This window comes from Suncus etruscus, chromosome 6 (assembly GCF_024139225.1).
Source record: "Suncus etruscus isolate mSunEtr1 chromosome 6, mSunEtr1.pri.cur, whole genome shotgun sequence".
Taxonomy (NCBI): Eukaryota; Metazoa; Chordata; class Mammalia; order Eulipotyphla; family Soricidae; genus Suncus; species Suncus etruscus.
In genome coordinates, this window is record NC_064853.1 from 58,123,287 (window position 1) to 58,246,021 (window position 122,735).

The following is a 122,735-nucleotide window of genomic DNA, read 5'->3' on the forward strand; positions in this document are numbered from 1 at the left end:
GAAAGTGACACACCAAACAAGTAGAGCAAGTCTTTATTTGACTTGCCTTGTTAAAGCTGTGACCTGAAAAGTTAGTTTAACTTGCTAAGCAATCGTCTATTCAAGTTAAACACAGCTGCCAAGATGATAATTCATTAGGGGCCAGAATGATAACACAGTGGGTAGGGCATTTGCTTTACATGTTGCCGACCTGGGTTTGATCCCTGGCATCCCATAGGGTCCCCTGAGCTTGCCAGGAGCACAGAGCCAGGAGTAACCCCTGAGCACTGCCAGGTGTGCCCCCCCAATAAAAAAACCTCTTTTTACTTAATTTGATTTGAACAGTTAGATCATGGAATGATATTGAATATTTCATATGCTCTTAGTATAGATGGGGATTTTGTTATAATGAGGATTCTGAATTCTGTCATCTAGGCAGTGCAACAGATTCTGCATTTCAGACATGTTCTCTCCTAAAGCTGATGTGGTTGGTCACTGATTATAGTTTGAAGGCAGAAAGTCTAGACCAATGTTCTCACTTTATAAATGAAATTGAGGAAAGAGATGATATATATATCAACAACAATGTTTAACAACCTTCACCAATATCCATTTTTGCAACCAATCTCAATAGTTTTCCTCTCATTCTTCCTCAAGCCCTCTTCCCACCCACCTTCTTCTGCCTGCCTCTGGGCAGGCATTTTACTTTACTCTTCTCTTTCTCAAGAGAGATGACATTAATTTTTGTCATTGTTTCAGTATCTTTCCTTCCTTCCTTCCTTCCTTCCTTCCTTCCTTCCTTCCTTCCTTCCTTCCTTCCTTCCTTCCTTCCTTCTCTCTCTCTCTCTCTCTCTCTCTCTCTCTCTCTCTCTCTCTCTCTATTTTTTGGGGGAGGTTTGGGCCACACCCGGTGACACTTCAGGGGTTACTTTGGCTGTGTGCTCAGAAATCACTCCTGGTTCCAGGGACCATATGGGACGCTAGGGGATAGAACCAAAATCTGTCCTCTCCTTCCTTCCTTCCTTCCTTCCTTCCTTCCTTCCTTCCTTCCTTCCTTCCTTCCTTCCTTCCTTCCTTCCTTCCTTCTTTCCTTCCTTCCTTCCTTCCTTCCCCCTTCCTCCCTTCCTTCCTTCCTCCTTTCCTCCCTTCCTTCCTCCCTTCCTTCCTTCCCCCTTCATCCCTTCCTTCCTTCCTCCCATCCTCCCTTCCTTCCTCCCTTCCTCCCTTCCTTCCTTCCCCCTTCCTTCCTTCCTTCCTTCCTTCCTCCCTTCCTCCCTCCTTCCTTTCTTCTTCCCTCCCTCCTTCCTTCCTCCCCTTCCTTCCTTCCCTCCCTCCTTCCTTCCTTCCTTCCCTCCTTCCCTCCCTCCTTCCTTCCTTCCCTCCCCCTTTTTCCCTTCCTCCCTCCCTTCCTTTCTCCCTCCCTTCCTCCCTCCTTTCTTTTCTTCCTCCCTCCCTCCTTCCCTTCCCTCTTTCCCTTCCTTTCTTTCCTCCCTCCCTCCTTCCTTCCTTCCTTCCTTCCTTCCTTCCTTCCTTCCTTCCTTCCTTCCTTCTTCCTTCCTTCCTTCTTCCTTCCTTTCTTCTTCCTTCCTTCTTTCCTTCCTTGTTACTCCTGATGGTACTCAGGGGACCATCTGCAATGCTGGGAATTTATCAGGGTGGGCTCTGTGCAAGCCAAATGCCTTAACCACTGTGCTGTCACTTAGGCCCACACCACAACTTTCTTTTTTTTTTTTTTTTTGGTTTTTGGGCCACACCCGGTAATGCTCAGGGGTTACTCCTGGCTATGTGCTCAGAAGTTGCTCCTGGCTTGGGGGACCATATGGGACACCGGGGGATCGAACCGTGGTCCATCCAAGGCTAGCGCAGGCAAGGCAGGCACCTTATCTTTAGCGCCACCGCCCGGCCCCACAACTTTCTTTAAAACAATATATCAACTTTTTTTTGTTGTTTTGTTTTGGGGTCACACCCGGCGGTGCTCAGGGGTTACTCTTGGCTCTCTGCTCAGAAATCGCTCCTGGCAGGCATGGGGGACCATATGGGATGCCAAGATTAAAACCACCATTGGTCCTGCAAATTTCATACTGCTGTGCTCTCTCCGGCCTCTAATATATCAACTTCTAAATCATTTGGATCTTGCAACACATTTTTTGGCAATTGCATAATTGTATAATCTTCAGGATTTTAATAAGATGGAACTAATGAGTTTGCATACTAGTGCTTTTGTTTGATTTTATTTTGGAGAAAAAAAGAATGGTCAAGAGAGTATGAAAGAACTCTTCCAGCTGCAATCAGTTTAAGAAACTTTTTTTTAATATTCTGATTTATGGGCCATTCTTGGCAGTGCTCAGGGGTTACTCCTAGTTCTGCACTTGGAAATTAGACCTTGTGGGCTTGTTAAAAGCTAGAAGGGAATGTAAGTTCAGAATTAACTGCTTATTCTGCTTCTGTAATGCTGGCTTTACTTTAAACATAAAGACTGCCTCAGATATGTGACAGAAGGGACTAGGCCAGAACAGCCACTTCCAGGAACTTTAAGGGCACATACCAAAACAGTTAGATAAACTAGTAAACATGGGGGCCTATCAATAAACCTGGCAATAAACCTTAACTTCGGGCCCAGAGAGATAGCACAGCGGCGTTTGCCTTGCAAGCAGCCAATCCAGGACCAAAGGTGGTTGGTTCGAATCCCGGTGTCCCATATGGTCCCCCGTGCCTGCCAGGAGCTATTTCTGAGCAGACAGCCAGGAGTAACCCCTGAGCAACCACACCAAACCGGGTGTGGCCCCCCCAAAAAAATAACCTTAACTGCATGCCAAGGTCATGGACAACGAGCCCCTCCTCTACTACTTTAGCTGACAAAGTCAGCTACAATATACAATATACAATAAGCTACAATATACCATTCTAAATATATAGGCATAAAAGGAAATACCTTAGACAACGGCCAATCAATTTAAAGATTAACTGTGATGGTTTGAAGCCTCTGTAACCCTATAAAAGGAGTTTGAGAGTTCAGTAAAGGGTTGTTGCCTAACAAGGGGCTACCCCAGCATGCTGGCAATAAACTTCCTTGCGCTTGCACTACTGCTCATCTCCTCTATTCTTTGTGAGATGGATACTGAATCTGGATGCAACAGGCTCTGGGGACAATTTGGGTTGCTGGCTCTCGAAGAGAGCACAGCGATGTTTGCCTTGCAAGCAGCCAATCCAGGACCAAAGGTGGTTGGTTCGAATCCTGGTGTCCCATATGGTCCCCAGTGCCTGCCAGGAGCTATTTCTGAGCAGACAGCCAGGAGTAACCCCTGAGCACCGCCGGGTGTGACCCAAAAACCAAACAAAAAAACAATTTGGGTTGCTGGAAATTGAATCTAGAGTGGCTGATTGCAAGGCAAAACACCCTACTCTTGTTCTGACCCTTAATCACTTAGAAAGTTTAAATATTCCGCCAATGCTTGAGGTCCACTCACAACAAACTAAGGAAATTAAAATCTTTGAGTGTTGGACTTAGAAAATGGCAAGCAGGGACCGGCAAGGTGGCGCTAGAGGTAAGGTGTCTGCCTTGCAAGCACTAGCCAAGGAAGGACCACGGTTCGATCTCCCGGCGTCCCATATGGTCCCCCCAAGCCAGGGGCAATATCTGAGCACTTAGCCTGGAGTAACCCCTGAGCATCAAACAGGTGTGGCCCAAAAAACAAAAACAAAAACAAAAAAAGAAGAAGAAAATGGTAAGCAGGGGGCCAGAGAGATAGCATGGAGGTAAAGTGTTTGCCTTGTGTGCAGAAGGTCATTGGTTCAAATCCCAGCATCCCTGAGTGCTGCCGGGTATGACCCAAAAACCCAAACCTAAATAAAAAAGAAAAAAAAGAAAATGGCAAACAAAGGGGGGTTGATGTACTGTTTATAACTGAAACCCAACTACAATTATGCTTGTAATCATGGTGCTAAAATAAAGATTTTATTAAAACTAAATAAATGGGGCCGGAGTGGTGTGCAAGCAGTAGGGCTTTTGCCTTGCAAAAGGGCTAACCTAGGACGGACCCTGGTTGGATCCCTTGGTGTCCCATATGGTCCCCCAAGCCAGGAGCGATTTCTGAGCACATAGCCAGGAGTAACCCCTAGTGCTGCTTTGTGTGGCCCAAAACAGAAGAGGTGGAAGGGGCGGTGGAGGAGGGGGAGGAGATGAAGAACATGTTTGTTTGTTTGTTTGTTTGTTTGTTTGTTTTTGTGTGTGTGGTTTTTGGGTCACACCCGGCAGTGCTCAGGGGTTATTCCTGGCTCCAGCTCAGAAATTGCTCCTGGCAGGCACGGGGGACCATATGGGGCACTGGGATTCGAACCAATGACCTCCTGCATGAAAGGCAAACGCCTTATCTCCATGCTATCTCTCCGGCTCCACATGCTTATTTTTAACTTTATTTTTTTATAGTAATTTTTTTTTTTTTTTTTTTTTGGTTTTTGGGCCACACCCGGTGACGCTCAGGGGTTACTCCTGGCTATGCACTCAGAAGTCGCTCCTGGCTTGGGGGACCATATGGGACGCTGGGGATCAAACCGCGGTCCGTCCTAGGCTAGCACAAGCAAGGCAGGCACCTTACCTCTAGCGCCACCGCCCGGCCCCTTTATAGTAATTTTTATTTTGACCAAAATGGATTACAAATCTTTCACAGTAATATTTTAGGTACATAGTGACATTGAATCAGGGGCATTCCCACCACCAATGTTGCCCTCCCTCCACCCCTGTTTCCAGCATGCATCCTATATACCTCCTCCATTACCTCCCGGGCTAGTATTAGTGGTTCCTCTGTGTCTAGCTTGTAGTTGGGTATCGATTCTGTTGTCATTGGCTTTGTATATAGTGTTTAAGTCTGATCATTTTTTGTTCCTACATAATGTTCATACGACTGTTTGGTCTTGGTACTCTCCATTATTTCCCCCTCAATATGTGAGGCAGAACAAGACGGTTCAAGTTATGTGGTTCTGTTTGAAGGAAAGAAAAGAGTAGGGGCCGGGAAGGTGGTGCTAGAGGTAAGGTGTCTGCCTTGCAAGCGCTAGCGTAGGACGGACTGTGGTTCGATCCCCCAGTGTCCCATATGGTCCCCCCCAAGCCAGTGGCGATTTCTGAGTAAACCCTGAGCGTCAAATGGGTGTGGCCAAAAAAAAAAAAAGAAAAGAAAAGAATAAAATGGGGGGGGATCAAACAAGCAAAAAATGGGAGGAGTTCTTCTAGAGGCTATAAATATCAAAAAAATTTTTTTTGGTTTTTGGGTCAAACCCAGTAGTGCTCAGGGGTTACTCCTGGCTCTATGCTCAGAAATTGCTCCTGGTAGGCCGGGGGACCATATGGGATGCCAGATTTAAACCACCATCTTTCTGCATGCAAGGTAAATGCCCTACCTCCATGCTATCTCTCTAGCCCCTAAATATTAATTTAAGAGAAGAAAGGGAAAAAAAAAACAAAAACATAATAACAATGCAAAAATAATACCAAGCAAAAAACCCGAAAAGCACCACAGCAATAAAGACAACAACCACATAATAACCACAGTCCTGAAATAAAAACAAAACAAAACACAAAAAAGAAAAAGAAAATAATGGGAAAAAAAACAAAATCTATAATAAAACCAAAAAAATTAATTGTGCATCTTTTTTTTTTCATAGGCACAGTAAATATTGGGGAGATTAGAAAGGGAATTCCCTTGGCCTAAGAGATATAGGGTTTCTTCGCCCTTGAAGTATACTGTCATGGCAATAACTATAGCTCCGTACATGCTCTTTTACTCTCCCATAAGTTTTTTTGTGGTGTCTGTAAACTTTCTGCTCTGTAGTGGATGATAAAATCAGGCCTCTGTAGCTAGAGATCTTGGTATTTTTACAGGTCATAGGATGGAGCCTAGGATGGAGTCTTTCTTTACAGTTCTAGAAGTTCTAATCCATCTAATCCATCACTATTTTTTAAACTTTCATGGTTTTTTTTTTTGTTTTTGTTTTTGTTTTTTTAGTTTTTGGGCCACACCTGGCAATGCTCAGAGGTTACTCCTGGCTGTCTGCTCAGAAATAGCTCCGGGCAGGCACGGAGGACCACATGAGACACCAGGATTCAAACCAACCACCTTTGGTCCTGGATTGGCTGCTTGCAAGGCAAACTCCGCTGTGCTATCTCTCCGGGCCCAACTTTCATGATTTAATCACATACTATAATGTGTGGAATCATTACTATTGAAGAATCTCAATTTCATTCTTCGTTTTTGGTTTGGGTGCCACACCCATCAGTACTTAGGGTTTACTCCTGGCTCTGTGTGCAGAGATGACTCCTGGCAGTGCTAAATGAATCCATATAGAGTGTTGGGGATTGAATCTGGGTCAGTGCATCTAAAGCAAGAGCCCTACTCACTTTAACCTTCACCTAATTGTTTTCATCACAAATAATAGGCTGGTTGTATTTCATAGATGAATAATACTGCCATGTAACTATGTTCCCTCATTTGGTAATTTATTTAGCCTTGTTTGTTTGTTTGTTTTTGTTTTGGGGCCATACCTGGTGTCCACTCAAAGGTTACTCCTAGTTCTGTGCTCAGAAATTGCTCCTGGTAGGCTCAGGGGACCATTTGGGATGCTGGAGATAGAACATGGGTCCGTTCTGTGTCATCACGTGCAAAGTAAATGCTCTACTCCTGTGTTAATGCTCCGGCCACTTTTTTCTTTTCTTTCTTTTTTTTTTTTTTTTTTTTTTTTTGAAGGAAGTCATACCTGGTGGTTCTCAAGGACTACTACCATCTCTGTTCTTTAGGGGTCATTCCTGGCAATGCTTAGTAAAAATGTCAGTGCCAAACTGGAATAGACTGGGTCTCCTGCATGCAAAATATAAGCTCAGCCCTTTGATTTGACTCTCCAGTTCCATACTCAGTATTACTTTTATGTTTTATTCAGTAAAACAGTTTAAAAGATTCTTGCTATATTTTGTAAAACTGTTATGTATGAATCTAAATTGTTCTAATTTTTCTTCCATCATATAATTACAAAGCAAGTTTGAGATAAAAAGAAAAATATGGGGGCCGGAGAGATAGCATGGAGGTAAGGCGTTTGCCTTTCATGCAGAAGGATGGTGGTTCGAATTCCGGCGTCCCATATGGTCCCCTGTGCCTGCTAGGGGTGATTTCTGAGCCTAGAGCCAGGAGTAACCCCTGAGCACTGCTGGGTGACCCCCCCCCCCCAAAAAAAAGAGAAATCTGACGTCTGACGTCTTTCTCTACTTTCTTTTTGTGTTTGTTGTTTTTTGGTCGGGCCATACCTGGCGGTGCTCAGGGGTTACTCCTGGCTCTGCGCTTAGGAATCACTCCTAGCAGGCTCTGGGGAATGCTGGGAATCGAACCCAGGTCCATCCCGGTTGTCCCCATAGAAGGCAAATGCCCTACCATTGTGTTATCTTTCCAGCCCACTCTCCTCATGTCTTTCTTTTTTTTTTCGGGCCACACTGGTTTGATGCTCAGGGTTTACTCCTGGCTAAGTGCTCAGAAATTGTCCCTGGCTTGGGGGGACCATATGGGACGCCAGGGGATCGAACCGCGGTCCTGATCCTTGGCTAGCACTTGCAAGGCAGACACCTTACCTCTAGCGCCACCTCGCCGGCCCCTCCTCATGTCTTTCTAAATAAGTTTTGGGAGGGATTTGGGCCACACTCAATGTCACTCACAGGTTACTCCTGGTTCTTTGCTCAGAAATTACTTCTGGCAGGCTCTGGGGACCATATGGGACCCAGGAATCAAACCTGGGTTCATTCAGGGTCAGCTGTGTGCAAGGCAAACGCCCTACTGCTTCGCCACCACTCTGGCCCCTATAAGAAGTATTTCTAGGGCCCGGAGAGATAGCACAGCGGCGTTCGCCTTGCAAGCAGCCGATTCAGGACCAAAGGTGGTTGGTTCGAATCCCGGTGTCCCATATGGTCCCCCGTGCCTGCCAGGAGCTATTTCTGAGCAGATAGCCAGGAGTAACCCCTGAGCACCGCCGGGTGTGGCCCAAAAACCAAAAAAAAAAAAAAATTTCTAATGTGATAATTATTGTACTCATATCTCCAATTTCTCTCATTTCTTGTGAGGGGCCAGGGCAGCAGGCCAATGGTAGGGCATTTGCCTTGCACGTGGCTGGCCTAAGATGGACCACAATTCGATCCCCTGGCATCCCATATGGTCCCCCAAGCCAGGAGTGATTTCTGAGCGCATAGCCAGGAGTAACCCCTGAGCGTCACTGGGTGTGGCCCAAAAAAGAAAAAAAAGAAAAGAAGCTGCTATTACCTACATAATGGAATACTATGCAACTGTTAGGAAAAATGAACTCATGAAATTTACTTATACATCCATAGATGGATATGGAAATGGTTATGTCGAGCGAATTGAGTCAGAGGGGGATCAAGATAGACCTTTAATGATCACACTCATTTGCATTTACAAAAAGGTGATATAGGTAATAGTACTCAGATATTTGTCTTTGGGGCCACACTCAGTGACACTCAGGTTATTCCTGGCTATGTGCTCAGAAATCACTCCTGGCAGGCACAGAGGTCATATGGGATGCCGGAATTGGAACCACCATTGGTCCTGGGTCGGCCACTTGCAAGGCAAACATTGTATTGCTGTGCTATCTCTCTGGCCCCTGGAAATTAATTTTTAAATACATAACTAGCTGAAGGAACACTTACTGTACGCCCTTGGTATAAGACTTCTTCAGAAAATAAGGTCAAAATCTGACTTTTGCCCTTGAGTCTAAAGGGGACAGTCTGTATAGGAAGGCCACACATAACCTATGCTAATAAAAATTTGAGATTATAAAGTTATCTGAAAGTAAGAGGACAGTGCAAAACAAATTGCTAATATTGTGGAAGAGCCAAGATTTATAGAAATCTAGAGAAAGAAATAATTTTGTTGTGCTATAGTAGAGGATTAAAAAATATCTCTGATAGCAGTTATCTCAGAAGATAAGTGTGGTATGAAACAGAAACATTTGTCTTTCAACTGGAATGGACTTTATCAAGGACTAACTGAAAAAAAAAATAAAACATTATCAAGGACTAACTGAAAAAAACTTTACCAAGGACTAACTGAAAAACTCTTTTGTTCATTTGTAATAGGAAGTAATTTCAAAATTAGGCTGCTGGCAAACTTACCTGAGCTAGGTCACAGACTGCTATTTAGCTTTTCAAGGTCTGCTTTTCTAATGGAAACCACAGAATTCAAGATTGGCAAGAAAAATCAAGAATTGTAAGATATGGGGCCGGAGAGATAGCATGGAGGTAAGGTGTTTGCCTTTCATGCAGAAGGATGGTGGTTCGAATCCTGGCATCCCGTATGGTCCCAGGGGCGATTTCTGAGCATACAGCTAGGAGTAACCCCTGAGCGCTGCCAGGTGTGACCCAAAAACCAAAAAAAAAAAAAAAAAAAAGAATTGTAAGACTATGATCACCACCACAAGCCCCCCTTCCTCCCCCCCCCAAAAAAAACACCTCAAGATAACAAGCAAACTGGGACTGAAGAGATATTGTAGTAGGTAAGGTGCTTATTTTCCATGCTTCTAACCTGGGTTTGATCTTTAGTACCAACTATGGTTCCCTGAACCCACCAGGACTGATCCCTGAGTAGAGCCAGAAAGTAAGCAAATCCTGAGCACAGGCTGGTGTGAGAAAAAAAAAGAAACCAAAACAAACAAGCAAACAAATATATATATATATATATATATATATATATATATATATATATATATATATATATATATATATATATATAACAAAACTTTTGGCTTTTCTAGATTGTGTGTGTGTGTGTGTGTGTTTTGGGTCACATTTGGCAGTGCTCAGCGGTTACTCCTGCTCCATGCTCAGAAATTGCTCCTGGCAGGCACGGGGGACCATATGGCCTTCTGCATGAAAGGCAAACGCCTTACCTCCATGCTATCTCTCCTGCCCCGGCTTTTCTAGACTTCTAAATTCTTTTTGTTTTTGTTTTTTTTGGGGGGGGCACACCCATTTGACGCTCAGGGGTTACACCTGGCTATGCGCTCAGAAATTGCCCCTGGCTTGGGGGGACCATATGGGACGCCGGGGGATCGAACGGTGGTCTGTCCTACGCTAGTGCTTGCAAGGCAGACATCTTACCTCTAGCGCCACCTTCCCGGCCCAAGACTTCTAAATTTTATAACATCTCTATAGTATTTTTTTTTTTTATCTCTATGGTATTTAACAAAATCTATGACACTGGTATTTTGATTCGCATTTGGAATTTTCAATTCACACTTTTTTTTTTTTTTTTTTTTGGTTTTTGGGCCACACCCAGTGTTGCTCAGGGGTTACTCCTGGCTGTCTGCTCAGAAATAGCTCCTGGCAGGCATGGGGGACCATATGGGACACCGGGATTCGAACCAACCACCTTTGGTCCTGAATCGGCTGCTTGCAAGGCAAACGCCTCTGTGCTATCTCTCCGGGCCCTCAATTAACACTTTCATGCTAGCCTGCAACTATGAACATGGCATAGTTCCCAGGGTGGTTGGAAAACAAAAGAACTTTCCTTAAATGAATTTCTTTATTTAATTTTTTTTTTTTTTTTGGGTTTTTGGGTCACCCGCCAGCGTTCAGGGTTACTCCTGGCTCTACACTCAGAAATCAATCCTGGCAGGCTCGGGGACCATATGGAATGCCGGGATTCGAAACACCGTCCTTCTGCACACAAGGCAAACGCCCTACCTCCATGCTTTCTCTCCAGCCCCTCCTTAAATGAATTCTTATTAAAAGCCATGTATAGGGGCTGGAGTGGTAGCACAGTGTTAGAGCGTTTACCTTGCATGAAACTGACCCAGGACGGATGCAGGTTCAATCCCTGGCATCCTATATGGTCCCCTGAGCCAAGAGCGATTTCTCAGTGCAGAACCAGGAATAACCCCCTCCCCCCCAAAAAACAGCCATGTATAACATTTATCCAAACCAACTGTGAAGGGTAAGGCAGTTGAGTGGAAGAAATAGGGTTGTTGTTGTTGTTTTTGTTGTTCCTACTTTTATTATTTTTGAATTTTTATTTGTTTGGGGCCACACCTGCAGTGCTTAGGGGTTACTTCCAGCTCTGTATCTGAGGCCCAGTTCCAGAGGATCAGTACAAGAGATGGAACTGAGGCCTCCTGCATTCAAAGCATGCACTCGATGCTTTCTTTCAAGAAATCATACTACAAGATTAATTAGTTGGGCCCGGAGAGATAGCACAGCGGCGTTTGCCTTGCAAGTAGCCGATCCAGGACCAAAGGTGGTTGGTTCGAATCCCGGTGTCCCATATGGTCCCCCGTGCCTGCCAGGAGCTATTTCTGAGCAGACAGCCAGGAGTAACCCCTGAGCACCGCCGGGTGTGACCCAAAAAACTAAAAAAAAAAAAAAAGATTAATTAGTTATCAATAGACAAAGAAATATCATTGAACTATGTTGCCAATGGTTTGTGTACCCATGAGAAAAAGAGAGCTTCCATCTCTTCTGCTCAACCCACCTCAGCCACTAGCCCTCGGGGGAATTATCTAGTTTGGATCAGGTCTTGCCAAGTCAGATACAAGCACCTACAAGGTACAGATGTGCAGGTTTTGCCAACCCACTTATTTTGAACAGTGTGGAAGATGACCCCTGCCAACCAATTACTTGGGGAGCCAACGATTAAGGCTGGGGTAAGGGAGCCAGAGAGATAGCACATGCATAGGGTGTTTGCTTTGCACACAGCTGACCCAGGACTGGCCTGGGTTCTATTCCTGGCATCCCATATGGTCCCCCGAGCCTACCAGGAGTGACTTCTGAGTGCAGAGCCAGGAGTAACCCCTAAGCGCTGCTAGGTGTGGCCCAGAAACAAACAAAAAAGGGTAGGGTGAGGAATTGCTTTTTTGCAGGAGGGGAAAGTCAGTCCTAAACTTGACACAGGCATTGAGTCCATTGACTCCCCCCCACCCCGGAAATAATTACACATTTCAGAAAAAGGCAAAAAGGTGAATTGGTTGGTTTTTTTTTGTTGTTGTTGTTGGTTTTTGGGTCACACCTGGCAGCGCTCCGGTGTTACTCCTGCCTCTACACTCAGAAATCGCTCCTGGCAGGCACAGGGGACCATCTGGGATGCCAGAATTCGAATCACCATCCTTCTGCATGAAAGGCAAATGCCTTACCTCCATGCTATCTCTCTGGCCCCTGGTTTTTGTTTTTTATATTGTTTTTTTTTTTAGGCCATACACCGCAATGTTCAGGGGACCATAGAGGGTGTGGGAGGATCAGTCCAGATGGGCAGGATGCAAGGCAAATGTTATCTGCTGTATTATCACTGCAGCTTGAAGAACTTTGATACAACTCATCCAACTGGGTGGTTTTTTCTACAGTTTTGAATAATAATTTGGTAATCTGAGTGTTGTCACAGAAGAACCTTGCACTGTTGATGGTCTTCTCATAATCTTTTTGTTTGTTTATTTGTTTGTTTTTAGGCCACACTTAGCGTGCTCAGGGATTACTCCTGGTTCTGCACTCAGAAATTGCTTCTGGGGTTGCGAAGAGATAGCACATCTGTAGGGTGTTTGCCTTGCACACAGCCAACCCAAGACAGACCTTGGTTCGATTCCCAACATCCCATATAGTTCACTGAGCCTGCCAGGAGTGATTTCTGAGTGCAGAGCATGGAGTAAGCCCTGAGCACCATAGGGTGTGGACCCAAAATAAACAAACAAACAAAAAATATTCTTCTGTAGCTTCTCCTTTTCTGAGGGATCCGACCTTCTCTGGTTGAGGCCTTGTGTTACCACATTGGGTCATGTCTTAGTTTTTCTTCCATATCAACTCAGGATTTGTATTTGAAAGAGATGTTGTCTTGGGGTACTTTGGGGCCAGGAAATCACTTTTTAAATTTACTATTTTATTTTTTGTTCATTACCTGGGCCCCCTACCTATTTACCTGTAATCATAAAAATCCTATTAAAAATTAACTCAGGGACCAGAGGAATAGACTAGAACTTAGAACACCTGTATGTTAAGCATATATTTTTTTTTTTTTTGGTTTTTTGGGCCACATCCGGCGGTGCTCAGGGGTTACTCCTGGCTGTCTGCTCAGAAATAGCTCCTGGCAGGCACGGGGGACCATATGGGACACCGGGATTTGAACCAACCACCTTTGGTCCTGGATCGGCTGCTTGCAAGGCAAACGCCGCTGTGCTATCTCTCCGGGCCCTGTTAAGCATATTTACAAGTTCAAATCCTCTGTGCTGGGGGCAGAACACTTGCCTTATCTGAAACTGACTGGAGTTCATTCCCAAGCATCCTATATGGTCCTCTGTGCACCACCAGGAGTAATTCCTGAATGAAGAGCCAGAAGTAACCCCTGAGCATCACTGGCTGTGGCAAAAACAAAACAAACAAAAACAAAACAAAACACCAAAATATCAAATTCTTTATGTTCCTTTAGCACATAGAATATAGTCTCAGCACTATTAAGAATGCTTTCACTCCCCTACCAATTTTAGCACAAAGTGATCAATGCTGTTGGGACCTAGGTTCTAAACAAGGAGGAATGCCATTTTGTAAGAACCATGTGTAAGGGTCAGAGAGATAGCATGGAGGTAGGGTGTTTGCCTTGCATGCAGAAGAATGGAGGTTTGAATCCCAGGCATCCTATATGGTCCCCTGAGCCTGCCAGGAGCGATTCCTGACCGTAGAGCCAGGAGTAACCCCTGAGTGCTGCTAGGTGTGACCCAAAAACAAAAAAACAAACAAACAAACAAACAAAAAAAAAGAACCATGTGTAAGCTACCTGCTAGGTCTCTACAGGCCTATTTCCATTAGCACTGTCCCAAGCTACCTGGCCATACCAGGGAAGGACAAGGGAGCAGTAGGAAGGTACCCCTAGAAAATAGCCAATCATTTTTTTTTTTTTTTTTTTTTTTTTTTGTGGTTTTTGGGTCACACCCGGCAGTGCTCAGGGGTTACAACTCCTGGCTCCATGCTCAGAAATTGCTCCTGGCAGGCACAGGGGACCATATGGGACGCTGGGATTCGAACCGATGACCTCTTGCATGAAAGGCAAACGCTTTACCTCCATGCTATCTCTCCAGCCCCGCCAATCATTTTTTATAGATATTCATTCAATAATTTTTATTAATACTTTTATTTAAACACCTGATTACAAATAAGATTGTAGTTAGGTTTCAGTCATGTAAAGAACACTCCCCCTTTACCAGTGCAATGTTCCCATCACCAATGTCCCAAATCTCCCTTCTCTTCACCCCCACCCCACTCTCGACAAGCTTTCTACTTCCCTCATTTATTCACATTGTTATGATAGTTCTCAATGTAGTTATTTCTTTGTTTTTTTTGTTTTGTTTTGTTTTGTTTTGTTTTTGTTTTTGGTTTTGGTTTTTGGGCCACACCCGGCGGTGCTCAGGGGTTACTCCTAGCTGTCTGCTCAGAAATAGCTCCTGGCAGGCACGGGGGACCATATGGGACACCGGGATTCGAACCAACCACCTTAGGTCCTGGATCGGCTGCTTGCAAGGCAAACACCGCTGTGCTATCTCTCCGGGCCCTGCACTCATCACTCATGTGAGCTGGACCTTCCAGCCCTCCTCTCTTTTGTCTCTGAGAATTATTACAAAAATGTCTTTTATTTTTCTTAAAACCTATAGATGAGTGAGACTATTCTGCATCTATCTCTCTCCCTCTGACTTATTTCACTCAGCATAATAGATTCCATGTACACTCATGTATAGGAAAATTTCATGACTTCATCTCTCCTGATGGGTGCACAATATTCCATTGTGTATCTGTACGACAGTTTCTTTAGCCATTCATCTGTTGTCTTTCAATACCCAATCTTATTTGTTTTGTTTTGTTTTTGTTTTTGTGGGTTTTTTTTTGGGGGGGTGTCACACCTAGCAGTACTCAGGGGTTTCTCCTGGCTCTATGCTCAGGAATCGCTCCTGGCAGGCTAGGGGGGACCATATGGGATGTCGAGATTTGAACCACCGACCTTCTGTATGCAAGGCAATCGCTCTCCCTCCAAGCTATTTCTCCGGCCTCAATAGCCAATCATTTTTGTTTGGTTGTTTGTTTTTTGGATCACACCTGGCAGTGCACAGGGGTTACTACTGGCTCTACACTCAGAAATCACTCCTGGAAGGCTTGGGGGACCATATGGGATGCCGGGATTTGAACCACCGACCTTCTGCATGCAAGGCAGAAACCTTTACCTCCATGCTATCTCTCCGGCCCCAGCCAATCTTTTTTTTTTTTTTTTTTTTTTTTTTGGTTTTTGGGCTACACCCGGCAGTTCTCAGGGGTTACTCCTGGCTGTCTGCTCAGAAATAGCTCCTGGCAGGCATGGGGGACCATATGGGACACCTGGATTTGAACCAACCACCTTTGGTCCTGGATCGCCAGCCAATCATTTTTAAAGATCATCAGAAAGCTAGAACCTCCTTATACAATCCCTATATAATCCTTTTCATGACCTTGGGTGTGGTTCATTTACTTCTGGAGATGGCCCTGGCCAGTCAGTGTGTGGGCTTTTTTTTTTTTTAAACATAATTTTTATTTTGATTATAGTGGCTTACATATTGTTGACAATAATATTTTAGGTACATATTAACATAATATCAGAGGGGATTCCCATTACCAAATTATCCTCCCTACACCTTCGTTCCCATCCTACCTCCCATATCCTCCTCCCTCACCCCCGGGGCTGCTAGAATACGTGGTCCCCTCTGAGCCTAGCTTACTACTTAGTGGTCCCACACCTGTTTTGGTTTATGGGCCACACCCGTTTGACGCTCAGGGATTACTCCTGGCTATGTGCTCAGAAATCTCCCCTGGCTTGTGGGGACCATATGGGATGCGGGGGGATTGAACCGCGGTCCGTCCTACGCTAGCACTTACAAGGCAGACACCTTACCTCTAGCGCCACCTTCCCGGTCCCGAGGTTCTTGCTTTCTGATGAGCTTTAAAATGATTGGCTGTTGGGGCCAGGGAGATAGCATGGAGGTAAGGCATTTGCCTTTCATGCAGAAGGATGGTGGTTCGAATCCTGGCATCCCATATGGTCCCCTGTGCCTGCCAGGGGCGATTACTGAGCATAGAGCCAGGAGTAACCCCTGAGCACTGCCAGGTGTGACCCAAAAACCAAAAAAAAAAAAAAAAGATTGGCTATTGTCTAGGGGCACTTTCATACTGTTCTCTTGTGTCCTTCCCTGATAGGCTGTTAGGCTACCTGGTATAACTAGGTAGTTTGGTGTGGTGTTAATGGAACTATGCTTGAGGAAACCTAACATGTGGCTTATACTATGTGGTCCTTACAAAATGGTGTCTCCCCCTGCTCATAATCTAAGAGAAGTCTGACATGTGGCCTTTACAAAAAGGCATCCCCCCCTGTTCAGAACCCAGAACCCCACAGTGCTCTAGTTTGTTGAATTATCTTTCTAGCACCTGAATTTTACATTTTTCTTTTTATTTTAATTGGTTTTTGGGTCACACCCAGCAGTGCTCAGGGGTTACTCCTGGCTCCACGCTCAGAAATCTCTCCTGGCAGGCTCGGGGAACCATATTGGATACTGGGATTCGAACCAATGACCTTCTGCATGAAAGGCAAATACCTTAGCTCCATGCTATCTCTCCGGCCCTAATTTTATTTTATTTTTTTTTTTTTTTGGTTTTTGGGCCACACCCTGTGACGCTCAGGGGTTACTCCTGACTATGCGCTCAGAAGTTGCTCCTGGCTTCTGGGGGGACCATATGGGACGCCGGGGGATCGAACCTCGGTCCGTCCTAGGCTAGCGCAGGCAAGGCAGGCACCTTACCTCCAGCGCCACCGCCCGGCCCATAATTTTATATTTTTAAAGGGTAAATTTTATATTAAGTGAATTAGATCTTAAAGCATACACACACACACACACACACACACACACACACACACACAATACAAAACATAAAACTATGGGCCAGAGAGATAGCACAGCAATAGGGCATTTGCCTTGCACGTGGTCAACCTGGGAAGGACCTGGGTTCAATTTCTGGCATCCCATATGGTCCTGTGAGCCTGTCAGGAGCAATTTCTGAATGTAGAATCCCTGAGCACAGCCAGGAGTGGTCCCAAAATAAAACAAAACAAAACAAAACCTAGTTGGGTTTAGGAGATAGCTCAAATGGTAAAGTCCATGCATAGCATGTGTGAAACTCTGCATTTGATTCCTGTCACTGTCTGGCCCTCACTCTGATGAGTTCAGAACCATGATCTGAGCACCTCACTATCAGGTCAAGCATAGGAGGTCCGGTCCACTCTTTTTTGTTTGTTTGGGTCACACCTGGTGACCCTCAGAGGTATTCCTGGCTATGTGCTCAGAAATCTCTCCTGGCAGGCACGGGGGACCATATGGGATGCCGGAATTCGAACCACCATCCGTCCTAAATTGGCTGCATGCAAGGCAAATGCCCTACCACTGTGCTATTTCTCTGGCCTATACAGGTCCATTCTTATTCCCACCAGCACCATAGTGGTTACCCTGTAAATATAAAATTATAGGGACCACGAGGCTGGAGAGATAGCATGGAGGTAGGGTGTTTGCCTTGCATGTACAAGGACAGTGGTATATATAAATATGTATGGACCAGAATAATATTATAGCAGGCAGTGGCCTTGGCTTGCACAGAGTCAACCTGGGTTCAATCTCAGATATCTCATAAAGTCCCCTGAGCACCACTACTAGGAGTGATCCTTGAGTGCAGAGCCAGGAGTAAGCCCTGAGCACCAATGGGTGTGACTCAGCAAATAAACATATATAAATTGGGCGGGAGCAATAGCACAGCAGGTAGAGTGTTTGCCTTGCATAGGGGTCAATCCGGAATTCAATCTACAGCATCCCATATGGTTCCCCGAGCCTGCCAGGAGTGATTTCTGAGCACAGAGCCAGGAGTAATCCCTGAGTGCTGCTGAGTGTGTCCCAAAATCAATCAAACAAAAACCATAACAATTGACAACAGGTAATATTAATACAGAAGGATAAACAGAAAACAGAGAATGTGGGGCACCACTAATTTCATTAGCTGTGCAGGCCAAAGAAACACAAAACTTAGCTTTCTGAAAGAATGCCAGTTGGGAGATGAAGAGTCAATGTATTGGATCAGTCGGGCATAACAAGTATTTGGGAATTTCCTTTGTCTCCAGAGTTAGTTCTGTCACTCACTACCTACAGGCTCTGATTAGACAGAGGTTCTTAGCACTAGTCTGAGCATGTGGGATGACCATTTGCTAATAACACATTATTTGTATTACTTAATGAAGACTTTTATGTTTTTTTTGGGGGGGGAGGAGGAATGAGGCCCCCTACTTGGTGATTCTTAGGGGTTATTCTTTGCTCTATCCATGCTCAAGTTCTACACATTTCCAGACTTGGGGGAACATAGACAGAGCAGGGGCCAAACTGTCAACAGATGCATGGAACAAAATCCCTTTTCTATCTCCGCCAGTCCAAGGTTTTCTCTGTTTTAATTGCTTACTCTAGCAGGATTTTTTGACATGACAACAGTGTTCAAGACTAACCTAGCTCTGTGCTCAGGGATCACTCAAGTCAGGCTTGGGGGACTATAACGGATGCCAGGGATTGAATGTGTGTCTATCATGTGCAAGCAAGTGCCCTACAGCTATATTATCACTCAGACCCCATCCAGTAAGTTTTTTGGTGTTTTTACTTTTTGGTTTGGGGCCACACCTGGGCAATGCTCAGGGACTACTCCTGGCTCTGCACTCAGAAATTACTCTTGGCAGACTCGGGTACCATATGGCATGCCAGGAATCAAACCAGGCTAGACCACCTTGAAGGCAAATGTCCTGCCCGCTTTGCTATCACTCTGTCCCCCGACCTCACCAAGTATTTTGATGGAACTGAGCCTTAAATGATTTTGTTTTGTTTTGTATTTGGGCCACACCCAGCAGTGCTCAGGGGTTACTCCTGGCTATCTACTCAGAAAAAGCTCCTGGCAGGTACTGGGAACCATATGGGATGCCGGGATTCAAACCAACCACCTTAGGTCCTGGATCGGCTGCTTGCAAGGCAAATGCCACTGTGTGATCTCTCTGGCCCACCTTAAATGATTTCCACCAAAGCACATGCTTATTATGAAAGCAGTGCACTCTTCAGCACTGAAAACCTTGGTTTGAATTTTTACTCAAGTAGGTTACATAATTTGCTGTGTATTTATTTCCTTTTCAGAGGTTAAATGATTTTTATCTAATTGACTTAAAAATATTATGAAAATAAATATTCCAGCACTCTTTGAAATCCACAGGGAAAAATATCCTTTAAAGCCAAAGTTTCACTGTGTAAATAAATACTACATTATTTTTTTTTCCTGAGTCAATATTTAATGTTTTCCTCTCCAGTCTTGGCTTTAAACATTTCTGCAATTACAACAACAAAAGACTTCTGAATTATTACTATTTGGGGGGGAGGGAGGAACACATACTCTGGGGTTACTCCTGGCTCTGTGCTCAGAAATAGCTCCTGGGGGGCCAGAAAGATAGTACAGCAGTAGGACATTTGCCTTGCATGCAGCCGACCCAGAACCGATGGTGGTTCGAATCCCAGCATCCCATATGGTCCCCCAAGTCAGGAGCGATTTCTGAGCGCAGAACCAGGAGTAACCCCTGAGTGTTGCTGTGTGTGACCCAAAAAACAAACCAAAACCAAACTAAACCAAAACAAAACAAAACAAATTAGCTCCTGGCAGGCAAGGGGGACCATATGGGATACCAGGGATTGAATCTGGATCTGTCCTAGGTCAGCTGCATGCAAAGTAAACGCTCTATTGTTGTGCTATCACTCCAGCTCCTTTATGTTCTGATTTAAAAAAAAAGTTTTTCGGGCCCGGAGAGATAGCACAGCGGGCGTTTGCCTTGCAAGCAGCCTATCCAGGACCAAAGGTGGTTGGTTCAAATCCTGGTGTCCCATATGGTCCCCCGTGCCTGCCAGGAGCTATTTCTGAGCAGACAGCCAGGAGTAACCCCTGAGCACCGCCGGGTGTGGCCCAAAAAACCAAAAAAAAAAAAAAAAAAAAAAAAAAAAAAAAAAAAAAGTTTTTCTGGGGCCGGTGAGGTGGCACTAGAGGTAAAGTGTCTGCCTTGCGAGTGTTAGCCAAGGAAGGACCGCCGTTCGATCTCCCAGTGTCCTATATGGTTCCCACCAAGCCATGGGCAATTTCTGAGCGCTTAGCCAGGAGTAACCACTGAGCATCAAATGGTGTGGCCCCAAAAACCAAAAAAAAAAAAAAAAAAAAAAAAAGTTTTTCTGTTTAGGTCCAGGGGTGGAACCCAGGATTCATACTTGCATATTACACTCTACTGTCTTTGCTCAGGAATTCTCCTGGGGGCCCGGAGAGATAGCACAGCGGCGTTTGCCTTGCAAGCAGCCAATCCAGGACCAAAGGTGGTTGGTTCGAATCCCGGTGTCCCATATGGTCCCCCGTGCCTGCCAGGAGCTATTTCTGAACAGACAGCCAGGAGTAACCCCTGAGCACCGCCGGGTGTGACCCAAAAACCAAAAAAAAAAAAAAAAAGGAATTCTCCTGGGACTACGCTCAAGGGTTGCTCCAATGCTCAGGGATATTCAGTGCTAGAAATGGACCCTGGAACTCTAGTATGTAAAGCATATACTACTTGGCCGAGAAAAATCAGTTAAATTAGATGTGATTGTCGATGCTAGAGAGATAGCTAAAAAGAACAGGAGCATATACCTTATACACTGGGGTTCCATGTCTTTTTTTTTAATTTTTTATTTTTTGGTTTTTGGGTCACACCCAGCAGCGATCAGGGGTTACTCCTGGCTCTATGCCCAGAAATTGCTCCTGGCAGGCTTGGGGGAACATATGGGATGCCAGGATTCGAACCACCATCCTTCTGCATCTAAGGCAAAATGCCTTACCTCATGCTATTCCTCCAGCCCCCACCCCCATGTCTTTTTTTAAATGATTGGTTTTTGAGCCACTCCCAGCAGTGCTCAGGGATGACTCCTGGCTTCCGTACTCAGAAATCACCCCTAGAAGACTGGGGGACCATATGGAATACCAGGAATGGAACTGGGTCCCTCCCAGGTAAGCTGAATGCAAGGCAAATGCTGTACCATGTTTGATCCGCAATACCACAGTTACTCCAGCAACACTAGGACTAACCCTCAAGCACCAAGACAGGAGCATCCCTTGAGCACTGTGAGTCTCTTCCCTGAAATAAAATTTAATTTCTCTTTATAAACTCATCTAGTAATGAATACCATTGTTACTGCTTCAGTGACGATACATTGATACATCTAGTGATTAGAAAAGTTAAGCAAATTGTCCAAGAGCACTCAACTAGAAATAGACAAGATGTGAACTTAATCTCAGTTTTCCTTTTTTTCTTTCTCTTTTTATTTGGTTTTTGAGCCACACCTGGCAGTACTCAGGGGTTACTCTTGGCTCTGTGATCAGGAATCACCCCCGGTGGGCTTAGAGGATCAATATGGGATGCCAGGGATCGAACCTTGGTTTAGAACTACCAGTCGGCGCTCAGAGGTTACTCCTGGCTCTGCACTCAGAAATCTCCCCTGGCAGGCTCAGGGGACCATGTGGGATGCCGGGAATCTAACTCAGGTCCGGTTCAGGTATGCCACGTGCAAGGCAAATGTCCAGTGCTCTGCTATCACTTCAGCCCATAATTGATATATTTTTTTTGAAAATTATTGTATCTTGCAATGAGGGTTTACTAAGCTATTTGTTGTTAGTTGACTCTTCTGTTATTTGTTTTGTTTCTGAACATTAGGTGGCTTCTAATCATGTTGATGTATAATGGGGCGTGTTCCTCCTGGGATGACAGTATTGAAAAATTTGGAGTTGTGGGGCCTGAGCAATACCGTAGAGGGGAGCACATTTGCCTTGCACACAGCTGAACCAGGTTAGATCCCCAGTATCCCTTATGGTCCCTCAAACCTGTCAGGAGTAATTTCTGAGCTTTGAGCCAGGAGTAACCCCTGAGCACCACCAAGAGTGACCCCAAAACAAAAAGAACAAGAAAATAGGGGCTGGTGAGGTGGCGCTAGAGGTAAGGTGTCTGCCTTGCAAGCGCTAGCCAAGGAAAGGACCATGGTTTGATCCCCGGCATCCCATATGGTTCCCCCAAGCCAGGGGGGCAATTTCTGAGCTCGTAGCCAGGAGTAACTCCTGAGCATCAAACGGGTGTGGCCCGAAAAACAAACAAACAAACAAACAAAAAAAGACAACCAAAAAAAAAGAATAAGAAAAAAATTTGGAGTTGTTTCTCAGTTGTGAATGTGGCTATGTTGTCCAGGAATTCTGAACTCTGTGGCTGATATTGCAGCATTTGTGGGACATCTTTTTTGCTGTCATGCTTTTCAGAAGTACAAGAAGGTGGGGGCCGGAGAGATAACACAGCTGTAAGGCGTTTGCCTTGCACACAGCCAACGCAGGACAGAGCAGAGGGTGGTTTGACTTCCAGCGTCCCATATGGTCCCCCAGCCTCCTTCCTTCCTTCCTTCCTTCCTTCCTTCCTTCCTTCCTTCCTTCCTTCCTTCCTTCCTTCCTTCCTTCCTTCCTTCCTTCCTTCCTTCCTTCCTTCCTTCCTTCTTCCTTCCTTCCTTCCTTCCTTCCTCCCTCCCTCCCTTCTTCCTTCCTTCCTTCCTTCCTTCCTTCCTTCCTTCCTTCCTTCCTTCCTTCCTTCCTTCCTTCCTTCTCCTTCTTCCTTCCCTCCTCCCTCCCTTTTTCCTTCCTGCTCCTTCTTCCCTCCCTCCCTCCTTTCTTCCTTCCTTCCTTCCTTCCTTCCTTCCTTCCTTCCTTCCTTCCTTCCTTCCTTCCTTCCTTCTCCTCCCTCCCTCCCTCCCTTCTCCTCCCTCCCTTCTCCTCCCTCCCTCCCTCCTTCCCTCCCTCCCTCCCTCCTTCCTTCCTTCCTTCCTTCCTTCCTTCCTTCCTTCCTTCCTTCCTTCCTTCCTTCCTTCCTTCCTTCCTTCCTTCCTTCCTTCCTTCCTTCCTTCTTTCCTAGCGCCAGCTATCAGACATGCCTTACCGCTCTGTGCCACTGCTCAGGCCCCAGTTATTTTTTTTTTTTTTTGGTTTTTGGGTCACACCTGGCAGTGCTCAGGGGTTACTCCTGGCTGTCTGCTCAGAAATAGCTCCTGGCAGGCACGGGGGACCATATGGGACACCGGGATTCGAACCAACCACCTTTGGTCCTGGATCAGCTGCTTGCAAGGCAAGCGCCACTGTGCTATCTCTCCGGGCCCAAACTTTATTTATTTATTAATTGATTGATTGATTGATTTTTGGGCCACATCCAGTGGCACTCAGGGGTTACTCCTGGATCTACACTCAGAAATTGCCCTTGGTAGGCTGGGGGACCATATGGGATGCCAGGAATGGAACCTGGCCCCTCCTGGGTCGGCCGCATGCATGGCAAATGCCCTACCACTGTGCTATCACATGACAAATGCCCTACCACTGTGCTATCTCTCCAGCCCCCCTTTTTTAAAACTTTATTTATTTATTAATTGATTTGTGCAGTTCTTATTTTTGATTTAGTTTTTGGTTTTGAATTTTGGACCATGTCTAGCAGTAGTCGGGGCTGCTTCAGGCTCTCTGCTCAGAGATCACACCTAGAGATGCTCAGGGGATATGTGGTGTCAGGGAATGGACCTGGGTTGGATGCAGGCAAACCAAATAAATGCCTTATCACCACACTACCTCAGCAGTGACCTACTGAGCACAGAATTAGGAATAAGCTCTGAGTACCATCAGACATGACCCCCAACCAGTGGAACAATAAGTGTCTTGATTTGTGCCTGGGATTTGTTTTAACTAAGTCTGATAAGATAACAACTGGCTTTGAAAGAGGAGTATATTATTTACTGTTCCCAAGAGAAGGGTGTTTGCTATACCATGCAGAGCCACATGGGGAAAAGCCAGGATCCTGTAGGTACAGAAATTGCAAAAGATAAAGCATGGTCCAGAGCCTTTATTATTGTGGTTTCTGCGAGAAAGAATGAAAAAAAAAAAAAGAAAGAATGGGTAATGAGTGTAAAACTAAACAAAAACAAACTAAAGATTGAGCAAATTGAAAATAGAAGAATTTGAGTAAGATTTGGAAATTCTGGAATATAAAAAATGGTCTTCAGTTGTCTGGAACATTGCCCCAAGGTGATTTAGGACAGGGGAGAAGTAGACTTAGTGTGTAAGGGTTAGATAAAGGAGTTTGGTCTCGAGGATCTTGGAACTGGATTGGTTGGCTTGCATAAGAAAGGTGTATTTACAGGGGACTCTTTTCTTTTCCAGAAATTACCTTATTGAGATGGAGAGATAGTACAGTTGGTAGGGCTACGTGGGTTCCACCATGGGCATTTCTATGGTCCCCTAACAAACACCAGGAGTAACACTGATCATCACCAGAAGTTCCTGTCCCCTCTCCAAAAAGAATTACGTAACTCTATAAGACCAAGATGTTAAAACATCATCATTTAAAAAAAGTATTAATGGACTGGAGTGATAGCATGGTGGTAGGGACGTTTGCCTTGCACGCTGTTGACCAGGGACAGAGCCAGGTTTGATCCTCAGCATCACATAGGTCCCTTGTTCCTGCCAGGAGCTACTTCTGAGCTCAGAGCCAGGAGTAACCCCTGAGCACAGCTGGGTGTGCCTCCCTCCCCCCCCCCCCAAAAAAGAAATTCAATTATGAACAACTTTGTAACCACAATATTTAAATAAAAGAGAAAAATAAATGATAAAATAGAGGTAACTCTGGTATAGTATAACTCTAGCACATGTCACACCTGCTATGGAAACTTATAGTGAATGTAATTAAAACATTTAAAATAAAAAAAATAATTCATATGTTGTTGTTCAAATGATGAATTTTTCCTTTCTGCTCTGACTGCTAAGAAAATGAATAATGCTCTGTTGATTTTTTTACTACCAAATCTGTAGTAATGCTCTTTGAATTTAAGTCTCCCAAAGTGTTTAAATAGATTTGCTTCTTCAAGATGCCCAACGTTGGCATTTTTCTTCTTCACACGCACTTGGTTGGCACCGGGAAGAAGGAATCCAAAGTTTTTCTAGGTAACGGTCTCAAGCAGAACATGTTCTCCACAGTTTTGGCTACACGTTCCTGCCCCAAGAAGTGGAAGGCCTGGCAAGGCCCAGAAGCCAACCTAGGGATTAAAATAAAGCTGGTCCCGGGGGGAACCGAGAGGAGAGGAGGCCCTGGGCAGGGGCTGGAGGGAAGGGGGGGGAAAGGAGGGAGTGGGGGAAAAAAAAAAAAAAAAAAAAACCCGCGAGAAACCCACGTGACCCAGGGTCTCGCGGAGCCGACCCCGCCCCTTCTCCCGCCGCCGGGGGCGCATGCGCATTCCGCGTCAGTGATGGAGGAGAGAAGATGGCGGAAGCGGAGTGAGTGCCTGACTCGCTGGGACTGCTGTCGTAACGGGGTGAGGGTGGGGTGGGGGCGCGCGGAGGGGCCGCGACCCGGCCGCGCGAGGGCCGCTCCCGGGGCTGCTGCTGGGCGGGAGGGCGGGCGGGCGGTGCCACCGGCTCCAGGGCGAGAGGCTCGCCCGCGTCGCCCCTCGCCGAGGAGGCCGCTCGGCCCGGCCCGCGCCCGGGGTGGGGGCGGAGCGCCGCGCGTGGAAGTCGGCGGCTCCCCTCCCCCTCCCCTCCCCCTCCAATTCCCCCTCCCCTCCCCACCCACCCCCGCCCCTCCCCTCCGGCCCCCGCCCACGCTGTCATCCCTGCCCGGGGCCCCGGGCACCGTTTTCCTGGCCGGGGAGGCGGAGCTGGGCGCTGGGCATTGCCATTGCCATTGCCGGGCCTGCCCCGCTCCGATCCCCTACCAGCCCTGCAGCGCCGACAATTGGGGTGCCTGTCCCCCGAGGAGGCGTGAGGAGGGTCCCAGCGCAGGCCTTGCAAGGAAGGGCCATTTGCACCCCACTGGGAGGCAGACACCCTGCCTGGCTTCTGCAGAGGTGGTGCTGGGCTTCATCCGCTGGCTCAGCCGCTGTAGTTCGCTGGTGCCTTGCCTAGGCCTCCCTCGGGGGGCACCAGCTCCACCGGGGTTGTGTATCTTATCTTGCAGGAGCTGTCAGCCTGCAGACAAGACAGCCAGGTTCCTTCTCCAAATTGTGTCTTTGTGCCAGGTGTGCAAGCTCAGGGTACTGGTGTGCAAACCCCCTCTCCCAGAGGTGTCCAGGCACAGGGAATAATTGTGTGTGTGTGTGTGTGTGTGTGTGTGTGTGTGTGTGTGTGTATCCTCTTGCACTCTTCCACCTCAGTGGGTTTGACCCAGGGATGTGTGTGTGTGTCGGTGGGTTTGACTCAAGGTGTGTGTGTGTGTCCCCTTGCACCCTTCCACCTCCTTGGGTTTGTGTGTGTGTGTGTGTATCCCCTTGCACCCTGTGTGTGTGTGTGTGTGTGTGTGTGTCCGTGTCCCCTTGCACCCTTTCACGTCCGTGGGTTTGACCCAGCCATCTGAAGTTTCTCATTCTTTTTTTTTTTGGGTCACTGAAGGAATTGAATTGGGTGATTAGAGATGAACACCCTAATTTAAAAGCCACAGTTTGTACTGGCTTTTGTTTTTTGCAAGTTAGTGGTTCAGAAGTGTCTTGACAGTCAGCCAAGAGGGTCAACGTCTCCTGTATGGACCCTCTCCTCAGTCCGTAGGAGCCAGCCAGACTAGGAAGTGATTTGATAACGGGAAAGCAGCTCGAAGAACTATTGTTTAAGAAATAAAAACAAATCAGACAAGCATAAGGTTGCATAGGTGTGAGTCACTTACTATTGGGCAAAGTTGGCAATTGAAGGGTCAACTTTATTCCCCCAGTTTTCCCTTCACTTTTCTTCATTCTGTTTCTTGTTCTTTTCACATCTGGGACCTGGAAGAGCCTATTTGCATGAAGTGATAGAACAAAGAAAATGTGTACATTAAATGACACCATATGGGAATAGGGTATGCATATATGATCAGGACCAAATTATTTTTTTTGTGTGTGTGTGTTTGAAGTAGAAATAGTGTTCCTGTTATATTGTCAGTGCTGCTAATGTAGGTGTGTCAGATTTTCTTTATCCAAAGAAAAGGGCAAGAAAGATAAAACCAGTATAATTTTCAAGTGTGTTTTTCATCATGGTGCACTTCTGAATCCTCCTCTTCCCCCTCGCTCCTCTTTTCCCTCTCTCCTTCTCCTCCCCTTTTCTCTCCCCCCACCCCCACAATACTGAAAACTTTAGAATTGTATTTAAAAACCAGGGCCTGAGCGATAGCACCATGGGTAGGGCTTTACATTGCTACCAACCTGGATTCGATCCCCGAACCTGGCAGGTTTTCTGAGTGCAGAATCAGGGGTAACCCTCGAGCACCGCTGAGTATGGCCCAAAATCTAAAAAAAAAAAATCACAGTTAAGTGAAAAATGTACACAATGAAAGTGATATATTATTCTTGTTCAGAATATGGAGCTGGCTGAAAGTATTGAGGGTATTGCTCAGTGGTAGAGAACTTGTGTAGGCCCTGGGTTTGTTTCAGTTTAGTTTTATTTTGGTTTTTAGTTTAATTTTATTTTGGTTTTCAGACCATGCTCATTGGTGCTCAAGGTCTCCTGGTTCTATATCCGGGAAGTGATTAGGGGAACATGCAATGCTGGTGGGGTCTGGAGCTTGGTCCTCTGTTTGTGAAACATGCTTTTAGCCAGAGACCTTGAGTTTGATGATGGAACTATACTGTGTGTACGGGGAAGATTTTTGTTTGTTTTTGGATCACTTCTGGCGGTGTTCAGGGATTACTTCTAACTGCTCACTCTGGTCATTCCTGGTTGTGCATTGGAATGCTGGGGACCTAATCTGGGTTGGTCATGTGCCAGGCAAACTTGTTGCCTGCTGTGCTCCCTAGGAAAAAAAAAATTTTTTTTGTCACACCTTGTGACATTTAGGGTTACTCTTGGCTCTGTGCCAGAAATTACTCTTGGTAGACTCGGGGGTGCAGGGGATTGAACCTGGGTCTGCTTTGGGCTGGCCGAGTGCAAGGCAAAAGCCCTACTGCTGTGCTATCTCTCAGGCCCCTGAAAAAAGTTTTTTAAGCAAGTGAAAATTGTTATCTGTTTATTCTTTTTTTCTCTCTCAGATAATTGACTTTTATATGTCAGTTATTAGATGTAATTAAGGATAATGTTGGAGAGTAGGAAAAAAGCCAGTAGTGTTAACTTTTTTGTTGTTTTTTGGTCCACTCCCAGTGATGCTCAGGGATTATGGGTTATGGGCTATGGGCTCAGAAATCGCTCCTGGCTTGGGGGCCCATATGGGACGCCTGGGGATCGAACAATGGTCCGTTCTAAGCTAGCACATGCAAGGCAGATGCCTTACTGCTTGCTCCACCACTCTGGCCCCAGTGTTAATTTTATTTTTATAAATCGTTTTTTTTTTTTTTTTTTAGGCCACACCCTGTGACGCTCAGGGGTTACTCCTGGCTATGCGCTCAGAAGTTGCTCCTGGCTTCTTGGGGGACCATATGGGACGCCGGGGGATCGAACCGCGGTCCGTCCTAGGCTAGCGCAGGCAAGGCAGGCACCTTACCTCCAGCGCCACCGCCCGGCCCCTGTTTTTTTTTTTTTTTTTTAATTTAAGCTAGTTTCCAGGGTAACTTATTTATTTGATGTTAGATCAACATTTGGCAGTACTCTTCTCAGGGTTGCTCAAAGGATGCTGGAAACTTTTGAAATATCTCCAACCCCAATTTATTTTGAAAAGCCAATATATACAGTAACCAAGAAGCAAGTTAATGTAAGTTTCTGGCTATGCGCTCAGAAATCGTTCCTGGCTTGGGGTACCATATGGGATGTGAGGGGATGGAACCACAGTAAGTCCTAGGTTAACATGTGCAAAGTGGTGGCTTGTGCCACCACTCCGGCCCTTTATTTTTGTTATTTATTTATTTAGGTTTTTTTTTTTTTTCATTTTTGGATCGTACGTGGTAGTGCTTGGGGTTATTCCTGGCTCTGTGGCTAAAATTACTCCTGAGGGCTGGAGAGATAGAACAGCATTAGGGCATTTGCCTTGCATGCTGCCAACCAGGATAGACCCGAGTTTGCCCATATGATCCCCCGAGCCTGTTACAAGTGATTTCTGAGTGCAGAGCCAGGAGTAACCCCTGAGCACTGCCGGGTATAACCCCAAAAGCCAGAAACCAAAAAACCAAAAAACAAAAAAACAAACAAACAAAAAAAACAACCTCCTGACAGGCTTGGGGACATTCTAGGATGCCAGGGATTGAACCCAGTCAACTGCACACAAGGCAAACGCCCTACCCACTGTGCTATAGTTCCAGCCCCTGTTTTAATTTTTTTATGTCGTACTAGAAATTCCTGAGATATATCTTTAAATACTGTGATATTGGTTGCATTTTAATTTTTTCCTTGGTAATTTAGAGTTTCATTTCTCTTGTGGTTTTAAAACCCTTAACTTTGGGGGCCAGAGAGATAGCATGGAGGTAGAGTGCATTTTTTTTTTTTTTTTTTTTTGGTTTTTGGGCCACACCCTGTGACGCTCAGGGGTTACTCCTGGCTATGCGCTCAGAAGTTGCTCCTGGCTTCTTGGGGGACCATATGGGGCGCCGGGGGATCGAACCGCGGTCCGTCCTAGGCTAGCGCAGGCAAGGCAGGCATCTTACCTCCAGCGCCACCGCCCGGCCCCTGGTAGAGTGCATTTGCCTTGCATGCAGAAGGACTGTGTTTTGAATCCCAGCATCCCATATGGTCCCTCGAGCCTGCCAGGAGTTACCCCTGAGCTCTGCTGGATGTGACCTAAAACCCAAAACAAACCCTTAACTTTTTCCAATAATGAAAATACACACTTTTAAGTCAGTTTGATCTGAGTTAATTGAATTGAAATTTAGTAGGTTTTGAATATTAACTTTAGTAGCTATGTGTTAGTGTTATCCTTCGTGCTTTCAGTGATTGTAATCTCTCTATAGATCTATATATTGTGAGGAATTTCTTAGAAATTTAGGCTGTTGCTGTTCATATTTTGGGTGGGGGGGGGCACACCTGGTGGCGCTCAGGGGCTACTTCTGGCTCTGTGCTCAGAAATTGCTCCTGGCTGGGATGCTGGGAATCGAACCATTGTCAGTCCTGGGTTGGCCGCTGACGAGACAAACGCCATACCATTGTGCTATCTCCGGTCCCTGATTATTTTTTTTCTTTAATAATTTCTTTATTTAAGCACGTGGTCACAGAAATGTTTGTAGTTATATTTCAGCCATCAAATGTACACCAGTATTCACCAGTGTAACTTTCTCTCCACCAATGTCTCCCATTTCTCTGCTGCCCTGGCCCCCTGCCTGTCCTTGGGTCCTGCATTCTGCTTCTCTTCTCACTGTCATTGTCATTGTCAGTGCGATTAGTGCTCTAACTGCACTCACTGTTCTTTGTGGTAAGCTTCGTATCATGGGCTGGTCCTTCTGGCCCTCATCTCTTGTCTTTGGATATTATTACCATACTGTCTTTTATTTTTATTATATCCCACAAATGAGTGAGAATATTCTATGTCTATCCCTCTCCCTCAGACTTATTTTACTCAGCATAATAGTTTTCATGGATAGGCAAATTTCATGACTTCATTTTTCCTAACCACTGCGTAGTATTCCATTGTGTAGATGCACCACAGTTTCTTTAGCCACTCATTTGTTGTTGGGCACTTGGAATGTTCCTATATTTTGGCTATTGTAAATAGTGATGCAATGAATATAGGAGTGCAGAAGGCATTTTTTTGTATTGTGTTTTTGTGTTCCCAGGGTATATCCCAAGGAGTGGTATTGTTGGATCACCTAGCAGTTCAATTTACAGTTTTTTTTTTTTAGGAATATCCTCATTGTTTTTTCAGAAAGGCTGAACAAGATGGCATTTCTGCCAGCAGTGAATGTTGCTGATTATTTCTTTGGAATAATGTAACTATTCTTTAAAGTCCTTAAGTCCAGATGACAATGCATTTGTTATTACAAACCCTTTGTATTATCTCCCAGGTTTAAGGACCATGGTACAGCTATGGATAGTGACCCAAACCCTGGAACATCTTCCGTGTCAACAACAACCAGTAGTACTACCACCACAACTATTACTACTTCCTCCTCTCGAATGCAGCAACCTCAGATCTCTGTCTATAGTGGCTCAGACCGACATGCTGTACAGGTATTTCAGTTATAATGGTGGGTAGACTAAGATTTAGAATGTTACTATTTTTTGTTCAAGTTAAGTGCATGTCTTATTGCATCAGTAGTTCCATTGAGTTACAATTATGAACACAGAATTGGTGTTGGAAAGAATCAACAAAGTTATTTGCTAATCTTTTTTTTTTTTTTTTTTGGTTTTTGGGTCAGACCTAGCAGCGCTCAGGGGTCACTCCTGGCTCCATGCTCAGAAATCGCTCCTCGCAGGCTCAGGGGACCATATAGGATGCTGGGATTTGAACCACAGTCCTTCTGCATGCAAGGCAAATGCTCTACCTCCATGCAATCTCTCTGGCTCATGCTAATCTTTTTTTTTTTTTTTTTACTTTTTTTTTCTTTTGCTGATCTTTTTTTTTTTTTAAACCAGTTTATTTTATTAATTAATTGATTGGTTTTTGGGCCATACCAGCGGTGCTCATGGGTTACTCCTGGCTCCCCTGGTTGAACCTGAAAGAGAGCATGGAGGTAGGGCGTTGGCCTTGCATGCAGAAGGACAGTGTTTCGAATCCCAGCATCCCATATGGTCCCCTGAGCCTGCCAGGAGCGATTTCTGAGCATAAAGCCAGGAATAACCCCTGAGCGCAGCCAAGTGTGACCCAAAAACCAAAAAGAAATAGCTCCTGGCAAGCTTGGGGGACCAGATGGGATGCCAGGAATTGAACCGGGTTTGCAAGGCAAATGCCTTACCACTGTGCATTTCTCCGGCCCCATTTTATTTGCTAATCTTGAAACTTTGATGGCTTGCTAATCTTGATATATTTATTAGCATGAAGCTTAAAAAATTGTGTGTCAGGAAAATTATTTATGAAAATACTTTAGGTGCTATTGCAGTGTCGGTGACACTCTATTCATCTGAAATGACTGGATTTTTCTGGTTTGTTTTATTTAAATATTTATTTACTTATTTTGACCATACCCTGCAGCACTCAGGGGTTACTCCTGGCTCTGTGCTCAGAAATTACTCCTGGCAGGTTCGAGGGACTCTATGAGATGCTAACCCAGATGCTAACCAGGATCAAACCTGGGTCTGTCCTTGGTTTACTGTGTGCAAGGCTAATGCCCTATCGCTATAATATATATCCACCCTGTTTGTTTTTGGGCCACACTCAGCATGTTTAGGGATCACTTTTGGTTCTGTACTCAGGAATCACAACTGACAGTGCTTGGCAGACTAGATGAGATGCTGGGGATCCAGCAGATGGGATAAACCTAGGTTGGCCATATGCTCCCTATTGCGCAAGCTTCCTACCCTCTGTACTATCGTTCTAGCCTCTAGATTATTTTAAATACTTGGTTCAGAATAGAGACTCAGACTTTATAGAATTTTTAAGATTTTTGTTTCTTGGGACACACCTGCAGATGCCCAGGGTTTATTTCTGGCTCTCACTCAGGAATCACTACCGGTGGTGCTCAAGTGTCATACAGGATGATGGAACTCAAATCCAGGTTGGCTGTATGCAAGCCAAGTGCCCTACTCACAGTACTATCTTCTTAGATCAAAGTGTGTAGAATTTTATTTATTTATTTTTATTTGTTTTTTTTTGGGGGTGTTGAGCCACACCCAGTGACACTCAGGGGTTACTCCTGTTTACGGGCTCAGAAATCACTCTTGATTTGGGGGACCATATGAGATGCTGGGGGATCGAACCATGGTCCATCTTAGGTGAGCGCATGCAAGGTAGATGCCATACTGCTTGTGCCACCACTCTGGCCCCAAAGTTTGTAGAATTTTAAAGTGGTTCATTTTAAAACCAGGTGGGTCTTCAAACCCTAAAACAGGAGTATCCATTGTAAAACTTGCTGGGTGACTATTTAACTAAAGAAGTTTGGGTAATGTCAAAACTGAGAGTGCTTGTGGATGCTTCTAGCTTGCTTGCTAGGGCATCTGTCATCAATGCTCAGGGGACCATACAGTTCTGGGTTTGAGCCGGCTTTCCTGTATCCAAAGCGTTGTGCTAGGCTTTTGAGTGATCTCCCCTGCCTCAAGGTTTAGACTTTTTCCTTAGTTGAGAAAATAAAAAACACAGTTAACCTTTATAATAATAGAGGCTGATGCAATATGGTATTGCATAAAAGGGCATGGATTGGAATCTGATGTGCTATTGTTTGAATTTTATTTTTTTATCATTATTGGCAATGTAGCCTTGATTGAGAAGCATAACTTCCTTGAATCTTAGGGAGTTTAAAGAGAATGAAAGACCTACTTCAGGGGCCAGAGCGATAGCACAGTGGTAGGGTGTTTGCTTTGCATGAGGCTGACCCAGGACGAACCCGGGTTTGGTCCCCAGTACCCCATATAGTCCCCCGAGTTTGCCAGGAGTGATTTCTTTTTTTTTGATTTTGGGTTCACACCCAGTGATGCTCAGGGGTTACTCCTGGCTCTGTGCTCAGAAATTGCTCCTGGCTTGGGGGACCATATGGGACGCTGGGGGATTGAACCACGGTCCGTCCTAGGCTAGTGTTTTTTTGAGGGGGCCACAATCGTGACACTCAGGTGTTACTCCTGGCTATGCCCTCAGAAATCGCTCCTGGCTTGGAGGACCATATGGGATGCTGGGGATTGAATCCAGGTCTGTCCTGGGTCAGCCACGTTGGCACAAAATTTGTGCCAAAAAACCCAAACTTGGCTTATATTGGGTCATACAGGTTATTTGATTCCTTGCAGGGTCACCAAATCAAACACATAGTTTCCAGTCGTCTCTGCTGTCTGCTGGGGGTGGGGGTGATGCTTCAGCTCAGTCTGCAATTTGCTGCTGAGCTGAAGAGGTAGGCATCTGAACTGAACTGTATTCCACTGAATTATTTTTATTTTTATTCAAACCACCGTCCTTCTGCATGCAAGGCAAACACCCTACCTCCGTGCTATCTCTCCGGCCCCCCACTGAACTATTTAACCCACAATATTCTGTACTTTGTATGAGACTAATAACGATATCTGCGAATTCTGATGTTGACAATGTCTATGCTGATACCTCACGTCAGATACACAGCTCTGTTTGGACATACAGATGATGATGGGGAGGAATCTAGTTTTGGAGGGTTTTGTTTTTTCTTTAGTTTTGAAGGATTTTAACCTTTGTGATTTAGCTTGATTACCTGTTAAGCTATAGTTTTCTGCACTTTATTTAAACTTTTAAAGTTATTGTTGCTAGTTTAGTTTTTCTTTAGCAATAAATATTGAAAAACATTTAACCTACTGATTCCTCAATTATTGTAATTGTTTCGGATATATATTTTTCTTTTTGAAATTTTCCAGTGGCTGCTGCATTTTCCACCTTGCCTTATACTCAAGTCACTAAGTTTTCTCAGTTTTTAGGGTAAAATTTGGTGTGGGGGGGTCGGCTTATACTCGAGTATATAGGTAGTTGTTTAATACCCTTCTGTCTTTTTTCAGTTGTGAGATTTTTCTTCATTCTTCTAATTCTTTAGAGCAGTATTTCTCAGCTAGGGTGCGACCCCCATCCTCCCGTCAAAGACAGTTCAAGGGGGCCACATTAAAGAATGTAAAGAAAGCACGAGTGCCATGAGACTAGGGATCCAGCAGGTAAGACTGAACGAAAACAATAGGGGAAGGAAACGAGAAGGAGATCACAATCAGAAAAGCTTTAGAAGCGCTGCTTTAGAGAGACAGAAGAGGGACAGTGTGATGTAGGTTTTTTCTCCTTATAGGGTCTTAGGAGTATACAGTGAGTGAAATGAAAAACAGTGCAAGGGGCCGGAGAGATAGCATGGAGGTAAGGCATTTGCCTTGCAACCAGAAGGTCAGTGGTTTGAATCCCAGCATCCCATATGGTCCCCTGAGCCTGCCAGGAGCGATTGCTGAGCATAGAGCCAGGAGTAACCTCTGAGCACTGCCAGGTGTGACCAAAAAACCAAAAAAAAAAAAAAAAAAAAAAAAAAAAAGGAAGAAAAACAGTGCAAGGACTGGAGTGATAGCTCAGCAGGCTAGATCACATGCTTTGCTTTTAGGAAGCCTGGGATTTATCCTCGGTGCCACAGTGATCACTGCTGAGAGTGACTCATTAGTCGTGAGCAAGGAGCACTGTCATGTGTGCTCAGACACTAACGAGAAGCATACAGGGGAGGGAGGGAGGAATGAAGGAAAGAGAAAAGAGGACCCTTGAGGGCAGGAGGGGGACTATGTTAACAATAGAAAAAATTTTTTTGCTGACAAAAATGTGCCACAGGAATTATCCATTTGTTATTTGTTTTTAGAATTATCTTATGGAATTAGAAAAACATACAGATTTACCTGACCAAAAAAAGACATTGTAATTCTGAATCACTTAGTGCTGATCTGTAATTCTCAGCAATTAGAGGTCGAAATGATGAATTGATTTTGTGACAGAGGTGCAGCAAGATTGCAATCTAGAATTAGAGAGATGAGCTCTGAACTCATGAAAGTAAGAAATAGCAAACATGCTTTCATGAAATTTGCATATGGACATTCATGGATATTTGGGTTTAGGATGTTCTAATTAAGAACATCCCTTAAGAACCCTCAAACTGGGCCCGGAGAGATAGCACAGCGGTGTTTGCCTGGCAAGCAGCCGATCCAGGACCAAAGGTGGTTGGTTCGAATCCCGGTGTCCCATATGGTCCCCCGTGCCTGCCAGGAGCTACTTCTGAGCAGACAGCCAGGAGTAACCCCTGAGCACCGCCGGGTGTGGCCCAAAAACCAAAAAAAAAAAGAACCCTCAAACTGCACTGCATATAGCAAACCCAGATCAACATATATTCTCCAAAGCATCACTCGAGCTCATTCCTAAGCACAAAGCCAGCACCCCATATGGTCCCCCCAATCTCCAACAGGAAAGAAACCTGAACAGAGAGCCAGTAGTAAGCCTTGAGTTTAGCTGGGTGTGACCCAAAAACAAAAGCAATAAATCTAAAAAAATTAGTCATAATCCTACAGTCTGAGGGTTCTTTTTTTTTTTTTTGGTTTTTGGGCCACACCTGTTTGATGCTCAGGGGTTACTCCTGGCTATGTGCTCAGAAATCGCCCCTGGCTTGGGGGGACCATATGGGACGCCGGGGGATCGAACCGCGGTCCGTTCCTTGGCTAGCGCTTGTAAGGCAGACACCTTACCTCTAGCGCCACCTTCCCGGCCCCTGTTTGTTTGTTTGTTTGTTTTGTTTTTTGGGTCACACCCGGCAGCGCTCAGGGGTTACTCCTGGCTTCACGCTCAGAAATTGCTCCTGGCAGGCATGGGGGGCAATATGGGATGTCAAGATTCGAACCCATGCCCCTCTGCATGAAAGGCAAACGCCTTACTTCCATGCTATCTCTCCGGCCGGGGAATTTTTTTTTGTTAGTGTATCTGTGCTAGTTATAGATAGCTATATTTAAATTGAAATTCAGTGTAATTTACTATTATAATTTTTTTTTTTTTTTTTTTTATTTTTGGGTCACACCCGGCAGCGCTCAGGGGTTACTCCTGGCTTTGCACTCAGAAATTGTTCCTGGTAGGCTCGGGGGACCATATGGGATGTTGGGATTCGAAACATTGTCCTTCCTGGATCAACTACATGCAAGGCAAATGCCCTACTGCTGTCTATCTTTCTGCCTCTTATTTATTGATTGATTGATTGATTTTTGGGCCACACTCAGCAGTGCTCATGGTTTACTCCTGGCTCTGAGCTCAGAAATTGCTCTTGGCATACTTGGGGGACCATACGGGATGCCGGGATTCAAACCGGGGACTGTCCTGTATTGGCCGCATGCAAGGCAAAAGCCTTACCGCTGTGCTATTTCTCCTGATCTCTACTAAGGGGTTTTTTTTTTTTATTGTTTGTTTGTTTTGGTCTTGTTTTGTTTTGATTTTGGGCCACAACCAGCGATGCTTGGGTTTACTCCTGGCATGCTAAGGAGACTGAATGGTATGGTATGCCAGGGATTAAACCTGGGCCCACCACATGCAAGCCAGCACACTGGTCACTGTACTGTTGCTCTGGCCTAGAATTTTATTACATTTTTTTGTTTGTTTTGTTTTTGAGTCCCAGTCAACTGTGCTCAGGGTCTGCTCTTGGCTCTCTGCTTAATTCTTTTTTTGTGTGTGTGTTTTGGGCCACACCTGGTGGTGCTCAGGGGTTACTCTTGGTTCTTTGATTAGGTATAACACCTGGCAGGCTCAGGGGACCATATGGGATGCCAGGGATCAAATCCAGGTCGGTCCTGGGTTGGCCCTGTGCAAGACAAATGTCCTATCCACTGTGCTATCACTCTGGCCTCATCTTTGCTTAATTCTTCTACTATCTTTTCACATCTGAGGTTATTTCTTGTGGTGCTCAGGGGACCAAATATGGTTTTGCATATCAAACTGCATGGTAAGTAGCATGTAAAGAAAGCTATCTTTTTTTTTTTTTTTTTTTTTTTTGGTTTTTGGGCCACACCCTGCGGTGCTCGGGTTACTCCTGGCTGCCTGCTCAGAAATAGCTCCTGGAAGGCATGGGGGGACCATATGGGACACCGGGATTCAAACCAACCACCTTAGGTCCTGGATCGGCTGCTTGCAAGGCAAACACCGCTGTGCTATCTCTCTGGGCCCCAAACTTTCAAATCTTTATCTTAATACAGTAGAACAGCATCTTATTTTACTTTTTTCAGTTTGGCATAGTAATCAGATATCGAGGATCTGCTCTTGTTTTGTGTGTATGGGGTCTGGATGTGGGGTTTGGGCCTCACAAAGCAGTGGAGCAGCTATTTCTGGCTTTATGATCAGAAGTGACCCCAGTGTTGCTCATGGAATCATATGTTGTGCAGGGAATTGAAACCGGGGTCATCCACATACAAAGCAAGTTCCTTAACTCTGATACTACCACTCTGGCCCTATTTTCTACAGTTTAATGAATCCCAATGAGATATAACTAGGAAAGAACTATGTGAAGAAGTTTGAGGGAATGGAATATTAAAAGTACTGTAATTTTGGGGCCGGGTGGTGGCGCTGAAGGTAAGGTGCCTGCCTTGCCTGCGCTAGCCTAGGGCGGACCGCGGTTTGATCCCCCGGCGTCCCATATGGTCCCCCAAGAAGCCAGGAACAACTTCTGAGCGCATAGCCAGGAGTAACCCCTGAGCGTCACAGGGTGTGGCCCAAAAACCAAAAAAAAAAAAAAAAAGTACTGTAATTTTAAGTCAGAGAGATAGTACAGCGGGTAAAGGCCTCTTCCCTAGCAGATGGCTGATCTGGATTTGATCTCTGGCACTGCATATGACTGCTCAAGCCTACCAGGATTGATCCCTGAATCCAGAGCCAGGAGGAAACCCTGAGCACCCCTGGGCACTCCCACAAACAAAGCAAAACAAAAAAATTAGTGAAATTTTAGATCACCATTTGAACAAAGTTTATTTTGTGGTTAAGACTAAGGTTGCCGGGGCTGGAGAGATAGCATGGAGGTAAGGCATTTGCCTTTCATGCAGAAGGTCATTGGTTCGAATCCCGGTATCCCATATGGTCCCCAAGCCTGCCAGGAGTGATTTCTGAGCTTAGAGCCAGGAGTAAATCCTGAGCACTGCCGGGTGTGACCCCAAAAAAAAACAAAAAAAAAAAAACCAAAAACAAAAAAAAAAGACTAAGGTTGCCTTCATAACTTGACATGGGTTCAATTGGCTTTACCACAGGTGATTCAACAGGCCTTGCATCGGCCCCCCAGCTCAGCTGCTCAGTACCTTCAGCAGATGTACGCGGCCCAGCAACAACATCTGATGCTGCATACGGCTGCTCTTCAGCAGCAGCATCTGAGCAGCTCGCAGCTGCAGAGCCTTGCAGCTGTTCAGGTGAGACATCAGTCCATTCTGAATTCTGCCTGCAGATAAATACAATAAATAAATAAATAAAAATAAATAAAAAATAAATAAAAACTAAGTTGTGTCTGAGTTAACAGATTTCTGTGCTTATTTTTTTCTTTAGGAATAATAGACTGTTAAGTACAAGTTAATGAAAAAGATGCCTGTTTTCTATTATACTCTGTTGCTAGTTTGAAAAAATTTAACATTACTGTGTTACTATTTTTTTTTCCTTTTGGGTACCAGAGATAAAGCCTTAGGGCTTCACACATACAAGACAAGCATTCCACCACTGAGTTACATTTATATTCCACTGCTTAAAAAAAAAAAAAAAAAGACTATCTTGCAGAAATATTGTGCTAGTAGCATGGTTTCATATATAAGGTTATAAGTACTATAGTAAATACTTAAAGTTATATGAATTTCATTTATATTTTAACAAGAAAACATTTCTATAATGTAATTTGCATTCATTGGAAAGTAATCAAAAATATAAAATTTAAGAAGTAAATTAGAGGGGCCGGAGAAATAGCATGGAGGTAAAGCGTTTACCTTTCATGCAGAAGGTCATTGGTTCGAAACCCGACATCCCATATGGTCCCCCGACCCTGCCAGGAGCGATTTCTGAGTGTGGAGCCAGGAGTAACCCCTGAGCGATGCCGGGTGTGACCCAAAAACCAAAAAAGAAAAAAAAAAAGAAGTAAATTAGATTGTTTCTTTCTTTTTTTTTTTTTTTTTTGGTTTTTGGGTCACACCCGTTTGAAGCTCAGGGGTTACTCCTGGCTATGCGCTCAGAAATCGCCCCTGGCTTGGGGGACCATATGGGACACCGGGGGATCGAACCGCGGTCCGTCCTACGCTAGCGCTTGCAAGGCAGACACCTTACCTCTAGCGCCACCTTCCCGGCCCAGATTGTTTCTTTTCCATTTGAGCCACTGTTTTCAGTTCTTTAGATGTGAGCATTGATTTTTGTGGCCCTCAGTTCTAGCCTTAATAAAAATGTTTAGTCATCTTCCTAAATTCCAACTATACTATTCCTACTGATAATAGAGTGATTTTTATAATTAAATACTTATTATTTTTCAAATTAGTTCTTTGCTTTTTGGGTCATATTTGGCAGTTCTTGAGAGCTGCTCCTCATGGTGCTTGGGATCAAACTTGGGCCTTCTGTTTGTAAAGCATATGCTTACCCTTTTGATTTATTTCCACAGCTCCAAATGTTTTAAAAATAATTTTCAGGGGCCAGATCGATAGCATAGTGATAGGGCATTTGCCTTGCACACAGCCAATCCTGGACAGCCTCTGGTTTGATTCCCAGCATCCCATATGGTCCCCCCAGCCTGTCAGGAGCAACTTCTGAGCACAGAGCCAGGAGTAACCCTTGAGTGCGGGTGGGTGTGATCCCAAAACAAAAACCAGAAATTTTTATTGCTATTTCTATTGCTTTGGTCCCATTGCTGTTTCTTTCTTTTTTTTTTTTTTTGGTTTTTGGGCCACACCCTGTGACGCTCAGGGGTTACTCCTGGCTATGCGCTCAGAAGTTGCTCCTGGCTTCTTGGGGGACCATATGGGATGCCGGGGGATCGAACCGCGGTCCGTCCTAGGCTAGCGCAGGCAAGGCAGGCACCTTACCTCCAGTGCCACCGCCCGGCCCCCCATTGCTGTTTCTTACATAAAGTTATATATACCACACACACACACACACACACACACACACACACACACACACACACACACACACACACACACACACGCGCACGCACACATTGCTGCTCCATTGCTGTTTCTTTTTTTTTTTTTTTTTTTTTTTTGGTTTTTGGGCCACACCCGGTAATGCTCAGGGGTTACTCCTGGCTATGCGCTCAGAAGTTGCTCCTGGCTTGGGGGACCATATGGGACACCGGGGGATCGAACCGCGGTCCGTCCAAGGCTAGCGCAGGCAAGGCAGGCACCTTACCTTTAGCGCCACCGCCCGGCCCCAACATTGCTGTTTCTTACATAAAGTTACATATACCTCTCTCATATTCTCTCTCTTTTTGTTGTTTGATTTTGGGTCACACAGAAGGCTCTCACAAGTTACATATACCTCACACACACATTGCTGTTCTCATTGCTGTTTCTTTTTTTGGGGGGGCCACACCCGGCATTGTTCAGGGGTTACTCCTGGCTGTCTGCTCAGAAATAGCATCTGGCAGGCACGGGGGGACCATATGGGACACCGGGATTCGAACCAACCACCTTTGGTCCTGGATCGACTGCTTGCAAGGCAAATGCTGCTGTGCTATCTCTCACACACTCTTTTTGTTGTTTGTTTTTGGGTCATACACAGTGGCTCTCACGAGTTACTCTTGGCTCTGAACTTAGAAATTGCTCCTTGGGGCCGGCGAGGTGGCGCTAGAGGTAAGGTGTCTGCCTTGAAAGTGCTAGCCAAGGAAGGACCTCGATGTCCCATATGGTCCCCGCAAGCCAGGGGCGATTTTTGAGTGCTTAGCCAGGAGTAACTCCTGAGCATCAAATGGGTGTGGCCCGAAAAACCAAAAAAAAAAAAAAAAAGAAATTGCTTCTGGCAGGCACGGGAGATCATATGGGTTGCCGAGATTCGAACCACCATCTGTCCTGGATCAGGTGTGTGCAAGGCAAAAGCCTTACCGCTGTGCTATCTCTCTGGCCCCCTATTCTTACTCTTTATGTAGTGTAATTTTATTTATTTGTTTCTTTGTTTTTGGGTCACACCCAGCAGCCCTCAGGGGTTACTCCTGGTGGCTCTTAGCTCAGAAATCACTCCAGACAGGCTCGGGGACCATATGGGATGCAGGGAATCGAACTGGGGTCTGTGTTGGGTTGGCTGCGTGCAAGGCAAACGCCCTACTGCTGTGCTATATTGCTTCAGCCCCAATTTTATTTATTTTTTATTTTTTATTTTTTTTTTTTTTGAGCCACACCTGAGAGTGCTCAGAGGTTTCTCCTGGCCCTATGCTCGGGAGTCACTTGTGGCAGGGTCAGGTGACCATATTGGATTCTAATTCAGGTCAGCTGCATACAAGGCAAGTGCCCTACTCATTGTACTATCTTTCCAGTTTCTCATGTAGTATAATTTTTTTTTTTTTTTTTTGGTTTTTGGGTCACACCGTTTGATGCTCAGGGGTTACTCTTGGCTACGCGTTCAGAAATCGTCCCTGATTTGGGGGGACCATATGGGACGCTGGGGGATTGAACCGCGGTCCATCCTACGCTAGCGCTTGCAAGGCAGACACCTTACCTCTATCGCCACCTTCCCGGCCCCCATGTAGTATAATTTTAATTTTGATTACATCTGGTAACGCTCAGAGAATACTCAGAGCCTCCTCACTCAAGATTTACTCCAGCAGTGCTTGGAACCATTTGATATACAGGTAACAAAAATAGTTAGGACATTTAAAGCAAATGCCCCATTTGCTGTAATACCATTTTGGCCAATTTAATGTCTTTTATTTTTTGTTTTTTGGGCCATGCCTAGCCATGCTCTGGGCTTACTCCTGGCTCAGCACTCAGGAATCACTCCTGATAGTGCTTGAGGGATATAGAATGCCAGGGATCCAACCCTGGTTGGTCACATTCAAGACAAGTACCCTATGTTTTATATTATAATCTTCGCTGCCCCTTATCTTTAAGTTATATCTTATTTATAACCATGATTATAAACAAAAATTTCTGGTACTCGATGTAGTTAGTTTCATTTTTCAGAATTTTAGATTGATTCCATTTATAAGACTTAATTTAGTGAAACTCATGAATGCAGCTGTTTCATTGAAATTAGTCTTTGGGGGGCTGGAGCGATAGCACAGTGATAGGCATTTGCCTTGCACGTGGCTGACCCAGGATGGATCTGGGTTCGGTCCTTGGCATCTCATATGGTCCGCTGAGCCTGCTAGGAGTGATTTCTGAGTGCAGAGCCAGGAGGAATCCCTGAGCGTTGCCGGGTGTGGCCCAAAAAACAAAAAATTAGTCTTTGGGTTCTCTGTTTTTTTTTTTTTTTGTTTGTTTGTTCGTTTGTTTGTTTGTTTTTGAGTCACACCCGGCAGCACTCGGGTTCCTCCTGGCTCTATGCTCAGAAATCGCTCCTGGCAGGCTCGGGGAATCAGATGGGATGCTGGAATTCGAACCACCATCCTTCTGTATGCAAGGCAAATACCCTACCTCCATGCTAATGCTCCAGCCCTGGGTCCTCTTTTCACTACTCATCATTTACTTTATATCTTAACATGTTTGGCCGAAATGTAATCTCAAAAGACTATAAAAATGGATTAATTCATACAATTACTTTTAGACTTAGATTTTGTCATTTCTTGTATTTGAAAGATCTTAATTTCAGGTTTTGGAATACATATCATAAAGGTCTTATTATTTTAGGCAAGTTTGACAAGTGGAAGACCATCTACGTCCCCCACAGGAAGTGTCACACAACAGTCCAGTATGTCTCAGACATCTGTAAGTGTCCTACATTTTTTTCTTGGATTTAAATATTTTAGTTATCATTTTTTAGAAGTAAAAGTAATGTTTCTAAAGCTGTTATTTTATATTTGTTGAATATTATTAAGTAATAGTGCCTGGAAGATTTAAGAATTAGGTACTAATGTTCAGAACCAGAGGGATAGCACAGTGGGTGGGGTGTTTGCCTTGCATGCGACCGACTCAAGTTCTATCCCCAGTTTTCAAAAGATTTCAGTGCTGAAGCAATAAATAGTACAGTTGGTAGGGCTCTTGCCTTGCACATGGCCTACCCGGATTTTATTCCTGGCATCCCAGAGGTCTCTCAAGCACTGCCAGGAGTAATTCCTGAGTACTGAGCCAGGAATAACCCTGGGTATAGTCCTAAAAGAAAAACAAAATATTTTGTTTTGTTTTGGGGCCACACCTGCCAATGCTCAGGAGTTACTCTTGGCTCAGAGGACCATGTGAGATGCTGGGAATGAACCTTGCTGCCTGCAAGACAAATGCCCTATCCACTCTACTGTCACTTTGGTGGTCCTTATCTGAGTTTTCTGTGCTTCCCAAGTTTTCTTTTTCCTCAGATTTTTGCTGCAAAGCATAGGATTTCTTTCTTTCTTTTTTTTTTTCTATTGTTGTGGTTTTTGGGATATTAGTTTCTTCTGTTCCAGATTTGGATTATATGAGGAAAAAAGAAAGCCAGGGAGTTTATAACTTATTATTTACTGGGTCTGAAGTTCCCTAACCAGTTTTCTTTTCTCCAACTTTAGGGTATTGTTTAATGCATGTGGAACTGCCTAAGTGATTTAGTTGTATTGTGAAAAAATAGAGAAAAGAATGCGGGATGAGGCCAGAGTGGTAAGGCATTTTGCCTTGCACGCAGCTAAACTAGGACGGACAGTGGTTCGATCTCCTGGCGTCCCATATGGTCCCCCAAGCCAGGAGTGATTACTGAACGCATAGCCAGGAGTAATCCCTGAGCATCACTGGGTGTGACCACCCCAAAAAACAACAAAACAAAACAAAAAGAATGCGGGTTGGAGAGATAGCACAGCAGTAAGGCATTTGCCTTGCGTGTGGGTGACCCAGGACAGATCCAGGGTTGATTACCACACCGGCATCCCATATGGTCCCCCGAGCCTGCCAGGAGTGATTTCTGAGTGCACAGTCAGGAGTGACCCCTGAGCGTAGCCGGTGTGGCCCAAAAACAAAAGCAAAAACCAAAAAAAAAAAAAAAGAGAGAGAGAGAGAGAAATGCATCAACTATCTACTTTTCTTTTTTTCTTGTTTTTTTTTTTTGTTTTTGTTTTTTGGGTCATGCCCAGCAGCACTCAGGGGCCACTCCTGGCTCTATGCTCAGAAATTGCTCTTGGCAGGCTCGGGGGACCATATTGGGATGCTGGGATTTGAACCACTGTCCTTCTGCATGCAAGGCAAATGCCCTACTGCTGTGCTATCTCTCTGGCCCCTCAACTTTTTTTTTGGTAATGTAACTTATTGAGGCTTTTCGATGTTATGACTACATATAGGAAGCAAAATCAGTGTAAAAAGACCTAAAGTTAATTTATTGGTTTTAATGTTGATGAAATGCCATATGTATATATAGTAAGTCTTCTGGGAAGGATTATGTGACTAAAAGTCATAATTATAGTCTTAATGGGGGCCAGAGAGATAGCCCAATGGTAGGACATTTGCCTTGCACGTAGCCAATCCAGGACGGATGGTGGTTCTAATCCAGCATCCCTTATTGTCCCCCGTGCTTGCCAGGAGTAACTCCTGAGCACCACCAGAACCAAAAATCAACCTCCCCAATATAGTCTTAAATCTATAACTGATTTTGGAACTATTTATATTTTAGTCTTTTTTCCTTTTATTTTTTGACTGCGGACTATACATTAATTATAGTTTTTTTTAGGGGTCTACAACTAGATGTACTGAGGGCTTAGTCCTGTCTCTGCAATTAGGAATCAGTCATGGCAGACTGGAAGATCATATAGGCTGCTAGGAATCGAACCCAGGTCAGCCTTTTGCAAGGCAAATGCCCTACTTGCTATACTACCACGCAGGCAGGTCCCTATTATTAAATTTATTTGTTGTTTGTTTTTGGGTGTTCGAATTCGAAGGTGGTTCGAATCCCCGTGTCCCATATGGTTTCCCAAGCCAAGAGCGATTTCTGAAAGCATAGCCAGGAGTAACCCCTGAGCATCACCAGTGTGGCCCAAAAACGAATCTCTCCCCCCACCCCCACCCCCCAAAAAAAGAAAAAAAAACCCGAAAAAAGTGAAGCAATAAGAAAGTTTGTAAAAATTGTATTTTGCTGTGAGGTCATGAAGTCATTGTCAAAAGATACTAAGTTATTGTTGCTGGTTGATCTTTATGTTACATCTTTTTTTTTTTTTTTTTTTTGGTTTTTGGGTCACACCCGGCAATGCTCAGGGGTTACTTCCTGGCTGTCTGCTCAGAAATAGCTCCTGGCAGGCACGGGGGACCATATGGGACACCGGGATTCGAACCAACCACCTTAGGTTCTGGATCGGCTGCTTGCAAGGCAAACACCGCTGTGCAATCTCTCTGGGCCCTTTTTTTTCTTTTTTGTTTTTTGGGTCACACCCCACAACTCTCAGGGGTTACTCAGGGGTTGGTTACTCCTGGCTTTACGCTCAGAAATCACTCCTGGCAGGGTCGGAGAACCATATGGGATGCCAGGATTCGAACCACTGTCCTTCTGCATGCAAGGCAAATGCCTTTCCTCCATGTTCTCTCTCCGACCCCTATGTTACATCTTTTATTTCCAAACATTAGGTGGCTTCAAGAACATGGTGACATCTAAATTGTGTGTTCCCACTGAGATGACAATATTAAAAGTTTTGGAGTTGTCCAGGAATTCCAACTATTGTGGCTTGATAATGTGGCTTTTGTGGGGTGTGTCTTCTGCTGCCAAGCCTTTCAGAAGGAGAGTAGAGAGGGGAGAGTGAGTGCCTGCACTCACTCCAAAAAAATTGTGAAGTGAGCTGAAATACTGCCATTCCTGTGGTTTTGGACAAATTGGTGTCTCTGCAGAGCACTGTAGTAGACTGGAGAAGCAGGGCCAGGAGTCTTGCTGGGGCCCCTCCCATTCTCTCTGAGTATTGTTCTGGTGGTCCCATCTCTAAGCACTGCTGGGGTGGCCCTCTGCCCCAAGAACCTTGCTCTTGGATCACCACTGATTTCAGGATTTCATTTCTGGGCCTCTGCCTCCACCACCCCAGCACAACTGGGGGTGCCCCCTATTTAAAAAATAAAGTCTGTTTCAGGTCAGTTATAGCACATAAATCAGCTATGAACTGGGAGAAGATTGCTTTAACCACTTGTTCTCAGTCTTCTCTTGCTGTGTCATCACGTATTTTCAGTTTAGAAGGTATCGTACTGTTTCAAACTTAGGGGGTTTTTAGAGATCTTTTGTTTCTGTTTTTGTTTTTGTTTTTGGGCCACATATGGCGGCACTCATATGGCTGTGCGTTCAGAAATCGCTCCTGGCTTGGGGGACCATATGGGATGCTGGGGATTGAACCCAGGTCCGTCCTGGGTCAGCTGTATACAAGGCAAATGCCCTACCACTGTGCCATCACTCCGGCTCCTTCAGAGATATTTTGAAACATACTTTTATGTGATTGAGCTTAGAAGACTATTTCAGAACTTAATATGTTTAAAATTAATCTGTAACTTGAATATTTGTATTGCTAAGAGCAGTTTTATTGCATTGTTATAAAACATATCAGTAGTACACCTCTAAGAAAGTAAATAAGTAGTAAATTTACTTTACTTTAGGCCTCCTTTCTCCTTCATTCTGTTTCCTCAGTTTGTTAGTATTCTTCCATATATTTAATTTTTGAGGGGGGGTGACTTGGGCCACATCTGTTGTTTAGAAACTATTCCTGGCTGTGTACTTGAGGTTCTCTCTTCTGGCAATAGGGGTGCTCAGGTGATTAATTGGTGTTAGGGACTAATTCTGGACCTTCTACATACAAACTAATTCTGGACCTTCTATATACAAACTAATCATGGACCTTTTATATACAAAGATGTGCTCAGCCCTTTAGTGCGCTCTCTTTCTCTCTCTCTCTCTCCCCCCCCCCCTCTCTCTCTCTGCCTTATGTAGCTTAAAGTACTATATGTATGTTGAACAGATTTTTGAAACATGAATTTTTTTTTTCTTTCGGATTTTGGGTCACACCTGACAGCGCTCAGGGGTTACTCCTGACTCTACACTCAGAAATCGCTCCTGGCAGGCATGGGGGACCATATGGGATGTCGGGATTCGAACCACCGTCCTTCTGCATGCAAGGCAAATGCCCTACCTCCATGCTATGTCTCCGGCCTCAAAACATGAATTATTAACATATTTTGTTTTTTATGCTTTAACTTTGTTAGTGGTTTCAGCATTGCAAGTTTTGTATTCTGTTTCTTTCCACTTCCTACCCTTTCCTTTCTTGTTTTCTTTGTTGCTTTAAGGACCAGGAATCCCGCATATTCTCATCTTAACTGAAGAGTTTGCACACTTGACCTGTATACTAGTTGGGGGGGGTGTCACATTCTTTTTTTTTTTTTTTTTTTTTTTTTGTTTTTGGGCCACACCCGGTAATGCTCAGGGGTTACTACTATGTGCTCAGAAGTTGCTCCTGGCTTGGGGGACCATATGGGACACCGGGGGATCGAACCGCGGTCCGTCCAAGGCTAGCGCAGGCAAGGCAGGCACCTTACCTTTAGCGCCACCGCCCGGCCCCACATTCTTTTTTTTTAAAGCTACATCTGGCAGTAGCTTGGACTATTCCCAGTACTAGAGCTTGGGTGGGTCAGACCTGATGGTATTCGGGACCGGGCACTCCCAGGGTTGAACACAGTCCTTCTGCCTTAAAAGCATGGGTTCTCTCCAATGAGAGCAAATGCTGTACTGCTCCGCCACCACTCCGGCTCCCATACTCCATTTTTCTTTTTGGTTTTTGGGTTACACTGGAAGTGCTCATGGGTTACTCCTGGTTCTATGCTCAGAAATCGCTCCTGGCAGGCTCGGGGGACCATATGGGATGCTGGTATTCAAACCACCAACCTTCTGCATGCAAGGCAAACGCTTAACCTCTGTGCTATCTCTCTGGCCCCCCTATACTTCATTTTTGCTGTAGTGCTAACACATATATGACTATAGTATGATTAGAAATTGCTTATGGTGTCATGATTCACTGATATCAAAGTCATTAGAATTAGAGCAGGATGGGCCCAGAGAGATAGCACAGGCGTTTGCCTTGCAAGCAGCCGATCCAGGACCAAAGGTGGTTGGTTCGAATCCCGGTGTCCCATATGGTCCCCCGTGCCTGCCAGGAGCTATTTCTGAGCAGACAGCCAGGAGTAACCCCTGAGCACTGCTGGGTGTGACCCAAAAACCAAAAACCAAAAAAAAAAAAAAAAAAAAAAAAAGAATTAGAGCAGGATGTGGGTAATGTGCTCAAGTGCATGTGGTGGCAGGGCACCAGAGACTGAATCAAAAAAATTTTTTATTAAAGCTCTGCAATTTGCCACGTTGTTCATAATACAATTGTTTCAGATATTACATGTTCCAACACCAATCTCACCACCAGTGTGACCTTTTTCTCTCATGTCCCCAGTTTCCCTCCCACCACCCTGGCCTGCCCCCTTGCAGGCACAAACTTACTTTCTATTGTTACAACACAGAAGCAAATGGATGATTAAAACTTAGATCAACAAGGATCAGTTTGATGTAATTGTTACCTTTCTCCTAGCTATCTTTTTTTTGTTTTTGTTTTTGGGTCACACCCGGCAACGCTCAGGGGTTACTCCTGGCTCTACGCTCAGAAATCGCCCCCTGCAGGCTCGGGGGACCATATGGGATGCCGGGATTTGAACCAACGTCCCTCTACATGCAAGGCAAATGCCTTACTGCTGTGCTGTCTTTCTGGCCCCTCTCCTAGCTATCTTTTTTTTGGGGGGGGGTCACACCCGGCAGCACTCAGGAGTTACTCCTGGCTCTGATGCTCAGAAATCGCTCCTGGCACGCTCGGGGGACCATATGGGATGCCGGGATTTGAACCACCAACCTTCTGCATGAAAGTCAAATGCCCTACCCCCATGCTATGTCTCCAGTCCCCTCTCCTAGCTATCTTAAAGTCAGTGTCTTAGTATTTGCTGGACTGTGGTTGGTGCTAATTGAACTCTTTTGTGTTACTATTTCTTTTTTTTTTTTTTTTTGGTTTTTGGGCCACACCCATTGACGCTCAGGGGTTACTCCTGGCTATGCGCTCAGAAGTTGCTCCTGGCTTGGGGGACCATATGGGACACCGGGGGATCGAACCGCGGTCCGTCCAAGGCTAGCGCAGGCAAGGCAGGCACCTTACCTCTTGCGCCACCGCCCGGCCCGTTACTATTTCTTTGGTGGGGGGCACCAGCAATGCTCAGGGGTTATTCCTGGCTCTGCACTCAGAAATTGCTCCTGGCAGGCTTTTGGGACCATATGGGATGCCGAGATTGAACCCAGGTTCGTCCCGGGTTGGCCATGTGCACGTTAAATGCCCTACCACTGTGCTATCGCTCCGGCCCCATTCTGTGTTACTTTTTAGCCTCGGAAGTTGGTAGGTCTTTATATTACTTTCCAAAGATTTCCTGTGATATTGGTCTGACACTACTATAAAAATTAGAGATGTCATGCAGCTGTGTGGTTGAAGATCTATATATATATATGAAAAGAATTTGGTGACTTAGCAGTTTGATCGAGTCGAATTGTGGAGCTGGGTCTTTTTTTGTTTTGTTTTTGGGCCACACCTGGTGATACTCAAGGGTTACTCCCGGCTATGCACTCAGAAATCAATCCTGGTTTTGTAAACCATATGCCACACCAGGGGATTGAACCAAGATTCATCCTAGGCTAGCACGGGCGAAGCAGACGCCTTACAACTTGCACCACCTCTCAGGTCCCATGGATCATTTTTTTTTTCCTGATGTTGGGTGTTGGCAAAGATGCTGGATTTTCCAGTGGTCAGGTAGCTGTGGAGGAATGTGACCTATTCTCATTCAGAAAATAATCCTGGGGACTGAACTCTTGGCCATAGGCTTTCAAGGCAGGAACTCTAAGCTCTGGACATGTATGTACCCTATTTTTTTTCTTTAAAATCTTAAAGCAATTTAGAGAGTTTGAAGTAATTTGTTTTGCTATTTTTTTTACTTTATTTATCTATTTATTTTTGCTATTTTGTTTACTGTGTTTCTGTATATGTACTGGAATTTTTTTGTATGGTTAGGAGGTAAAGTTCTCACTTGTGGTAATGCTGAGGGGTTATTGTTACAGTGTTGAGAATCATATTTGTTCCAGGAATCCGGTCTGGGTTCTGGGGCCATATCTGGCTATACCAGGTATAACATAAGTGATTGTGAAGATCAAACTTGGGGGCTCACGCATACAGGGCATGCCTTCTACCACTGAGCCACATCACGACACCCTAGGCATGGAAGTGTGATTCTTACCAGTCCAGTGGTTACAGTTACTCACAATGGAGTGCATTGTTTTTAGAAAGTACTCTGCTTTGGATCAGCAAGTTTTGTATAACCTCATTTTGGGGACATTAGCAAGTGTTTGGAAGACAAGTGGTTTTTCTTGGTAGATTATTTTTGACTAGCACCTCTTGGAACAAGTACTGGTGTTGAGGAAACTTCTAATGTTAGCCTGAAAGACTAATTCCTTTGTACAATGTGGGCTGTGAGGTCTGATGTGGCAAGATTGGCCGAGGCTGTTATGTTATGTTATGTTATGTTATGTTATGTTATGTTATGTTATGTTATGTTATGTTATGTTATGTTATGTTATGTTATGTTATGTTATGTTACGTGTGTTATGTATGTTATGTTATGTCATGTCATGTCATGTCATGTCATGTCATGTCATGTTATTGGTTTTTGGGTCACACCCGGCGGGGTTACTCCTGGCTCTGTGCTCAGAAATTGCTCCTGGCAGGCTTGGAGGACCATATGGGATGCTGGGAATTGAACCCGGGTCCATCCCAGGTCAGCCACATGCAAGGCAAACACCCTACTGCTGTGCTATCTCTCTGGCCTAGGCTTTAAAGTGAAAGAAAATGGTTGAATTGACAGCTCAATTAATGGAAGCAATCATGGGCATCGGTTTAGCTTAGCAGAAAAAAACAAAACTAGAGTCTTACTGTGAATGGGAAGGAAGATTTTGTTGGTTTGGTGTGTGGAGATGGATTCTTAGCAGAGATGCTTACTGAGCATCTTTTGTCTTCAGTCTACACAATCTTCGTTAGACTTGCCTGAAATGTTATTTACTAATGGAATTTAGTTCTTTGATTTCACAATTTCAGTAAAACTGGGGGCTAGAGTGATAGTACAACAGGTAGGGCTCTTGCCTTGCACGCAGCCCATCCAGGTTCTACTTTCAGTACCTCATATGGTTCCCTCAGCACTGCCAGGAATGATACCTGAGAGTAGAGCCAGGAGTAACACCTGACCATTGTCAGATATGGCCTAAAAACTAAAAATAAAAAAGATAAACAAAACTACTAAGAAACAAAACAGGAAAAACATAAATGGATTGCAGGTGGTTAGGAAATTATAATAGTTTCATTTTTACTTCCTTTTTTTCTTTTTTAAGAAAAAGAAGAGTATTTTATTTGTACTCTGCATTCTTCTTTCCAAAGCATTCAGACATTTCAGCTATTAATATATCTTTTGGGGGGCCAAGGGGATAATACAGTAGGGTGCCTGCCCTGCACATGACACACCCACATTCAATCTCTGATAGCCAATATGGTTCCCTGAGCACTTTGGATGGGTGGAGGAGAGTTACATTTTCTGGCCCATATGTTATCTTTTTTTGTTTTTGTTTTTTGGGTCATATCTGGTGGCGGCACTCAGAGGTTACTCCTAGCTCTGCGCTCAGAAATTGCTCCTGGCTGGCACAGGGGGCCATATGGGATGCCGGGATTCAAACCACCGTTTGTCCTGGATTGGTTGCATGCAAGGCAAATGCCCTACTGCTGTGCTATCTCTTCGGCCCCCATATGTTAGTCTTCTAATTTTTTTTTTTTTATAAGGGGGCTGGTGCAATAGCACTGTGAGTATGTGGTGCCAGGGATTAAAGCCAGGTCACTAAGCCCTTCCCCATGGTACTACTTCTGGCCTTCCTCAAAGGAATTTTATTAAGGGGCTGAGAGTTAGGGTAGAACTGGAGTAAATGGTAAAACACAAGTCTAGCTTGTGAAGACCTTGAATCAGAACCCTGCCACTATCTTATAGCCTTGGTGGCCCCCTGATCACTGAACTGTCTGTCCTGCATGGTCAGGCATGAGAGTGGCCCACAAGTCCTAAACACCCTTTAAGTGACTCCTGTTAAAAAGTGCTTATGCGGGGCCCGGAGAGATAGCACAGCGGCGTTTGCCTTGCAAGCAGCCGATCCAGTACCAAAGGTGGTTGGTTCGAATCCCGGTGTCCCATATGGTCCCCCGTGCCTGCCAGGAGCTATTTCTGAGCAGACAGCCAGGAGTAACCCCTGAGCAACGCCGGGTGTGGCCCAAAAACCAAAAAAAAAAAAAAAAAAGTGCTTATGCTGGTGCTGGAGCAATAGTACAGCAAGTAGGGCGTTTGCATGCAGCTGACCTGGGTTCAGTCTCTAGCATCCCATCTGGTCCCTCGAGCATTGTGAGAAATAATCTGTGAGTCCAGAGCCAGGGTAACCCCTGAGCACTTGTTGGCTGTGTCTCCCAAACAAACAAACAACAACTCAAAAATGCTGATGCTTTCGCTTAAAGAATGTGTTAGTCAAAGAGTGTAGAATGCAGTTAGTAGAGAAGTGGAGAAAAATCTAATGTGAAAGCATCATTTTTGGCACCCTTTCATTTGCAGTAAAGAGAGAGAAGGGGAGAGAAGAGAGGAGAGAGACAGGGAGGAGGTTTGTGGAAGGGAAGAGGGCATCAGGGAAGGTAAGAGGGAAACTAGAGATTGGAACCAGGAAATAAATGTACACTGGTGAAGGTTGTTGTACTTGTGTGACTAACTCTATCATGAACAACTTTATCTATGAAAAAAACTACTATGAACAAACTTGTAACCCTGGTATTTAAATAAAAAATATTACAAAAAAATAAAGAAAAACATAACCCTAAAAAAATTGTTTCTTTGGGGGGGGTGAGAAATGAATAGAACTTGAGGTAACTGCTAAATGAAATAAAAAAAGAAATAAAGGACAATTATTAGCTTGTTTCAAAAAAAAAAAACAAAAGCAACAAAAAAAGTGTTAGCAAATATCTTTTCTACTCACTTTATACCTTCCTTTGTTGTTTGTGTGTTTTTTTGGACTGTATCTGGTGGTGCTCAGGGCTTACTCCTGGTTCTGCACTCAATAATCACTACTGGCTGACTCAGGGGGCCATATGAGGTGCTAGGGCAGGTGTCCTCAAACTTTTTCAACAGGGGGCCAGTTCACTGTCCCTCAGACCATTGGAGGGTCTGACTATAGTAAAAACAAAACTTATGAATGAATTTCTATGCACACTGCATATATCTTATTTTGCAATGAAGAAACAAAACAGATACAAATATAATATGTGGCCTGCGGGCCATAGTTTGAGGACCACTGTTAGGGATTGTGTGTCAGTTGGCTGTGTGCATGGCAAACACCCTACCCACTACTCTTTTATTGCTCTGGCCTCTTTAACTACTTCTTTTCTATTTTTTAATAATTAATTTAAGCATTGTGGTTACAAAATTGTTCATGATTGAATTTGTCATACAGTATGTACCACCCCTCACCTGTGCACATCAGTGCACATCTTGCCACCAGTGTCCCCAGTTTGACTTTCACCCCCTCCCACCTTTATTCTCTCTCTCTCTCTCTCTCTCTCTCTCTCTCTCTCTCTCTCTCTCTCTCTCTCTCTCTCCCTCTCCCTCTCCCTCTCTCCCTCTCCCTCTCCCTCTCTCCGACCCCCACTGTGATTTGGACTATTGCTAATAAAGGGGTATCACCACCTTTCAGCACCCATTTCTTATCCAGAGTGATCATTACCAACTATCATTATCACAGTGGACCAACCATTCACTATCCTAACTGCATTTACCACTCTTTGTGGCAAGCTTGTTCCTACCTTGGACTGCTTTTTTTTTTTTTTTTTTTTTTTTGGTTTTTGGGCCACACCCGGCGGTGCTCAGGGCTGTCTGCTCAGAAATAGCTCCTAGCAGGCTCAGGGGACCATATGGGACACCGGGATTCGAACCAACCACCTTAGGTCCCGGATTGGCTGCTTGCAAGGCAAACACCGCTGTGCTATCTCTCCGGGCCCTGGACTGCTTTTTTTGATCCTCATATGTATTGTCTCTGGGTATTAGTACCATACTATCTTTCATTTTCCTTATATCCCACAGTGATTGAAACTATTCTATGCCTATCCATCTCCCTCTGACTCATTTCACTTAGCATAATCATCTCCATATCCATCCATATATAAGCAAATATCATGACTTCATTTTTTCTAATGTCTGCCTAGTATTTCATTATGTAGATGTACCACAGTTTCTGTAGCTAATCATCTGTTGTCTTGAATCTGAGTTGTTTCCAGATTCTGGCTATTATAAATAGTGCTGCAATGAATATAGAAATACAGAGGACATTTTTATATTGTTTTAACTTCTGTTTTTTTTTTTGTTTGTTTGTTTTGTTTTTGGGTCACACCCGGCGTTGCTCAGGGGTTACTCCTGGCTGTCTGCTCAGAAATAGCTCCTGGCAGGCACGGGGGACCATATGGGACACCGGGATTCGAACCAACCACCTTTGGTCGTGGATCGGCTGCTTGCAAGGCAAACACCACTGTGCTATCTCTCTGGGCCCTAACTTCTGTTTTATTCACTGAAAAAGTGCCAAGGATTATAGCTTCAGAGTGACTCAAATTAGGGAACTTTCTGGGATAGGACAGCATCCTGATTACCAAAATATGACTCAGAAAACCTGAGTCCAGTTTTATCCTGCTAAATGATTTAATCTTTGAAGAAAGACTATTTAAAATACCTATATATGGAATACTGTAGAAAACTAGATATTGGGGAAGGACTTAGTAATTAATTACCATATAACACATTAAAAATGGAGTTGAGTAGTTAAGATCAATTATACCTGCACTAGACTCTAGATCTCAAACTCGTTTGCGGCCCTCCGTACAACATTTTGTGGCCCTGCTCTAGAGGAATCTTTTTATGTTTTGTTTTGTTTTAGTTGTTTGGGTCACACCCTCCAATGTTCAAGGCTTACTACTGACTTTGCACTCAAGGATCACCCTGACTTTGCCTCCTGTGGCCCCCAGGTAAATTGAGTTTGAGACCCCTGATCTAGAGCAATAGCACAGCAGGTGGGGTGTTAGCCTTGGGTGCTGCTGACCCAGGTTTGATAGGTTTGATACTCGGCATCCCTATGATTCCCCTGAGATTGCCAGGAGTAATTAACCTCTTAGTGTTGCTAGGTGAAGCCCCAAAACCAACCCCCCAAAAATTAAAAAGAAAAATTTGGGGGTGCTACACACTGTAGTGTTCAGGGTTTACACCATCCTCTGCACTCAGGATCAGTCCTGGCAGAGGTCAGGCAATGGTATTTAGTGCCAGGTATCGAACCCAGCTTGGCTATATACAAGGCAAGCATCCAACTTGTATTATTGCTGTGTACCTAAATAAGGATTTTACTTTTAGCTGTCTCTGAAAATATCTCTAGGGGTCAGTATTTTCCTAGACTGCCAAGGTGGCCCCAGTAGCCTTTGAATTTCTTCTTTTTTCTCATCTGGAGATTTTCCTTTCTACTCCCCCTTTTCGTATTTTGGTGGTTGTTGTCATTGTTGTCACTGTTGAGCCTCACCCAGCAGTTCGAGGGGAGCACTTAGGCGCTGGACATCAGCCCAGGATCGCGTGTGTTCTGTCTTGAGCCACAAGCTTGGCTCTCCTGAGACTCCCCTTACGAGAGTGTACTTGGGTACTTGTTACTCCAGTGTGCTTTGTTGACTGAGTCAAAATCCTCCTAACTATAATCACTTTCTTTTTTCCTTCCCCCTTTCCTTTGTTGTTTTGTTATTGCCATGATTGGGGGGCAGTCACACACACATACACCTTGTTGTGATGCTCACATGTGTGTTCACTGGGGATTGCATTCATTTACCTGTGGTACTTGCTGGGTGGTGCTCATTGAGTGTCTCACACAAGGCTGCATACTTAGGGATAGTATGCTTCTATCTTTACTTATGGCCTCACTCTCACTTGAGGTGGTTGTGGGCACAGTGTGGGCACTGTGGTCTTGCCAAGTCCCTGAGATCAGATTCTTTGTTGTGGTACCAAACAGCAGGACTACTGAGGTCAGTGCTTGGCACATCAGAAATTAATGCTTTCAGGACAGGCATCTTCGTCACCGAAACCGCGTACAAGTCCTAGTAAACTTTTTTTTTAGTTTTTTTTTTTGCCACACCCAATAGTGCTCTGGGGTTCCTGGCTCTATGCTCAGGAATCACTCTTAGCAGATTGTAGGGGGACAGAGGGGGACATAGAACCCCGGATCATCCTCTTGCAAGGCATGTGCCCTACCTGCTATACTATTGCTTCAGCTCCCTAATAAGTTATTTCTTTTTCTTTTTCTTTTTGTTTTTGGGCCACACCCGGCTTTGCTCAGGGGTTAGTCCTGGCTGTCTGCTCAGAAATAGCTCCTGGCAGGCACGGGGGACCATATGGGACACCGGGATTCGAACCAACCACCTTTGGTCCTGGATCTGCTGCTTGCAAGGCAAACGCCGCTGTGCTATCTCTCTGGACCCGTTAATAAGTTATTTCTTAATTTTATTCTCTACTTTGTTCCACTAAAAGTCTTTGAAATCATATTTCTTTGATGAACATATTTATCTTTTTTATTTGTTTTTGGGTCACACCAGTGATGCTCAAAGGTTTCTCCAGACTCTGTACTTAGAAACCACTCTTGGCAGGTGCTTAGGGGACCATATTGGGTGCTGGGGACCAAACTCAGGTTAGCTGTGTGCAAGACAAGAGTCTTGCCTACTGTATTATCTCTCTGGTCCTGACATATTCATCTTTAAAATGGTTAATAAATATATTTGGTATGAAATTGGAAATATGTTCCATTATTGCCTAATCTAGATTGCTTTCGCCTGTCTATTTGGTTACCAGTCTCTCTTTCTCTATACATACATACATACATACATACATACATACATACACACACATATAAATAAAATAGTATATATATCTCCCTCACTTCTCTCCCCCTCACTTTTCCTGGCTTCTCTCCCTGTTTCCTCTTCCCTCTTTCCTCCTCTTCTCTTCTCCCCACCCCATCTCCCTCTAACTTTCCTCTTTCTACTGTGGTGCCCCAGGTTTCAAAAACAGGATCTCAAATTCAAGGTAAACACTGTACTGCTGAAGTTAATTTTTTTTTCCTGGCTATATGATCAGAAATTGCTCCTGGCTTGGGGGACCATATGGGACGCCAGGGGATCGAACCGAGGTCTGTCCTAGGTTAGCGTGTACAAGACAAATGTCCTACTGCTTGCACCACCGCTCTGGCCCCTAAAGTTACTATTTTATTTTTTTGGTTTGTGGGTCACACCTGGCAGCGCTCAGGGGTTATTCCTGGCTCTGTGCTCAGAAATCGCTCCTGGCAGGCTTGGGGGACCATATGGGCTGCCCGAATTGGAACCACCGTTCTTCTGCATGCAAGGCAAACATCTACCTTCATGCTATCTCTCTGGCCCCTGAAGTTACTAATTTTTGAAATAAAACAGGTTCGTTCATTGAGGGAGGCAGAGAATTTTGAGAGAGGAGAGAACTCTCCATCCTTTAACAGCAGTTAAACTCCCTTCCTTCCTTCCTTCCTTCCTTCCTTCCTTCCTTCCTTCCTTCCTTCCTTCCTTCCTTCCTTCCTTCCTTCCTTCCTTCCTTCCTTCCTTCCTTCCTTCCTTCCTTCCTTCCTTCCTTCCTCCCTCCCTCCCTCCCTCCCTTCCTTCCCTCCCTCCCTTTCCACCTCCCTCCCTTCCTTCCCTCCCTCCCTCCCTTCCCACCTCCCTTCCTCATTCTCTCCCTCCCACCTTCCCACATTTCTCCCTCTTTCTCTTGAACACTTCCTTTCTCTCCTCTTATCTAAGTGTCAATAAAACTATCTTGCTTCTCTTTCACACACACATAGCAGGGATGGTGAACAAGTGTGACATAAAGAGCCAAAAATTTAAACTGTGAGAGTCAAGAGAGCCACACCACACAGTGACCTGCCAAAACAGACAAACACACAAAAGCATCTAATTTTAACAATAATATATTAAACACATACTGCATTTTGCCATTTTGAGAGGGTAAAACTCCTGTTCGCTACCCCTGCACTATTGAATCATACTATTATACTCTTAGAAATGGTCTTCCTAACCAGTGTATGCTGTTATTTAAAAACATGCAGATAATTTCCCAAGGAAGTGAAGTATCTGCCAAAGATGAAGCCTTTTCTTATAGGTCTCTTAGTCACTGTTGATGCTTACTCGAGTGCAGCCTGGTACAATTTATTGACATGCAAACAAAAATTGGAAGCCTATCACCTGCAATGTTTTTTTTCCCTAGATCAACCTCTCTACTTCTCCTACACCTGCACAGTTAATAAGCCGTTCCCAGACTTCCAGTTCTACCAGTGGCAGTATTACACAGCAGACCATGTTGCTAGGGAGCACCTCCCCGACCCTGACAGCGAGCCAAGCTCAGATGTACCTCCGAGCTCAAATGGTAAGATGGGAGCTACCAAGCCTTTTCAGTGCTTGATGACCAAGAGATCAAATGTTTTTTCAATACAGTTTTTAATACATAAGAAATATGTATTATTATTTTACATATCTTTAGACATTTATGTCATGAAAGATTCTACTTCTAGGTTGACAGGCCTTCTTGTATTATCAATATTCTGTAGCATAGTGATTATATTTTTTGTGTCATATTTAATTGGTTTAAGATTTTCACTTTTTTGTTTTTGGGACACACTGGTGATGCTCAGGAGTTACTCCTGGCTATGCATTCAGAAACCACTTCTGGCTTGGGGTCCATATGGGACGCTGGGGGATCGAATCACATTCTGTCCTAGGTCAGCCGTGTGCAAGGCAAATGTCCTACCGTCATGCCACCACTCTGGCCCCTAATATTTTCAGATTTTAACATCTGTAAAATTGGATGTATCGATTAATTTCTGGCATTTTATAGCTATAGTTGGTGTAGTGATTATACAGTGTTATATATTAAATAGATAGTGAAGAATTAAAATAAAGCAAATTATGCTTTTTTAATAGAAATTATTTTCAGATAGACAATAATAAGTTAATTAGTCCAAAGAGGGGCCACATAAAATAACAATGCATATCTTTGAAATCTAAGAGTTAATGAAATAATAAATGAAAAGCTAGCTAGATTGTTAGCTTTTTTTTTTGGGGGGGGGCCACACCTGGTGACACTTAGGGGTTGGGTTACTCCTTGCTGCGCTCAGAAATCACTCCTGGCTCAGGAGAATGTATGGAATGTCAGGGATCGAACTGAGGTTTGTCTTGGGTCAGCCATATGCAAGGCAAATGCCCTACCACCTACCACCTATTGCTCTGGCCCCTGGATTGTAGTTCTTAGTTATTGTTTAGATTAGATGAATCCCAATTTTGGTTTTCTCTATCTCATTTTTAATTAAGTAAATTGAGTTCCTCTACTAATTCAGCAATATAAGTTTAGCTATTCTATGAATACCTTCTGATTTCCTAATAATAATGAACTTCTTTAATATTAGTATAGGAAACTTGATAGGAACAGTTTTGGCTTTCATGCCAGAACATGTGTTCATGCATATGTATATGCATGTTTGCATATATACATACATATGTATGCTTTTTATTTGCTAACAATATATTTCTGAATCCCCTTTTTATTCACTGAAATCTCATGTTTGTTATATTTATAATAAAGAATGCAACTTACTTTTTTTTTTTTTTTTGGTTTTTGGGCCACACCCGGTGGTGCTCAGGGGTTACTCCTGGCTGTCTGCTCAGAAATAGCTCCTGGCAGGCACGGGGGACCATATGGGACACCAGGATTCGAACCAACCACCTTTGGTCCTGGATCGGCTGCTTGCAAGGCAAACGCCGCGGTGCTATCTTTCCGGGCCCAGAATGCAACTTACTTAAAAAAACATTATTCAGTAAACCATATTTTGAGATCTCTCCTCTTACCCATTAGATTTTGATCATATGCTTCCAAATCAGGCTGGACTATTTGAAATGTTTGTGCTTTCACCATTTTGACTTCTCAACTGGCAGTTTCATATTGCTCAAATAAAATAGAGCATCTCCTTATATTTAGTGCTTTTGTTCTTGTATTGAAAATTACTTTCTTGTGAATATTATACTTTATTTACTTCACTTAAAATCAGTGTTGTAAAGAGCTGATGCTTAAAGATTCCTTAGTTGGTAATTTTAATTTAAACAAATGTTTCTGAAAAATAACTCGACATAATTTTTAAATAGAATATGCATTTTTAAAAACAATTGTCATAGTTTACTAAGGTTGGTTAGATAATCTCTGTAAATTGCATTGCTTTCTTAGTAAACTTCTGTTTCAATATTGAGAACACTTGAAAAGAGATGGTGGTAATTTGGGGGTGTGTGTGTATGTGAGGCTTGTCTTTTTTTTTTTTTTTTTTTGTAGGCTGTTTTGGTGTTGAATTGTGACCTGTTGTGGCATTTCTGTTTTGAAGGATTACCGCTTTACAAATAGTTTCACACTCAAGAGTAACCTAGGTTTGTACTGTAGATTTCTGTATCTGAGTGAAATATTATGGTATAGTATATGATATAGTTACCCTTTGTGGACTGTAAAGATCTTTTTGGTGTTTCTTTTTATGTTTCTCACTAAAATTTAATTTGCATTAAGTGTAGAAACTAATATCATTTTAGGAATCCAGCCACAGTTTTGAACTGGGGAAAGTTTGAGTATAATAGCTTATTATAGCAGAACTTGGTATAAGGATTTTATATTACCAAAATGCATTTTCCTTTTTTGAGCACTAATTTCTTTTTCTTTTTATCAGAATCACAAGCTGTTGCGAAAAATGTTAAAGATTTTTTTTGAGTTATTATTAGAAATTTCTCTTTGTTATGTAAACCTTTTGCTTAGGAAGCAGACTGCATCGTCTTTCTGTCATAAATTTCAGTCTTTCTTGCCTGCTATACATTGTGTGTGAGACATGTTCTTTTGTCTTAGGGTATATTTTTGGTTTTTCTGTCTGTACAGCTGATTTTCACACCCGCTACCACTGTGGCTGCTGTACAGTCTGACATTCCTGTTGTCTCGTCGTCATCGTCATCTTCCTGTCAGTCTGCAGCTACTCAGGTGAGCTTGTCCTAGCTTCATAATGTGGTATCTGAAGTCTGGATTTTCAGATTTAATATAAACATACATTGTGTTTAAGTTACTGCTGGTTTCAGTGCTCTTTGTCCTACATTGAAGATTTATATTTAGGGGCCGGAGTGGTGGCGCAGGGCGTAAGGTGTCTGCCTTGCGTGAACTAGCCTAGGATGGACTGTGGTTCGATCCCCTGGCGTCCCATATGGTCCCCCAAGCCAGGAGTAATTTCTGAGCGCCTAGCCAGGAGTAACCCCTGAGTGTCACTGGGTGTGGCCCTAAAACATAAACAAAATAATCAAAAAAGATTTATATTTAGTAAAAATAATGAAAACCTCAAGAATTTTTGGCTTTTGTCCTGTAGAGATTGTTATATCACTAAATGATCGACATCAGTGAAAGCTAATGAATTTTTGCTAACAAAATATTGCTAAGTTTTATTATCAGGGACAGTTTTTTTCATAAGTTTTATTTTATATATAGGCATCTTGGCAAAAATAATTTGATTTAAGTATTACATTGGTACTGTGGAAAAAAGATTCTCCTCATACCATATACAAAGCTAGAATAGAAATAGAATGAAGGAGCTGGAGTGAGCATAGTGGTAGGGTGTTTGCCTTGACATGGCCAACCCAGGATGGACCCCAGTTCGATTCCTGGCATTTCATATGGTCCCCTGAGTCTGGCAGGATCAATTTCTGAGTGCAGAGCCAGGAGTAACCCCTGAACACCACCAGGTATGACCCCAAAACAAAACAAGTAGAATTAAGACCTAAAAATAGGGACCGGAGAGATAGCATGGAGGTAGGGTATTTGTCTTGCATGCAGAAGACGGTGGTTCTAATCCCAGGATCCCATATGGTCCTCCGAGCCTGCCAGGAGCAATTTCTGGGCATGGAGCCAGGAGTAAACCTCTGAGTGCTGCCGGGTGTGACCCAAAAACCAAAAAAAAAAAAAAAAAAAAAAAAAAAGACCTAAAAATAATAGTTCAAACATTAAAACGGTATTAATTCATCTCTTTCATTTTCTCTCTCACATACACAGCAACAACAAGAAATACCTTTTTCGTTAGTTTTTTAAATTTTTTTATAACTTTGCTTTTGTTCTTCCTGAAACATGTATTATGATCAATTGTGTCAACTATGTGCTATATTTCCTTTAAATATATCAAAAAAAGAAAAAAAAAGAAATATCATTAAAAGCCTGGAGTAGGTAAAACTTTCTTAGACAGAGAAAGCAGTAGTCATAGAAGAAAAGAATGACAAATTCTTTTTTTGGGGGGGGGGCGGCGAGGTGGCGCTAGAGGTAAGGTGTCTGCCTTGCAAGCGCTAGCCAAGGAAGGACCGCGGTTCGATCCCTGGCATCCCATATGGTTCCCCCAAGCCAGGGGCGGTTTCTGAGTGCTTAGCCAGGAGTAACCCTGAGCATCAAAGGGGTGTGACCCGAAAAACCAAAAAAAAAAAAAATTTTTTTTTTTTTTTTGGTTTTTGGGGTCACACCCGGCAGCACTCAGGGTTTACTTCTGGCTCTATGCTCAGAAATCGCCCCTGGCAAGCACAGGGTACCATATTGAATGCCGGGATATGAACCACCATCCTTCAGCATGAAAGGCAATCGCCGTATCTCCATGCTATCTCTCCAGCCCTAGACAAATGTTTTTATTTTAAATTAAAACCTGTTCTTCAAAACACTTTTACACAAAAAGCAAGAGACTCGTCAGATTGAGGGAAGATTTATTATTTTTTTTAAACTTTATTTATTGATTGTTTGATTGGTCCTTGGGCCACACCTACTTACCGGGTTGGTCGCATGCAAGGCAAATTCCCTACCCAATGTGCTATCACTTCAGCCCCAAGGAAAGATTTCTTGAAGTGCTGAGGATAGAACCGGCCACATGCAGGGCAAATGTCTTACTTCCTGACTATTTCTCTATTACTGAAGCTTTAAAATAAGTACACCTTTAAGGTAAAAAAGTCTGTAGAGTGGTAAATTTTTTTCCTCCTATTAAAAGTTAGAGCGTCTGTTGAGCTATTCCTGCATCTCTAGGGTAAATCCTAAATGACTTTGCTGCATGATTTTTGATATGCTGTTGAATTTAGTTTGTTAATGATATTTTTGGGCCACACCTGGTGACATTCAGGGGTTACTCTTGTCTGCTCTCAGAAATCCTTCTTGGCAGGTTCAGGGGAGCAAATGGGATGCCAGGGATCGAACCCGGGTTGGTCCCAATCTGTCGCGTGTAAGGCAGATGCCCTACTGTGTTCTATCACTCTGTCCTGGGTTGTTATGATTTTGTTGCAAATATTTGGGTCAATGTTGAGCAGGTGGGAACTGGTCTGAATTTTTCTTTTAAATGTTTAGCCATATCCAACGATACTCAGGGATTACTCCTGGCTCTGAGTTCAGGAATTCCTCCTGGTGGTGCTTGGGGGGCGGGGGGGGGGGGCATCTGGGATGGCTGGGATTTAACCCAAACCTGGGCTGGCTACATGCCAGACAAACTCGAAACACTGTACAATGGCTTTGGCTCTGAAAATTTCTTTTCTAGTAGTGTTCCTATCTACTGTGGGTATTAATGTTGCTTCATAAAATCTGTTAGGAAGAATTCTTGTTTGTTTAATATTTTTGAAGAGCTCTGAGAGAGTAAGGGTAATAATTCATCTCAGTAGGTTTAGTAGAACTCACCATTGAGCTGATCTGGACCAGGGCTTTTGCTCTTAATTACTGTTTGTATTTCTTTGCTTGTTCGTTAGTTTGCTTTTTGGGCCATACCTGGTGGTTTTGCTCAGGAGTTACTCATTGCTTCCAGAAATATACTATTGACAGGCAGGGGGCTGGGGGTCCATACGGGATGCTGGGGATTGAACCGTTCACTTGTATGCTAGGCAAATGACCTATCCATTGTGCTATTGCTCTGGAACCTAAAATTTCTTTACTTGTATTAGGCCTATTTCTCCTAATTATTTTCTAATATTACATGTAGGTTCTCCAGTTTAATAGCATGAAGTTATTTATTGTAGCCTCTTCCCCCCCCCCCCCCCCCCCCAGGGATCTATTGTGAAAAGTTTCTTCCATTCCATGGGCTCCTTTGTATTCAGGTCTCTGTTTCTTTTGAAGTGCAAAAGCTTCTCAGTTTAATGTAGTCCTAATTTATCTTTGCTTTCACTTGCTTGGCCAGTGGTGTTTCATCCTTGAAGATACATTAAGCTTCAGTGTCATGGAGTGGTTTGCCTACGTTTTCCTCTGTGTACTTTGTTTTCCTCTCCTCTCCTCTCTTCTCTCTTCTCCTCCTCTTACTTTCTTTCCCCTCCTCTCCTCTTGCTACTTCATTATTGTTGCTGCCTTGTTTTTTCTCTTCAAGTTTTCTGATATTGTTCTCCACATTGAGTTCTGTTACTGTGGCTTGATATTGTATTCTTTTGCTCCTTCAATTCCATTTGTATGTATTTTTTAATACTCAATCAATTCTTTGAGTTGATGCAATAAAGTTTGTATAGTATCATGAAACACCTGACTAGTTAAAGCCATATGAAAAATAGAAAACTGAGCAGTACTTCATTCCTTAACTTGAAATTATCAAGGTGATCAAAACAGCATTGTAATTACAACAGATTGTAATTGATAGGTTAACTAATTTTTGACAAAGGAGCTGGTATATGAAATGAAATAAAGATACCTCTTTAACAAATGGTGTTGGGTAAACTAGATAACCGCATATAAAAACAAAAAAAAAGCTGGATTAATATTCACACCTTATCAAAAATCAGTTGAAGGGAAACTAAAGTCTTAAATTAAGACGGATCCACAAAATACATTCAAGAAATATAGGCAGACCATTCAAAACTTTTGGACCCCAAAGGGGTTTTCTGTGATGACTTCAAAGTAAAAAACAGAAGAATAGGGCCTGGAGAGATAGCACAGTGGCATTTGCCTTGCAAGCAGCCGATCCAGGCTCAAAGGTGGTTGGTTCGAATCCCGGTGTCCCATATGGTCCCCCGTGCCTGCCAGGAGCTATTTCTGAGCAGATAGCCAGGAGTAACCCCTGAGCACCGCCGGGTGTGGCCCAAAAACCAAAAACCAAAACAAAACAAAAAACAGAAGAATAAAAAGTGGGAGTACATCAAATTAAAGAGTCTGTATGGCAAAATAAACACAGACTAAAACTAAAAGATACCCAAATGAATGGAAAAAACCTGCATTTAACACAAAAAGTTAAAGATTGATACTTGCAAAGCTTAACATTAATATAAAAGAAATCAAAACTCACAAATGGAGAGAAGTAAACAGACACTTTTCTGAAGAAGACAGATGGTTGGCTGATAAGCACCTGAAAGTGTGCTCATCATAACTTATCTGAGAGACCCAATTTAAGAAGACGATGATAGAGCTCACACCATTGAGAATGGTACATATTAAAAAAATGGGATAATCTATGCTGGCAAGAATTTAGTGAGAAAAGGAACTCTCATCCACTGCTGGTGGAATGTCTGGTTGGACTTCGGTGGAAATGGGTATGGAGATTTCTCAGAAAATTAAGATTTGAGCTGCTATATATATGAGTCAGCAATCCCATTTTTATCCCCCAAAATACAAAAAAAAATACTCATTCAAAAAATGTATGCACACAATTATTCTTTACAGCACTTAGCATAGTAGGTAGTCTATGGAATCAACTTAGATGACTTTTGATAGAGTGGATTATGAAAATTTGTCATATGTACATAGTAGAATACTATAGAGCTGCAAGGAATGATGAAATCATGCAATAGGCTGCGACTTGGAGGGGACTAAGAGATTTAATGTTTAGTGAAGTAAGGTCAAAGGAAGTAGAGGAAGGACACAATCACAAGATGATCTCACTTATCTGCGGTATAGAGGATGAATGAATGCAAGGTATAAAAAAGGGATTCCTAAATCATTGACCCTAGCAGTGGTCCTCAAACTATAGCCCGCGGGCCACATATTGTATTTGTATCTGTTTTGTTTCTTTTTTTTTTTTGGTTTTTGGGCCACACCCGGCGGTGTTCAGGGGTCACTCCTGGCTGTCTGCTCAGAAATAGCTCCTGGCAGGCACGGGAGACCATATGGGACACCGGGATTCGAACCAACCACCTTTGGTCGTGGATCGGCTGCTTGCAAGGCAAACGCCGCTGTGCTATCTCTCCGGGCCCTGTTTTGTTTCTTCATTGCAAAATAAGATATTTGCAGTGTGCATAAGAATTCGTTCATAAGTTTTGTTTTTACTATAGTCAGACCCTCCAGTGGTCTGAGGGACAGTGAAAAAGTTTGAGGACCCCTGCCCTAGAGTATCAGAAGAAGGACAAGGAAGGAAAGGAGGCAGGAGCAGGAGTCAGAGGCTTTGGGCACATCAATGAGCTATCTACATATCTAAATCACAGAGCCAACAACACTGAAAGTAGGAGATCAAACCTTAACAACCAAATTTAAAAACGTTCCTGTCATGGAGGTAGGCTTGGAGGTGGGTTGGGAACTTGGAATCAGTGGGGCATGGAGGGAAGATGACATTGAGGGTATGATTGATGCTGGAACATTGTATTCCTGAAACTCAACTATCAATAAGTTTGTAAGTTACAGTCCCTCAATTAAAAAAAAACCTTAACATTCTACTTAAAAGAAAAAAGTTTACTGTCACCTTTACTATTTTATTTTGGGGGGGGTGTCACACCCGGTGGCGCTCAGGGGTTATTCCTGGCTCTGCATTCAGAAATCACTCCTGGCAGGCCCAGGGTACCACAGGAGATGCCAGGATTTGAACCACCCTCTGTCCTGGATCGGCCGCGTGTAAGGCAAACGCCCTACCGCAGTGCTGTCTTTCCGGCCCCTACTGCTTTATTTTATTTTGATTTTTGGGCCACACCTGGCAGCGCTCATGGGTCACTCTTGGCTCTGTACTCAGAAATTGCTCCTGACAGGCTCAAGGGTTTAAATGGGATGCCAGTGGTCAAACCGGGGTTTGTCCCAGGTCGGCTGCATGCAAGGCAAATGCCCTACTGCTGTTCTATCTCTCTAGCCCCACCTTTACTATTTGAAATACTTTTCCTTCTCTTTTTGGTGCCCACTCTTTCTTCCCTAATTTAATTTTCAGGAAGAAATCATAGTAATAATGCTAATAAAAAATAAAGAATTTTACATTTGAAGATTGATTGGGGGATGATGTTAAGATTAAGGAAAAATTATTTATATTTAAAAGCAGTATTTTGTGATTTCCCCTCAATTTTAATACACTTTGATTTACAAATGCTGTTAATGGTATTATTATTATTTTTTGCTTGTTTTGGTTTTTGGCCAGACCCAGCGGTGTTCAGTGGTTACTCCTGGCTCTCTGCTCAGAAATCGCTCCTGGCAGGCACAAGGGACCATATGGGATGCCCGGATTCGAACCACCATTGGTCCTGTGTTGGCCGCTTGCAGGGCAAATGCTCTACCACTGTGTTATATTTTTATGCATACATTGTTCCAAAATCAAATTCATTGTCAGAGCTCCTGCTTCCCTCCATCATTGTTCCATGTATCCCACTCCTTCTCCCTTTCTCCACAGGTAAACTCAGTTCTTTAGATCAGCTCTCTAGTTCTGTCAGCTTTGTTGCTCCCTTACTATTGAGCTTTATGTCCAAAAATGAGACTGATTGATCTGTATCTGTATCTCTCTTGACTTTATTTAGCACGACACCATTCTCTAATTGGATCCATGCAGTGGTGAACTGTATGAATTCATCTTTTGCTATAGCTGAGTGGTATTTATTGTGTGTATAGATATGAATATGTATATGTGTGTGTGTATATATATATATATATAAAAGAGTTCAGAAGTTAGTGTTGGGGAAATGTGAGAATGGAACCATCATTTACTATTGGTGTAATATTCTCAGTATTACTATTGGGAATGTCCACTAGTTCAGTGTCTAGGAAAGCATTAAAGCATTATGGAGTCTTCTCAGAGTAAACATAAAATTTCCATACAATGCAGTGGCACTATTTTTGTCATCTATCTCCAAAATACAAGGACATTAATTTAGGGGCCTGAGTGGTGGTGGAGCGGTAAGGTGTTTGCCTTGCACGCAGCTGACCCAGGACGGACCACGGTTTGATCCCCCAGTATTTCATATGGTCCCCAAGACTAGAGTGATTTCTGAGCACATAGCCAGGAGTAACCCCTGAGTGTCACCAGGTATGGCCCTCCAAAAAACAAAATAAAACAGAATATTAATTTAAAAGGTTGTTTTTATTGAAGCCCTTTGAGCAGGAGCCAGAGCAGTAGCCAGAGAATGGAGTATTGTATGGACCAATAAGTACTGCTATATACACTCAGTGGAGTACTGTGCAGCTTTGCATTATTTAACCTTCTTTTTTTTGGGGGGGGGGCACACCCAGCGGTGCTCAGGGGTTATTCCTGGTTCTATGCTCAGAAATAGCTCCTGGCAGGCATGGGGGATCATATGGGATGCCGGGATTCGAACCAACCACCTTAGTTATGGGTCAGCTGCTTACAAGGCAAATGCCTCTGTGCTAACTTTCCAGCCCCTAACCTTTATTTTCTTATCTACAGAGAAGAGGTGCTGTGATAATTCACCTCGTATTTGTTAGATTTGAATATTAGAGTATTCTATCATAAAAAGTAAGGTGTGAAATGACCACCTTATTAAGTAATGATATGCTTAATAACTTTTCCCAAAAGTTAGAAAATTTCTATAATTCAGTCATTGGAGAAATTTGATAAAATGAAAATTAGAGAGTAGAATTCTTTACTGTTCTTTTTGTTTTTGGACCATACCTGGTAGCCTTTAGATGTGGAAATTTCTGGCTCTTTGATCAGAAATTAATCCTGTCAAGTTCAGGGAACCATATGATACTGGGGAACAAATTCAGGTCAGCCACTTGCAAGGAAAATGCTTTACCTGCTGTACAATTGCTCTGCCCCCTGCTTTATTATTCTTTAACTTAAAATAAATGTATTCTCTTCAACCTAAAAAGAAATTTAGATATGTGTTGTTGTTGGTTTTATTTATTATTTTTTTTGGCCATACCCAGCTATGCTCAGGCCTTATTCATAGTTCTGTGCTCAGGGATGATTCCTGGTGATACTTGGGTGTTGGGGATTGAACTTGGGTTGGCTGTGTGTAAGACAAATGCTCTACCTGATGTACTATTATTGCTTCAACTGACAATGTGAACTTTTGATTAGCAGCTTAAAATAACTTTATAGTATCTTTATAATAATTTACATTTTGAAATTTATTGTAAGTAAACCAGGGGTCTCAAACTCAATTTACCTGCGGGCCATAGGAGGCAAAGTCGGGGTGATTCTTGAGTGCGAAGTCAGTAGTAAGCCTTGAACATTGGGGGATGTGACCCAAACAACTAAATCAAAACAAAACAAAAAAAGATTCCTCTAGGGTAGGGCCACAAAATGTTGTACGGAGGGCCGTTTGCGGCTCACAGTTTGAGACCCCTGAAGTAAACAAAGACTGTATTTATTATAGCCATATTCTTTTTTTTGGGAGGGGGGGGGGAATCACACCCAGCCACGCTCAGTGGTCACTCCTGGCTCTGCGCTTAGAAATCGCTCCTGGCAGGCCCAGGGAACTATATGGGATGCCGGGATTCGAACCACTGTTCATCCTGATCGGCTGCTTACAAGGCAAACACCCTCCTACTGTGCTATCTCTCTGGCCCTATAGCCATATTCTAATAGTGATACATTCATATAAATTTTATCCAATACAGTAAATACAATTTTCCCCGTTAGAATTTCTGAAAAGCAAAGTAGAAGGAAACTGTTCTATAGAAATGTCTGCTGGAGCTTTTAGGGCTTAATATGTGAAATTTTCATTTATGGTAAATATGCTTTTTATTTGAAGGGAAGCTTTCAAATTTTTGGGTTTATACCTGGCGACACTCAGGGATTACTCCTGGCTTTCTGCTCAGAAATTGCTCCTGGCAGGCTTGGGGGACCATATGGGATACTGGGAATCGAATCAATGTCCTTCCTAGGTCGGCTGCTTGCAAGGCAAACGCCTTACCACTCTGCTATTGCTCCGGTCCCCTATTTTAGATGATAAAATTTGAATTTATGTTGGTCATTTTAAAAATCATGTCTTGCAGATACTAAAATTTACACATTTTTTCTTTTTCAAAACTTTTAAAAATTTAATTGATCATGGTTTACATAAAGTTATTTATTCTTGAGTTTTAGGCATATTATATTTTAACACCAGTCTTACCACCTGAATAGAATACCACCTGATAGAAGTGTCAACTTCTATCATCAGTGTTCTTTCTCATACTCCATCATCCCCCACCCCTCTGCTCCCTCACTCCACTTCTGTCTCCCACTTTGCCAGGCACGTTACAAAATTCAGTGTTTGCAGCTTAGATCTCATGTTTTCAGTGCGGTTGAGTCTTTGCTTTGGTATGTAGCTCTAATACTCTCCCATATCCCCAATATAACCAAAACTCTAATCCCTGTTCCACCACAATTTCCCTTTCTCATCTTCTTTCCTGCCTTGATGTTTTCCTCTTGCTTATGGAGAGGTTTTTACTGTTGCTCCATTAGATATTTGTAGAGTTTTGTTTTGTTAACTATGACAGATTTCAATGTTAGCCTAAGAAGATTATAGAGTAGAATTGTCCTTCCAAACTGCCAAACCAACCATGTAACATATCACAATCAGATACTTGGAGATTTCTAGTATGTCTTCAACTCTGAACTGAGAGGGCCTCAAAAGTCAGTGTTAAAGAGTCCCTACTAGTCTTAGTCCTTCGTAGACACAGATTTTTAGTAACTCCCAATAAATTAGACCAGTATTTAAACTCTTTATCAGGGGTCTCAAATGCACGACTCACAGGCCGTTTGCAGCCCTTAGTACAACATTTTGTGGCACTGCCCTAGAGGAATCTTTTTGTTTTGTTTTTGTTTTAGTTGTTTGGGTCACACCCCCAATGTTCAAGGCTTACTACTGACTTTGCACTCAAGGATCATTCCGATTTTGTCTCCTACGGCCCGCAGGTAAATTGAGCTTGAGACCCCTGCTCTATATGAAAAGTATTTACAGAGAAGAGGAGAAATTTTTTTCTTATTACATTCTAGGGATAATTGGGGAGAGTTCTTTGGGGGAGAATAATTAGGATTTTTACTGGGCTTTGACTGTGAAGTCATACTTGAGGAGACATTTTTGAGGAAAAATGACATTTTGGACAAGAACAAACTGAGCAAGGATTCTAAGTGCAAGCTATATTTGGAGAAGGAAGAGCAGAATAGTTTGTTAGAACATGAATATGTGGGCTGGACTTTTGGAAAATGAGGCTTCAAATGAAGTTTGGGCCTACTTTACAGAGAGCTTTGAATGGCAAGTTGAGAGATTTGGACTTTAGTGTATTTTATTTTTTATTTAAAAAATTGAAATAAAAATATTAATCACTATATATTACAGAGTTACAAAGTTATTCATTATTAAGCTTGAGGTATACTGTGTTCCAACACCAATCCATCAGTGGCATTTTTTTCTTCCTTTTTTTTTTTTTTTTTTGTGGTTTTTGGGTCACACCCGGCAGTGCTCAGGGGTTATTCCTGGCTCCAGGCTCAGAAATTGCTCCTGGCAGGCATGGGAGATCATATGGGGCACCGGGATTCGAACCGATGACCTCCTGCATGAAAGGCAAACACCTTACCTCCAAGCTATCTCTTCCCCCCCCTTTTTTTGGGGGGGTTTCATGTCCTATCTGCCTGTGCACAGGGTTTTCTCCTGTCTCTCTTCTCAGGGATTACTCCTGGTGGTGCTTTGGGATCAAACCCAGCTTGGATATATGGAAGGCAACCACCCTCTATTCTCTATTTTTGCTCTAGCTCCAATTTTGTATTTTAATAATACAGTTGTTAGTATTTGGTTATAAGTAAGACATCATATGGTTTTACATAGAAAATTATTTTAGTAGCTTAGAATTTACCAAAACCATGATTTTTTTTTTTTTTTTTTGGTTTTTGGGCCACACCCGGTGACGCTCAGGGGTTACTCCTGGCTATGCGCTCAGAAGTTGATCCTGGCTTGGAGGACCATATGGGATGCCAGGATCGAACCAGGTTTGTCCTGGGTTAGCCGCTACAAGGCAAATGCCCTACTGCTGTGCTATCGCTTCAGCCTCAACCTTGACTGTTTTAAAGTAAATATTTAGTTTTTAATTATTGGCTAACACGCTATGGTCATTTGGAAAGAAAAGGTTTTTGAGCATCAAATAATGGTATAGAGAAAAGGCATACGAAACTGGAGAATATGAAAACAATAACGTATTATTTCACTCGTCCCTTTTTTGTTTTGTTTTGGTTTTGGGTCATACCTGGGTACACTCAGAAATTACTGGGGCTGGAGAGATAGCACAGTGGTATGTAGGGCATTTGCCTTGCAGCAGCTGACCTAGGATGTACCTGGTTCATTCCCCAGCATCTTAAGCCTGTCAGGAGTGATTTTTGAGTGTAGAGCCAGGAGTAAGCTCTGAGTGCAGTCGGGTATGGCCCCCCAACAAAACAAAAACAAATAAGAAAAATCTCTCCTGGAAGGCTTGGGGACTATGTAGGATGCTGGGATGGAACCTGGGCTCTTCCTGGGTTAGTTGCATGCAAGGCAAATGGCCTACCACTGTGCTATCAGTTTGGTCCCCCTTTAGAATCTCTTGAATTTTTTCCCAGTGCTAGCTGGACTAATGTTTTTGTTGTATTTCAGATAGGCCAAAAGTTAGAGAGCTATTTAGGAGGCATTTTATTATTTTATTTTATGTGTTATATTATTAATTATGTTATTTTTTGGGTCTTTTGCCACACCTGGCTCTGTGCTCAGAAATCGCTTCTGGCAGGCTCGGGGGACCAAATGGGATGCTGAGGATTGAACCTGGGTCCATCTTGGGTCAACAGTGTGCAATTGCAAACGCCCTACCACTTGTGCTATCACTAAGGCCTCTAGAAGGCATTTTTTGCCTTTCTATTTGAAAATGCTGTAGACCACAGTAAGAGTAATATTTGTATTGATCCTTGCTAACATTCAAATTGGGCATGTTTCAAATAGTCCCAGATAGAAATAGGAGCATTGAATTACCATTGCCAGGTCACATATAAAAAGTCCCAGATAGAAATAGGAGCATTGTATTAACCATTGCCAGGTCACATATACACATAAATGAGTTCATGAAATCCAGTTCTCTGAGGCAGGTGAGTAATATTCCATACCAAAATCAAACTCTAATCAGCTTTAAAAAGTTCATGAAACATGATGTAATTATCACAGTTGGATAGAGAACTTGAGGGATTCGTTTTCTTACAAGATTAAGTGTTCCCTTACAATCTACAGAACTTTTGTTTGCCTCTCTGGTAACAGAACTATTGCTGCTTTTTTAAGATAGCAGTGTTATATCCAGATTCTGTGGTTTGGTTTTGTTTCGTTTTTCGGTTTTTGGGCTAAACCCAGTGTTTAGTGGTTACTTCTATTCTTCACATGCAATAACTTCTCTAAATTTTTTATGAATTTGTTACCTTAAATCAGGGGTCTCAAACTCAATTTACCTGGGGGCCACAGGAGGCAAAGCTGGGGTGATCCTTAAGTGCAAAGTCAGTAGTAAGCCTTGAACATTGGGGGGTATGACCCAAACAACTAAAACAAAACAAAACAAAAAAGATTACTCTAGGGCACGGCCACAAAATGTTGTAGGAGGGCTGCAAATGGCCCGCAGGCCGGGAGTTTGAGACCCCCTGCTTTAAATAGTTGATGAACTTGGAACATTGAATTCTCTTTGGGTTTGCTCACCTCTTATTAGCCAAGTTTTCTCCTTTGTCTGGAATGCCCTCTTTCTCTTTCCCTTTGACTGTCTATATTCTGGAAAAATAAAAATGCTGTGTATTTGCAGGGTAATTACCTCATATTCATCATTCATTTGCTATGTGTATACACTGATATGTATATGTTATTTTCAATATTGTTTTTGGGGGGTGTCCTCTAAGCAGTGCTTAGATCGCCCCATGGCCTTTCCTAGTGAGACTTGGTCCATAGTTCAATGCTCAGTGCAAGGACCCAGGTGCTGGGGGCCACTAAACCACATTTGCTGGTGCTGGAGGCCTTCAGTGAAACACCTGGCAGTGCTGGGATGGGAGTGGGGTGGGGAAACTTTGCAGCACTACAGTAACGTGGGTATGTGCCTGCAAGCATGGCATTTGACCCTGAGTATCTTCCTGGTCTCATTTTCATTTAGTTTGCTTAAAAGTTTTGTTTCTTTTCCTTTTCTTCACATCTTCTAGTGCTTTGAAATACTCGAGATATTCTTGGCATAATACTAGGGAGTCACTCCTGTCAGTCTTAGGGAATTATCTGGTGCCAAGTATTGAACCTAAGTCTCTAGCATGCAAAGCCCATATGGACTCCAGCCTTTGAACTGTCTCCTCAGCCCCTTCATTTAGTTCTTTTTTTTGTTTGTTTTTGGATCACACCTGGCAGTGCTCAGGGGTTACTCCTGGCTCTGTGCTCAGAAATTGCCCCCAGCAGGCTCAAAGGACCATATTGGATGCTAGGATTTGAACCACTGTCCTTCTGCATGCAAGGCAAACACCCTACCACTGTGCTATCTCTCCAGCCCTCATTTAGTTCTTAATGATTCTTTTTCTTCATTAAAAATTTCTGCTACTATGGCCTGGAGCAATAGCACAGCAGGTAGGGCATTTGCCTTGCATGAGGCTGACCCAGGTTTGATTCCCAGCATTCCATATGGTCCCCTTGAGCCTGCCAGGAATGATTTCTGAATGTAGAGCCAGGAGTAACCCCTGAGTGCTGCTGGGTGTGGTCCAAAAACACCCCCCCCCAACTCCTGCTACTTAATATTTAATATTTGATTAGTTATAACCCACATTTTATTTAGGATTAATAAGTTATTTCAGGTACATGGAACTTTGCATAAGAAAAACATGTGTTTTGTGCTATTTCTGTTATTAAAATGTTAACTGTTACCACATGCATTAATGCCACCTTTTTATTCTTATTTTTTTATGTGATTCTTAGGTTCAGAATTTAACTTTACGCAGCCAGAAGTTGGGTGTATTATCTAGCTCACAGAATGGTCCACCAAAAAGCACTAATCAAACTCAGTCATTGACAATTTGTCATAATAAAACAACAGTGACCAGTTCTAAAATCAGCCAACGGGATTCTTCTCCAGAAAGTAGTAAGAAAGGAGAAAGTCCAAGCCTGGAATCACGAAGCACGGCCGTCACCAGGACTTCAAGTATTCACCAGTTAATAGCACCAGGTGGGATAAAGCTTTTGTTGAAAATAGTTGCAGCATTAATTTTCTTAGCAGTCAGAGCAGAAAGGAAAAACATTCATTGCTTGAACAAGAATATTTAATTTTTAAAATTTTAAATGTTTTACTTAGATTCACTGTAACTTTCCAGAACAAATGTGACATAATACTATACTAGAGTTATACTATATTATAGTATATTAATATATACTATATTAGAGTTACCTTTATTTTATCTATTTTATTTTTTTTTAATTTAAATATTGTGGTTACAAAGTTGTTCATGATTGGATTTCAGTATTAAAATATACACCATTCTTGGGGCTGGAGCGATAGCACAGCAGGTAGGGCGTTTGTCTTGCATGTGGCCAACCTGGGTTTGATCACCAACATCGCAAATGGTCTCTTGAGCCTGCCAGGAGTAACCCCCGAGCGATGCCAGGTGTGGCCCCAAAACAAACAAACAAAATAAAATGTACACCACTCTTCACCCATGCTAGTTTTCCACCACCCTTGTCTCTAGTTTCCCTCTCACCCTCCTCCTTGCCTGCTTCTGGGGCAGGCATTTTATCCCTCTCCCTCTTCTTCTCCCTTCCCCCCACTTCCTTCCCCCTTTTTTCAAATCAGTGTCTAAAAGGGAAGAATGATGTTTTTAAAATAACTTTGAAATGTGTATTTCAGGGCCAGAGTCATAGCACAGTGGTAGAGCGTTTGTCTTGTATGCGGCTGACCAGGGACAGACCTGGGTTTTATTCACAATATCCCATATGGTCCTCCAAGCCTACCAGGAGCGATTTCTGAGCGTAGAGCCAGGAGTAACCCCTGAGCACTGTCAGGTGTGGGCCCAAACCCCCCACCCCTAAAAAGTGTACTTCATAAACTACAAAAGGACAACACACATTGTGCCCAGAAAGAGAAACCATAACTAAAACAAATTACAATAATGGAAATGAGTTTTTGTCAGTTAACATTTGATTAACACCATATATTAATGTGTTAATTATAGCAATGAAACTTTTAGCTAGTTTAATAAACATGCCTATAATCTACTTAATTTAGTGTAATTAAATTAAATTTAATTTAATTGTAAAGCTTGGGGTTGGCGAGGTGGCGCTAGAGGTAAGGTGTCTGCCTTGCAAGCGCTAGCCAAGGAAGGACCACGGTTCCGGTTCGATCCCCTGGCATCCCATATGGTCCCCCCAAGCCAGGGGCAATTTCTGAGCACTTAACCAGGAGTAAACCCCTGAGCATCAAATGGGTGTGGCCCCCCCAAAAACAAACAAAAAAATAAATAAAATTAATTGTAAAGCTTATCAAAATACAAAATAGTACAGATTATATCTTTTTCTTTTTTTTTTTTTTTGGTTTTTGGGTCACACCTGGCAGCGCTCAGGGGTTACTCCTGGCTCTACGCTCAGAAATCGCTCCTGGTAGGTTCTGGGGACCATATGGGATGCCAGGATTTGAACCACTGACCTTCTGCATGCAAAGCAAATGCCTTACCTCCATGCTATCTCTCTGGTCCCCACAGATTATATTTTTTTTATCTAGTCTAGGAGTTTGCTTTGTGGTTTATTAATTTTGGGGTGGGGACAGGGTACCATGACCAGTGGAGCACAGGGATTTAACCTGTCATGATGCTCGGGTTCTATCCTGGTGGGCTTTTTAGAAATCTGGTGTCACAGGTCAAACCTAGGCCTACAGCATGCACTGCTTTTGCAGTAGTCCTTTGAGTTATCTCCCTGACCCAGTTTTGTTATGTTGTTGCAAGTTTATTTTCATCAATTATTTATATCTCGCTTATAATAGAAACTATCCAGAGACTCCTGGACATTATTTTGAGTAGATAGCTATATCTTGATGTATGAGAGTGCTTCATTTGGCTTCCTCATGTGTTTGGTGGTTGTTGAGCATACTTTCCAAGCAGTGTCTATGGGAAATCTGGGACCTTCCTAGTGGTTCTCCACCAATTGGACTGGACAGGTCAATGTTCTTCTGGTCTTGTACTTAAGCTTGTACTATGCTATGCTTATACTTATGCTGCTTAGGTCTGGAAGTACTGGGGTTATCAGGGCCACACCACTGAATGTGTTTAATTTTAGGTGAGATCTCTGATTGCTTGCAGATGGCTGTGTTTTTGCTTTGCCATCTCTTGTCCTTTTCTATTTGTTTTTTTTTCTTGTTTTCATTTGTTTTTGGTTTTGGGGCCATACTTGGTGATATTCAGGGGTTATTTCTGGCTCTGTACTTAGGAATTACTCTTTTTTTTTTTTTTTTTTTTGGTTTTTGGGCCACACCCATTTGACGCTCAGGGGTTACTCCTGGCTATGCGCTCAGAAATCGCCTCTGGCTTGGGGGGACCATATGGGATGCCGGGGGATTGAACCTTGGTCCATCCTACTCTAGCGCTTGCAAGGCAGACACCTTACCTCTAGCGCCACCTTCCCGGCCCCAGGAATTAACTCTTGGCAGTACTTCAGAGACCATATAGGTTGGCCGGGGAAGCATCTTACCTGTCATACTATTTCTCTGGCCCCTGTCTGACCTTTTGTTTAAGTGTTTCAGGTGAAAGGACAGTGAGCTGAGCTCTTTAATATCTCTTCTCATAAGGGCATTCATCCTGTTGGGTCAGAAACCCACTTTTATGATTTCATTAAACCTTAATTCTCTAGAGGAAACATTATCAACTATGTTCAAACTGAGGTTAGGGCATCCAAATAATTAATTTTGGGTGACAAATTCAGTTTATAATGAGAGCCCAGTTAGGAGACTATTGTTGTTGTTGTTTACTTTTAACAGTCTCTTAATAGCCAGCGAATTTTAGGTATGTGTCAGTAATTGCTCATTTTCTTCACCTCTATATATAGTATCTTGTCTGCCTCATGGGTTGTTGTAACTATTGATGAACTCATATAATTAATGAAACATATAATAGTATAATGACTTGAAATAATTATAATCTTATATATGTGAGAATAAATTGTGCCAGTTATCATTTCTCTTAAATATAGGCCATTCTGGCAATACAAGTATTTAGTAAAAAAAAAAAAATCAGACAAATTCACAAAATAGGTTGGATAATCCAGTACATTGGAGATTTTCTTTTTAAATTTTTTTTGTTTGTTTTTTGTTTTTTTGTTTTTCGGGCCACACCCGTTTGATGCTCAGGGGTTACTCCTGGCTAAGCGCTCAGAAATTGCCCCTGACTTGGGGGGATCATATGGGACATCAGGGGATCAAACCGCAGTTGTGATCTTTCCTTGGCTAGCGCTTGCAAGGCACACTTTACTTCTAGCGCCACCTCGCCGGCCCCTGGAGATTTTCTTTTTATAGATGTTGTTTTAGATCTCTGTTATTTTGTAATTTAAGTGCTTGTTAGTTGGATTTATTTGCTAATGAAAATATTGTGATTTAAAAAGTTCCCAGGTGTTTGGTGATTTCCCCCCCCCCCACCAACCCCTGTTTGGTGATTTTTAAGCACCTTTTAGCTGAGAGATAATCCTATGTTTTGCTTTAATTTGGAAATTAGAAATTTTTTTTGTGGGGCTCGGAGAGATAGCATAGTGGCATTTGCCTTGCAAGCAGCCGATCCAGGACCAAAGGTGGTTGGTTCGAATCCCGGTGTCCCATATGGTCCCCCGTGCCTGCCAGGAGCTATTTCTGAGTAGACAGCTAGGAGTAACCCCTGAGCACCGCCTGGTGTGACCCAAAAACCAAAAAAAAAAAAAAAAAATTCTTTTTGTGTTGTTTTTTTCAGACCGTATCTAGTAGTGCTCATCTAGTCCCTGAGTGGTTCTAGGGGGAGCTGAGAAAATACAGGGAGTAAAATAAAGACATACTGTACTGGGGACTTGAACTTGTGTATCTCCCTTGCTGAGGATTTCTGAAATTTACATTGATAACCAATCACATTCAAAAGAAGGAAAAATATTAGATTTTTTATAGGTCTTTGTTATAAGTGTGATTGAGTATAAATACAGATGATGGAAATTGTAGTATTTATCATTTTGGGGGGCAAGGAGTTTTGAGCCATCACTCCCAGTGCTCAGAGATCATTCTTGGTGGTGCTCAGATGACTATAGATGGTGTCAGGAATTGAACTGTAGTTGTTGACATGCAAGGCAAGTGCCTTAAACCATGTACTCTTTCCTGTCCTCATTGTCTATATATTTTTTCTTTTTCTATTTGTGGGTGGGGGTCACAACCGGCAGTGCTCAGGGATTACTCCTGGCTCTACGCTCAGAAATCGCTCCTGGCAGACTTGGGGAACCATATGGGATGTCGGGATTCGAACCACTGCCCTTCTGCATCAAGGCAAATGCCCTACCTCCATGCTATCTCTCCGCCCCTTTACTTTATTTTTCTAGTTTTTTTTATAACAGTATGTTTACCAAGTTTTTCATAACAGTCATTTGAGGCATTAAATTATCAGACACCAATCCCACCACCAGTGTGATCATTCCTTCATTAGTAAACTATATGGTTCTGCAAGCACTACATATAGCAATGCCAGGGGTTACTTCTGACCACTGAATTGGGAATAGTCCCTGAATAAAGCCAGGTGTGACACCAGTCTACCCCATCCCTCCTAAGAATAAGTGTAAATATTTGATGAGCAATAAAAGAATAATAATAAGAATATAGCATATAGGGCCGGTAAGGTGGTGCTAGAGGTAAGGTGTCTGCCTTGCAAGTGCCAGCCAAGGAAGGACTGCGGTTCGATCCCCCGACGTCCCATATGGTCCCCCCAAGCCAGGGACAATTTCTGAGCACTTAGCCAGGAGTAACCCCTATTGTTTTTCAGTTCCTGCATTCATTATACTAGTTAACATTTTTTTCTATTGTACAACTTATTTTATGGAATTTTAGTCTCTAAAGAAAAGTTGGTGGTCATTATATTTTCAAGTCATTCCTATCTCAAGAAGTTATAGATTTCTGTGACTATGATCTTTTTTTTTTTTTTTTTGGGCCACACCCAGTGACGCTCAGGGGTTACTCCTGGCTATGCGCTCAGAAGTCACTCCTGGCTTGGGGGACCATATGGGACGCCGGGGGATCGAACCTTGGTTTGTCCTAGGCTAGCGCAGGCAAGGCAGGTGCCTTACCTCTAGCGGCACCGCCCCGGCCCTGACTATGATCATTTTTTTTTTTGTTTGTTTTTTGTTTTTGGGCCACACCCCTTTGATGCTCAGGGGTTACTCCTGGCTATGTGCTCAGAAATCGCCCCTGGCTTGGGGGGACCATATGGGACGCCGGGGGATCGAACCGCGGTCCTTCCTTGGCTAGCGCTTGCAAGGCAGACACCTTACCTCCAGCGCCACCTACCCGGCCCCGACTATGATCATTTAATGTGAAAACTCCCCTACTAAATGTATTAAATGCTGCCAATATTTTTGAAATTAAATACTAATGTGACTTTTTTTCTTCACACAGCTTCATATCCACCAATTCAACCTCATCCTCTAATAAAACATCAGCAAATTCCTCTTCATTCACCACCTCCTAAGGTTTCCCATCATCAACTGATACTACAACAGCAGCAACAACAAATTCAGCCAATCACACTTCAAAATCCAAATCAAGATCCTCCACCTTCCCAGCACTGTTTACCACTCTCAAACCATGGCCTTCCTCCAGCTCCCAGTAATGCCCAGTCTCAGCACTGTTCACCAATTCAGAGTCACCCCCCTCCCTTAACACTGTCTCCTACCCAGTCACAGTCGGCACAGCAATCGGTAGTAGTTTCTCCTCCACCGCCTCATTCCCCAAGTCAGTCTCCTACGATAATCATTCATCCGCAAGCACTTATCCAGTCACACCCGCTTGTCCCAGCAACTCTCCAGTCAGGGCCAAATTTGCAGCAGTCCACGGCTAATCAGGTCCAGCCTACAGCACAGCTGAATCTTCCGTCCCATCTTCCACTTCCGGCTTCCCCTGTTGTACACATTGGCCCGGTTCAACAATCTGCATTAGTTTCGCCAGGCCAGCAGATGGTATCACCAACATCACACCAGCAATACTCTGCTCTGCAGTCTTCTCCAATCCCAGTCGCGACACCTCCACAAATGTCTACGTCTCCTCCAGCTCAGATACCACCACTGCCTTTGCCATCTATGCAGTCTTTGCAAGTGCAGCCTGAAATTCTGTCCCAGGGTCAGGTTTTGGTACAGAATGCTTTGGTGTCAGAAGAGGAGCTTCCGGCTGCAGAAGCCTTGGTCCAGTTGCCCTTTCAGACGCTCCCTCCTCCACAAACTGTTGCGGTAAACCTGCAAGTACAACCATCAGCACCTGTTGATCCGCCAGTGGTAAGCCCTTGGCAGCTCTTTGACTTTCTTTTTGAACTGAAATGAAAGCTTTTTCCCTCCCACATTATTTTATGTCCCTCGCTCTTAATGCCTATCAATTGAAAATGATCGACATATCCATTTGTCATTGTCTTGACATTCTGTATGGGCAAACACCAAATCAAACCAAACTAAAAACCTTATATTGTAGTATGTTGCATGCATGATAATTTGTGATAGTTATTAAAGTCCCTCATTAATTTTATTACTATTTAAACAAATCCATCTGCTATCTTTACAGAGTTGATTTTTTTTCCCCAAGGGAATGCATTTGAACCAGTGTCATCTGCACAAAGTTTTTTCTCTTAAGGTGATTATCCTTGTGATTAGCTTGTTATATTCTTTTTTTTTTTTTTTTTTTAGCTTGTTATATACTTAATTATGGTCTATCTAGGTAACCTTTTCAGTTGTAAGAATGCTGAAATCCTTCCTGGGATTTTTGGGGCTTTTGTTTTAAGGTGGAAATATGTTTGTACGATTTAAGGGGTAAAATTATATTTCACAAGTAAGGTTTATTCTAGGAAAGAGACTGCTTTGAAAAAAACTCATGGACTGCATTTTAGAATTTTTAAACTTCTACAAAGGGAAAGTAAAATATATATACACATATGTACATATATACACATATCTGTATACACATATACATACACATACATATATACATATGTATATATACACATCTACCTACCTCAATACTTACTTGGCAGGAAGATACCATGATCACAAAGGTGGTAAAATAAAACTTCAACTATTTCTCATTAAAGCCAAAAATAAAAAAATAAAAAGAAATCTCAGTAGGTGAGTTTAATATTTGTATTAAAAAATCCACGTGGAAGACAAAGCTTTGGATGATTTGGATTGTGGTGAAATTTGAGAAATAATCTCTAAAATTTATTTGTTTCTTAGAAAACAAACTATGTTTATTTTGAAAACTATTTTTTCTGGGGTTAGCGAGGTGGTACAGCATGCAGGGCATTTATCTTGCATATGTTCCTTGAGTTCTGCTGGAGTGGTTCCTGAGCACAGATAACAGAGAGGTCAACCCAACACCTACACACAAAAACGTTTCTTTAAGCTTTTTCTTTTGTTTTTGTTTTGGGTCACACTTGGTGGTGCTCAGGGGTTACTCCTGGCTCTGCACTCAGAAATCGCTCCTGGCAGGCTCGGAGGACCATATGGGATGCCGGGATTTGAACTGGGGTCCGTCCTGTGTTGGTCCTTTGCAAGGCAGACACCTTACCACTTCTGGCTCTATGCTTTTTTCCATTTATTTTTTTATTAACCAAAGTGGCGTACATATCTTTCACAGTTTTGTTTTAGGTCGATATTAACATTGAATCAGAGGAATTCCCAACCCCAAAGTTTTCTTCCCTCCACCCCCATTCCCATCCTGCATTCCATCTCCCGCACCCTCATTCCCTGGGCTGCCAGTACAAGTGGTCTCCTCTGTGTCTAGCTTACTAATTAGTGATCATACAACTGTTTGGGCCTGGTACCCTCCACCATCTCCTCTCTATTTGAGAGGTGGGACTAGATATTTCAGGTTATGTGGCTTTGTTTGAAGAAAAAAATAAGCAATAAAAATGGGGTAAAAAAACGAATAAGCCGAAAATGGGTGGAGTCCTTCTAGAAGCTCTCAACCTCAGTTTGACAGAGGAAAGGGAAAAAGGAAGTGAGACATTACAACAATACAAAAGTAAATATCAAATAAAATATCCAGTGAGCACGACAGCAATAAAGACAAGCACCACTAATAACCACGGTCCTGAAATAAATCCATAACAGAGCGCAAAATGGAAAGCAAAAAAAAAAAAATGGAGACAACAACTTCAATATCCAAACCAAAAACAAAGAAATCAAAAAAATAAATAATTAAATAAATAAATACAAAAGATTATTTTGGGCTTTTTTCCCCCCCCTGCATAGGTACAGTAAATATTGGGGACATTAGAAAGGAATTCCCTTGGCCTACGAGATACAGGGTTTCTCCCCCTTTGAAGCATACTGTCATGGGAATAACTATAGACTCCTTGTATGTTCATTTACTCTCCCCTCGATGCCTTTGTGATGTATATAAGACTTCTGCTCTGTCATGTGTGATAAAACCAGACCTCTGTATCTAGAGATCTTGGTATCTGCACAGTTCAGGGAATGGAGCTTCTGATGAAGCCCTTCTTTGTGTTTTTAGAAGTTCTGTTCCTTCACTGTCATTTTAATCCTCCTTCTGTAGTTGGTGATCTTTGTCATTGCGCTGATCCTAGTATGAAACCTGGGATAGAGTCTTTCATTATGTTTACAGAAGATTTGTTCAGTTGCAATCGTCTCAGACAGACCTCTGGAATTAGAGATCTTGGTTGTTGTACAGAACGTAGACTGAACCTAGACTAGGGCTTTTTTATTGGTCCCAGGATGCGTTGTACTTGTCACAGTAAATCATCTGTAGATAGAGATCTTGGCTTTTGCACATATCAAAGGGTGATTTTGTCTTATCGTTAGATGGTGAGGTAAGACATCCGGCTCTTCAATCAAGTTGTTCCCATTACCTCATTGTCAGGATATCTTTTTTGTTTTAATATATAATTTTTATTTTGACCATATTGGTTTACACAGCTTTCACAATAATATTTATGTACATATTAACATTGAAACAGGGGAATTCCCGTCACCAAGTTCCCCCCCATTCCCATCCTGCCTCCCATATCCCCCACCCTCATCCCCCAGACCGCCAGAACAGGTGGTCCCCTCTGTGTCTAGTTTACTACTTATTGATCATATATCTGTTTGGTCCTGGTATCCTCCTTCATTTCCCCCACTATTTGAGAGGCGGAACTAGATAGTTCAAGTTATATGGTTTTGTTTAAAGAAAAGAACAACAAAAATTTGGGGTAAAAATCAGATAAGCTGAAAATGGGTGTAGTCCTTCTAGAGGCTTATTAGAACTGGTGCATGTTGGTGTCAGAGTAGTATTAAGGATGTCCCGAAAGAGATTTGGTTCCAGGGGCCGGGAAGGTGGGGCTAGAGGTAAGGTGTCTGCCTTGCAAGCGCTAGCTAGGACGGACCGCGGTTCGATCCCCCGGAGTCCCATATGGTCCCCCCAAGCCAGGAGCGACTTCTGAGCGTATAGCCAGTAGTAACCCCTGAGCATCAAACGGGTGTGGCCCAAAAACCAAAAAAAAAAAAAGATTTGGTTCCTGGAGCTGTTGTGGAGAACTGTGTCGTTTCTATGTCTGGGCTCCAGGGTTCAAGGCTGGAGGTCGGTGTCTAATCACCTGGGGTCTAAGTTGGTTCCACTTGACATATGTTCAAGGTGGGAGGAGCCCTGTATTGTAAAAGAGTATGAGTTTCTATCCCTAGTAGATAAGAACTTGTTTTAATTTTTATTTTATTTTATTTATTTATTTTTATTTTTTTTTCGGGCCACACTCGTTTGATGCTCAGGGGTTACTCCTGGCTAAGCGCTCAGAAATTGCCCCTGGCTTGTGTGTGGGGGGGAGACTATATGGGACGCAGGGGGATCAAACTGCGGTCCTTTCCTTGGCTAGCGCTTGCAAGGCAGACACCTTACCTCTAGTGCCACCTCACCGGCCCTAAGAACTTGTTTTTATACTTGAGATTTCCCCTTTTTTTAGTATGCCTTTGTAGGAAGAAATGGTGTTACATTATATTGCTGGTGCCTTTGGGGGTGGAAAGGGAAGAAAACAGAAACAAGTCAAAAACTTGAAAAAAAATATGCTCACATACATATAAAAAAGAATTTTTAAAGGGAATTAAAAAAATAATTAACGGAACAAAGTGATGCAGAAGGCTACCTTACATTTGGTGGAAAACAGGTTAAGAGGTAGTGTTATATAGGTCTTAAACTTATGAAGGAAGTTTAGGCTTCCCCATTGTCTTTTGAGATTTTCTTGTGGGGTGTGGGCTCCAGGACACATTTTTATCACACACCCTGTCCTTCTTGAGATTGAGAAGAGATTCCTGGCAGAGAGGTCTTGGATAGAGTTCTTGCTCTTGGAGATCCTTGGGTATCCTTTTGGAACTAAGTCTGGTGTCCAAGAACAGTCCTCGCTAGGGAAAGTTGATGAGGAGGGTCACATAGCATGAGTCAAGAGGGGTGTTGGTTGTATTTTCTTGCTGGGGACGATGTGTGGGTCTGGGTGGGTGTCCCTTCGCTTGGGTGCTGGGTACTGGCTCATTGGGGTAGGAGGTCGGTCTTGATGCCTAGTGGATTAAGAGCTGAGGGTGAAGAGTTTTAATAAGGTGGGAGATCGAGTTGGGGTTGGGGAGTGAAGGGATAGTTAGATATCTGAAGGGGGGAGAGGGGATAATATATGGGAGAGGCTATATACACTGTATGTATGGGTTTACAATTTAGGTTTGGCTCTCAAGGTGAAGTCCTATCTCTGTGTGCTCATTCCCACATATAAACACATAGTAATTAGCTTAGGTATAGCTTGGGGGGGGGCAAGAAATAAGCTGAGTACAGAAAGATAGGTAAATATAGTACATGTAAGGAAAAAGAAACTAATAGATCAACTTTGGATACCTATAGGTTTTGCATCACGAGTACTAAACAATGTGTTAATGAGGTCTATCTATCTAGGTATTTACCCTATACATTATTGTCCGCAGCACCTTATATAATAACTTTCCTTTCCTAAAGAGGATACTAGTGTGGTTTTTATTTGACATGGGTTGAATTGGTGATAATGAGGAGAAGGGTAGGAGAAGAGAAGGGGAAAAATAAAAAAGTAGATAAATAGTGAGAACAAAGAAGAGCAAGGGAATGTTAGTTTGCTTGAACGTTTTCGATGAGTAGGCCCTGTGATATAGGTCTGTGGGTCACAGTTGCTGCTTCAGTGGTCTGGCTGGTCACATGCTTCAGGTCCTAAAAGAGGGCATAACCTAGAGATAAAGAGTATGCTAAAGTGTTTTATAAAGACCTTTACATAATACGAGCTGAGTATGGTATCTAGTGTCACATTAGGTTGTCCTACCTCCATGTCAAACGCCCTACCTCCATGCTATCTTTCTGGCCCCCATGTGTTCGTTTTTTTTTTTTTTTTTTTTTTTCAGAAGCTTGAGAGTTGCTAATTGTATTGTTTCTCTCTAATATCTAAGGACTTAAAAAGTTTGTTGAAATCAGAACTCTAAAAGCGGGCCGGAGAAATAGCATGGAGGTAAAGTGTTTGCCTTTCATGCAGAAGGTCATCAGTTCGAATCCGGCTTCCCATATGGTCCCCCGTTCCTGCCAGGAGCAATTTCTGAGCATGGAGCCAGGAGTTTCCCCTGAGCACTGCCGGGTGTGTCCCAAAAACCACACACACACACAAAAAAAAGCCAAACAGAACTCTAAAAGCAACATGTCTGGGATGTGTGAATTCCTGGATTTTGTGTGTGTGTGTGTGAGTGAGGGGGGAGGAGGCGGAAAGGGGGATGGGTAGAGATAGTAGTTTGGGGCTACTACCTATAATGATTAGAGGTACTGTTTTTTTGGTTTGGGCTACATGGTGGTGCTGAGTCTCCTGGGTCTGCACTGAGGAATCACTCCAAGTAGTGATATGGGATGCTGGGAAACAAACCTAGGTCATCTGCATGCAAGGCAAGTGCTTTATTGGCTGAGTGCTTTATTGGCTGTACTATCTTTCCAGCCTCTTGGGTACTTTTGGTAGTCTCAGAGAACCATGTGGTGCAAGGGTTTTAAATTGGATCTCAGCATGCTAAAAATGCACTCTGGATGTTTTACTTCTCTAGCTCTAGGTTCTAGCTTTTTGTTTGTTTGTTTTTGTTTTGGGGGCATATCGGGTGACACTCAGGGGTTACTCCTGGCTATGCGCTCAGAGATTGCTCCTGGCTTGGGGGACCAAATGGGAACGCCGGGGATCGAACCCAGGTCTGTCCTGGGTCAGTCATGTGCAAGGCAAACACTCTTGTGCTATTGATCTGGCCCGGACAACAATTAATTCTATAAAACTTAAATTCATTGGTGCTTACTAGACTTTTTTTGTTTTGCTTTGTTTTTGTTTTTTGGGTAATACCCGGCAGTGCTCGGGTTACTCCTGGCAGGCTCGGGGGACCATATGGGATGCTGATAATCGAACCTGGGTTCATCCTGGGTCAGCCCACATGCAAGGGAAATTCCCTACAGCTTTCTTTCTTTCTTTCTTTCTTTCTTTCTTTCTTTCTTTCTTTCTTTCTTTCTTTCTTTCTTTCTTTCTTTCTTTCTTTCTTTCTTTCTTTCTTTCTTTCTTTCTTTCTTTCTTTCTTTCTTTCTTTCTTTCTTTCTTTCTTTCTTTCTTTCTTTCTTTCTTTCTTTCTTTCTTTCTTTCTTTCTTTCTTTCTTTCTTTCTTTCTTTCTTTCTTTCTTTCTTTCTTTCTTTCTTTCGTCCGTCCTCCCTCCCTCCCTCCCTCCCTCCCTCCCTCCCTCCCTCCCTCCCTCCCCCCCCCTCCCTCCCTCCCTCCCTCCCTCCCCCCCCCCCCCCCCTCCCTCCCTCCCTCCCTCCCTCCCTCCCTCCCTCCCTCCCTCCCTTCCTTCCTTCCTTCCTTCCTTCCTTCCTTCCTTCCTTCCTTCCTTCCTTCCTTCCTTCCTTCCTTCCTTCCTTGACCTAGACTCAGGAAATTCTTATAAGTAAATTCTTATCTTTTGTTTAATAGTTGGAAGATGTAGGCAGTTGTTTTACTCAGATCATATTGAAGTTATAAAATGGGTTAGATGATAAATAAATTCCAGCCTTACCAAGAGAGTAGTATGATAGTGTGCAATAAAGGTTATGGCCATGATACAAGCAGAGCATATAGACCAGATGTATAAAGAAGAGAAAACATGGGGCCGGTGAGGTGGCGCTAGAGGTAAGGTGTCTGCCTTGCAAGCGCTAGCCAAGGAAGGACCCTGGTTCGATCTCCTGGGGTCCCATTGGGTCCCCCCAAGCCAGGAGCAATTTCTAAGCGCTTAGCCAGGAGTAACCCCTGAGCATCAAATGGGTGTGGCCCGAAAAACAAAAACAAAAACAAAAAAAAGAAGAGAAAATATGAGGAAAATGGGAACCCAACAGCTTAGGGTGAAGAAGTGAGTGGGTAGATGATTCTCTGGGAGGGGAGTGGGAGCCAACCAGGGGTGCTAGAGTCTGAGTTAGGGCATTTCAAGCTAAGCAGAGGGTGCTCACTTTATAAAATAAGCATAGGTGTCATTAGCATAAAAAGATGATCTTCCTTCTCTGGGATCATCAGGAAATATTTGAGATTGCCTTTTTTTTTTGATTTTTGAGTCACACTTGGCAGCACTTGGGTTACTCCTGGCTCTACACTCAGAAATTGCCCCCAGTAGGTTCGGGGGACCATATGGGATGCCGGGTTCGAACCACCATCCTTCTGCTTGCAAGGCAAATGCCTTGCCACTGTGCTATCTCTCTGGCCCCTGAGATTGCTTTTTTTTTTTTTTGCTTGTTTTTGTTTTGTGTGCTTAGGGGTTACTCCTTGCAGTCTTGAGGGACCATATAGGATGCTGGGAATCAAAACCTGGTCAGCAGCATTCAAGGTAAACACTGTACTCGCTGTTCTATCACTCCAGCCCTAATGTTTAGATTTTTGTTTTTTTTTTGGTTTTTCGGGCCACACCCGTTTGATGCTTAGGGGTTACTCCTGGCTAAGCATGCAGAAATTGCCCCTGGCTTGGGGGGACCATATGGGATGCCAGGGGATCAAACCACGGTCCTTCCTTGGCTAGCACTTGCAAGGCAGACACCTTACCTCTAGCGCCACCTCGCCAGCCCCAAGCTTTACAATTAAATTAAATTTAATTACACTAAATTAAGTAGATTATAGGCATGTTTATTAACCTAGCTGAAAGTTTCATTGCTATAATTATTAACACAATAATATATGGTGTTAATCAAATGTTAACTGACAAAAACTCATTTCCATTATTGTAATTTGTTTTAATTATGGTTTCTCTTTCTGGGCACAATGTTTAGAATCAGGAGTCCTCAAACTTTTTAAACAGGGGGCCAGTTCACTGTCCCTCAGACCATTGGAGGGTCTGACTATAGTAAAAACAAAACTTATAAACGAATTCTTTTTTTTTTTTTTTTGGTTTTTTGGGCCACACCCTGTGACGCTCAGGGGTTACTCCTGGCTATGCGCTCAGAAGTTGCTCCTGGCTTCTTGGGGGACCATATGGGACGCCGGGGGATCGAACCGCGGTCCGTCCTAGGTTAGCGCAGGCAAGGCAGGAACCTTACCTCCAGCGCCACCGCCCGGCCCCACGAACGAATTCTTATGCACATTGCATATATCTTATTTTGCAATGAAGAAACAAAACAGATACAAATACAATATGTGGCCCGCAGGCCGTAGTTTGAGGACCACTGGCAGATTGTTCTAAACTTAATTGCAGTTGATTTGGTTTGTTTTTGGGCCACATCTGCTGTGGACTGTTTTATCCTAATGGAATAAAAAGTCCCTAAGCATGACCTTAGTGTGTTCATTTTCCCACTGAGAGTCAAGCAGGAGCACGAAGAGGCGAATATGAAATATGAATTATGAAATATGAAATAAATGAGACCACACAGAATGCATGGGGACTTGCGTCTAGAAAGATGAAGACAAATTTATTTTTTGAGCTGGGTAACTTAAGGGTTGAGCTTTGGAATGTGGGGTATAATTTTGGAGATCAAAGAAAGTGGGAGATGGTCAGGGAAACAGACTGAAAGACCATGGCAAAAATCTGCATATTAAAGAACCGATACTGAAGTTGAAAGGCAGTTTTGTTGTGGGTTAGCTTTGTTTTGGGTAAGCAGGTGAAACCAGGTAATTTTCAGGGAAGTGGGAAGAGAGAGAAATGTTTTAGAGTTTTGGGGAAAACTGAAAATTGCTTTACTATGAGCTAAGTTTTGGGAAAAACATGATCTTGGTGCCAAGGTAGCAGAGATCACAGAGAGCAGGTCAGTGGGAGACTTTTGGCGGGATTTGTACTGTGCTTCTTTGTTAGAAAGAATTATAGAGGCCTGATTTCTTTTTTTTTTTTTTCTTTTTTGTTTCGGGCCACACCCGTTAGATGCTCAGGGGTTACTCCTGGCTACGCGCTCAGAAATTGCCACTGGCTTGGGGGGACCATATGGGACACCGGGGGATTGAACCATGGTCCTTTCCTTGGCTAGCGCTTGCAAGGCAGACACTTTACCTCTAGCGCCACCTCGCCGGCCCCAAGGCCTGATTTCTAATAATGGTCAAAAATAAAGAGAGAGATAGTTACAGCCACGTTTTAGAATTATAGTCAAACAATCCACGCAAAGGCTCAACTGATTTTGACTGCTCTAAGTGGGCCTTTTTGGCAAATAATTCTTTTTCAGGAGTACAACAGTTCTGATGTGTGCCCTCCCTGAGTGGGGTGTAACACACATCTACTGTACTATAGGAGCTATTCCTTGCTCCTTGTAGAATGTATGTCACTTCTGTTGCTCACAAAACCATGAGGTACCAATAATCCAGTTTAGATCTTGTATATACAAGGCAAGTGGTTCTATCATCGAGCCACATCCTCAATTCACAAATGGTTTTAAACTTTATTTTAGTTTTTGGTTTTTGGGACATACCCGTCAGTGCTCAGGTGTTACTCCTGGCTCTGTGCTTAGAAATCGCTCTTGGCAGGCTCGGAGGACCATATAGGATTCTGGGCCTCATATCTGTGTTGGTCCCGGGTTAGCTGCATGCAAGGCAAGCCTTCTTTGTGTTATCACTTTGGCCCCTGTTATAAACTTAAATGAAGATATTTTGTGTGTGGGGCCTAGAATGGAAGTTGGGGCCTCAAGTGGAGAGGGACTTGGTAATTATTCTTGGCTTGGTGCTTATGGTACCACACTTCTGGCACCTTCTGCTTGAGATCACTCCAAAAGGTGTTGGGGGACTGTGGTGTATGGGCTCCTGCATGCATTGTCTATGTGCTGTAGCTTTTTGTTTGCTTGTTTGTTTTTGGTTTTTGGGTCACACCTGGCAATGCTCCGGGGTTACTTCTGGCTCTACGCTCAGAAATCGCTCCTGGCAGGCTTGGGGGACCATATGGGATGTTGGGATTTGAACCATCGTCCCTCTGCATGCAAGGCAAATGCCCTACCTCCATGCTATCTCTCCAGCCCCTGTGCTGTAGCTTTTTGAGCCAACTTAGGATAATTAGAAGTCAACAAACTGTGGTCAATTCCTAGATAGTTACTTGAATATATTAAAAGCAGAGCATTAAAATAATTCTGAAGATCAAACATATTCTGTACTAGATTAACACCTTTTGTGGGAACCTTAGTGATTTAAAACTTAGGTACTACTTGCTTTTTTAGTGAAGTGCTATCAAGTTATATGAAAAAGTTCAGTTGAACTATTTAAAAGTTTTCCTTTCAGCTTATGAAATAATAATTTTGACTTAATACAAATTTAAAATATTTATGTATTTTTTAAAAATTAAGAATACTTTAAGGTAGTGTGGGTTGTTGTTGTTGCAGGTTTACCAAGTAGAAGATGTATGTCAAGAAGAAATGCCAGAAGAGTCGGATGAATGTGTGCGGATGGACAGGACACCACCACCACCCACACTGTCTCCAGCTGCTATCGCTGTGGGCAGAGAAGATCTTACTTCAGAACATCCTTTGTTGGGTGAGGAAATACCCAAATTAGTAGGAATTTTCTATTGAGGGTATGTTAGTAGTGGGAAGACCTAATTAGTTAACTAGTGATGGTGATAAATTTATTTGTTATATAATTACAGCAAAAATAGAATTCAAGATTTATATTTTTGATGAGGAGCAGTTAGAGAATAATCTAATCAAATAAAACAATAATCAAATAAGACATGCTTTTAGTATTACAATTTTAGTTACTTGTATAAATATGTTTCATGTCTATTATTTTGTGTGTGTATATATATACATATATATATTATATTTTTGCAGTGGGGGAGGGTGTTTGACCATACCTGGCAATGCTTAGGGGTTTCTCCTGGCTCTGCACTCAGGAATTATTCTTGGCAGTGCTTGGGATAGGAGTGGGGAAGGATGAGGAAAGGAGGAGAAGAAGGGGAGAAGAGAAGGAAATTGTATTATATTGTATTGTTTAGAGTATATAACTGGTATGCATAGACTCTAGGTTTAATCCCTGTCACCTCATGGTTCCCCAAGCACTGCCATTTGTGGCCGGCCTCAAAACAATGTTTAATCAACACAGTTAAATTAGATATTTAAGACAAGCTTAACATGATCACCCTAATTCATTTAAAATAATATCTGGGGCCAGGTATGGGGTTTGGGGAGGCCCCATACCGGAGCCCTTCTCCCTAGCCTGAGGAGTGCTGGGAGGCTTGGCAGGCCCCCAGCTGTCCTTGACTTTTTCTCCTGATTCCAGACCTTCCCTGGGTGCCAGCTCAGATGGCCAGAAGTGGGTTCAAGTGGACTCAGTGGTCCTCAGGCTTCCCCCCTCCCTCTGTACTCCAGGGGGGAGGTGCATGGGGAGGAGGGCGGGCAGACATCTGGCCTCCGGTTTCTTATTTGATTCTGGAGACCAACTCTTGCCAGGTATGGGGTTTGGGGAGGCCCCATACCGGAGCCCTTCTCCCTGGCCTGGGGAGTGCTGGGAGGCTTGGCAGGCCCCCAGCTGTCCTTGTCTTTTTCCTCTGATTCCAGGCCTTCCCTGGGTGCCAGCTCAGATGGCCATAAGTGGGTTCAGGTGGACTCTTAGTGGTCCTCAGGCTTCCCCCTACCTCTCCCTACACTAATAGAAATGCGCTTTCGGAGGAGGGCGGACCGTTTTAGTACTGGTTTATATTGGGACAGTTACTGGAATTTTTTTTCTCCTTGTTTTCCTATTGATAGTATTGTATGCATATATTTTATATATCCATAACATCCATCTTGTATTGTGACCTTGATACTGCCCTACAAATCTCATTTCTAATATTTTACTGCCTCAGTCCCAACCCTTATTTCCCCCCATCTTCCATATAGGTGCAGCTCATGACATGAAGCTCACCACATAGAGTGATAAGTGCAGTTAGAGAAATAACTACACTGAAAACTATCATAACAATGTGAATGAATGAGGGAAAAAGAAAGCCTGTCTCGAGTACAGGTGTGGGTGGGCTGGGGAGTAGATAGAGCTGGGAAATTGGTGGTGGGAATCCTGCACTGGTAAAGGGGGGTGTTCTTTACATGACTGTAATCATACAACTACAATTATATTTGTAATCACGGTGTTTAAATAAAGATAATTTATAAAAAAAATAATATCTGGGGCTGGAGAGATGGCATGGAGGTAGGGCATTTGCCTTGCCTGTAGAAGGCCGGTGGTTTAAATCCCAGCATCCTATATGGTCCCCCGAGCCTGCCAGGAGCGATTTCTGAGTGTAGAACCAGGAGTAGCCCCTGAGCGCTGCCGGGTGTGACCCCAAAACAAAACAAAAATAAAATAAAATAATACCTAAAAAAATAACTAAAGTAACACCTCGATGGGCCAGAATTCTAGTACAGTAGATAGGCCCTTGTCTTCCATGTAGCCAACCTGGGTTCAGTCCCCAGCATCATATCTGGCCCCCTAAACTCAACTGCAGACCCAAAAGTAAGCCTTGAGTAGTGCCTGGTATGGCCTGAAAACAAACAAAAGTCTGGAACTATTTTATTTTTTTTACATTTTATTTGTGGGCCACAGCTGGCAGTCCTCAGGGGTTACTCCTGACTTTCCACTCAGGAATTACCCCTGGCAGTGCTCTTCCCCCCACAAAATTAAAAAAGAAGATAATACCTCATGGGGCTTGGAGATAGTACAGACGTTGGGGTACATGCCTGGGATGTACCTGGGTTTAGTTTCAGTATAATCCCTCAAGCTTTATTGGAAGTATCCTGGAAGTCTTCTGAGCACCACCTGGTATGGCCTTGGGGCCCCAGCATCACTGAAGGGAACATGGTGATGTCTTGTGTTGATCCCTGACCAACTTCTTTTTTTTTCTTTTGGCCACACCGGGTGATGCTCAGGGGTTACTCCTGGTTATGAGCTCAGAAATCGCTCCTGGCTTGGGGAACCATATGGGACGCTAGGGGATTGAACCATGGTCCATCCTAGGCTAGCGCGTGCAAGGCAAATGCCTTACAGTTTGCACCACTGCTCTGGCCCTCAACATTTTATCCTTGAGCCTTGTATCAAACTCCTGTCCTGGTTGGTTGAGAATCACTGGTGGCCTTCTTATCACTCTTTGGGGAATCACAAATAAATAAAAACAAACAATACCTCAAGAGATAAAATGTAATTGTACTATCAGAGTTGTTCCACTTTCTTCCTCTTCTAATTCTTTATTTTTATTTTTTGCTGTTCTAGGAAGTAAGCCCCAAACCTTACCCATTTTAGCGTGTACTTTACCCTTGAGCCACATTTTGCCCTGCCTCTCATCTTTTTTTTGGAGAGGAGGGGAAGTAAAAGGTGAGCATACCTAGTTCTGTGCTCAGGGTTACTCTTTTGTGTGTGCATGTGCGTGCGTGCGTGCGTGCGTGCGTGCGTGTGTGTGTGTGTGTGTGTGTGTGTGTTGCTGTGCCTGGTGGTGCTCTGGGATTATTTTTAGCTCTGCACTCAGAAATTAAGATGAGATGCTGGGGATTGAACCTGGGTCTGCCACTTGTAAGGCAGATGCCCTACCCACTGTGCTATCTCTCTGTCCCTCTTAAGGTCATTCTTGGTGGTGCTTGAAGTACCACCTCGGATTGAACCCAGGCCTCCCCCATACAAAATATGTTCTTAGCCCATTTGAGCTATCTCTGGCCCTAGAATCATTTTTGAAAGCACCAGATGTTAATCATTACTGTTACTGTCTATTTTTTAATTTTTTACTAATATTTATTTTTTTAATTCTTTCATATTTATTTGGGTGTACAATGCTGGGATAACCAATGAATATTTGCTTGTTTTTTCCTCAGAGCAAGTGGAATTACCTGCTGTGGTGTCAGTCAGTGCTTCAGTAATTAAGTCTCCATCAGACCCGTCACATGTTTCTATTCCTCCGCCTCCACTCTTACTTCCTGCTGCTACTACGAGGAGTAATAATACATCTATGTCCAGTACCATCCCCAGTTTAGAAAACAAGCCTCCACAAGCCATTGTTAAACCACAGATCTTGACTCATGTTATTGAAGGCTTTGTGATTCAGGAGGGATTAGAGCCATTTCCTGTAAGTAATAAGCAATTTAACAAATTTATTTAACATTAAAAAATGAAAACTATAATTATTTTCAAATAAGCTTATAATTTTAAAAGTTGGTCTTTTTTTTTTTTTTTTTAGTTCTTTTTGGGCCACACCCGTTTGATGCTCAGGGTTTACTCCTGGCTATGTGCTCAGAAATCGCCCCTGGCTTGGGGGGACCATATGGGATGCCGGGGGATCGAACCGTGGTCCTTCCTTGGCTAGTGCTTGCAAGGCAGACACCTTACCTCTAGCGCCACCTCACCGGCCCCTTTAGGCGCATTCTCAGCTCTTATATTTGTTCTTTATATGGAGTATGAAATGACACATACGTTTAATTTAGCAGGGGTCTCAAACTCAATTTACCTGGGGGCTGCAGGAGGCAAAGTCGGGGTGATCCTTGAGTGCAAAGTCAGTAGTAAGCCTTGAGCATTGGAGAGTCTGACCCAAACAACTAAACCAAAACAAAACAAAAAAAGATTCTTCTAGGGTAGGGCCATAAAATGTTGTGCGGAGGGCCGCAAACGGCCCGCGGGCCGCGAGTTTGAGACCCCTGAGTTAAGGGGTTTCTTGTATAATGTGATACTTTATGAACTTTAATTTGGGTACAGAAAAATGTAACTTTTCAGTAATGAGTTGGTTGATAGTTTATAATTAGAAAATAGATTTTCACATCATTCATTGATGTCAGCCTTCAGTCAGGTTTTTAAAATGCTTTAACATGCTCACCTGGAAATAGAGGGGTTATTGCTGTCAGTAAAACATCTTTTAATTTAAGACTACCTATATATCATTTATATTGCTAATGTTTAGAGATGATCATTTCTTTAGGGAAAAAAATTAGAAATGGGCCCAAGGAAGTTACTCAGTGGTAGAAGAAAGGCCTACCTTGTAAGTGTGAGGTCATGCTTTCCACCCATCCATATACCACCCTATTTAATGGGTGAAATTTAAGGAATACTGTCTGGTGATCCCTAGGGCCATAGTAAAAAACGAAGTGTCATTTCCAATGCACACTCAGCTGAATGTACAAGCCCCATGTCCAAATGTGTGACCACAACTGTGTGTTTAGGGCATCACAGCAACAGTAAAGGATGGTGGGAGAAAGAAAAGAAAGTGAAAAAGTCAAGACAAAAAGGGCAGGAAAACAAATGAGCTTTCTTTGTGTGTGTGTGTGTGTGTGTGTGTGTGTGTGTGTGTGTGTGTGTGTCACACCTGGCAGTGCTCAGGGGTTACTCCTGGCTCTATGCTCTATGCTCAGAAATAGCTCCTGACAGGCTCGGGGACCATATGGGATGCCAGGATTCGAACCACCATCATTCTGCATGCAAGGCAAATGCCCTACCTAGATGCTATCTCTCTGGTCCAAATGAACTTTCTTTCTTTTTGTTTTTTTGGGTCACACCTGGAAGTGCTCAGGGGGTTAATGCAGGCTCTATGCTCAGAAATCGCTCCTGGCAGCCTCGGGGCACCATATGGGATGCCGGGATTCAAACCATTGTCCTTCTGCATGCAAGGCAAAAACGCCTTACCTTCATGCTATCTCTCCGGCCCCCCAAATGAGCTTTCTTTTTTTTGGGGGGGGGTTTTGGGCCACACCCAGCGGTGCTCAGGTGTTACTCCTGGCTGTCTGCTCAGAAATAGCTCCTGGCAGGCATGGGGGACCATATAGGACACTGGGATTTGAACCAACCACCTTTGGTCCTGGATTGGCTGCTTGCAAGGCAAATGCCGCTGTGCTATCTCTCCGGGCCCCCAAATGAGCTTTCTGAAGGCTTTGAATCACTTAATTTTTCAGTTTCATAGGTAGAAAGAATTTGCATTGTGATTTTGAGTTGATTGCCCTCTCAGCTGCCTTTGTTTTTTAGTGAGCTATGTGTATTAAACTTGGACTTCCAAGTTTACTGAACTTTTTTTAGTGCTTACTTTTGATTTATTTATTTTTAATATATTTTAAGCTGAATCACTGTGAGATAGTTACAAAATTGTTCATGATTAAGTTTCAGTCATACAATGTCCAGCACCCATCCTTTTATTAGTACACATTTCCTGTCCCCAGTGTCCCCAGTTTCCTTCCTAACACTCTCCTACCTGCCTCTATAACAGACATTTTCTCTCTCCCCCGTTTTCTCCTTTTAGACACAGTGGTTTGCAATATTATTACTGAAGGGGTATCATGTATATCACTTTATCTCCTATTTCAGCACCTAGTTCTTACCCAGAGTGATCATTTCCAACTATCATTGTCATAGCAGTCCCTTCTCTGCCCTAACTGCACTCTCCTGCTATCTGTGGCAAACTTCCTACCATGAACTCATGCTTCTGGCCCTCGTCTTTATGTATTTGAGTATTATTACAATATTTTCTATTTTCCTTATATCCCACAAATGATGCAGTCATTTTATGTTTATCCTTCTCTCTCCAACTCATTTCACTCAGCATAATACTCTCCATATCCATTCTTGTATAAGCAAATTTCATGACTTAATTTTTCCTAATGGCTGTGTAGTATTTTATTGTGTAGATATACACAGTATCTTTATTCAACTTTAAGTTCTCAGGCACTTGGGTTGTTTCCAGATTCTGGCTTTTGTGAATAGGGCTGCAATGAACAAGGAATGCAGAGGGCTTTCTACATTGTGTTTTTGGGGCTTGTATGGTATATTCCCATGACAGGTATTGCTGGGTTATGTAGAAGCCCAATTTCTATATTTTTTTGGCAGATGCCTGTATTGTTTTTCAAAAATGCTGGATCAGTCTATATTCCCATCAGCAGCGAATGAGAAACTTTCTCTTCACATCCAACACCAGCACTGGTTGTTTTTCTTTTCTTTTCAATTTTTTTTTAGTTTTTGAGTCACATCCACTCAAGGGTCACTACTGGCTATGCTGTTTCTGTATATGACTGTATGGGTGGGATCATCTGGTGCTTATCTTCTTCCTTTTGACTTATTTCACTTAGCATAACTTCTAGTTCTATTTATGCCCTAACGAAAGGCAAGATTTTATTATTCTGAGTAGTAATGCCAACTCATTTGTCACTTCAGTACTGGGGTTGTTTCCATATCATAATGGTTATAAATAGAGCTGCAATGAAATAGGCGTGCATATTATTTTTTTCAAGTTTGTATTTTTATTTTTTAATTTTTTGGTTTTGGGCCACATCAGGTGTCACTTAGTGGTTGGTTACTCCTGGCTCTGTACTCAAAAATCACTCCTGGCAGGCCCGGGGATCAAATCTGGGTCATCCGGGGATCAAACTTGGGTCATCCATGTGCAAGGCAAATGCCTTACCTTCTGTGCTATTGCTCCAGCTCCATCAAGTTTTATTCTTGTTTGTTTTGGGAGCCGCAAGTAATTTTTGTTCTTAGAACAGAAACTTAGGAATGGAATTACTACACCTATTTTATATTTTGAGAAATTTCATACTGTATGCCAGAGGAATTGGATCAGTTTTTATACTAATAATGTGTAAGTTTCTTTATTTCTCCACATCTTCACCAACACTTGCTATATCTGACCTTTTGGATATAGGCAGCTCTCACTAATAATGAGGTGATAGCTCATTGATTTGACTTGCATCTCCCTAATAATCAGTGATAATAGACCTTTTTCATGTGTCTTTTGGCCATCTTTATGTCTTAGTAGAATATCTGTTCAATTCTCATTCTTCTGATGGCTATGATTTTAAAGTTGACTCTTAAATCAGTCCTTTGTCAGTGTGCAAATATTTTCTCCCAGTCAGCAGAATGTAATACTACTTTTTTTTTTTTTTTTGGTTTTTGGTTTTTGTGTCACACCCGGCGGTGCTCAGGGGTTACTCCTGGCTGTCTGCTCAGAAATAGCTCCTGGCAGGCACGGGGGACCATATGGGACACCGGGATTCGAACCAACCACCTTTGGTTCTGGATCGGCTGCTTGCAAAGCAAACACCTCTGTGCTATCTCTCCGGGCCCGTAATACTACTTTTAAATAAAGTAAGACACTAAGTTCCGTTTTACAGGCTCTAAAATGGTCATGCTGTTAATCATCTGAAAATAGCAATTGCTTAACCTTTTACCAAAGAATATACCAAGTAATGAATGGTCTAGTCCAGTGATGGCTAATCTTTTTGAGCCCAAGTGCCCAAACTGCCACACAATGCCTGGTCCTCTCAATGGCCAGTTCGGCCCTGTTGCCAGGTGAGCTGCAAAGCAGGGACCAGCACACTCGCCTCTTGCTGCACCGCATATCTTTTTTTTTTTTTTTTTTTTTTTTTGTGGTTTTTGGGTCACACCCGGCAGTGCTCAGGGGTTATTCCTGGCTCCAGGCTCAGAAATTGCTCCTGGCAGGCACGGGAGGACCATATATGGGACGCCGGGATTCGAACCGATGACCTCCTGCATGAGAGGCAAACGCCTTACCTCCATGCTATCTCTCCGGCCCCTGCACCGCATATCTTAATTGCAGACCTTCCCGCATGCAAGCTGCAAGGCCTTTGCGTGCCACAGCTGACACTCGTGCCATAGGTTCGCCATCGAGGCCTAGTCCATTGAGCAGGTAAATTAACACAGATCCATTTATTTTAAAAGATCTTTTAACAGTTATTAAAGTCTTTTAAGATGATTTTATTTTATTCTCTCTTCTACAGGTGACTCGTTCATCTTTGCTGACAGAACAGCCTGTTAAAAAAAGGCCTCTTTTGGATAATCAGGTGATCAATTCTGTTTGTGTTCAGCCAGAACTACAGAATAATAATACGAAACATGCCGATAATTCATCTGACACAGAGATAGAAGATATGATTGCTGAAGGTATGTGGATCATATTTATGATACCCTTTTTTTGTTGTTGTTGTTGTTTTATTTTGTTTTGGGCTATACTAAGTGTTGTTCAGAGGTTACTCCTGGTTCTGCACTCAGGAATTAACTCTTGGCATTGTAGGGGACCATATGGGATGCTGGGGATTAAATTTGGGTTGGCCACATACAAAGCAAGTGCTTTACCTCCTGTACTATCTCTACAGCCCCAGTTTTCCTAATCCTTCCATGGAAGTATGCTTCTTTCTTTTTGTTGGCTTTTTTGTTTTTGTTTTTTGGGTCAGACCCGGCAGCACTCGGGTTACTCCTGGCTCTATGCTCAGAATCGCTCCTGGCAGGCTCGGGGGACCATATGTGATGCCAGAATTTGAACCATTCACCATCCTTCTGCATGCAAGGCAAATGCCCTACCTCCATGCTATCTCTCAGGCCAGAAGTATACTTTCTTCTTATGGTGATTTGTAGATTGTAATCAGTTCTTCATTATTACACTTTTTTTTTTGGTTTAGGGGCCATACCTAGAGTGTGGAGGGTCACTTCCAGTGGTGCTCAGGAAATATGTCCTGCTGGGGATGAGCTTCTTTTTTTTTGGTTTTTGGGTCACACCCGGCAGTGCTCAGGGGTTACACCTGGCTCTCTGCTCAGAAATCGGTCCTGGCAGGCACGGGGGGGTGGGGGTGGGGAAGAGACGGGCATCATATGGGATGCCGGGATTCGAACCACCCTTGGACCTGGGTCGGCTGCTTGCAAGGTAAACGCCCTACTGTTGTGCTATCTCTCCAGCCCCTGGGGATGAGTTTTATACCTCTAAAATACAAAGCATATGCTCAACCTTTTGAGCTCTCTCGCTAACCCTTTACTTTTTATTTGTTTTTTTTGTTTTGGTTTTTGTGCCACACCTGGCGGTGCTCAGGGGTTATGCTCAGAAATAGCTCCTGGCAGGCATGGGGGACCACATGGGACACCGGGATTCGAACCAACCACCTTTGGTCCTGGATCGGCTGCTTGCAAGGCAAACACCGCTGTGCTATCTCTCCGGACCCTACTTTTTATTTGTACGTCAGGGTGAAAGATAGTACTATGATTTTATTTTTTGTGGTGCTATAGATCAAACCTAGGGCCTCACACATGTAAGGTAGGAATTTGATTACTGAGCCGTATCCTGGACTTAAAAATTATGGGGAAGGAGGATGTGGAGAGATAGTTTAATAACCTTGTTTTGTATTTAGAGGTATGGATTCTATCTCCAAACACAGCTGGGAGCAATTCTTGAGACATAAACTGGGTGTAGCTCTTGAATACAGCCAGTTATGACCTTAAAAAAACAAAAATAAGGGGCCGGAGAGATAGCATGGAGGTAGGGCATTTGCCTTGCATACAAAGGACAGTGGTTCAAATCCCGGTATCCCATATGGTTCCCTGAGCCTGCCAGGAGCGATTTCTGAGCGTAGAGCCAGGAGTAACCTCTGAGTGCTGCTGGGTGTGAGTCACCCCCCAAAATTAAAAAAACAAACAAAAATAAAATAAATATTGGGGGCCGGAGTGATCGCACCGAGGTAGGATGTTTGCCTTGCATGAGGTTGACCTAGGACGGACTTCGGTTCGATTCCTGATGTCCCATATGGTCCCCTAAGCCAGGAGCGATTTCTGAATGCATAGCCAGGAGTAACCCCTGAGCGTCACCAGGTGTGGCTCCAAAACAAAAAATAAATAAATAAATAAAAATAAAATAAATACCGGGGTAGGGATGCCTATCAAATGGTGCTCTGGAGGCCTTGGGCCACTCCTAGAAGGCCTTGGGCCACTCCTAGTTCTTCTCAGTTTGGGCTTAAGGATGTCATGTAGCATAGGTTCTGCATGCCAGGGCAATTCCAGTGATGCTCAGAAGTGTGTGGAAGCCTAGAGGGCTGTACCTAGGGGTGTTTGGGGGGACTATGTGGTCCAGAGATTAAACCTTGTGCCTTGTGTACTTGAGCAGAGGTAGGGCACTGGTTTTGCACATCACGGACCTGGTTTTAATTCCTGGCATTTCATGTGGTTCCCTGAGCATTGAGCAGGAGCAATCCCTGACCATTACTGGCTGTGGTCCTAAAACAATGAAATAGTCTCAAATTGAGCCACCACCAGCAAAAACATTTGCATGCTCCTTACCCCTATACTGTATCTCTTAGGTTCCCCCTTCTAGTTTAAGAAAACCAATTTGTATCTCTAACACACACACATACACGCACATTTAAAATATATAATTATAAAGATATATCACACATGGGGCAGAGTGATAGCACAGCGGTAGGGCATTTGTCTTGCACGCAGCCGATCTGGGTTTGATTTCTGGCATCCCATATGGTCCCCTGAGCCTGCCAGGGGCAGTTTCTGAGTGCAGACCTAGGAGTACAAAACACCAAAAAAAAAAAAAAAAACAGAGAGGGGGGGAGGGGAGGAGAGGAGAGGAGAAGAGAGGAGAGGGAAAGAAATATCACATGTATGATGCTAATAACTTTTGGTATCATTAGATACCTAGATTATGTTCAGATTACTTCAGATATTTTAAAATGTACTGTGATAATTATTTTGTTTGAGATCCAAAAGTATATACATTTTGTTATTCATTTCATTTTATTTGTTACTGGGAGATTTAGTTATGAATATTATTTATCTTAAGTAAAGCTTTTGGTTTTTTTTTTTTTTTTTTTGGTTTTTGGGTCACACCCGGCAGTGCTCAGGGGTTACTCCTGGCTCCACGCTCAGAAATTGCGCCTGGTAGGTTCAGGGGACCATATGGGTTGACAGGATTCGAACCAATGACCTTCGCATGTGCCTTACCTCCATGCTATCTCTCTGGCCCCTAAGTAAAGTTTTCATTTGAGGTGAAGAGTAGTAAAGATCTTGCTTTTTTTTTTGGTTTTTGGGCCACACCCGTTTGATGCTCAGGGGTTACTCCTGACTATGCGCTCAGAAATTGCCCCTGGCTTGGGGGACCATATGGGTCCTTCCTTGGCTAGGGCTTGCAAGGCAGACACCTTAACTCTAGCACCACCTTCCCGGCCCCAGATCTTGCTTTTCTTAAGAGTAGTAAAGGGGAGGGCCGGGCGGTGGCGCTAGAGGTAAGGTGCCTGCCTTGCCTGCGCTAGCCTAGGACGGACCGCGGTTCCATCCCCCGGCGTCCCATATGGTCCCCCAAGAAGCCAGGAGCAACTTCTGAGCGCATAGCCAGGAGTAACCCCTGAGCATCACCGGGTGTGGCCCCCCCCCCAAAAAAAAAAAAAGAGTAGTAAAGGGGGCTGGGAAGGTGGCACTAGAGGTAAGGTGTGTCTGCCTTGCAAGTGCTAGCCTAGGACAGACCGCGGTTCGATCCCCCAGCGTCCCATATGGTCCTCCCAAGCCAGGGGCGATTTCTGAGCGCATAGCCAGGAATAACCCCTGAGCGTCAAACGGGTGTGGCCCAAAACCCAAAAACAAACAAACAACAATAACAACAAAAAGAGTAGTAAAGGACAAGTAGACAGTGGTTCAAGGGATTGCAGGCAAGGGCATCCCTTAAGTCTGTGAGGCTATGGACTTGTGCTCCAGTTATCACTTCAGAATGATCTTGTGCTTTGGTCCTCAGCACTGTAGGACCCAGGAATTGAACCACCATGCCACCCACACAGCTGAACTTAGTATAGAAAAGAATGACCCCAACCCTCCTCTGAGCACCACTTGGCAAGCTCATCTCCTCAAAAAAGAAGTAAAGGTGCAGGTGTTCTCAATTACCTATAAGCATGCAAATGAAAATTGTAGGCTAAAAGGCACATATAGTGCATCCCCTTGTGTACATACATTGGAGACACAAGGTCTATAGTTAGGAAACCCTGCATATTTTGATTCTTTACTGTTTTTAATATAAAAGACATTCAGCATGTGCTAAACTACTACAAACTGAAAAGAGCTTGTTTTTGTTTGAGGGTCATATCCAATGATGTGCTCAGCAGCTACTTCTGGCTCTGTGCTGGCAGTTGCTCATGGACCAGGTGGTTTGGGGTTCAAACTCAAGCTTTCCTTAAATCTCTACAACCTCTGAAGAACTTTTAATTTAGTAGGAGTTAGGGATCTCCATAACATAATGACCACCAGTGATCTTTGAATGATTCTTATTTTGTGTGTGTTTTGGGTCACACCTGGTGATGCTCAGGGGGTTATTCCTGGCTATGTGCTCAGAAATGTCTCCTGGCTTGGAGGACCATATGGACTGCTGGGGGATCGAACCGAGGTCTGTCCTAGGTCAGTGCGTACAAAGAAAACACCCTACTGCTGTGACACCACTCTGGCCCCAATTATTAATTTTAAGACAATGAGATCTTGGGTCTATAAATTATACCAAAGTTATTGTTCGTTTGACAAATGTTCTGTAGAGGTTAGATTTGACAAATGTTCTGTAGAGGTAATGAAGTGGAGATTTAGAATAATAAACAGGAATAATCTTTCTAGTTAGAGCATCATTAATAGTGGATGCTTGAGTGCTGGGTAACTTCAGATGGTAGTGAAGAGCAGGGATATGTGTTCTACTTTATAGTGATTGGTCAGAATAGTAGAGTACTTGGATATTAGAGTAAGGAGAATGAATCATCTTGTGAAGTAGATGGTTAGTGAAGATTGTCTTGCAATCACTAACCTAGCACAGACTGCGGTTCGATCCCATGGCATCCCATATGGTCCTCCAAGCCAGGGGCGATTTCTGAGCATAGTCAGGAGTAACCCGAATGTCAGTGGGTGTGGCCAAAAAACCACCCCTACCCCCCAAAAAAGACACTCAAACATTCTTTTTTTGTTGTTGTTTTGATTTGGGGCCACACCTGGCGGCACTTGGGTTACTCCTCTCTCTGCGCTCAGAAAACGCTCCTAGCAGGCATGGTGACCATATGGGATGATGAATTGAACCTGGGTCTGTCCTGAGGTGTCCACATGCAAGTGCTGTAATGGGAGTGAGTCTATGGCTTCCAAACGCATTCTGCACCTGTTTCTAAACAGACTTTCTCATTGATAGATCAGAATTTACCAAAATAGAATCATCTTTTAAAAATTTTTTTTTTGACCTGGGGGTCCCACCAGTAATTCTCAGCCAAAAATATATAAAATAATTTGAGCTGATTTTTTAATCAGAGGTGATGTCTGGATTAATGGCTACAATGAGCACGTTTTGCAATGCATAGCTTTTCGAAGCGGGGTTTGAAGCAGGACACAGCAACTCTCAGCTCCAGAGACATACAGAGACATAAACATGGGGCTTAGCTTGTTATGACAGTGTTTGCCGAGTTAAACGTGCCTCCGTATTTGAGAAGCATTGGGTTAGGAGGACAAGGAAAAACAGGTTGTGGCTTTTTCTAGGGAGAAAATGACAAGAAGTTTGCTCTGCTAGGCTCTATGTGTTTAGCTATAGTGAGGATTAGTTGCTTTCTTATAGGTGATTGCTATTCAGTACGACTTGAAAGCTGGGGCTATAGAGGTGGAGGGAGAACTGTGTTACATATTAAAGGAATCATAGATCATCTTTCCTAAATAGGGACAAGAAATAATTAAAAGCATTTGTGATTGGGCCCGGAGATATAGCACAGTGGCTAAACTAAAATGCCTTGCAAGCAGCCGATCCAGGACCAAAGGTGGTTGGTTCGAATCCCGGTGTCCCATATGGTCCCCTGTGCCTGCCAGGAGCTATTTCTGAGCAGACAGCCAGGAGTAACCCCTGAGCACTGCCGGGTGTGGCCCAAAAACCAAAAAAAAAAAAAAAAAAAAAAAAAGCATTTGTGATTATTTTTTGAAGATTAATTAAAAGTTTAGAACTTCTATTTATTATTTATTATTTTTTAATTTATTTTTTGTGGGATTTGGTGCCACACCTGGCAGCGCTCATGGGTTACTCCTGGCTCTGCGCTCAGAAATCGCTTCGGGCAGGCTCAAGGGGTCATGTGGGATGCTGAGGATCCAACCTGGGTCTGTATCTGTTCCGTATTGGCAGTGTGCAAGGCAAATGCCCTACTGCTGTGCTATCACTCCAGTCCCAATTTAGGACTTTTAAATTAGATCTTTATATATTCAACAATAGTTTTAGAGTATATTATTTTGCATCTTCCTCTAAAATCACATTAAAGTTTACCTTTTCTTGGGTCATGTGTGGCCCAACGTACCCCCTCCCCAAAATGTTTGCCTTTTCTTTGAAGTCATCATCCTCCTTCTCCCAGTTAGAATTAAGTGTTCTCTGTTGAATATTTCCATAGCACAATGTAGCAAGATCTATATTCCCTATAGGGTTTTGGCAGTATTCCTCCTGATGGTCTGGACATAAAGAAAGTTATCTGCACATTTTAGACACATCCCATTTTTAGCAAAATTAGCCTTTATTAATGTTTATGTATTTTTTATTTTGGCTTTGGGGCCGTACCTAGTGGTACCCAGGCCTTACTCCAGGCTCTGTGTTTAGGGATTATTCCCGATGAGCTTGGGGAACCATTTTGGGTGCCAGGGATCAGACCCAGGTTGGCCACATGCAAGACAGACACCCTACTCACTATGCTATTTCTTGATCCTAATGCTTATTTGTATACAGAAACATAGAATTTTTGTTGGGTTTAGCAACTTTTGCCCTTTAACTTTACTGGATAATGTGGACTAGGTATATCCAACCAAAGTTGAAGGTTAAGATAAAATTGGTCACTGTTACATTTTTGGAATTTTTCCCTTTGTTACCTTCTTTTTTAGAGACCTTAGAAGAAATGGACAGTGAACTGCTCAAATGTGAATTCTGTGGGAAGATGGGCTATGCTAATGAATTTCTGCGGTCAAAAAGATTCTGTACCATGTCATGTGCCAAAAGGTATCTTTATTTTGTTAAATCCGCTAAAATGTAAGCCGTGAACACTACATTGAAACCAAAAAACCCCAGGTTATTGGTAATCAAATCTAGCCTTTATGTCATAGAGAAATAATAACAGTAGATGCTGCCTATAGCTTAGCTACCTTGGTTCTTAACAGCTAAATTTAGCTCTTTGAAAATTATATATTCATAGCACAATGAATTTCACTTAATCTCATATTAAGCTAGTAATCTATTAAGAATATGCTTGAAAGAATTTCTTTTAAAGGGCCAGAGAGATAGCATAGTGAGTAGGGCATTTGTAGCCTACCTGATTTGATCCCCCGGTATCCAATATATCTCCTAAGCCTTCCAGAAGTGATTTCTAAGTACACAGCCAGGCGAACCGAGTGCCGCTGGCTGTGGCCAAAAACAAAACAAAACAAACAAAAAAGAGTCTTAGGAATAAACTAATCTTCCTTATATCCAAACATTGTTTATTTGCCAAATTGTCTTATAAGTATTGAGATGCAGGGATTTACTTTACTTTGCGTCTCCTTTTTCTTTGGGTCACACCCGGCAGTGCTGGGGTTACTCCTGGCTCTAGGCTCAGAAATCGCCCCAGGGGACCATATGGGACCCCGAAATTCGAACCACCGTCCTTCTGCATGCAAGGCAAATGTTTTACCTCCATGCTATCTCTCCGGCCCCTTTCTGTCTCCTTACTAAGTTTTTGTTTTATTTTGTTTAGTTTTGGGGTCACAGCTAGCAATGCTTGGGATTAACTCCTGGCTCTGCACTCAGAGATCACTCTTGGTAGTGCTCAGGGAACTGTATGGAATGCTGGGGATCAAGCCTGGGTCTGCTGTTTACATGGCAAGCACCTTACCCGCCTTCCTATCACTCTGACCCCTACTTATTAGGTTTTAAAACAGGACAATTCTAGTAACCATTGCATTACTGACATATCTTATTTTTCAAATTTTGTCTTTCTAATAATACTATTATAGGCAAATACTATTATTGATAGATAATACTTATAAGACTAGATAATATTGATAGATAATAGTTTGGGATTAATGTGATAGAACAGAGGGTAGATGCTTACCTTGCATGTCAGTCAACCATGGTTGATCCCCAGCACCATATATTGTCCTCTGTGCATACCTGGAGTGATCTATGAGCACAGAGCCAGGTGTAAGCCCAGAGTATAGCTGATTATTGCCCAAACAAGCAAGCAAAAGATTTTTTGTTTTTGTTTATTTTTTTTTTTTTGGTTTTTGGGTCACACTCGACAGCGCTCAGGGGTTACTCCTGGCTTCATGCTCAGAAATCACTCCTGGCAGTCTCTGGGGACCATATGGGATGCCGGGATTCGAACCAATGACCTTCTGCATGAAAGGCAAATGTCTTACCTCCATGCTATCTCTCTGGCCCCAACAAATGTTTATTTTTAATGATCATGATTCTAGTTACATTAAATTTCTTTTCTTTTGCAACTGGAGATAGTTCAGTGTCTAGAATGTATATTTTGCATGTGAGATTCCTGGAGTCAATCCCTAGTACCACAGTGGTCTCCCAAGCACTGATAGGAATAACCCCTGAGCACAAAACCAGTAGTCCCCAGAAGGTGGCCCCCAGCCCCCAAATAAATAATAAAAATAGAAAATCCTTCAATTCTGAGTTTATGTATTTGTCCCTGATGGTGAAGGATATGCACAAGTGTTAGTTTGAGTTTTTTCTCAGCTCAGAAAGCGATCATTTTCTTTCAAGTAACTAAAAATGGTTATGATTACACATACCTGTGGAATGTTTGCTTAAGCCTTATTGTGATGCTACTGAAATATACTTAGTAAGATTTTTAATTAAACAAGACAGTATTTTCCTCCACAATTAGTTTCCTTAGTTTCTCATCTGTCAGTTTCTGGGCTACTCTCATGAGGTACAAGAGATCAAACTGGAGTTTCCCACATGCAGAGCATATAATCTGCCCATTCAGTTACCCCTCACTCACCCCAGATATTCTTTTTGTTAGTGATGGTCTTAATAAGATTCTATAATTCATGTTTTGATGTGGGGCATGTACCATGAGAAAGAATAGTAGGCTTTGTGATTTTAAGTAATTAAGAACTTCTGGAGGCTGGTGAAGTGGTGCTAGAGGTAAGGTGGCTAGCAAGCGCTAACCAAGGAAGGACCGCAGTTCGATCCCCTGGAGTCTCATATAGTTCCCTCAAGCCAGGGGCGATTTCTGAGCGCTTAGCCAGGAGTAACCCCTGAGCATCAAACGGGTGTGGCCCCCCCAAAACAAAACAAAACAAAAAAAAAACTTCTGAGGGAGGAGCCAGAGTCATAGTATAGTGGGTAGGTGCTTCCTTGAGCACTGCCAGCGAGGATTTGATTCTCTGGCATCCTACTTAGGTCTTCAAGCATTGCCAGGAGCGATTCCTTAGTGCAGATCCTGAGCACCATCGTATGTGTGCCTCCCTTCCACTCAGCCACTATATAATCTATCTACCTATCTATATAAATGTCTATATCTTTACTATTCAGAAATATTTCAGAATATTTATCTTTACCAGCATTCTTCTCCAGAGATGTTGACTGAATTGTCAACAGTTGTCAACTTAAGAGGTAATAACTCTGGCCGGAGAGATAGCCTGGAGGTAAGGCATTTGCTTTGCCTGCAGAAGGTCCGTGGTTAGAATCCCAGCACCCCATATGGTCCCCCGAGCCTGCCAGGAGCGATTCCTGAGTGTAGAGCCATGAGTAACTTCTGAGGGCTACCGGGTGTGACCCAAAAACCAAAAAAAAAAAAAAAAAAAAAAAAAAAAAAGAGCTAATAACTCTTAAGTAAACTTCTTCAGAAAGTTATGGACTGGTGCTGGAGCAGTAAGGCATCTATCTGCCTTGCTGGGTCTAGCAAGTTAGTTCGATCCCCTGGTGTCCCATATCGTCCCCCAGGCCAGGAGTGATTTCTGAGCGTTTAGCCGGGAGTAACCCTGAGCATCACTAGGTGTGGCCCAAAAAACCAAAAAAAGAAAGTATGGACCTATTATAAGGAAATGCAGGTGAGAGAACAAGGAGGATAGAGAATAGGAGAGAGAACATCTGTTGTTTTAATTTGTTTAGATGTTTGGGGAGACTAAATATTTAGGTACTGAAAGTAAGTGTAAAGTTAGGTTCTGTTGTTTTGTTAATGGAGAGTAAAGTTTTGACAGTTTACATAAATGAAAGCCAGAAACCTATAGAGCCCACAGATAGGTATATAAGGAACATGAGAGACTATTGAATTGTTTCAGGGTAAAATTAAGTAATCATCAGAACAGTTTTTATAAAATGGGGGGCACACCATGCTGTTCTATGCTGAGGAATTATTCTTGGTGGGTTTCAGGGACCATATGGAATGTTGGCCATGTGCAGGACAAACATCCTATTTTCTATACTGTCAGCTTCCAGTTTTTATACATTTTTATTTTATTTTTTACAAATTTTTAAGGAAAATAGCCTTTTCATTTTCATAATGCTTATTGGTACTTAAAAAAAAACCTGAGTAAAATTAGTGCTATTATCTGTGTACTATAATAAGTATTTATTGCTACTTTTTCCCCTGAAAAAAAATCTTGGAGCAAAAGAGTTTGAAAATAAATTACAATTGCTATTATATATATAAAAGAAATTGTACATATTTTTCTTAGCCTTCCTGCTCCTTAGAAATTTGTTTCTTTTCATTTTAATTCTAGGGGCAGAGTTGGCAAATTCTTCTTAGAGCCTATTGTATGTGATTCCACGGCTAAGAGTACTTTATAAGCTTTTATTTCTGGGCTAAGAAAAATCAAAAGGATATTGCTTCCTGATACATGAAACCTATGCAATTGAAGTTTATTATAGTTACTAAAAGTGTTATTAGAACATAATCATGCTAATTCATTATTGCTTATACTTGCTTTCTTATTACAAGTTTCAAAAATTAGGCACTTCAGAGTTTCCTAATGAATTACGAATTCTGTATTTAGTGGAAAGTTTCTCACTATTAGAGTTACCCGGAGAAAGCAATGCCTTAAAATGGGTGTCCAGTATTATACGGAGGAACTGTTATGTTGTACATAGAAGGAGTTTTTTAACTTTCAGCATCAGCAGATTGCTCAACAGGCATTCACTCTTCTGAGAGTGTCCAGTCTAGTCAACTGTGTAGCACTTACTGATTCACAACTGCACTTTAAAGTCATAATAATTACTAAATGGAGTGTCCTGTATATGATTTAATCATTTTTCTTACTTGAATCTCTTAGGTACAATGTGAGTTGTTCAAAAAAGTTTGCACTTAGTCGCTGGAATCGTAAGCCTGATAATCAAAGCCTTGGGCATCGTGGCCGTCGTCCCAGTGGCCCTGATGGGGCAGCACGAGAACATCTCCTTAGGCAGGTCTGTAGAAACCTTGCTTCATTGTACAATTCCCTTTTCAGAAATGCAGAGGAAAGTGCAATGCTGTATTTTACTTGTACTACATTTTCCAGCTTCCAATTACTTATCCATCTGCAGAAGAAGACTTGGCTTCTCCTGACGATTCTGTGCCGTCTGCCATGACAACTCGGTTGCGCAGGCAGAGTGAGAGGGAAAGAGAACGTGAGCTTCGGGATGTGAGGATTAGGAAAATGCCCGAGAACAATGACTTGCTACCAGTTGCACAAACAGAGCCATCGATATGGACAGTTGACGACGTATGGGCCTTCATTCATTCTTTACCTGGTACGTCCTTCACCGCTTTAGCATTCATATCTTGTACATTTACATGCAGGAATGTTGGACCCATCCATATTGCACAGAAGAACTAGAGAACCATACTTATGTATTAATTAAGTGGCATTTGCTACTGAAATATGATCTGTTTCCTCTTGCTTATTCCCTCAGCACAACTGGGTATTCATTTATACCCCCCCAAGTTGATAAAAACTGACTAGTCCTGCTTCTGCTGTAACCTCATCTGGTGAAGATATTAAAGGTGCTCTCTTCTCTTCAGTCTGATTTCTCTCGAGAGGTCAGTAGAGAGATTGAGTCAGACACTTCTTCCCTTCTGCTCTGCTATTTTTCTATTCTATTTCCTTATTTAACCTTTTAAGAATGAAATAAGAGACTGTTTTTTTTATCTTGACATTTTTGAAAGCTAATCAAGATCTTCAAGATTGATAGATTTTTGCTTTCTTGAAAAAAAAATCAAGCTGGTTCTTTTAAAGAAGCTAAAGCGTCCTTTGGTTCTTTGCAATTAGTAAGTAAATTTCAAGAAACGTTCCTGAAATTTTATATTTGAAGTAGGCAGCCAAGATTTAGCCATGATATCTATCCCATTTCAATATTGAGAGTACCTTTCTTATTTGTTTGTCTACTCTTTCATTTTGGTACTCTTTCAATCAACTTAAAGTTTTTATGTTCTTTCTCTTTTTTCTCTAATACAGAGGATTAAAGTCTTATATTTCTGCTTTCTCCAAGAGGCTACCTATACTAAAAGTGGCTTCCCTGTGCTCATGAGGACACCCACGTGGTTGATATTTGTTCATATGATTTATTTTTAACTAGCAATCATACCATTCATTTTGGACTTTTAAGTATAAATCCAAGTACTTTTTTTAATACTACATTTAGTTTTTTTTTATATATATTTTATTTTTTCTTTTGAGACACACTTCCCAAAAAAGTACATCCCCTCTCACCTGATATATACTTAATAATAATTAATCCAACTATTATTTCTAATTAATTTTTCTGTGACTGCAGTCTCAGAAGCAAGCTTATGTAACAGATGTTCTATGCGTAAATTCAGAAATATTTTCACTTTAAAAATATAGGTCAGCCATGTTAACATTTTATACAAAAATCTGTTTATTTTTTCCCTAAAAGCTTGATTTTAGAAATGTTAAGTTTTAAAAATTCTTTTTTGTTTGTTTTGTTTTGGGGCTACACCTGGCAGTGCTCAAGGGTTACTCCTGGCTCTGTACTTAGAAATTATTCTTGGTAGTCTTGGAGGACCATATGAGATGCCAGGGCTTGAACCTGGGTTGGCCACAGGCTAGGCAAATGCCCTACCTGCTGTGCTTTTACTCTGGCCCCTAATTATTATTATTATTTTATGTTCTGTGCTCACTTATAAATAAATATGAAATTTCATAAAGGAGAAATGTATTTTCATGAGATGATTTTTGAACATGCACCTAACTTGGGTGTGAATTCTATGCAAACCATGTGGGTTTAGAATCTGCTTTAAAATTGGTGTACTTTAAAAATTGGTATCTTCACTAGTTGTGGTTTTAATATATGATAAAATAAACTTCATCATTTATACTGGTTTAAACATCTTGAGAATTAATCCTTAAAATGGTATCTTTAGAGGCTGACTGCTTTGAGTCACTCATCTTCAGAAGCAGCCTTTGTTTTCCAGATAGGGTACTTGAAAGCTGGGCTGAAAGTTTCATTTGGTAGAAAATATTTCCTTTCCCAGTGGCAAGGAGGGTTGGTTCAATACCTGAGGAGAGTAGACACAACAGACACGTCTATTCCTTTTTCACTTGACATGCTTTCTCTTTTGTTCAGGGCTCACTTTATTCTGCACCATCGATTTGCCAACAGGCCACTCTGAGTTCCTTTATTAGGACTTCTGTTGCATTTTTGCTTTGAGGTTTCTTTGGTTTTTTTCTTCTATAACTCAAGAAACTTTCTCAACTGAATTTTAGAGACTAAAATTTCAACACATAATTTTATTGCCAGTTGTTTAGAGAATGCTACATACCATTAAAAAGCAACTGCTTTATAATGTAGAATTGTTTGATATTGTATAAAAGTCTGCTTATATGCTCTGCTTTTCTTACAAAGACTGAATGAGTTATTTTAAAAAATATTTTGACAGGCTAAATATTAAGCTCACTTCTTTTCAAAGTTTTCCTCTGAATAGTTTAAGACAAATCTCATACCAGGAAATACCTTTATCTTCATTTCTTTATGCTTCTCTGGCCTTATAAACTTGCTTTCGAGTCTCTCTTAGCTAATGCAGGCCCCCCCTTCTTATGAGTAGTCACTCCCAAGCTTTTTTCAGAATGTAGAACCTTGTAATTTTACTATGTAATTTCTTGTATTTTCAGTTAATTATAATTCCCTCTTTTACTAAACTACCTGTATGATTTTTTCTTCTTTTTGTATCATGTCATCTTATGAACATCTTGTAAAAGTCATATCAGAGCTAGTAAAAGATATACCGAGTCTCTTTTTTTGTACATTAAAAATCTTTTTCAGGAGCAGAATACAGCAGGAAGGATGCTTGTCTTTCATGTGGTTGACCCAAGTTTGGTCCCTGGCATCCTTTATTTATTTATTTATTTATTTATTTATTTATTTATTTATTTATTTATTTATTTATTTGTTGTTTTTGGGCCACACCCTGTGACATTCAGTGGTTACTCCTGGCTATGTGCTCAGAAATCGCTTCTGGCTTAGGGGACCATATGGGATGCTGGGGGATTGATCCTCGGTCCATCCTAGGCTAGTGCATGCAAGGCAGATACCTTACGGCTTTCGACACTACTCTGGCCCTACATACTGGGTGTTTTTTTGTTTTGTTTTTGTTTTGGGTCACATCCAGCAGCGCTCAGGTTACTCCTGGCCCTACACCCAGAAATCACTCCCGGCAGGCTCGGAGGACCATATGGGACGCCAGGATTCAAACCACCGTCCCTCTGCATGCAAGGCAAACACCATACCTCCATGCTCTCTCTCTGGCCCCGATACTGGTTTTTTTTTAAATAATAATTATATTGAAACTTATTCTCCAGAGCTTGGTGGCTGATGATACCTTCTCAAGGTCATTTTTTGTTTTGGCCTCAGCTGGAAAAATGAAATAGGTACTTGTGAGGTTCAGGTGGGCCCCAGGTCTTTGTGCATAAATCCATGCTGGGCTGGTAGTTGCTGCAGGTCGACCAAGACAGCTCAGCTACCTGGAAGCTGCAGTTGGTATATATTTTTACATACATATGGGGGTGCAAGTCATTATTTTACAGAAGTGGAGGCTAATCAAATTTTAAAAAGACTTTAGTACTACCATGAGCATTTTCAATTTTAATTCAAAGTTCTCTAATGAGTTTCTAGACACATATATTCTGCTTTCCCTCCCTTTTCTAAGTCCTTGTTTTTCCATTTCTGTACTATTATGTACTAGTCACAACCTTTTCTTTTTGTGATTAGCTTAAAGGAAACTGTGATCTAAAATCCAGAGATGGTGCTCTTTATTATTTTATTAATACACTTGAAAATATTTGAAGAGGGATCTCATTATACAGAGCATCAAGAACATGCTGTATATTTTCCTCATGGAGAATTCTTTTTTCTATTCCCAAATGTAGCTCTTATCGTCCTTGTTACTTCTCATTACTCCTGTTTTTCTGAATCTTATTAGTAAGTTCTGCCCTTTCTTTCTCTCTCTTCGTTTCTTTCCTATGTTCTTATAAGTAAGATTGAAGAGAGAAGAACATTAGTTCTTTCATAAAAAGAAGGATGAAGTCACAACTAGATGCAAGATTAGTCAGTTTTGTGCCCAGTTTTGTTGAGAGCTACCTCTGGGAAAAGAAAAGGGGCTTTTGATGGTGAGTAATACTGCTTATACTACATAATTTATTTTATTATATAACTGAGCAAACCATAAACACTTTTATAGGGCATTTTGGAAATACACGTTTGAAATGTGATAAAATAAATATTGAGGGGCCAGATCGGTGGCACAAGATGTAGGGTGTCTGCCTAACACGCGCTAACCCAGGACAGACCCCAGTTCGATCCCCTAGCTTCCCATATAGTCCCCCAAGCCAGGAGCTATTTCTGAATGCATAGCCAGGAGTAACCCTTGAGCGTCACCGGATGTGGCCCAAACCACATTTGGGATGTTGCCCCAAAAATTGAGCAGCTGGATGCTATACAGGAAACAGCAAAAATAGTCAACAGAGAAAAATGTGCAGGAAATAACCAAGAGAAAGATGACTGCCCACCTGAATACAGAAAAAAGGTCCTCATTACTTTCATGTATAGCTTCTCTGTAGTAGGTTTTATTTTTGTTTATTGTTTGCTTATCCTTCAATCCTTTACCCAAAAAGATGTGTTGAGTACTTGTGGGGCTGGAGCAATAGCACAGTAAGTAGGGTGTTTTGCTTTGGACAGTGCTGACTTGGGTTCAATCTACAGCATCTCATATGGTCCCCTGAGCCTGCCGGGAGTAACCCCTGAATACTGCTGGGTGTGGCCTCTCCCCCCAAAAAGATATATATTGCACTTGTGGTGTTCTGTGCTTTGTGCTGGTATTTTAAGAAAACTACTGTATTTTCCAGCGTATAAGACGACTTTTTTTTTTTTTTTTTTTTTTTTAGTTTTTGGGTCACACTCGGCAGTGCTCAGGGGTTACTCCTGGCTGTCTGCTCAGAAATAGCTCCTGGCAGGCACGGGGGACCATATGGGACACCGGGATTCGAACCAACCACCTTTGGTCCTGGATCGGCTGCTTGCAAGGCAAACACCGCTGTGCTATCTCTCCGGGCCCAAGACGACTTTTGAAACAAAAAAAAGTCAACCGAAAATCAGGGGTCGTCTTATATGCTGAGTATATCCCGAAAAATGTTTCAATATGCCGCTAAACGAAAATTGTCTGAATATTGCCACAAAACGAATTTTCCAACTCGATCCTGCACCAATCACTGCAAGGCTGCTCAGACCGCCTCTCTAACTCAACCAATCCAAGCAGGCTTTTATTATTATTATTTTTTTTTTTTTTGGTTTTTGGGCCACACCCAGTGGTGCTCAGGGGTTCCTCCTGGCTGTCTGCTCAGAAATAGCTCCTGGCAGGCACGGGGGACCATATGGGACACCGGGATTCGAACCAACCACCTTTGGTCCTGGATCGGCTGCTTGCAAGGCAAACGCCTCTGTGCTATCTCTCTGGGCCCCCAAGCAGGCTTTTTATGCATGCAAATTAGACAATGTTCTGGACCCGAATCTACAGTCATAAGCCTGCTCAGATTGGCCAGAGTCAGAGAGGAAGTCTATTACAGTATAACCTTTGAACCTTTGCCTGTTGTGATTGGCTTACTGTGGTAAATACAGTTGCAGCACAGGAACGTTCTGTCTTATACAGCGAATATAGGCCTAAACCTATGTTTAACTGCAAAATTAGGGGGTCGCCTTATACGCCCAGTCATCTTATACGCCGGCAAATACGGTACTATTTATATATTTTTTTGGTGTGGGGGGGTGGTCACACAGTGTTGCTCAAGGTTACTCCTAGCTTTGTGTTTAGAATTCGCTTCTGGTAGGCTCAGGGGACCATATGGAATGCTGGGGATTAAACCTGGGCTGGCTGCATTCAAGGCAGTTTAAAATTTTATTTGCAAATGTATTACTTTTGAAAATAAATAGTACTATTTATTTTCAAAAGTAATACATTTGCAATAGTAAGGATAGTCATTCTGGCAGTGGTGTTCATATATGTGTTATATCTTTTCATTACCTTTTTATTTTCCTTTAGAATGCTAATTTAAATTTTTTTTTTTTTTTTTTTTTTTTTTTTTTGGTTTTTGGGTCATACCCGGCAGTGCTCAGGGGTTACTCCTGGCTCTATGCTCAGAAATCGCTCCTGGCAGGCACGGGGGACCATATGGGACGCCGGGATTTGAACCATGAACCTTCTGCATGAAAGGCAAACGCTTTACCTCCATGCTATCTCTCTGGCCCCAGAATACTAATTTAAATTAAAAAAAATTTTTTTTTTTTTGGTTTTTGGGCCACACCCTGTGAGGCTCAGGGGTTACTCCTGGCTATGCGCTCAGAAGTTGCTCCTGGCTTCTTGGGGGACCATATGGGACGCCGGGGGATGGAACCGCGGTCCGTCCTAGGCTAGCGCAGGCAAGGCAGGCACCTTACCTCCAGCGCCACCGCCCGGCCCCAAATTAAAAAATTTTAAACTGCTGTATTCATTTTTCTTTTCTTTCTTTCTTTCTTTCTTTCTTTCTTTCTTTCTTTCTTTCTTTCTTTCTTTCTTTCTTTCTTTCTTTCTTTCTTTCTTTCTTTCTTTCTTTCTTTCTTTCTTTCTTTCTTTCTTTCTTTCTTTCTCTCTCTCTCTCTCTCTCTCTCTCTTCTCTCTCTCTCTCTCTCTCTCTCTCTCTCTCTCCCCTCTCTCTCTCTCCCCTCTCTCTCTCTCTCTCCTCTCTCTCTCTCTCTCTCTCTCTCTCTCTCTCTCTCTTTTTTTTTTGGTCACATCCGCTGGCTCTTTGTTCAGAAATCACTCCTGACAGGCTTACCATATGGAATGCTGGTGTCAGTCCTGGGTTGGCCGTGTGCAAGGCAAACACCCTACCACTGTGCGATTGCTCTGGCCCTTAAATTTATTTTCTAATTTTATTGTCTCTTATAAGGAGGCTTCCACATTTTGCATTTTCTCCTGTCAGTTACTCATTAAGTAATTTGGTTGTGCAAAATTAAATGATAATAAAACAAGATTAAAGGAGATGTATCATTTCTTGTTCAAGTACCTGGTTTTAAATGAGAACAAAACTGTGACAATGATAGTCAGCATACTCATCTTTTTTTTTTTTTTAAATCAGAAGTGGAGATAATTCAAAGGTAATGTTTTACATGCAAGTCTGCATTGATGCTTGGTACTCATGATCTCCTAAGCACTCCTGAGAGTCCCTCACCACCACTGTTGTGATCCCAAAACCCAAATGAACAGATGAGTCAAGTGATTGTCGAGCAGTGTAAAACAGTTCAGCAGAATTACAATATAATTTTGAAGATTGGTTCTGTCCTGAGTGAAACATAAAAGTATTTAAGATCTGCTTGGCAATTGAAGCTTGTAAAGTAAGACCAGGTACAAATGATAATGAAAATGATTCTCTGGTATCTTAGAAAATATTTGTAAATTATGGCACAATGTTATATTTTTTCCTCTGTGCTTATTTATGTGCAAAGGATGTAGTATATAGATAAATTCACAAAGTTCTATTCCCATTTAACCCAAATCTGTTGGCTGTTGAGGTGACAGTATTAGTGTTTGTGAAAGTCTGTTGTCATAGATTGATCACTATACATTTTACCTGTTCTCTTACTAATTACTTCCTTGATATTTTTAGAACAATAATTCCATGTAAATAGCTTTACCTGGATTTCAGATTCTTATTTTTAGAGTGCCAAGAAAATGTCAAGGAACATAAATTTTATTTTTTATTTCTTAGCCTGCATTTCAGATAATCAGACCCAGTGAAGCATTACTTTGACTGTCAGGAGTAGCATCTAATTGTATTTTAAGTCTAACTTCCTTCCTGTGATCAAATTCCAGGCTGCCAGGATATTGCAGATGAGTTCAGAGCACAGGAGATTGATGGACAGGCTCTTCTCTTGCTGAAAGAAGACCATCTTATGAGTGCAATGAATATAAAGCTAGGCCCAGCCCTAAAGATCTGTGCACGCATCAATTCTCTGAAGGAATCTTAACAGGATCATGAAGCCTTGAAATAACAGCAGTTTATTTTTCTCAAACAAATGTAATGTGTAAGATAAAAGGCCTAAAAAAATGACTGACTTTGGTGAATAACCAAGCACAATGGGATCTCCGCCTCAAAAGGTAACATTTCTTCCACAGATGATTCATGCATTTTCATCATTTACCAACATTGGTGAAATTAATTTTACAGGTTGCACGCAACATTAAAAGACTTGTTACAGAGGGCCATGATATTTTTCAAAGAAATGTGTTATACTAGATAATTTTTTAAAGGGTGATGTTTATCATTAATATAAAGAATTCTTTAAAAAAGTAATTTGATGATTTACATTTCTCCTCTTTTGATTCGGTTTTCGTATACATTTTTCTACCCTGTAAACTTTCTATAGGTTGTCGTGAGAGATATACTTTAGGAGTCCAGTGACTGGAATTGGATGCAACAAGGTATCATTGTGTGCATTAGAAAAACTATGTTAGTTGCTTTGTCTGAAAAGGAATTGCATTCTTGCGTAAAAAACACTTCGTGTAACTTGGAAGAGCTGGTCTCTGTTCCAAATTTGAGTGAAGAATTTGGTGTTGCTAAATGCCCTATAGTTCTAAAGAGACCAGAGTTGTCAAGTCCAAATGTCATCAGCAGTGCCTAGGTTATGAAACCTGATATAGGAGTGGTAAATGGTGATGTATTTCACCAAAAGGAATATTTTTTAAAAAGCAACTTAAGAGTATATTATACAAAAAAATTCCAGACAGTATTAATGTTCTGCTGAATTTTCTCAGTTTTGTGCATACTACAAAGACTAAAAATCTGTTAAATTGGCATATAAAATAAGGTTGCACATTCAAGTAATGACTCTGAGAAGGACTGATTCATAGCCATTTTCTCTCGTAGCTGTGTTCTGCTCTGGTAAGGCATAATATGATTATAGTTTATGAATCAGTCCCAGCAAAGAAGTAGTTTGTAGTGGATATGTTGGGTATGTCATTTTCTCTTTAGATTTTTAAAATATTGAACATGCCAGGTCTAGCTAGAATGCACACTCCTTTTTCTTGATTAAACCCTTGCATGTTTCCTCCAAAGCACTTAGACCAAGTGATATCTCTTGGATGATAAGATCTATTTGTGTATACATGTTTTAAGAAAAAAACAATTTCAGGCAGAACCTTTCACTAAACAGTTATTATTCTACAAACTTATGACACTAAAACAAAATAATTTGTGAGAGCTCTGGGCAGCAAACATATATTTTAATCTTGTCTTTACTATCCCTGAGATGTTTAAAAATTTGAAGGAACATACATGAATAGTTGGCAGTAGTTAAGTGGGAAAGAGTCCATGGATTTCAGTCATTGTCACTGCTCTTTTCAGAAAGATTGTGTTGATCTAGTAGAAGACAAAGATGTCACTAAAGACATCACAGATATTTATCTTTTGGCTTTGTGTACATTAGAAAATGTTGATTATTTTTATACAAAAATACAGCGGGTAATTTTTTTAATCTTTAGATGCCTCTTGTTTGAATGTATGCTTTGTGGGATTTCTTTGTGTGGTAATGGTTTTTAAAAAAAGATGTTTACTAATAGTTAAGTATAGGGTTAGATTATGTAATATAGTAGTATAAGGCTCATATTCCAGACCTACAACTGTTTGGAGTCTTCGTTACACATTTTTTTATACCATATTTTTAATGATCAAATGTCAAGGAAGGTAAGGAAGGTTAGGTACTCTATACTCAGTTCTCATCATTGTGTCAGTTGTTTGACTTTTTATTTTGCAATTTGCTAATTTGCAATTTGGTCCACTCTACAGGGTGTAGGTAGAGAAACTAA

General features: G+C 42.7%; 1 protein-coding gene across 1 annotated transcript; it reads left to right on the plus strand.

Annotated features, from left to right (window-relative positions):
* The first annotated feature begins 25,399 nt into the window (after positions 1-25,399).
* Positions 25,400-121,587, plus strand: PHC3 (polyhomeotic homolog 3). Its single transcript, XM_049774441.1, has 15 exons — positions 25,400-25,426; positions 31,033-31,198; positions 38,855-39,010; positions 43,409-43,486; positions 59,126-59,284; positions 61,820-61,918; positions 75,982-76,228; positions 81,656-82,527; positions 93,051-93,201; positions 96,501-96,749; positions 101,392-101,556; positions 108,295-108,409; positions 112,678-112,810; positions 112,903-113,134; positions 120,744-121,587. The coding sequence occupies exons 1-15, from the start codon at positions 25,413-25,415 to the stop codon at positions 120,896-120,898; spliced, it is 2,991 nt and encodes a 996-aa protein (XP_049630398.1). The 5' UTR covers positions 25,400-25,412; the 3' UTR covers positions 120,899-121,587.
* Positions 121,588-122,735: the final 1,148 nt, after the last annotated feature.

What these genes read in the sequence shown, in the direction of transcription:
- PHC3 (XM_049774441.1), top strand. An exon ending in GTCAGTCTGCAGCTACTCAG is followed by an intron (nt 61,919 to 75,981) that starts GTGAGCTTGTCC and finishes TGTGATTCTTAG; the next exon opens with GTTCAGAATTTAACTTTACG. An exon ending in TTCAGAACATCCTTTGTTGG is followed by an intron (nt 93,202 to 96,500) that starts GTGAGGAAATAC and finishes TTTTTTCCTCAG; the next exon opens with AGCAAGTGGAATTACCTGCT.